At 37.9% G+C, this 112,011-nt stretch overlaps 1 protein-coding gene across 1 annotated transcript; it reads left to right on the top strand.

The window, feature by feature from the left end:
• Positions 1–46,408: 46,408 nt before the first annotated feature.
• Positions 46,409–97,801, top strand: Roe1 (grpE protein homolog, mitochondrial Roe1). The gene is made up of 3 exons (XM_090373441.1): positions 46,409–46,517; positions 71,386–71,581; positions 97,172–97,801. The coding sequence occupies exons 1-3, from the start codon at positions 46,411–46,413 to the stop codon at positions 97,613–97,615; spliced, it is 747 nt and encodes a 248-aa protein (XP_090229567.1). The 5' UTR covers positions 46,409–46,410; the 3' UTR covers positions 97,616–97,801.
• Positions 97,802–112,011: the final 14,210 nt, after the last annotated feature.

Genomic DNA, 112,011 nt, shown 5'->3' with positions numbered 1-112,011 from the left:
AGAAGCACCCCAGGTTTGTTTCAAATGATTTGACATTAGGAGCACCAAATATAGTTTGCCATTTTGGAGGCATTCACGACACTAGCTTACGCTTGCACATCAAGCGCTCATCTAGTACAGTCCTAAAGCATGGTCTGATGATGGGTATCAGTAAGATACCTAAAATGTCCCCTTAATTGTATAATGGTTTGGGCTATAAGCTTAAACTACAGTGGAACTCGATTCGGCTGTAGTTTAAGCTTATAGCCCAAACCATTATTAAGTAAGTAAAATCAGCTACAAACAAACTCTTCGGAAACATGTCTACTAGCAAAAGAGTCTCTCGATTCGCAAAAAAAGTATAACGAGCATGGAAATAAAATAATGAGATCACAGCTGTAACAAGCAAAAAGCCATTATTTTAATTTATGCGTTTTTATGTATGAATGTTTTTATACATATGTTTTTATGTAGCAAATGTATGAATTATTTTAATTCATACATTTGCTCACTGTTATAACGAGTGTACTACACAGATATACCAAACAAATTTTGGTAACTATACAAACATTAACTGCTCAAGTAGTTGAAAAAACCCAATTATTGGAATAGACGAAAAAGAAAAGGATGACAGCTTTATGACAGCCTGCATCAGATTAGTGGCCGATTTATGACCTTGTTCATCGGGGGGACGGGGGCTATACGATAGTGCATTGGGCTGTAGTTTCACTTGTCGCATTACCCTATTTACAGATAGTGTTGTATTCACTGAACCATAAATTTATTTTAGGACTTCTAAAAACTTTGTATGCAGATCGTTTTAAAGTAAAATCAGCTACAAACAAACCCTTCGGAAACATGTCTACTAGCAAATGAGTCTTGATTCGCAAAAAAAAGTATACATTAGCCGTGAGTTAGAACGTGGTGCAAAAAATGAAGTGTGTAAAGAGTTTTTTGTCATCTTCAAGTGTATTGACATTGTGGAAGAATAAAGATGTTTACACATCAGCACTGGAAAAGAACACAGCTGGGAAAAAAAAAAAATTAGAAAGGGTGAGGTTACAAATGATAAAGCAATGCTTCAATGATTTGCCACACAAAGTAGTGCTGGGCTTAATACACAGTCTGATCTTGAAGATTCAAGCAGAAAAATTTGCTAAACAATTTGGAAGAGACTATTGTGTGTAACAACAGCTGGCTGGATCGATTTAAACCGACATAACATCATTTATGCAAAAACTAGTGGAAAATCTCAATTGCAGATCCAATAATGGCAAATGATTGGATTGACTGTGTTTGGGCAGAAATCAATAATGAAGACATCTACAACAGTTGTGCTACTGCAACAGGATCTAGAAAATTTGGGCACATGGGCTAAGAAGTGGCAACTGAAGTTTAACACTGACAAATGCAAAGTACCGCATATGGGTGAAGTAACCCCAGAGAAACATACCAACTATGTGGTACTACGCTTAGGGTGGTAGAAAATGAGGCCTGGGGGTGATTGTGCAGTCAGATATGAAGTTCTCTGAGCAATAAGCTGAAAGTTTAATGGAAAAGAAGAATTAAAAGTTTATTAGATGTCTACCAACATCAGTGTAATTTTAAAACAAAATTTCATCCTCTGTTATGGCACCACTCTTATGTCAAGAATACAGTAATATCTCGGTTAATGAATCCTCTGCAAACGAAGCTCCTTTATAACGAAGTCAGCAAATAACACTATGGCGCTGTATGTGCAAGTTTACAGTGGGCATTTTTGACGTAAAGATATGTGGAGCAGTAGTTAACAGTCACTGACACCATGCACACTGTAGGTAGATATGTTACACAGTTATATGTAGTTATTTTAATTTTTTAAATAAAGTAATAAAATATTAAGTTGCCAAGTATATCAAGAAAACAAAGCAATATGGAAGGGGGATCATATTCTAAAGATTAACCAAATAATTAACCAAAACTAAAATGTAGATTATAAGGAGGATAGAAGCTGGAGAAGGGTAAAGCCATGTAGCACAATTAACTTTAAACCAAGCTGAGAAAGTTAAGGATTCTGTGCAAAATTAGAGTGAACTTACCACATCTAAATTAACACATACACATAGCAATACCAGAGAGAACATGGAAAAAATGTCAAGTGTTTGAGTAGATGATATGAGTGTCACATGCCACTCACCCAAGCAGTATATCAACACAAGGCATTATACTTCTTTAACCATTTAAAGAACCAGGAAGCTGAAGAAACCACCAAGACTTTTGTGGCTTCTCACAGATGGTTTGAGAAATTCAAAAATGTGCAAGAATTCACTGCATTAAAATGACAGGCCAGGCTGCAAATGCCAATGTCCAGGAAGCAGCAGAATTTCCTGCACAGCTGCAGTTGAGCGAGCCAAATTTGGTATTCAATGTGGATGAAAGTGGGCTATTCTAGAAATGCTTGCCTTCCAAAACTTTCATTTCCCAAGATCAAGAAATGATCTTCCTGGTTTAAATCATCCAAAGACCAATTAACACTGCTGATGGGTACAAATGTATCTGGGGACATGAAGCTAAAACCAATACTTCTTTACCATTCCAAAACTATGAAGGCCTGTCCAAACCTAATTTGCCAGTAATATGGAAATCGAACAGAAACGCCTGGATAATAATTGCCTTGTTTACCGATTGATTTTTCAATTATTTTCCTCCTGATGTTCAACGAAATAATTTGAATCCAAGCCACATCTGCTACTGGACAATACTCCAGGCCATCCTTCAAATGTGTATTCTAAGTGATGTTTCTCCTGTCAAACACAAATTTGATGGTATAACCAATGGACCAGGCCATTATAGCAGCTTTGAAAGCTTACTACTTGAGACACTTTTTTTTAGTCAATTGCTTGAAGCTAAAGTCGACAACAGTTGATCAGATACTTCTGAAAAATTCAACACATATCAAAGAGGCCTAGAATGAAGTTACAGATCAATGTCCTAATGGTACAGTCGATTCCGGTTATTTGGGACACATCGGGACTAGTGTATTTTGGCTCGATTAAGTGGCTGCCCCAATTATCCAAAGTTTCACATAAAAAAAAAAAAAAAAAAAAGTTAAAAATACAATGGACCCCCCGCTTTACAATTGGTTCACTGTACAATCAAATCACGATGGAGTCACCATAGTAAAGTACCGTTCACTGTATGATGTGTAGTAAGTGCCAGTTATTGTGATCACGTTTGTGAATTGAATTTTAATTCTATTAAACAGTGATTCTAATTAGCAAAAATAGGAGGTATATTATCCACAGGCTAAAAAAAAAGTAAAGATATATTAAGCACAAATTTACCCTTTATTACCTTACCATTTAAATGATAAGTGATAATAGGAATAATTAATACATACTGTAATATGTACAAACTAGTTGACATTTCTGTTCACTGACATTTGTGGTGGGGGTTAAAATTTAAAACAGTAAAAAGATAAAGCAATCAATAACAAAGAACATGGCACACACAAATTGCAAGTAACATGATATGCACAAGTGAGAATGGAGTAACAAGTTATGAAGTTTTAAAATAGGAAGGAAGAGATTCTGAAAATTAATTTTTTTTTTATGATTGAAGATTCCATGGAAGTGTAAACACATCCATGGAATCTTGGATGTGTTTACATGTGTTATCATGGAATTATGATGGATTGCACTAACAGAAAAGCCCAATAAACAGGTGACTGCTAATTGTTTTATGGTTGTGCCCTCCAGAAATCCAACCAAACCACATGGTATGGTCAGAGAGACAATCTTAGGGTAATCTACAGTGCTGTGGTCTCCTGTCCCAATTAAGTGAAGTAAATGCTGGCTATTTTCTCGATTGGGTTCTGTTTTTTAAGATTTGCCCTGATTAACCGGTGGCCCAAATAACCAGAATCCACTGTATTAAAGAATATGGTGGAGTAGAATGTGAAATTCCTGCAATTAGCACAGAAATTGTTTAAATGGCACAGGCAATAGGCTTTGATTACGTTTGGTCTTGGTTTTATTGGTACATTAGCAACTGAGGCCACAACCAGGTCATATAAGAGATCACAATTAAGATTTCAATGACCAAATGAATTAGTTCAGTATCAAGTGGGAGAACCCATCTTTAGTCTCCAGAGCTAAGTTCAGTTATCCATCCCCCATCTCTTCCATCTTGCAGTATGATTGATATCTGTCGAGGTGATGATGAATGCCATGGCAAGATCCAAACTTCTTACATTTCGAGGGTACAGCTCTAAAACGGTGTTCGCAGGCCAGCCGGTAGTTAGTACACCAGACCAAACCTATTGATAACTCTCTAGGAGGCTTCCGGATCAGCTAGTGTATAATCTTGCTGCCTCTACTCTGCCAGATAGTGACTGGAGGGAGTCCAAGTAGTGTGTATGTGGGGGTGATTGTGGAGGCCACATTATGTCAAGGATCTGGGTTTTTCCTTACCATGCTTACACCATATCCAAAAATTTCATTACTTCATACAGCACGTCGCCCCTCCACCTTTTCTTATTATTGAATACACCATGAATAGTCAAACTTATCTGCGAAAAGATCTAAACCTCCCAAACACTTCCCCATTCACTAAAAAGACCTCTGTGGTCAGCAAATCTATCCATAATTGATGCCACCAACTCTGACCAATAACTTTAAACATAGATAAAATTAAATTACAAATAAAATACATAAAAATCGACAGTAAAATACAATAAATCATACGAATATATTAAAATAAAAATATTATACATTAAAAGCGTCAAACCCGTACTACTCTAAAACTGAAGCTTTCGGCAGCATCTGCTGCCTTAAGGTGCTGCATCAACAATTCATTATAAAGTACTAAGCCTTCCCAGCAGACCCAGGGCATACTATGGTACCTGCACATGCTCCGTTTCCTGTATATTAGCACCGGAAGTGGCTCGGGGCTGTACAACCTTAAAACGCTCATCCCCACACATGATAACGGTGTCAAACATTACATTAATCCTACAACCCTATTCAGGCTATGATCACCCAAGGAACAAATCCTTAGGCTCTTCAGCCACTTCCGGTTTCAAACACCCTCTACCTTACCAGCTCCTTTGGCTGTTATTCCATGCCTGGTTTCCCAGGCATGTTCCGGCATGGCCGAACATGTAAAACTAAAAGAGCAAACTTATCTGCGAAAAGATCTAAACCTCTCAAACACTTACTCATTCATTACACAAATATACATGGTCTCAGTTCTAATCTCAATGATGTCCATTTCCACTTACTCTGCCAAACCACACGTACTTTTGATGCAGAATCTCAGTTATCGGTTGATTCAACCATCTCTCATATCAATTTTACAAATTATTTGTTGTATGATTCTTTTCATTTCAAAGGTGGTACTTGCACATATGTCCGTTCTGATATTTCCTGTCAGAGACTTTGTAATTTGGAATCTCCTATTTTCGATCTACTCTGGCTTAAAATCACCCTACCATAATCTGTCAAATTCATCTGTTGCCTTTATCCCAACTCCGCTCCACCAATCACTTGGAACTCTTTGACTAACTCTCTTTGAAACTTGACTTTCTCCAGTTCAACTTTCCTAAAAGTGAGGAAATTTTCCTTGGTGATTTTAACGTTCACAACTCCAGTAGCTTCCCTTTTCTAGTCATATGGACCCAGCTGGTCAAGATGCTGAAGCTTTTGCAATTACTAATACTCTCACACAGATTGTTCATTTACCTACCAGAATACCGGATAATCCTAACCATAGTTCAACTTTCCTAAAAGTAAGGAAATTTTCCTTGGCGATTTTAACGTTCACAACTCCAGTAGCTTCCCTTTTCTAGTCATATGGACCCAGCTGGCCGAGATGCCGAAGCTTTTGCAATTACTAATACTCTCACACAGATTGTTCATTTACCTACCAGAATACCGGACAATCCTAACCGTACAGCCAACACGCTTGATCTTTATCTCACAAGCAACCCTTCCAAGTACATGGTCAAAGTGAGTGGTGCTCTAGCCACCTCAGATCACAAGTTGGTGATTGTCACTTCTCCAAATGGAGCCTTTATCTCGTGGCCACTCCCAACCTTGTGTTGTTTGGAATTACAAGAATGCAAAATGGGATGACCTGCGATGTTTCTTTTCTTATTTTCCTTAGTTGGATTACTGTTTCAAAACTTTTGATGTCAATTTGCTCAGATTGTGTCAGTGAAAGTATTCTTGTAGGAATGGAATCCTTTATTCCACATTTCATCTTAAAATCTCATCCTTTATCTAAACCTTGGTTTTCCAATGAATGTGCTAAGGCTGTTCAAGAGAAGAATGTTGCATATCGTAATTGGCTAGTTTCCAATTCTTCAGTTTCATTTTCTGCCTATACCAAAGCTCGCAACAATTGTAAAGCAGTTATTAATCAGTCCAAACTAAATTTTGAATAGGTTAAGAGTAAAAAACCTTCTTGTCCTAATTGTAGCTGAGCAATCTGGTCTCTTGCCAAAGCTATTGGCTGCAACTTTTGCTCATCTCTGTCTAACCCAGATGGACCACCAAAAGGATGTCAGAAGGATTTTGATGAATCTTGATGCTAAAAAAGCCACAGGTCCTGATGGTATTTCTCCACTTGTTCTCAAAACTTGTGCTCCCGAACTTACTCCTGTTCTTTGCTGCCTTTTTTTCACTTTCTTATTCCAAAGGTGTTTTTCCTTCTGCTTGGAAATTTGCTCACATCCAGCGAGTTCCTAAGAAGGGTGACAAATCCCTCCCATCCAATTATCATCCTATTGCAATTACTTCTACTCTTTCTAAAGTAATGGAGAAATCAATTAACTGCCAACTCTTGAACTATCTAGAAACCTTCCGTCTGATTAATGATTGCCAGTATGGATTCCGTCAGTGTCATCCACTGGTGATATTCTGTTTTATGTTTCCCATTTATGGACAAATTCAATGGAAAAGTTCGGTGAACCACAAGCAGTTCTCTTGACATCTCAAAGGCTTTTGATCGTGTTTGGCCTAAAGGTCTTTTAAAGAAGCTTCCATCTTATGGTTTGCTAACTGTGTTTCGAAATTGGTTTTCCAGTTTTCTCTCTGACCACTCACTAAAGGTGATAGTAGATGGCTGTCTTCTAACTTCTCCACTAACGCTGGTGTCCCCCAAGGTTTCGTTCTTTCCCCCACTTGTTTCCTCTTGTATATTAATGATCTTCTTCCATCGATCAGAAATCCTACCCATAGCTGATGACAGTACATTGCATTCCACTTTCCAGTTTGAGAAACCTTGCCCTGCTCAATCAGCATCAACTTCTCGAATATCCACTACCAATTTTTCAAATGCCGATCTCCAAGTAATTCTCCACCAGGGCAAAGACAATTTAATTGACTTCAATCCTACTAAAACCCAGTCCTGTCATATCTCGCAAAAAAGGATTCTTCTGCTCCTATGCTTATCTTTGGTGACACTCCGATTTTTAACAAGATGATCTCTTTTAGTGATTACCCTGATTTCTAATCTCTCTTACCACAAGCACATAACAAATATTGCTTCCTCTGCATATATATAAAAAACTTGATTTTCTCTTTCACTCTCGGCATTACTTTTCTTCCAAACAGCTGTTCACTCTGTACAAATCTGCCCTACCATGGAATATTGTTCCCACAGTTGGGGCGGTGCCCCCAAAACTTCTCTCAGGCTTCTAGATTCCATTCAGAAGAGGGCAGTTAGGTTAATTAATGACTCATCTCTAACAGAGTCTCTCTACTCGCTGTCTCATAGACATACTGTTTCTGCTGCATGCCTTTTCTACAGATAGTTCCATGGGCACTGTTCTTCTGAATTGGCTTCTATAATTCCTGCCTGTCTCTTTCAATACAGGCCAAACACATGCTAACACCGGCAAACATCCATTTACTGTCCAGCTTCAAACTCACAGAACTAACTTTTCATCTTCTTTGTTTATTCATTCAACTGCTGTTTTCTGGAAAAACCTTCCCTCATACGTATTTCCTGAAAATTGCAGTCTACAGAAGTTAGTCTAATGTTAATAAATATCTTCTTTCTTCTTCCTAACCTCCAACCCATGCACAGTACTAAGTACTATAGGGTCTAATATCTCTTGTGGGCCCCAAGTGCCAAGCGTTTCTAGTGATCAGGCGATTTCTCTGCGATTATAAAGCAATTTCTAAAGTGACAGACATTTATAGTTTAAAGCAAATTTTCTATTGTACATATACAGTTGCTGAAAGGTATCAGCACAAAGGATCCCAAGAAAGGAAAGACACCTTTCTTTTATTTATTTACTAGTTCTACTAACCTACTTCCGCCTGGTCACTAGGTGGCACCGCTCGTGCTTCCCCGGGGCTGGAAACCTGGCAGGAAAAGCTCTCACTCCCAGGGCTAAAAGGAGCAAACACGAATGATCCATATATCACAAGCACAGATCCCAAAGATCAGACTCCTTTGAGTCAGAAAAATTAGGATAATGAGACAAATGTAACCAAAAGACAAAAAAAAAAAAAAAAGGATGAATTGCTTCATGCACCTAATTTTCTAGTCCTTCATTCAACATCAGAACAGCCATAAGGAAAATTGTCACCATTTATCATCCAGAAATGTCTAGAAAGTGTGGGCTGGAACACCCATAAATGTGAAGCGACTGAAATCAGGCGACATTTTAGTCAAGACAGCCAATGCAAAACACGTAGAAAGACTGCTTCAGATGAGAACTTTTGGTGGGATCCCATTAACAGTCTCTCCCCACAATAGCGTCTCAGAAGAAGAAATTAAAAATGAGCTGGAAGATCTTGGTGTCATAGCTATGAGAAGGATTAAAGTTACTAGAGATGGTATACTTTCCTCAACCAGAAATCTCATACCGATCTCTAACACTCCCATACCACCTACATTGGTGAAGGCCAGATATCTAAATTGTAACATCAGACTATACATTCCAAATATTCTCTGCTGCTTTAAATGTCAAAAGTATGGTCATTCTCCAAATTGGGGAAACGAGAGTAGCCTTGTGCAGGCGAAGTTTTTACAGCTACAGAAAATAGAAGTTTTTTCTGTTTAATTAACTTATTTTCTAGAGTAGCTTTATATTCCTAGTTACGATACTTAGTTTAAATTTTTAACTTAGATAGAGATTTTGTAGGTTATTACTTAGTATCGGCAAGGGTATCCAATCCATGTGTTTTACAAGTTTTGCAGCTCCGGCGAACGGAGAGTTTTTAGCTATATTTAGCCGCTTTATTGTCTAATTGTTATATTAAATTATTTTCTATAAGTAGCTTATAGACCTAGTCAAGATCCTTGGTTTATTCTGAATTGAGACAGCGAGATTTTGGAAGTTAATTAATACTTAAGTGTCCATAGATTTACCATTTGTAACTTGCTGCCATTGTTATACAATACAATGTTATATCCTGTACTAGATGGCATTAGCTTAGTATAGTACAGTATATAATATTACCAATTAATCAGTAAAATTTATCAATCTTGTTAAACTTCATTGTCAATTAAATTGTACTTTAACTAAATACATATGACTTAGATTTTACAAATGTTACATTATTAATTAATACATAACTTGATACAGAAGTTATATAACCAAACTCTGAGATAATACTCTATACTGCAAAAACCACATATAGATATATAGTGATATAAATGCACTGAGATATAAGTTTAGGGTTATAATTTTGTACTGAAATTATACCGAAATCATGACTCAGACCAGAGCAGCAAAGCAAAAGGCTCAAGCTAATGGGAGTGTTGTGGCTGGAGGGAGAACTGAGGGGGGCAGTTGCCCTCTGAATCACAGCCTTTCAAAATGCACTGCTTGCTTGATGTTTGTGGAATAATCAGGTACGGGACATGATACTGCCAAGGAGAATGTCTGTGTGTGTGCGATGTAAGAAGTGTGAGGATATCGAGTGACAACTCAGCGTTGTTATGGGCCTATATGAGAGCTTGAAGGACAGGATGGATGCCCTTGAAGGATCTAAATTGAGGGGCCCATCAAGCTCACAGCTGCCCAGATCAACGGCAGAGCTTGCACTTGATCATCACGCAACACAGCGGCAACTCCCAAGGCAGAATCAGTTGGTCCCACAGGAACTAGTAGTTGTTGGTGACTATTGTCAGGGAAACGGGGAACATAGTATGTAAAAAGGATAGGTGGAACAGGACCATGGTGTGTCTGCCAGGGGCAAATGTTCATGACGTTGTAGAGAAGATATCTTTTAAGGGCACAAAAGGTGATATTGTTGCACACGTTGGCACTAATGATATTAAGAGTAGGAGACTGGCAGAATTACTTAACAAGTACAGGTCACTGTTGAAAAAAAGCCGGGAATTAGGGCTGAATTTGAAAGTATCTGCAATTCTGCTCAGACATGATAGGAAGGAGTATGTCATGAGAGCCTTGTTGATCAATTCAGCCCTGGAAAGATTGTGCAAGGCTCAGGGGGTAGAATTTTTTTCCAGCCTGGTCTGTACTTGCTAACAGGAGAGACTGCTTCTACAGGAATGGGATACACTTAAATAGAAAGGGTACAAGAATATTTGCTGATGCTATCGAGGCAGTGTTAGGTGGGTCGGAAAACTGCTAGCTTGGGGGTATACAAGGACTAATAGATTAACAGTAGCCACTGGCAGAGGTGAAAGTGATTCTTACACTGCTTCTATTGGAATGAGCAGCAGCCTGGAAAACAAGATGCAGGGTATTTCAGAGACTGCTGGGAGTCATTGCAGTACAAGTAAACACATGGGTTGTGTTAGGGTAGCTAAGAACAGGAACAGGTGCATGTGCACTTACATATACACCAATGCTAGGAGTCTAGTAAACAAATTTGATGACTTTGAGGTGTTGCTCAAAACATTAAAGGCAGATATTGTTGGGATATGAGAGACGTGATGTCACACAGATATAAGGAATGTAGAACTGGAATTGGGGGAGTACGTGTACAGGAAGGATAGAAAAGGAGTGGTTATGCTATTAGTTAAGAAACACACAAAATCCAAGAAAGTGCAGCAAGTCGACATCGCTGGACAGTGCAGTATCGAGTCAGTTTGGTGTGACAAGCATTTGGAGATCAAAATTGCGAGTAGGAGTGTGTTATAGGCCTAATGACTCTGATGAGTATAATAAGAAACTGTACAGGGAAATAGTGGACCAGTAAATCACAGTCTCATAATTGGGGATTTTAATATTATTTTAGGTTGGTTATTATTTCAGGGGCGCCACCATTTCGACACCCGAGGCTAGCCTCGGGTGTTGAAATAGCTTGGAACAGATGTCAGCTACCAGTGTTGCCCTTCTGATACCGGCCCCCTTGGCAGCTGTGCCAATGCCAAGGCATTCCTACACTACTGTACGTAAGAGATACGTTCCAGGACTTCTTACATAATTCGAGATTTGCGTAACTCGGGAATGACTAATAAAATATTGCTGCTATATTCCTGATATGACAAAATTACAAAAACCACAATATCCCCAGAAGAATGAAGAAAAATAGTTATATATTTTTAATTAGTTCAATTAAAAACTTTATCTGGGGACAGCGGTGAAGTAGCCGGAGTGGCACATAAGAAAAGAAAACATAAGGGAAGAAAAATGCATGTTATTGTACTGTAAAAACTGATATGCAAAACTTAAAGACCAACAATATTTCTGAAGGTTACAACTACAAAATCTTAACTTAGGGTACTCTTTACTGATGACAGTAGTTTCAGTCTCAGCAATGATTCTAGACATCAGCTAATCTGGCAAGAGGTTGGCACACGGTATCACCCAGCAAACATCACTGAAAGGGATTGATATGGTGGTTGGGGTGTTCTCATCTGGGGAGGTGTTATCTTGGATGGACGTACACAACTTCAAATACTGGAAGGCGGTACTGTACTGAGCTATTCCTTTCCCATGTGCGTCTGTTCAGAGGTGCCATTGGCCCCGAGTTCGTGATTATGGATGATAACACCCCATCGCACTGCAGCTATTGATATGCTTTTGGAAAGTGAGGGCATTGTTCATATGGATTGGCCTGCCTGTTCGTCGATCTAAATCCCATCGAACACATATGGGATGATCTGGGGAGTTATGAAATACTGTTGCTTTGTCAGGTGCCTCCGTAGCCAGGTAGACAGGAGCAGCAGTGCATAGCACATGCTTTTCGATTTAACCGGGGTTCGAGCCCGTGACCACCAAATATGGAGGATGCGGAAAGGTCAGGGAATGACCACCGCATAACCCCGGAGCAACATGGCCTTAGTTGCTAATGCTCCTAAAAACCAAAATAACAACAACAATAACCTATTCCACTTATCCTTGCACAACATATTTCCTGTTTCCCTGACAGTAGTCACCAACAATAACTAGCTCAAATATCATCAGATACTACCGATTAATAATGCTTAATGAAGCCGAATGTGCTGTTGTCATTGTGAAATGAATGTTATTCTACACCAACAGGTATCTTATAAAATGCAATATAATAAAATGTTTTCATGAGGTAAAACAACCTTCCTTTGTAGCAAATTACAAGTTTTTTTTTCAAACCATTAAAAGTATAAACCAGGTAGGAGATATAGTTATTGTTTTCTAAGAAATAAAACCAATAGGAATCGTTAGAAAGAATAAATGGCCAATAATGGAATTATAAATAAAGGGTACTTTCAGAAATTAGCATCTGAAATTTATCCAACTAGAATTTTAGCATTTAACACTGGACTTTATAATGCATTGTAAGCTGGGTGTTAAAATAGATCAATATGGTGGTCACCAATCTAAAGCAATAGTTTAAAACTTTTTAGGTGCCAATTATTTTACTATCTATAGATGTTAAACTATCTTGTAAATCAAAATTTCTCCGATCACTAAATATTCTTTTCTTTTGCTAAGAGCTGTCTGTCTCCCATAACAGAAAAACACTGTAATCAGACAGTACTGTCAGAACCTTGTCATGTGTTTAACTGCCAAAACCTTACTCAGCAGAATAGGAAATTTGCGTATTTAAAAATACCCTTTCTTTCTTTCAGTGTAAAATTAAAGAGGCCAGAAACAGGGAAACCCAATTGTCTCTTACTTTTAATTTTAAGTTGTTTGTTTTTCTTCAGTTATTTAGATTTAACTTTACAAGGCAAAACTAGTAATCAAAATACAGTAGACCGTTGAAATAATGGTACTCCAAATAACAGAACATTCGAGCAAACGGTACATTGAGATCTGATGGTTACATACAATACTGATGTCTTGCAGTGCCGAAAAAGAAAAAGGCAAGTCACACGAATCTGTATTTGTTTACATTTGCCATTTTGAAAGTGAATTCTGTACTGATACCACTGCTTTACTTTCTTTTCAATTAAAAACCCCTCACTATGGCTCATAAAGTTAATAAGCCTTATACAGAGAAGAAAAGAAGAACAATAATAAGGCTTAGTGAAAAACTTGATATAATCCAAACTATAACATTAGGGTTACTCAGAAAGTTAATTGAACTACTCATCCGTATTGTATCTGTAAATTGCATGTGTTCTCTGGTCGATTTGCCTGTTTTTCTGGATGAAAAACCAGTTTCAGGGGGTGGGGAACCTTGCTATCTATGCCTGAGACCGACTAACTCAGCAACAGAGTGAAAAAAAGCTCAAAAGTTCCTTGCACATCGACGGGATTCAAACCCGGGCCTTTTCCACCTGGTGTGGGGAGGACGGTGACAATACCACTGTGCTACATGTGCAGACTAAACTTAATATAATAAAGAAAATAGAACAGGGCATAAGCAGGAGTGTATTAATGGCAGAATATAAATTGGAATATCAACATGTTTATGTTTTTTATGTGCAGTTAATAAAATTCATTCTTAATCTCTATTTCTTATTTAGCCTCATTATTTCTGAATTAAATATTAAAAATAAAACTTTCTAGATAATGGAAAACATCGAAATAACAACACACTGAATCCCCGAAGGTGCATTATTCTGAGTCTTATATTGCAAAATGATAGATAATTCTATCCATAACTATTAGTCTTTAAAAGGAAACATGATCTAGTTTTTCAGTTTTTTTTTATAATCAAATTACAGAAGAAAGTCAATCAGTAGATTCTTACAGAAATTGCTTGTTCTCTCTCTCTCTAAGTATATCGTGAAAGGTTATTTTTACTTTAATAGGATGTGAACAAACTGGGATAGGGGAGAAGGTATTGGTGCCATTTCTTTGAGTATTGCAATACTTGAGCATTTTTCAGAGAATGGCCCATTTTGCCAAGAAAAATAGCTGAGAAACTCTCTGCAGCACTTCATTTTAATTTGTCATTGGAATGCTGTCCTTTGAACATTCTTCCTTATAAATAGAATTTTTTTCAGCCAGGTCTGTGTGTTAACAGGAGAGACTGCTTCTACAGGGATGGGGTACACTTAAATAGAAAGGGTGCAAGAATATTTGCCAATGCTATTGAGGAAGTGTTAGGTGGGTCGGAAAACTGCTAGCTTGGGGAATACACAGACTAAAAGGTTAACAGTGGCCGCAGGCAGAGGCAAAAGTGATTCTTGCATTGCTTCTATTAGAATGGGCAGCAGCCTGGAAAGCAAGGTAATGGAGATTTCCAGGACTGCTGGGAGTCATAGTAGAACAAGTAAATACATGGCCTGGATTAGGGTAACTAAGAGTAGGAGCAGGTGCATGTATACTTGCATGTACACCAATGCTAGGAGTATAGTTAATAAATTTGATGAGCTTGAAATGCTAGTCAAGACATCAAAGGCAGATATTTTTGGGATATCAGAGATGTGGTATCACACAGATATAAGCAGAGCAGAATTGAATTTGGGGAGTACAATGTATACAACATGACAGGAAGGGAGGAGGAGGAGTTATGCTGTTAGTTAAGAAACACAAAATCTAAGGAAGTGCATTCAATTGATGTTGGTGGACAATGCAATGTTGAGTCAGCTTGGTGTGACATACACACTGGGAAAGGAAAAATGAGAGTAGGTGTGTGTTATTGGCCTAATCAATCTGATTAGTATAATGAGCGACCATTGGATGAGTGGACCAGTAAATCAGAGCATCTTATAATGGGGGATTTTAACTTTCCAGATATTGACTGGAACTTGTGGGTTGGTCACTCGTACACTAGCAGAACTTTTGTGGATTTATTGGACGACTGTTTTCTACAGAAACATGTTCGAGAGGCAACCAGAGGAAGTAATACTATTGATCTGATTATCAGCAGTGATTATTCATGCATTAAGAATTTGCAGATAAAGGAAGCACTGGGTGACAGTGATCACAATGTACTGATGTGGGAATTACTTAAAGATGTAACTATTATCAAGGCTAAAGGGAAGGGCTTTTGATTTCATAAAGGTGATTGCAGGGATTTCAGAGAGTTTTTAAATTCTGTACATGGGGTCAACTGATGATGTTACCAACATTGAATTCTAATTGGGAAGCCATCCGGGAACTTAATTTTGGAGGCTACTAGGCTTTTCATTCCAACTAAGAAATTCTGTTCAAGGTCTAAATGGATGTCAGATGAATTAATGAGGCAGAGAAGAAAATGTATGGGATGCATAAAGTAGGTGACACAGAAGCCTATGGCAGATTATATCTGTAATCAAGTCACAAAGGAGGTTAAGCAGGCAAAGGCAGATTATGAGAAATCTTTGGCAAAGAATGCAAAGAAAAACAGCAGAGAGTTTTTAGAAGGGATGAATCTGATTGGACCACTTAACATAGATGGTTCGACTAATAATGATCCTATTCAGGTAGCTGATAAACTGAACGAGTATTTTGCATCTACAGTCACACACGAGGAGTTATTCAATGAGGGGAATGCCAGAAGTTTATCACTCTTAACAGGAAGCCAAGTGATTTTGTAATAACTGAGAGCAAAGTGGAGGAGAAATTGATGAAGTTAAACACAAGGAAGGTACCTTGGGTGGACGGGATCTATCCAGTTATATTAAAGGAGGCAAATTCTTAGACATAATTAGGGCTGAGAGGTGGCAAATGAAGTTTAACATTGACAAATGTAAAGTACTACACATGGGAAACAGCAACCCCAGAGAAACGTATCAACTCTATGGTACTACACTGACAGTGGTAGAGAATGAAAGGGACCTGGGGCTTGTTGTGCAGGCAGATATGAAGTTCTCTGAGCAGTGCAGACGGGCTGCAAGAGTAGCTCATGGTGTATTGTCAATGATATATAGGAATTTTTCTAGCAGGGATAAGGAGCTGATTATTCCCTTGTATAAGGCAATGGTCAGGCCACACCTAGAGTACTGTATACAGGTCTGGAGGCCTCATTTCAAGAAGGATGTAGATCTGCTGGAACGAGTACAGAGAAGGGCGACAAGATTAGTGAATGGAACAAAGGGGTGCTCTTATGAAGAAAGGCTTAAGTTTTGCAAATTACAGTGTCTGGAGACTAGGCACCAGCAAGGTGATCTGATAGAGGTGTACAAAGCCTTGAATGGTTTGAGCATGCTTAATGCTGATGGGATTCTTCCTCTCGCTCAGAATAATCACCTAAGAGGACAAATTCAAATTGAGGAAAGACAGATGTAGGATAGACGTGCAGAAATTTGCCTTTAGCCAGCGGGTGGTTGGTTGGTGGAACAGACTTCCATCCCTTGTCGTGGAAGTTGATAGCCTAAATAAGTTTAAGGCTCTGCTGGGCAAGTATTTTGAACAAACAGAGGGGTGAAGTGGAAGTGGTTTTTTTTTTTTTTTTGGTTGATGCTGCATAAGCTTGCTTTCTTGCATCAAATGCCTCTACTAATGCTAATGCTAATTATGAGAGCTTCACTGGACTCAGGGAAGGTTCCCATGGACTGGAGGTGTGAAAATGTATCACCAATTCACAAAGGGGGTTCAAAAGGTGACAAGTAACTATAGACCTGTTGGTTTAATTTGTGTTCCGGGGAAAAAATGGAGTCACTGGTTAAAGAAGCATTGCAGCATCATCTAGACAAGACTGCAGTAACAGTTAAAACACAGCATGGGTTTGATAAAGGGAAGTCTTGTCTAACCAATTTGATTGGATACTATGATGTGGTCACAAAGGAACTGAATGACAAAAATAATTTTGATATCATATACTTGGATTTCAGGTAAGCTTTTGATACTGTTGCACATGGAAGACAGCTTTACAAATTGGAAAGGTATGACATTAAGGGTAAGTTGCTACAATGGATAAAGGGATGGTTGAGTGGGAGACAACGGAGAGTGGTAATCAATGGACACTTCTCTTCATCGACAAATGTTATTAGTGGAGTTCCCCAGGGTTCGGTGATGTGCCCATTGTTTTGTATATTTATTAATGATATTGATGAACATAATTTCCAAGTTTGCAGATGATACAAAGGTTGGTAGGGTTGTTAATGACAGGAAAGACAGTATGCTACTCCAACTGGATCTAGATAAGTTGGGCAAATGGGCTGAAAAGTGGCAACTGAAGTTTAACAATGACAAATGCAAAGTACTGCATATGGGTAGCAATAACCGAAGAGAAACATACCAACTGTGTGGTACTACACTCAGGGAAATGGAAAGTGAAAAAGACCTGGGGTAATTGTGCAGTCAAATATGAAGTTTGCTGAGCAGTGCAGACAGGCTGCCAGGGATGGTCATGGAGTCTTGTCAATAATATATAGGAATTCTGCTAGCAGGGACAGGGAGTTGATTATCCTATTATACAAGGCAATGGTTAGGCCACACCTAGAGTACTGTGTACAGGTCCGGAGGCCTTGTTTTAAGAAGGATGTAGAGTTGCTAGAACGAGTGCAAAGAAGGGCAACAAGATTGTAGAGGGGAACAAAGGGGTACTCTTAACAAGAAAGGCTTAAGTTCTGCAAATTGCAGAGCCTGGATTGTAAGGCACCTGCGAGGTGATCTGATTGAGGTGTATAAGGCCTTGAATGGGTTGAGAAAGCTGAATGCTGATGGAATTCTTCCTCTTGCTCAGATTAAGAACCTGAGGTCACAGTTTCAAATTGAGGAAAGAGTTGTAGAATAGATTTGTGGAAATTTGCCTTTAGCAGGCAGATAGTTGATTGGTGGAACAGACTTCCATCTTTTGTTATGGAAGTTGACAGCCTAAATAAATTTAAGGCTGAGTTGGACAGGCATTTGAAATGAATGGAGGGTTTTTTTTTTTGACCGATGCTGCATAAGCTTGCTTTCTTGCAACTTATGCCTGTATTAATGCTAATGCTTCTTGTAATGATTATTTAAAATATGATAACACAGCAATACCTCGCTTAGCACGGCTTCAAACAGCACAGGTTTCACTATAACACGGTTTTCAATTCAATTCAAGTCAAAAATTTACTGTACATATTAAAACTCATTCAATAGCCTAGACACATACTCTACATATTTGCTGCAGTGCCAACTATTGTCTCACATGCACATGTGCCAATAGTTCCTCTTGGGCAGTCAGCAGCAACATGCAACAGTGTTCGGTATTCTTAATTCCATCCTGGTGAAAAGACATGATAGCTTTGAAACTTTTCATTTCGCAATTTATTGAATACAATCGAAAATATATTTGCACCCTGGCTAGAAATCACTGCCAATAACATGCGTTCTGTTTTTCTGCATGTTTTGTCCATTTTGGCAAATGATTTCACTGGTTTTGAATCGCAAATTCAGACAATTGCCGAAGATACTGTGAAGATCGGAAAAGAGTTGGGATTCATCTCTCATGATGTTACCTTTTCATTAATAAAATTTTTGCCTTCTTTCCTTGTTAGTTGTTGGCGCATCAGCTTCTATGGCCATAATGCACCTCCCAAAGTTTTTTTTGCATTTTTTTACTGTGATCCAAGCCCAAGGCGGGAATCAAACCTGCAACCTATGGGTTGCACTTTACCCACCTGGCTAGCCCAGTCAGCAATTTTTTTTTTTTTTTTTTTTTTGCAATATTATTATTTTTTCAAATCCTTTTAATTGGCTATCAAGCACAAACTGTTTATAGATTTATTATAATTTGTTTATAGACTGTTTTTCTGGTACACATTCAATTAAAACCCTCAATCAGCACAGTTTCAGTACCAATTATCAGTGCTATATGGGGTATTGCTGTACAATGTTGGTAAGCAGTACATAAGCAAACATGTAGTTTGCATTGATGCTTTCTTTCAACTCGACGTTATAAGTAAAGTATATGCATTACAATCTATTACAATAATGTTAAGCTACACTAAATTAACAAAATTATATATTATTAATTTTAACTAAATACAATAGATAAAAGAAAAAAACAGGCCAAAAAAGCATTACCAAAAGATATTTTAGAATATAACAACAAAAAATAAAGGCAATATCGTAAAACGAGATGTTTGATCACCACCAGGGCACACACAAATATAGTTTAAAGGACACTGAAAGGCGGTGTTGTGATTGCTGAATGCTCCAAATGCTATCTTACCATAATCTTCTACAAAGATATAATATACAAAAAGGTTAAAAAAAAAAAAATCCATTGAACATTTATCCTCAGCTTCATCTGCTTTCTAAGGTCATATTTACTGAACTGCAATGGCACAGCTGCTATGGGGAAAGCCACCATGAGACCAACAAAAAAAAGGGCAAACACTACAGTCTGTTTCTGACTGAAAGATGCTTTGGTGCCTTAGCAACTGGACTTCCTGATTAGAAAAGAATATACATTGCTGTTGCATCCAAAAGATAAATTAAAATTCCCACATTAAGAATAAAAAATAATAAATAAAAACAAAATTCAGTGAGTAGGAAAGTTGATCAGGTTGGATGATTTTTACAGATGAATTATTTGTCACCCTATTGTATTCAAGAATTTTAGTGTTGACAGAAAGGTGCCCACTTTAAATAAATTATTGCCAGTTATAACATAAATTTGATTTTTTATTTGGTAAAATGGCTGTACATGCAATTGTGAAACAAATGTTGTTGGGTTTAAACGACACATAGGCTGCTAGGGCCATATTGTGTCTTTCTAATGGTGAATATGAAATAACTGTATTTTATGACATATTCCTATCTGGTTTGGGAAAGTAAATAGTTCTTTTTTATTAGGATCATCTCCCAGAATCTGCAATAAATTTATTGATGACTATGTACAACCAGGTCTTGCATAACAAGAGTTCGATTAACACGTTTTTCAGTCACCACTATTTGAAAAAATTTTTCACTTTTCACTTTACAAATTTTCAGTTAATGCGATCTTTTTTTTTATGCGATAGTTGAAAAAGATTTGAATCGCGCAGTAAGCTTAACACACGTCGGACGGGCAATAAACAAAAACGTTTGCCTGCTGCCCACCTCAGTGTGTTCCATCAACCATCGGAAGAAGATGTGTTACTTGTTTGTCTCCCACTAATAAAGTCAATGCAGACTTGCATTTAAAAATTCAAATTTTTGAATGAGCCAGATGAAAATGTTACCGCGAAGGAGACAACGGTAAAAGAACTAGATGAAATCTTTTGTATCCAGAGAACCTCAAACCTTTTGTTTGAGGTTCTTTGCGATATGTATTTCGCAAGGGCCCAGAGAAGATTGTTGTCGGCTATTGATTGATGAAAAGAGAAAGTCAACACTGTTCAAATATTTCCACAACAGTCATTTCTTCATTGTGTATTTTATGTCGGAGGTTCCCAAACTTCCTCGGTTCACAGCGCCCTTAGTGTCTCAGTAATTTTTTCACGGCGCACCCAGACCAAAAGAAATACCTAACAGTTCCGTTTAATAGTTAGGTCCAAACAACATAATAAGAAATAATAGTTGGCACGGTATCCAACAGTTGTCGAGTATCGCTGTGTTTCCCTCGAAAATTTTAAATATTCCTCGGCACACAGTTTGGGAACCACAGTTTTATGTAATAAACAATTAAATTCATAATTCTTTTCATTATCTTTTACATTGTATACAGTTAAAAGTTATTTTTAAAATTCTTTATGGAGATTCCAGAAGGTCAAGGAACAATTATAATTTTTCCTATTGATTATTATATTCGATTAATGTGTTTCTGTTTTGCATGATGCGCTCGCGGGACAAATTAATCATGTTAATCGAGGCCAGCCTGTATTAGCAATTGATTTAAACGTGTCTAGGCGGATGTTTTGAAAGTGGGGACAGTCCACTTACAAATGGCGAACGATCAGTTGTACTTGAGATGATGTAGATTGGGGAGTGCTGTCATCAGTTAATAGATACAGGTGAGTGAAATGAGTATGCCCAATTCTGAGCCTTCCTAAAATTGTTTCTTCTCATCTGCTTTTCTGGAAGCTGGAGAGCCACAGCTTTGGTTCTGGTTTTACTTGGTACAGTTTGTTTCCTGGATAACCTCTCCAGATTAGTGACCAGCTATTGTAACATGCTTTCGGGATAATGTTTATAATCAGTATATGGAGTTTGCAAAGTCTGCAAAAGAGTAGTATCTGGTTGTTTGCCTGCAAGATCTGCTCTTTCATTTCCTGCTATCCCAGAATGCCCTGGGATCCAGCAGAATGTCACAGTTTGGTTTGACTCATTACACACAAGTAATTTAGAATGGATTTGTTTTATTACAGGCTGAGAAGAGTTGGTATTACTATTTATGGCAGAGACAGCACTGAGTGAGTCAGTGTATATTAAGGCATATGAAATTAGAAGTTGAGTAATATGATCTAGAGCCAAGTTAATAGAATAAAGCTCAGCAGTGAAGATACTGCATTCTACAGGTAATGAGACAGAAGTGGTGATTGATGGGAAGATTGCCGCAGCCCCTACTTGGGGTCTCAGTTGAACTGACTGTATAGATTTTACAAGCCTATGAATTAGAAGCAGAGTGAATTTCATGTAACTGTGCGATATTGAAGGGAGACAAGGTGTTCTTTCCCCACTGTTGGAAATAGTCATCGTAAATTGCAGGGATATTTGTCCATGGTGGATCAGGCAGTGTCATGTCCTGATATATAATGCCGATTTCTATATTCCACGTTTGAGTTAGTTCTTTAAGTCTAAGTGGAGCAGGTCTGTTTTCATTTGGTTTACTGTTGTAAAATGTAAAATGACTCCCATTCGGTACAGACATCTCCAATTAGGGTGATAGGGAAGACTGCGGATTTTTGCAGTACACATCAAAAGCAATGTTTTCCTACGAAGATGTAAGAGAGGTTCGTAAAGGCTCTGGACTGCAGAGGTTCTGAAAGCCCCAGAGAAACTCAAAGGGCACTGTGCTGGATGGTATTTAATCGCTCTGAAGTACTCTTCCTCGCAAAGTCATACACTGGAGAACAGAAGCCAAAGGGAAAGCTTTAATAGAAAGACAACATTATTCTATGGATAACAAAATATTTGCAAGCAATTATGCACTACCCTTCCCCCCATTCTGGGAAGAAACTTTTTTTTTTTTTTTTTTTAGATAAAGCCTGAGTGGACAGTAATTTAACTTTTTGGAAGTGTTAAAGGATCAATGGATTAGCTGGAGTGATGAAGTGTGATCACGATGGAAAAACTACTTATAATTGGTGGAGGAAATATAAACAGCTTTATTCCAAACTCTACACTTATATCTAAAGCTGAAATCTCAACTAGTGACTAATATGGCCAAATGAATCAACATAATTTTGAAACTTGGATAAAGCAGTAACTACTGCCAAATATTCAGGCAGGTTCTGTTAGTTTTCAGTAATGCACCATATCATAGTATTCAATAAGACAAACCTCCAAACACTTTTATTATTATTATTATGCAAATGAACACCGAGGCAGAGATAAAGAATCTGCTAATGTAATGGATGACAGAATTGAGAATTATAATCCAAATATTTCAGTTCTTTGGGTATGGTTCAGATTGTTTGGGTATGGTACTTTGCCACAGAAGCAAGATACTAGAGTGGTTAGCAAAACAGTGTACCATTCTGCTTAGTATGTGTAAATGTGAATTAGTTTAACACTGACAAATGCAAAGTACTGCATATGGGTAGCAATAACCAAAGAGAAACGTACCAACTGTGTGGTGCAACACTCAGGGAAGTGAAAAAGACCTGGGGGTAATCGTGTAGTCAAATATGAAGTTCACTGAGCAGTGCAGACAGGCTGCCAGGGAAGATCATGAAGTCTTATCAATTATCATTTTGCTAGCAGGGACAGGGAGGTGATTATCCCGTTATACAAGGCAATGGTCAGGCCACACTTAGAGTACTGTGTACAGGTCTGGAGGCCTCGTTTTAGGAAAGATGTAGAGTTGCTAGAATGAGTACAAAGAAGGGCAACAAGATTGGTGAGGGGAACAAAGGGATGCTCTTACCAAGAAAGGCTTAAGTTCAGCAAATTACAGAGCCTGGATTGTAGGCACCTGCGAGGTGTGATCTGATTGAGATGTAATTTTCTGTTTATACTCCGGGACGACCAAACAGTCATGAGTTCACAAGATAGACAAAATACAAGAAACAGCACCGTATTCAGCAGTCACGGGCTTGAACCCCGGTCAAGGCACGTGTACTTATGAACCAGCACTCCTGACTACTAGGCTACAGTATAAGGCCTTGAATAGGTTGAGCAAGCTGAATGCTGATGGGATTCTTCCTCTTGCTCAGATTAAGAACCTGAGGGGGCACAGTTTCAAACTGAGGAAAGACAGTTATAGAATAGATGTGCGGAAATTTGCTTTTAGCCAGTGGGTAGTTGATGGATGGAAGACTTCCATCTTTTGTTGTGGAAGTTGATAGCCAGAATAAATTTAAGGCTGAGCTGGACAGGCATTTGAAACAAATGGAGGGGTGAAATGGGAGTTTTTTTTTTTTTTTTTTTGATATGCTGCATAAGCTTGCTTTCTTGCATCGTATGCCTCTACTAATGCTATGGTATATCTAATGTAATACATGAAACAAGGAATAGCTATCATAAATCAAGAAAAATGGAAAAGTTGTTATAACCATGTTTTTCAAGGTAAGAGGTCAGAACTATTGGGAAACATTGTAGTACTGAAGAATTTATCAAGTATTCAGGTGTTTAATGCAAATAAGTAATAGCAAAACTTAAAAACAGAAGGCTGAAATTTAGTATCCAGTACCCCTGGGCATGGCAAACAAACAGTTGAATGGAGGAGCTGTAATTGCTCCTCCCTTACCCATGATACATGACAAGTTCCAGGGAAAGGCTATGTGACAAACAGGTCATGTGCAGGGCATGAACTAAGAATAATAGTTGCAATTAGGAGGAAAAAACACTTTTAGCAAAGGGCATGTTTTTAATCGACTTTCATTTTACTTGAGTGAAAAAAGGCTAGGTTTTTACGAAACTCAGAGATGGATTCAAGCAAAAGAGTGTGGAGTTTTTTTTTAATAGATTTTCAATTTAGTGAAAAAAAGTTAGGTTTTTATGTGACTTCAGGACAGATTCAAGCAAAAAGAGTGGGTTTTTTAATAGACTTTTTGGTTACTTTTATTTTTTCGTGCTGCTGCAATTCCTTTTTTTTTCCTTGGCTGATTATTGGGAATATGTAGTTTGTTTTATTTGTGTTTTTGATTATTTGCTAATATGCTTGTCAGTTTACCGGGAAGTTCGTTAGTTGTTAGTTTTTGTTTGTCATGGTTCAGTGTGGATGCCACCATGCAGCTGACATTATTTTCTCTGTTGTGTGTTTTCTGTTTAACCCTAAAATTAAGCTACTTTAGTATGGCACATATTTTTCTATTATGTGCTACAGGGCCCTAGAGTTTCAAAATCTGGCATTGCTAAAGCATTATGCACCTTCTATTAATAATACATAATTCCGATTTTCATTTCTTAGAAAACTTTTCATTTTGATTCTTTGTTGTTTTTTGTTTCTGATTGCAGCCATTTTTGTCAGTTGTGGTGTGTCACATGACCTTGTATTTGTCGCAAGGCTCTTCTCTGGACTGGTCATGTGATGAGGAGGGAGAGCATCACGTCATTCATTTCAAACATTCATTGGCCATGCCCAGGGGTACTATGCTCAAGTATTATCAAAAAGAACAGCAGCAACAGATCAAGAGGATGAGTAATGCAAGGTTTTAATTATGTTATTAATATTTATTAAATATTAAGATGTCAACACTTATTTCAGAATATTGTAATTGTATTATTCAGCAATCCAGCTGCAATACAGCTATAAAAAGAAATAACCACTAAAACATGTTATTCATTTGACCAGCTTCATGCTCTCTTAACTTCCTGATCCCTATTTCAGAGAACAGAAGTACCTACTTAACTACACCCTCATATATCCTCCAGTTTGAATAGACAATACTGGCCCAGGGTGCCCAATGGCATATTTTTCTATTATGTGCTATAGGGCCCTAGAGTATCAAAATCTGGCATTGCTGAAGCATTATGCACCTTCTATTAATAATACATAATTCCGATTTCCGTTTCTTAGAAAACTCGGAAGTTTTTTTTAAAATTGTTATACGAAAAATAATAATTTCTTGCTCTACTCCTCGTACCACAAACTAATTTATATTAGTTTGTGAAAAATAATTAACACAGGATTTATCAAATAGCCCTTCAGATTATGAACTTCAACTCTTTCTAGTTATTGCAACACTAAATTCTCTGGAAATTGTTGAAAAATTGAGCACTTACACCTGTGTGAAGTGTAATTTGCATTTAATTTCTTAAATTACAGTTATTCTTAGACATTTTGTCTGAAAATTCCTGTACCACTCCTTCAGTGAAGTGGTACAGGAAGTACCACAAAACACCTGAGAATAATCTGTAATTCTTTAAAAGATCGACATTGAAATTTTCTTCTTACTGCGCTCTTCAGGGGCCATTTTATCAGTTTAGTGTTGAAATTATAAAATACAAATTCAATAAATTTATGTCGAATAAACAATACAAAAAAATCACACCAACTAAAGTGGTGTTTCCCAAAGTGTGGTACTCTTACCACCAGTAAAGATAATTAAATGGGCTGCATAAATTGTAACTAAAAGCCACTATTTCGAGTGTCAGCATTTTTGTTTTATGGTTTTCAGGTTCCCTTTATTTTCCCACAAACTTGTCACCATCTCTTGATAGTGCTTCACACAAATGGTCTACTTGCAACTAATTCTTTTTTTGTATATCGCAAACAAGATAAACGGCTGGATCTCAGGCTGTGTATAGGTTCACTTGAATTGATTCGTCAGTAAAGAATGATAGTGTAATTAGTGTCCCAAGTCTTTCAGGGGAAAGGACTAAACAATGTCTGGGCAGAGAGAGAGAGGAGTCTACTGCAGCCACTATTTAAATAGTCAGCAGTTCCACTTGATGGTTTTCAGGTTCCCTTCAATTTTTTTATTTTTCACAGCAAGATTCTACTTGTGGCTAATTCTTTGTATACTGCAAACAAGATGACTTGATAGCAGCCTATGAAAAACAACTTTATAACCTTTTTATTATATATGTATCTGTACTATATGTAGTTTGTGGTGGGATCTACTGTTGCCAGATTATCTTGATGAATGCCCTTCAAAGAAGAAAGAAATAATAAAGCTATATACACGTATGGAAAGCTGAAATAAAGAAACCACGTAGGAACTGAAACGAGAAAAATTTAGCCGATCACAGGGATATCCAATCTTTGATTCTTTTATCCTTGCCGCCTTTTACAAATTATGTCACTCAAAGTCACGCAGATAGTGCAGTTGGGATAGAACATTCAGTGAATGTTTCAGTTGGCATTTCATAAAGTAAGAAAGCAATTATGAGTGCTAAAAACCAATTCAAATCATTAAAATATACTACACTTTCATTGTCTATTAGAATTGTACATTCGGTTATAAGAATCAATTTTGAATGCCTATGTTATATTTTTCTGAAACACATTTCTGGATAATAGTAATAGAGGCATGTGATGCAAGAAAGCAAGTGTATGAGCTCATGTAGCATCAGTCAAAAAAAAAAAAAATTCACACAACCATTCCAGTTTATTTGGCTTTTTTTTTTAAAAAGTTATTATCAAAAAGTTGTAAACTCAATCTTATTGGACTTGCAAACATGGATAGCTGGAATTGTGTGGGTTTTTATGTTATTGTGGTGAAATGTATTTCCCCTTCCATAAAATCTTCAATCATATAAAAAACATGAATAAATTTTCAGAATCTTCTCTTTATTCCTATATCTACACTTTGTGAACTTTTACTGTCTCACTTGCACATATCGTGTTGCAATTTGCGTGTGCTGTGTTCTTTGTTAATGATTGACACATTTTTTTTTTACTGTTTTAAATTTTACAACACCCCAAAAAAAAGTCAGTGAAGAGAAATATCAGATTACAAACTCTTATGTTTAGTTAGTATGTATATTAATTAAGCTATGTAAGTGAAAATTTATTTTTATTTTGCTATTTTCTTCCTATTTTCTTGTATCATTTTATTTTGTTAATTGGCAAGGTAAGAAAGCATAAATTTGTATTTTATATCTTTATTTTTATAGCCTGTAGATAATATTAATCCTGTTTTCACTTATTGCAATCGTTGTTTAATAGAATCAAAATTCAATTCGCAAACATGATCACAATAACCGGCGCTTACTACATATCGCATAGCCTTCACCTGGTATTTTGAGTGAACTGTATTTTATTATGGAGAGTCCATCGTAAAGTGATTTGATCGTGAACCAATCGTAAAGTGGGCTCCACTGTAGCTCATCAGGGCAAACGTCAACTTCATGTAAGTTAGAGAACACAGAAGCGGAGTTGATTTCGTGTTATGCACAGTGTTCCATAGTTTTTTAGAAGTGAAGTTTAAATATTTTTAATGCTGTTCATTATGTATCACTTAGCACTTTATCAGGTTTCATTTATAATAACAAATAGAATTATCCCTCGATTATGGCCAAAAAAACCAGTACAAAAGACTCTACTTTCATTTTTTTTTCTAAAAATTGAAAATTTAGTTCTGAAGTAGAAGCAGAAAATAAACCTGTGATTACTATCAAGGAAAAAAAAAAAGAAGAAACAGCATCGGCAACAGAAAACCAGGAATAGTAACACAGGCACAAATATATTAAATTATAACAAAAACTGGGAACCAAGTACAACTGGATATATATTGACAAATCTTGCGTTGCAGCATTTTATAAGTTGTGAGGTTTTTCTAAGAGATTAATTGAATGCGCTCCAAAAAACTAGCAGCATATTTATTACGGTGCCTTTCAATAACTTCTGGGAGGCAAGTGGATAAACTGGTAAGCTTGAAAACCATAATAATTCTGAGAAGCATGCGAACAGTTTTTCATGGAGAAAATTTGTTCACAAGGATTGCATAAACCAATTCATTCTGTGCTAATTAATGAAAGCAAAAAACAAATGTGATAACCAAAAATCTGTGTGTTTTAATTGAGGATTTATATATTTTGGCTAAAGAAGAAATAACTGACATAACAAAATATGAACCTTTAATTAAACGAATAATACTTAAATGTGATAAAATGCTAAACGCCTGGTTAGAAGAGCAAACTAACTTGATCTGAATTTCTTTCATGTATTGCCAAAGTACTCGACAAGCAGGATGTAAAAAACATTAAGGGTTTTGGGTTTTGGTTTGGGTTTTATTGGCGCATCAGCAACTAAGGCTATAATGCGCCAAAACCAGGTCATATATTAAAAGTTAAAACATTCAGCAACCCAATTAGTTAGGCCACCATGTCGAGATACAAAAGGTATAAAAGTAAAAAAATGTATAAAGAAAGCAAAGAAGAAATATTAAGGGTAAAAACTTCTCTTTAATAATGGCCGACAAATCAAAAAATATCAATAATATAACCGAAATTACTATCTTAATAGGTTTTGTGGATGACGGAAATAACATCAGGGAAATGTTTGTTTGGTCAAACTTGACAGTACAATTTGAGGTTGCGAAAGAATTAGATAATGTACAAGTTCATGCAATTATTACCCCAATTATTAGAACTGCTGTGTACTTAGAACTGCATTTGCACAACTTGTATGCAATCTTATATATTCAATTTTGGAATCAAATATTGGATATATTGAGCTAAAGACATCATGTATCAAGTTATGCTGTATTCCTGTTTCGGCTGCTAGTGCTGAGCGTTATTTTAGCACAATCAATTGGTTGATGACAAAACTGAGGAACCGAATGGGAGAGGAAACGCTGCAAGATTGAATGAAGATAAGCATTGTTATTATTTTTATTTTTTATTTTTAGGTGCATTAGCAACTAAGGCCATATTGCTCCGGGGATATGCGGTGGTCATTCCCTGACCTTTCCGCATCTGCTCGAACCCCAGTCTAATCAAGAAATACATGTACGTGCTACTGCTCCTGTCCTGGCTACGGAGGCGCCTGATTTGATTGATTTGGTAGTTGTTGGCGCATCGGCTTCTGTGGCCATATTGCACCTCCCAAGGTTTTTGCAGTACTTTGATCCAAGCCCGAGGCGGGAATCGAACCCGCGACCTTTGGGTTGCCGGGCAGGTACTTTACCCACTCGGCTAGCCCGGTCGGCAACGGAGGCGCCTGAAGATAAGCATAGAAGTCCAGAATCAGTTATCGGAAAAATTAATAAATGAAGTGGGCTCCACCATGCAAAGAATAAGATTATTATAATACCTACATGCTGATTATAATTTGCATGATGTTAAGTTTAATGTTAAAATTTGTGATGTTTGTATGTTCAGTAATAAATATTTCCTATTTTTCACATTCTCTTATCACAACATTCATAAATATACAGATCTGCTTGTAATATAAACATATGTTGTAAACGTTAAATAATAATAAAAAAATATGCACATTTACTGCATGTACCCCGAAGTTTACATTCTAAGCTCTGGATTCAACAGTCTGTAATCCTTAAAGAAATTAAAGAAGAATTACACTTCACGCAGATTTAAGTGCCTGTTCACTTTAGTTACTACTATACCTTAATTATTTCATAAACTTGCAAAAAAAATGATAAAAATAATATCGACACAAATACCTGCATAAAAATTCGTGGTTAACACTACTGCCAGAACCGTCAGCCAAAATGAAATAAGCACATAATTACCTAGGGCGCCCTCTAAGCTTAAACAACAGAGAGAAAGATTGTTACTACTCTGTGGCTTAAACAAACTAATTCCTAATTATATGTCGACAAAAATAGGAATTAAAAAAATAATATATATACAGTATATCATTATTATTATTGCTCTTATATTATTTCTCCCTGAATGGGGGATTCCACTCCGTGAAGGGTACTGCTACCAAGTGCACAGGGTTGTTGTTATTTGTTATTTGGTTTTTAGGAGCATTAGCAACTAAGGCCATATTGCTCCGAGAATATGCGGTGGTCACTCCTTGACCTTTCCGCATCCTCCGTATTTGGTGGTGACGGGCTCGAACCCCGGTCTAATCAAGAAGCTTGCGCTACGCACTGCTGCTCCTTCCCACCTGGCTACGGAGGCGCCTAGTGCACAGGGTGGTTGTAATGTCTGGTGTTACTATCGGTCGAGGAATTCTCTGACTATCCTACAGGTGTTCAGGATTGCGACGTTCTGGAGTTCCTTGTAGGTGTTTTTTGGGATACCCGTTGCTAGGCTGCTATGTAGAGTCTTTGGTACCATACCGGTTGTTGACACGAAGATTGGGATGGTTGATACTTCTTGCATATGCCACATCGCCTTGATCTCATGTCTCAGGTTCGTGTACTTCCTAATTTTTTCCTCATGGGGTTTCTGGACATTGCTAGTGTTCAGCACCGCTATGTCAATCAGGTAGGTAGCCTTTTCCAGCTTGTCCACAAAGGTTATGTCCAGTCGGTTGTGCGGGATGGTCTTATCAGTTATTATGGCGCGGTCCCAGTTCAGCAGTACTAGAGACCCGAACCCACACTTCGGGTCTCTAGTACTGCCTGGGGTTCGTACTTGTAGTATGGTACACTTTCTTTAGTCAACTGGTATTTCCTCGCAAGCTTTGATGTATTATTCTGGCAACCTGGTCCTGTCTATGAGTGTACTCAGTCTGAGTAGAGCTTGATGTCGTCCTGCGGTGATGCGTTGGATCATTTCTGAGGTCAGGTGGCATCGTCCGGAATGTCAGATGACATGTGTCATCTGATATTCCGGACTCCTTTCCGATGTATTTTTTATAGTTTCTGGTGTTGATTACCTGGGCTTGGATGGCCAGCATGAATCCTTCAGTCTCGGAGAAGAGCGTCCCGTTTGTGAGCCATGCATTGGAACTAATGCTATCGATGTGATCTTGATGGAGGTCATTGTAGTGTCTGCCATGGAGTGTCTTCTTTGCCCATCTTTCTATCTTCGTTTCTTGTACCGTTTGGGCGGGAGGGGTTTTCTCCCTTGAGTCGGGATACCACTTATCTATTTTCCTTATGTCCTGGTGGAGTGGTGCTGTGTTCTTCTCGAAGTAATCCTTCAGTTAACTATTGCTGTTTCTGTTGTTCTGCCAGGTCTATCAGGCCCCATCCTCCCTCTTCCCGAGGTATTGTTATTCTCTCCACTGATGACTTAGGGTGGTGTTGGCGACTCTTGGTCATAATTGTCCTTGTCTTTCGCATGATATCTTCTAGCTCAGTGTTAATCCAATCTATGACCCCGAATATGTATGTTGTTACTGGAGCTGCATAGGTGTTTATGGCTTTAGCATTAGCATTAGCATTAGCATTAGTAGAGGCATTTGATGCAAGAAAGCAAGCTTATGCAGCATCAGCCAAAAAAAAAAAAAAAAAACCCACTTCCACTTCACCCCTCTGTTCGTTCAAAATACCTGTCCAGCTGAGCCTTAAACTTATTTAGGCTATCAACCTCCACGACAAGGGATGGAAGTCTGTTCCACCAACCAACCACCCGCTGGCTAAAGGCAAATTTCCGCACGTCTATCCTACATCTGTCTTTCCTCAATTTGAATTTATGCCCCCTCAGGTGATTATTCTGAGCTAGAGGAAGAATCCCATCAGCATTGAGCATGCTCAAACCATTCAAGGCTTTATACACCTCTATCAGATCACCTCGCTGGCGCCTAGTCTCCAGACACTAATTTGCAAAACTTAAGCCTTTCTTCGTAAGAGCACCCTTTTGTTCCATTCACTAATCTTGTTGCCCTTCTCTGTACTCGTTCCAGCAGCTCTACATCCTTCTTGAAATGAGGCCTCCAGACCTGTACTCTAGGTGTGGCCTGACCATTGCCTTATACAAAGAAATAATCACCTCCTTATCCCTGCTGGAAAAATTCCTGTATATCATTGACAATACTCCATGAGCTACTCTTGCAGCCCGTCTGCACTGCTCAGAGAACTTCATATCTGCCTGCACAACCACCCCCAAGTCCCTTTCATTCTCTACCACTGTCAGTGTAGTACCACAGAGTTGATACGTTGCTCTGGGGTTGCTGTTTCCCATGTGTAGTACTTTACATTTGTCAATGTTAAACTTCATTTGCCACCTCTCAGCCCATCTGCTCAACCTTTCGAGATCCTGTTGCAGCAGCATAGTGTCAGTAGTGTCCTTGACAACCCTGCCAACCTTTGTATCGTCTGCAAACTTGGACATTAAGTTTGATATACCATCATCAATATCATTTAAAAATACAGAAAACAATAATGGACCCAACACTGAGCCCTGAGGGACTCCACTAATAACATTAGTCCACGATGAGCAGTGTCCATTGATTACCACTCTCTGTCTTCTCCCCCTCAACCCCTTTATCCCTTCTGTCTTCTCCTCCTTAACCCCTTTATCCATAGCAGCAATTTGCCTCCAATGTCACACTGCTCCAATTTGTGTAGCAGTTTTCCATGTGCAACAGTATCAAAAGCCTTTCTAAGATCCAAGTATATAATATCAAAGCTATTCCCTGCATCCAGTTCTTTTGTGACTGCATCATATTATCCAATCAAATTGGTCAGGCAAGACTTCCCCTTAACAAAACCATGCTGTGTCCGACCTATAACTGAAGTCTTGTCTAAATGATCCTGCAATGCTTCTTTAAGCAGTGCCTCCATTAATTTTCCTGGAACAGAGGTTAAGCTCACAGGTCTATAATTACTTGTGTCAGCCTTTGATCCTCCTTTGTGAATTGGGGTCACATTTGCACATTTCCAGTCTATGGGTACCTCCCCTGAGTCCAAGGAAGCTCTCATAATTATGGCTGAGGGTTTGCTTACTTCCTTTGCTGCCTCCTTTAATATAACTTCTAGCTCAGTGTTAATCCAATCTATGACCCCGAATGTGTATGTTGTTACTGGAGCTGCATAGATGTTTATATAGATGTTTATGGCTTTAACTGTGTTCCCTCCGTTCAATTTTGCTTTCAGCAGATTTCTGAGTCTCTGATGATATTTTTCGGTCAGGCATTTCTTGATTTCTTGAAACAGGCCTATGGGGCTGGGAATTTCCATACTATAATAATTAATGATAGACACCAGCCAGGAATTAAACTAAAAATTTACTATGCAATGAAATAATATACAATGAAATATGATGCAAATAAAATAAAACACTGATTAAATTATAGTTAAAATAGTTAAAACAATAAAATTAATTAAAATAAACTAGGTTAAAAGCGATAAAACAATACAATCTGGAGCTTTCGGAGAACTGCCGTCTCCTTCTTCAGCATGCTGAAGAAGGAGACGGCAGTTCTCCGAAAGCTCCAGATTGTATTGTTTTATCGCTTTTAACCTAGTTTATTTTAATTAATTTTATTGTTTTAACTATTTTAACTATAATTTAATCAGTGTTTTATTTTATTTGCATCATATTTCATTGTATATTATTTCATTGCATAGTAAATTTTTAGTTTAATTCCTGGCTGGTGTCTATCATTAATTATTATAGTATTTCTTGATTTCCTTGTGTTCCAACTGCTCAGCCTGTATCATTCCTAGGTATTTGTAGGTCTCTCCTTCTGTCACAGCTTCGATCTCTTCACGAGTCAGAAGCTGGTAGTTTCGCCAACTAATTTTCCATGGTGCAGTGTGTGGGTCTTGCATTTTTCTGGACCAAATTCCACTCTGATGTCCTTGCTGAATTCTTCGGTGATCCGGAGTAGTTGCTGGGTGTTGAATCTCGGTTGTCACGTAGAGCTTGATGTCATCCATGTGCATCAGGTGGGAGGGTGTACAGGTTCTATCTTCCTTCTTTGAGGTTCTATCCATACTTGCTGCCGTTGAGCATGGTGGATAGCGGGTTGAGTGCTAGACAGAACCATAGTGGGCTCAGAGAATCTCTCTGAAAGATTCCTCTTCTAATGGGGATTGGCCTGGTTGTGATGTTCTCGACCTTAATGGTGGTACTCCATTTCGCCATTGTTGCTCCTAGGAAGTTTGTCACTATCGGATTGACCTTGTAGATCTTCAGGGTCTCTATTAGCTAGCTATGAGGTACGGAGTCGAAGGCCTTGCGGTAATCGATGTAGGCCGAGTATAGGTTGCGGTGTTTCTTGAAGGCTTGCTCCATAACTGCGACATCTATGGTTAATTGCTCCTTGCATCCATTGCTCCTCCGCTTGCATCCTTTCTGGTGTTCGGCCATTATGTTCTGACTCTCTGAGTGGTCTGATATCTACTTAGTTATGCAGCTGGTCACGATCTTGTATATCGTTGGGAGGCATGTGATTGGCCTGCATTTTGCCGGGTTTCTTGTCTCTTCATCTTTAGGCTTCAGATATGTGACTCCTTCAGTGATAAACTTCCGGATTGTCTCCGGGTGCCTTATCATTCGAATGAACTGCTCTGCTAGGTGCTTTTGTGTGCAGGTGAGCTTCTTTTACCAGTAGTTGTGGAGGTTATCAATTCCCGGATTCGCCAGTTGTGGATGTTCCTGATCGACTGTTTTACTTCTTCTTCTCGAACCTCCCACTCTCTCATCTCTTGTATGTCCTTCGTTTTCTTCCGTTCTACTTCTATCCAGGGTGCTTTGCTGTTATGTCTTACTTCACTGCTCCAGATATTTCCCCAGAACTCTTTGATCGTCTTCCTCTCGGGTGGTCCGTTTCCTGCTTTCTCATCTTCACCCAGTTTCCTGTAGAAGGCTCTTTGGTCCTCATCGAAGATTCAGTTGTTTATTTTCCTCTGGGAGCTCTCTTTGTATCGGTGTAGTCTCTTGCTGAGTGCGAGGAGGTTCTGTTTCAGTGTGTCCAAGTATTCTCCTATTCTCTGATTTCTGGTCTCATGTTTGCTGTGGACGCTGTCTCTCTTGAGGATGCTCTTCACCTTTCCAATCAATTTCTTACTTGTATTACCCTGTTTATACTGGGTCAACTGAACTATCTTGACTCTTAATTCTTCTAACTTCTGCTGAAGTCTTCTTTCCCAAGCTGGCAGTTCCTTCTGTTTTCGGTTCTTCTGCTGCTGGTCTCTCATTTCTTTTCCATTAATCCTAGTGGCTGCTATGGCAGCACAGTATACGGCCGTGTGGATAGCCTCCAGCGTTGCACCATTATTGTCAAGGTAATGTGGCATTATTTGCCGATTGAGGTGGTCTGTTACTCTCCACAGGATTATGTATATAAAGTGCTTAGCATCATAATACACAGCCATTTCTGAATAAACAGAAAATTTTTAAGGTGGCATCGTTTTAGGTTATATCTCATATTGTGAATGCCTTCACAACGAGTTGCCATGATATTGCACTACTTCGAATAAGTAACGCTTCACCTGAAGAGAAGACTAATGTTACTTATTCTCAGATGGATACCTCCACCCAGACAGCATCACTTGGGTACCTACCCACTCACTGACGAAGGGCCAAATAGCCCTGAAACAGTGCTGTCTGGGTGGAGGTATCCATCTGAGAATAAGTAACATTAGTCTTCTCTTCAGGTGAAGCGTTACTTATTCGAAGTAGTGCAATATCATGGCAACTCGTTGTGAAGGCATTCACAATATGAGATATAACCTAAAACGATGCCACCTTAAAAATTTTCTGTTTATTCAGAAATGGCTGTGTATTATGATGCTAAGCACTTTATATACATAGTCTAAATTTGTTCGCAGCTTGAGGCTCTAGCCCTAAATGCGCCTTAGTCTCCACAGGATTTTATTTGGCCTCTGCTTAGGTATCACGTGAGTTCTTGTGGGGACCATTCCTTCGAATTCTGTTAGGGCCTTCTTCCACTCATCTTCTATTCTGGATAGCATGACTTCGTCTCTTTCCACTTCAGCTACTCTGGGTTGTATTTCTTCTTGTTGTTCCTCCTCCAGTTCCATGGTATGCTGTTCCTCCTCTGATTCCGTATTGATCATATTCTTTGTGCTTTGTAGCAGATTAGCATTAGTAGAGGCATTTGATGCAAGAAAGCAAGCGTATGCAGCATCAGCCAAAAAAAAAAAAAAAAAAACCACTTCCACTTCACCCCTCTGTTCGTTCAAAATACCTGTCCAGCTGAGCCTTAAACTTATTTAGACTATCAAATTCCACGACAAGGGATGGCAGTCTGTTCCACCAACCAACCACCCGCTGGCTAAAGGCAAATTTCCGCACATCTATCCTACATCTGTCTTTCCTCAATTTGAATTTATGCCCTCTCAGGTGATTATTCTGAGCGAGAGGAAGAATACCATCAGCATTGAGCATGCTCAAACCATTCAAGGCTTTATACACCTCTATCAGATCACCTCGCTGGTGCCTAGTCTCCAGACACTGTAATTTGCAAAACGTAAGCCTTTCTTCGTAAGCGCACCCCTTTGTTCCATTCACTAACTTGTTGCCCTTCTCTGTACTCGTTCCAGCAGCTCTACATCCTTCTTGAAATGAGGCCTCCAGACTTGTATACAGATCGCTGACATCCTGCTTGATTTTTTTCCAAGATGGCAGGAGCTATTATGTTCTTCGTGACGATGGTCGTTCTCTGGTCTGCTAATCGCTGTTCCGTGACCGGGTATCGTTTTAACCACTTCGTATGTAATCCCGATCTGTACATTGTCATATCGGTCTCTAGGCTGGTTATTTCATAGTATGCTCGCATGATGTGTGTATTCATTTCAATGCTGCACTTCATGCGTTGGCGTTTTCTTCCTTCCTGAGTGGTCACTAGTGTAGTTGTTCAGGAAACACTTCAAATTGGTGAGGCTACATGGTCTTGCCCATCCAGCCTCACCAACTGTGGCGGGATGGGAAATTATGTAATAATAATAATAATAATAATAATAATTATTATTATTATTATTATGTTAGCCATATGGTGCAAGTAAGCCAGAGGCTTATGCTGCACCAGCCAAAAAAAAAAGAAAAATTCTGAGTTACTCTGAGAGAGAAACATAAGTAATTGCAATAATAATCGTGGCATGTGAGGCAAGAAAGCAAGAATATGAGCTTATGTACCACAACAAAAAAAAAAAATAATAAATAAATAAATGACACAACCATTCCCTCTAAATGTTTGTCCAGTTTCCCCTTAAATTTTTTTAACCTATAAACTTTCACAACGGCAGATGGAAGGTTGTTCCAGCAATTAACCACCCGCTGGCTAAAGGCAAATTTCCGTACATCTATTATATAGCTGTCTTTCCTGAATTTGAATTTATGCCCCCTTAGGTTCATAATCTGAGCAAGTGGAAGAATCCCATTTGAATTCAGTGTGCTCAACCAATTCAAGGCCTTATACACCTAATTCGGATCACCTCGCAGGGCCTAGTGTTCAGCCGCTACATCTGTCTACATCTGTCTTTGGATCAAAGTACTGCAAAAACCTTGGGAGGTGCACTATGGCCACCGAAGCCGATGCGCCAACAACTACGAAAAAAAAAAAAAAACAGTTAACAGTCAAAAAAAATATAGGAGAAAGTCCATTAAAAAATATTGTTTGGTTTTTAAGAGCATTAGCAACTAATGCCATATTGCTCCGGGATATGCGGTGGTCATTCCCTGACTTTTCCGCATCCTCCGTATTTGGAGGTGACGGGCTCGAACCCCAGTCTAATCAAGAAGCCTGTACTACGCACTGCTGCTCCTTCCCACCTGGCTATGTAGGCGCCCCTGATGATTGCTGGTACCCACTGCTATTGTATTGCCTCCAGTGGGTGTGTGATTTGTCCAATCTTAGACAATTCACTTTAATTTTATTTATTTTTTTTATTATTATTTTATTATTATTATTTTTTTTTATTATTTTATTATGATTATTTTTTAAATTTATATTTTATTTATATTTTTTATTATTTTTTAAAATTTATTTTTAATTTATATTATTATTATTATTATTATTATTATTATTATTATTATTATTATTTTATTTTTATTTATTATTATTATTATTATTATTATTTTAATTTATTTTTATTTTAATTATTTTTTATTTATATATATATTTTTTATTATTATTTTTAATTTATTTATTATGTATTTAAAAAAAATTTCTTCTATTTTCTTTAGCCATACCAGCTAAAGAAAATAGAAGTCTGGGCAACTGTGGTTATTTATTTTTTTTATTATTATTTTTTTATTTATCCTATTTTATTTTATTTATCTTTTATTTTATTTTATATTCACAATCACTATTTATTTTTTCTTACGTTTATTTATAATTTTTTATCTTATTTTATTTTACTTTTTTAAAATAGTTTTATTTATTTTATTTTTATTTTTCTACTCTTATCTATAAATTTTTTTATCTCAGTTTATTCTATTTTACATTCTTTATTTTTTTAATTACCTTATTTATTTATTTTTTAAATTAAATTATTAAGTTTTTTTAATTTTGATTTTATTTATTTTATTTTTATTTTTCTACTCTTATCTATGAATTTTTTTATCTCAGTTTATTCTATTTTACATTCTTTATTTTTTAATTAACTTGTTTATTTATTTTTTAAAATTAAATTATTAAGTTTTTTTAATTTTGATTTTATTTATTTATTTTTCTCTTTGCTGGTACCCTTAAGTTTGGGTTGCTTTGTGTACGGGATTTGCTGTCATCCGCTGGTATAGCAATACCTCCGGTGGGTGTGGGACATCGCCCTCTTCAGGGCAGACAAAGATTGTAATGGTCTATCTCCACTTGGCTAGGGACATATCTAGTTGTGGCCCACATCCTCGTAGCGTGGACGGACACCGGGCACGCTTTCCAGGAGATCACCTGACCGGTGGCAAAGAGGCCAGAAAGGGCCCACATTTGGTGAGCATGGGCTTGGCACACCCAGGGTCCCGAGCTGGATATCATTATTCTTCTCTTTCTTGGTGATTTCCTACTACTTCTCTCTCTCTCAAGGATAATTCAGAATTTTTTTTGGCTGGTGCAGCATATGCCTCAGGTTTCCTTGCACCATATGGCCGATGATAATAATAATAATAATAATATACACAAACATAATAACAGAGTAACATGGTTATCATCACAGAGTAACATGGTGGTGATGAACCTGGGTCTACATGTCTAATGGCAGCAGCTGAGCTGTGCTCGTGGAGTGTCATACCTGGAAAGGTCCCATCCTGTCTTCTTTTTCAGAGTGTGATATGTCAGTTCTTCTGGTCACACTTGGGACTGTACGTCATATGTCCAGTCCGATGTATTCCGGTCACTACGAGTCCTAAGCTTTCAGGTCTGGTCGTTAGGCGTGTGGTTATTACTGGACTGGGTCACTAGTAGGGGTCTCTCCTGGGATTTTTTTCCGTTTGGTAAGTCAAAATTAGAGATGCAGTCTCATTTGTCGGAGAGATATGATTTAAAAGATATGAGATATGGCTTTTGAAAAATGTTGCTATACAAAAGAATCATCCAATAAATCCACAAACGACTTGCTAGTGTGCAAGTGACTAACCGACAAGTTCCAGTCAATATCTGGGAAGTTAAATTCCCCTAACATAAGACTTTTTAAGTTACTGGCCCACTCCTTTTTTCTATATAGTTGTTCCTTGCACAAGCAGATTCATTAGGCCTATAACACACCCCTACCCTCGTATTTGCATTCCTCATGCCTAAGTCGCACCACACTGACTCAACATTGGCCTGTACACCAATAACAACTGGATGCACCGCCTTAGATTATGTGTTTCTTAACTAAGAACGTTACCCCTCCTCCTTTTCCCTCTGGTCTATCCTTTATATACGCATTGTATTCCCCAAATTTCAATTCTGCATTCCTTATATGTGTGTGTGTGTGTGTGACACAACGTCTCTGACATCCCAAAAATGTTTGCCTTTGATGTCTTGACCAACATTTCAAATTCATCAAACTTACTTAATGTACTCCTTGCATTGTTGTACATGGAAGTATACATACACACATTCCTACTCTTAATTATCCTAACACAGCCCACTTATTTACTTCTTTCTTGATGCCTGCCGGCAGTTCTTGAAATCCCCAGTACTTTGCTTTCCAGGCTGATGCTCATTCCAATAGAAACAGTATCAGATTCACTTTCCTCTCTGTCCATGGCTACTGTTAATCCCAAGCAATAATTTTTCGACCGCACTGCCTCTGTAGTATTTTTCGACCCCCAAACACTGCCTCGGTAGTATCAGCATATATCCGTGCACCCATTCTATTTAAGGGCAGACTACTCTGAGAAAATTCTACTCCTTGAGTCTTAAACTATTTCTCCAGAGCCGAATTGGGCTTTTTCAAAACGTATCTTTAATGAGTTGGTCTCAGCCGAGTGTAGGATGAAATTTTCTCTCGTAACTCTGGTTTTTCGTCTAGCAAACTGAAAATCGACGACAGAACACGTTCAATGTACAGGCAACATACACAGAGCAATATTGCCTAAGTTGGTGATGCTGCTTATCCCCTACTACAACAAGGACAACAAGTTCCACACCTGGTCCAGCTCTCAGAGCAGTGGAAAATGCTACAGACCAAAAAAAAACAACCTGATTATGATATTAGGATCTCCCCGTAAATGATTACATCTACCCATATATTTTATTTTTCTGTAAATTGCGTGTGTTCTCCGGTCGATTTGCCTGTTTGCTGGACGAGAAAACCCAATTTCTGGGGGGGGGGGGGCTACTCGATCACCTGAGATCGACTAGCTCAGTCACGGAGTAAAAAAAGCCCAATACGGTTCTTCGCGTCATGGACGGGATTCAAACCCGAGCCTTTTCCACCCGGTGTGTGTGTGGAGGATGCTGACGATACCATTGTGCTACACGTTCAGACAATGCTACAGAGCCCCTTTCTCTTTATTGTGAATTCCAGTAGCTAAGACATACAACACAAACCACACTACTTCTATAACTGACATTTCCCGTTGTGTGGAAGTTTGCCTTCAGCCAGCAGATGGTTGATTGTTGGAACGGACTTCTATGTGTTGTTATTGGAAGTGGATGGGTTGAATAAATTCAAGGTTGAATTAGACAGGTTTTTAGTGGGTACTGATTGGTGTACTTTTTTTTTTTTTTTGGCTGATGCTTCATAAGCCTGCTTTCTCACATCATTTGCCATTACTACTACTACGTCAGGTCCAGGTCATTTCAAATGTTTTGGGAAAGCAGTTGAGTCAGAACAATATATGGTATTTCTGCTTTGGTCTCAACTGTATCATCATCAGCCATTTTCAATCCACAGCAGGATTAAGGCCTCTCCAGCAACTTTCCAGTTCCTTCTGTTTTGAGCACTGGCCATCCATTTACTACTCAAAAACTCATGAATTTCATCTATCCATCTCCGCCTTTGTCTTGCAGGTTTTCTTCTAGCTCCTCTTGGGTACCATTCTGTTATCTTCTTAGTCCATCTGTCATGATGTCTTCGAGCTAGGTGTCCTGCCCAAGATCATTTTAGTTCTTTAGTTTTGATTAGAATGTCCTTTACTTGAGTTTGCTGCCTAATCCATGTGTTTCTCTTCTTATCTAACAGTCTGATTCCCAATATAATTCGTTCCATTCTTCGCTGTGTAGTTCTCAGCTTCTCTTCCATTCTTTTGGTGAGTGCCCAAGTTTCACTATCATAAGTCATGGTGGGGAGTATACATTGATTCATTATTTTACGTTTCAGACAAACTGGGATATTGCTCTTCAATATGTGACTATATTTCCTGAATGCTATCCATCCAAAATTTATTCTCCTCTTGACTTCCAGCCATTTATCATTATTAGAGCTAATAACTTGTCCCAGATAAGTATATGACTCCACCTTTTCAATTACTGATCCTTCAATCATTATTTCCCTTTCCGTGGCATACTTGTTCATCATTACTTTCGTTTTAGCCATATTCATCTTTAGTCCAAAATCCTTACTAGCTGTGCATAACTGATTAAGATTTTCCTCTAATTCTTTGGGATCGTGGCTTATGACCACAATGTCATCTGCAAATCGTAAATGGTTTAGGTACTCTCCATTCACATTGACTCCTTTCTGCGACCAGTCTAATCTTCTGAAAGCTTCCTCAATGGCGGCAGTAAACAGCTTCGGAGATATTGTGTCTCCTTGTCGAAATCCTGTCTCAATTTTAAATTTCCTACTGTCTTTATCTAGTCTAATAAAGGAGGTAGCACTCTCATATATTTTCTTCAAAATCATAATATATGGAGTATCTATGCCTTGTCTTTCCAGTGCCCGAAACATTGCCTTATGCTGTATGGAGTCAAATGCCTTTTCATAATCCACAAATGCCAGGCATAATGGTGTTTTATATTCATTTGCTTTCTCCATTAGCTGTGATATTACGTCAAGGTGATCCATAGTTGAGAATCCTGTCCTAAAGCCAGCTTGCTCTTTTGGTTGATTATCATCAAGTATTCTTTCTAATCTGTTAGTAATGACCCTTGTGAACAACTTGTAGATGTGGGATAACAAGCTAATTGGTCTATAATTTCCAATTTCTGATTAATCTCCTTTCTTATGCAGCAAAATTATGATTGCATTATTCCACTGCTTAGGCATCACACCTTTTCTAATGCACTTTTTGAAGAGCCTTGCCAGTTTTTGTGTTATGTCTCTTCCTACCAATTTTAAAAACTCTACAGTAACTTCATCTTCCCCCGGGGCTTTCCGATTCTTCATTTTCTTCAATGCATGTTCTACCTCATCAGGAAGAATATCGGGTATGTTCTATGTGTTGCTACTTTGCAATCCATCTTCCCCACTGCTGGTATCATTCCCTCGCTCCTTGTATAATTCTCTATAGTAGTCTTCTGCTATTTGAATTATGCCTTCTCTGCTGTTTATAAGTACACCATCGCTATTCTTCAGTTTCAGTATCATTTGTCTTTCTGTATTACTGCTCATGGCTGCTGATTTAAATCCTTCGTTTTCCCTTAATGCTTGTTCTACTTTTCTGTGTTAAATCTTCTTATGTCCTCTCTGAGTCTCTTTCTAATGGCTTTGCATAACTCAGTATACTCAATTTTCTCCCTGTCAGTGTTTTTCTTGCTTTTCATTTGTCGTCTTCCGTTCATCATGACAAGTGTTTCTTGACTGATTTTTTCTTCTTTGAATTTCTTTTTACTTATAGGTTTCTTGGGCTTTATCACTTTCAGAAAGTTGTAATATTCCTCGTCGATATCTTGGTCCTGAGCAGTCTGCAGAAGTTCATATTTGTTCTTAAGTTCCAGTACATACTGCTTTTTCTCCTCTGTTATCTCAAAGACCTTTGTACAAAGGGTACTAGGAAAGTTTTGCAACATGACGCAACAATGAATCACAGGAAGCTGCTTGTTGCTGCATGTTGAGACATGTTCATACGTGCATAGTAGCCGCCGCGCCAAGTTGATGGGCTCAGTTATTCATTAGTAGTGAGAGTGTAAAATGCTTGCGATGGCCTCCTGGTCACGAAATGAGATAAGGACAGTTTTGCGGTATAATTTCGTGCGTGGTTTAACCATAGACCAGTGCTTAGAAGAAATGACTCTTGCACTAGATGATGATTGTCCACATCGTACAACGATATTCAGGTGGTATAGAGAATTCCAAAGGGGAAATTTCACTCTGGAGGATTCTGAGAGGCCGGGAAGGCCACGAACGTCAGTTACGGAGGAAAACGTTACTGCTGTGAGGAAAATGCTTGACGAAAACAGGCGAATGACCTACCAACAGATAGAGGATACTTTGGGCCTAAATGCACCAGCAATTTGTTCGATTCTGCAAGATCATTTGCACGTGAAGAAACTTTGTTCTCTCTCTGGGTGCCGCATCAACTGACTGAAGAGCAGATGACACGACGTGTGACTTGGTGCCGGGAGATGTTAAAAAAGTTTGATAAGGGACAATCTCGGTATGTGAACAACATCGTGACAGGTGACGAGACTTGGCTGTACTATTACGATCTGCCGACCAAGGCTCAAAACAAAGTTTGGGTCTTTGATGATGACGACACACCCGTAATTGTCAGAAAATCCCGATCTGTAAAGAAGAAAATGATAGCTGTATTTTTCAAATCGAGTGGAATTGTGGAACATGTCGTTTTGGACACGCAGAAGACAGTCACAGCTAAGTGGTATACTGAACAATGCCTTCCTAAAGTTATTGGATCTATGAAGAACCTGCGGCCAAAGTCAAGAATGGACACCTGGTACCTCCATCACGAAAATGCTCCAGCTCACCGCGCCACAGCCTGCACCGAATATTTGACCACGACAGGACTGAAACTTCTCGAGCACCCTCCCTACAGTCCAGACCTTGCTCCCTGCGACTTTGCACTGTTCCCGCATGTGAAAATGAAGCTAAAAGGGAGGCGGTTTTCCAGTGATGAGGACCTTCTACGGGCTTGGGACAACGAGTGTGCTTTACTCCCTAGTGAAACTTGGCAGAACTGGTTTAAAGATTGGTTTCGGAGGATGGAGAGGTGTATTGAATGTAGAGGAAAGTACTTTGAAAAAATTAAATAAACAAAGCTGTATTGCAAAACTTTCCTAGTATCCTTTGTATTATTTACTTGAGTCAGTTTTTTCCTTTCCTTTCCTACATTTATATCAAGTGTAAAATCTTACCATTCTGTGATCACTTCCAACATTTGCCATATTCAGGACGGTAACATCATTCACAATATATCTTCTGTTAGTGAGGATGAAGTCGATTTCATTAGTTGTTAATCCATTTGGACTCTTCCATGTCCACTTTTTTTCACCCTTTTCTTGAAAAAAGTGTTCATTAATGAAAATCCTTGAGATTCTGCAAATTCCACAAGTCTTTCACCTCTTTTATTTCTTTCATCAATTCCAATATTTCCTATAGTTCCTCTTTCTGCGCTGTTTTGCCTTTTTCCAATGTTAGCATTGAAGTCCCCCATAATAATAGTGTAGTGGGTTTTCTGCTCATCTAGAAGACTCTTAATTTCGGTGTACATTTCTTCAACCTCTTCATCATCGTGGCTCGATGTCGGTGCATAAATCATCATAATCTTTAGCTTGTACCTCTGAGAAATCTTGAGTGTTAGTTTTTACACCCTTGGTGATGTACTTTTGAATTCCAAAATGTTGTTTTTAAAATCTTTATGGACCAGAAACCCAACTCCACCTTCACTCCTTTCACTGTTTCCATTGGTGTACAGCAGATTTTCACTTGATAAACTTATAAGTGATTCATTTCTTCTTCTTGTTTCAGCCAAACCGATGATATTCCAATTCCCCTTTTTCTAATTTCTTTTCCAGCTCTAATATCCTGTCTTCAACGATGAGTGATCGTACGTTATAACAGTCCAAGTTCAGTTTCCGTGCATGGCAGCCTGGTCGTACCCAGAGATTCTTAGCACCCTCTGCTTCCACTCTGATCCTCTCGCTGCCGTATGAAGGATAGTGAAAGCTGCTGGGGACTGAGGGCTATTTGTAATGTTGTGCTCTGATATGCTGGAGGGTTTGGTCTTTTCCTCTTAACGCTGACGAGGCGTCTTGAAGAGAACCACTCTACACGTTCGTTGCCACCTAAGTGACGTAACAGGGCTTACCATCGAGAAGGTGTGCGTGAGTGGGTTTTCGGGAGCCAGGCCAACCGGACTTCTCCTAAATCTTCTGTAATAGAGAGATATTGGATCCATCAGTGTTTTAGGCTGAGTGTCTGATTAACACACAGAATACCTGTTGCCCTCTAAGCCCCTGTCGACTGTAACAGGATTCCAATGTTTTTCAAGTGTAGAAGGTGTCTTTTATTTATTTATTTATTTTTTTCATAAGTAGATATTTCCCTTTTAGTGTCCCAATAAATGATGGGCGATAGAGTATGTAGCTATCCCAACGAATTAACATCAAAAATTAATTGGCCGTAACATTATTCTTCAGGGGCTCGCATCCGGTGAGTATGGGCTTGGCATACCCAGGGTACTGAGTTGGATATCATCATTCTTCTTTTTCTTGGTTATTCCTTTTTCTCTCTCTCTCTCTGGGGAACTCAGGAATTTTTTTTTTTTTTTTTTTTTTTGGCCGGTGGACCATTATCATGGTGCACCGGCAAAAAAAAAAAAATATTAATGATAATTAATAATTTTAACGATAATTAAAATTATTATCATTAATAATAATAAAAAATATGAAAAAATATATATTTTTTTCCTGCGGCTATAATTAATTTTAATGTAATTGGGGTCGCGACGCTCTGTATGCCAATGTGCTCTTTAATAATTTACTGTTTTTGAAAATGGCATCTTCTCTGTCTTTATGTCGTGCTGTCGTTCGCACTTGTTTTGATTTATATGGGAATTCAAGATATGCTCGATTCCTGTATTATAATTCAGCTTATAATAGGTAAGCTCATGTTTTAGTATATTTTTCCAATTTTATATATATATATTTTTTTTTGAAAAAATGATATAATTTTTGTTAGTATTCTTCAAATACCTGATGCAAGAGGCCGGATTTATTACATATTGTGCAAGAAACCTTTACAAATAAAAATTAATTTAATCATTACAAATAAATCATTACATTTAATTAATCTTTATTTGTAAATTTACTGTATAATACATTTGTAGGAAACCACAAATTCCAGTTCTTGGCAATTAATGTCAGGTGATTAATATAATTAATATAATATAATTGTGATTAATATAATTAACTTATATAAATAAGGAAAGATAAAACGGAGGAATAAGTAAATAAGAAAGGTGAGAGAGAGGAAAAGGGAGAGAAAAAAAGAAAAACGTGAAAAATATGGAAAAAATGTTCAAGAACTAGGTCTACTGATAATCAAAAAAACCCACCAACCATGATGAACATTAGTTTTTAGCGACAAAATTAGTGATTTAGTGGTAAAAGTTGGGGAGGAAAAGGGAAATAAAGACAATAAATAGAAAATGAAGTAGGTCAAAAGAAAAAAAAAAAAAAAAATATATATATATATATAAATAGAATAAATATATAATACACTAGAAAAGAATATTGGGCTATACAAGTCCCGAGTTGCCACATTGCGGTCATGGCTGAGTTTGGGACGGATTCAAGCAAAAAGAAGTGTTGGTTTTTTGTTAATAGACTTTCGTTTTTGGCTAGTGAGAAATGGAGATCCACGTATCCACGTTCTGGAGTATTGTTGCATAACTTGCAACCTTGGTGTCTTCTTCAAGGTGTCCACCATCAGGATTATAGAAAATGACAGCAATATCATGCATCTGTTTTGGACTCAAAATACATGCCAAAAAGTTAGGTCAAAATAAGAGTAAAAAAATAATTAAAATTAGAAGTAACTTTTGATTAAATTTCACAAAATAAGTAATAATGAAGTTAAAGCCAAAACAAACAAATAAAGGTGGGGCGAAATATTTTGTAGTAAGCATGGTAGTTTGCAGTTGAACGACCCTACAGAGAACACAAGTACAACTACAGAAAAAGCATATACAACAGATAAAGAACTTGGTGCCAAACATTTGGTGATGAAGAACACACCAAAGGTTATACAACAATATTCTTTTCTAGTGTATCATATTTCTAGTTCTGCCATGGCTGAGTGGTCAGGCATTGAGGTTGCATAAGTATGTGACTTGAGTGACTGGGGTTCAAGCCCATGCCTACTAAATACGGTGACGTTTCTTGTGTGAACTCCTCTGATCATGTGGTCGTCCAGGCATATAAACATTAAAATTGTTTATTATAGAACTAGTAGTGATACTTTACAGTATTTTGTTCGTAGTGAACTACAAGGAGTATAATGAATAGTATCGATTTAATTGTATCTCATATTGTGACTACTTCACGAGTTGCCATGATATTGCACTACCTCAAATAAGTAACACTTCACTAATAGAGAAGTCTATTGTTACTTATTCTCAGCGAATGCCACCACCCAGACAGCACCATTTCAAGGCTTATTGGCCTTGAAACGGTGGCCTCGATTTGGGCTTATTGCCTACCATCAGTTGGTAGGTAGGTACCCTGGTCTTGTAATCATGCAAATGTAGTTATGAAGTGTAACTGGGTTGGCATAAATGCAGTTATGAAGTTAATACTTTATAACTGCATTTGGGTTAGCATGATTGCAACACCAAGGAACCTACTCACTCACCCACCGATGATAGGCCAATAAAGCCCTGAAACGGTGCTGTCTGGGTGGTGCTATCGCTGAGAATAACTAACAATAGTCTCTTCTATTAGTGAAGCATTACTTATTTAAGGCAGTGCAATATCATGTTAACCCATGAAGGTAGTCACACAATTAAATCGATGCCATCCATAATACTGCTTTGTAGTTTACTACGAATGAAATATTGTGAACTATCACTGCCAGTTCTGTAGTGAATTGCCAACCAAAGTCTTATGTGATTATTTATATATCTATTGTATTTATATAAATTTTTTAATTATTTTTTTATTTTGAGTTATTTCATATCCTTACTCTGTTCATTTTCTATTTGCTCATGCTTTTGTTTCCCTTTTTCTCTATTACTTTTATCATTAAACATATATATATATGTGTGTGTGTGTGTGTGTAAATGTAGGAGATTGTTTTCAATGTGGCTAGTAGATAGTATAATCAACCATAAGTCGAGATCATGGAATTGCAGTCATAAAATAATTCAATTTGAACTTGCAAAAATAAAGGTTAAAAACATAATATCAAAAATAATATATTAAAAGTACTTAATGTCGCAATTTCGATGATTTTAACGTCTTTCTCGAGGGCTAGCCGTCAAACCCAAGGAAAAAGCAGCAGGAAGTAAGACCTCTGTTTCTAACGTGAAATATATGTAGCATGTGGTAGGTATAACGAAATCAAGATTTTGTATCAGCACAGAAGCCGCGTTCGTCATAGCGTGTAGAGTATTGCTAACATAATGCCAACATATATTTCATGGCTGACCTGACAGAGGGATGATAAGCAGGAAAAAATTTACTGAAAGCCAATGGGGATAAAAAAAAAATTTACTAAGAGCTACTTCTGAAGCCCGTCTTAAATACTTTACCCAATAGCAGAATTATTTACAATAAACAGCCTGTAATAGATGCACTAAAATCTAATAACATTACTAGTATATCAATATGATTTTATCAGCCTTTTCACCAGCATAGACCTATGAAACTTGAAGACAGTCCTCAACAAACTGTACAACAGCTACAGACACATTACAAACTGCAAACCAGCATATTGGAACAGCCTGACCAACCTCTGCATCTCAAACAACTACATAACTGATGGAAAAACATCCTGGAAAAGGCCTCTGAGGTTGGGTAAATTCATGTCTTGGCGATAAATAAGCTCATACACCAACCGTTAATTGAAATAGCTCTTTACTGTGACTAGAATTTACAAATTAAAATAATATATTTACAATAAAATTTAATGTATAAAATAAAACTGCTATGATACACTATATAAGAATTAAAACTGTAATAAAATCATTGTAATAAAATTACCTAAAAATAAACTGGATTAAAAGCGATAAAACCTGTAGCTTTCGGAAGCATCAGCTTCCTTCCTCAACAGTAATAAATCTTCTGGCAACACTTCCTTATATATAACAGGCTCACGGTATTTTAGCACGTGGTTCCATCGGCGCATGGTCAGAACTGGAAGGTCTCTCTCATATTGTGGATTTATACTTCACAACTGGGTTTTCATCATTGCAACACCAGGGTACCTGCCCACCCACTGATGAGGAGCCAATAAGCTCCAAAACAGTGCCATATGGGTGATGGTATCTGCCGAGAATAAGTAACAATAGTCTTCTCCTATGGAGAAGTGTTACTTATTCGAGGTAGTGCAATATCATAGCAACTCGTCGTGAAGGTATTCACAATATGAGCTATACTTAATGATGCCAATTTGTAATTGGCTATATACAGAAACAATGCAAATGTACTAACTTGTACATTGGGCACTCCAAATTTTAAAGTATAAGAAAATAATTAACTATCTCCTAGATGGTGATTATATTAATAAAGTGACATCCTCTACATCCATACTGTGTATATAATGTATAGGCAATACCCAATGTCTCACAGTCTGGAAAACCTGTGCCCACTGATTGGTTACAAAGGAGTATTTTTCATTACTTTTAATTATTTTGTTAATTTTTATTAATATATTACATTACTATGTATAAAGGTTATAATGCTTAATAATAATGGTCTTCCTTCACCATTAACATTATTGGCTTAAACTTAAACACAAGGCATTCCCAGATTTACGTTCAGGGTTCTACTAGAGGAATGGGTTAGCAACCCTGAACCACCCGAGCACAGCTATTTCCACTCATCCTTACACCACTTTTTGCTGTTCTGAATCCCTACCTTTTATTTCTTGTGTGTGATTACGTTTCAAAAGCAATATCAAGATGCTATTTTCCTGCTGTATTTGCTGTTTTTGCCTTATACAAGATTCATCGTCTTTTTACTCTATTTTGCCAGTTATTGCTTCTCCCCCATCCTGGCACGTCTTACTTCATCATGTTTAATTCCTCCACCAACCCTGTACATCATACTGCATTCTAATGCCTGAGGTTGCTTTTACATATTATATAGTCATTGACATGAGCATGTAATGCCCTTTTTCTCCACTGCTGCACGCTAGCCTACAACGTATGGCTGTCTCCACGACTCCGGCATGGGTATACAGTAAGTACCGTTCCTGACCCTCTGTTCCAACTCTTTATTTCAGCCTTTAAGGTTATCATTTGCCATCAGCTTTTTGTAAATTTTTTACTACTTATAATTTTTACTACTTATCTCTTCGCCTCTGTCGGGTCAATCCTGAAATATACGTTAGCATTATGTACTCTACACACTACGATTAACCTGGCTTCCGTGCTTATACAAAAACTTGGTTTCTTTATACCACGTGCTATGTATATTTCATGTTCGAAAAAGAGGCCTTACTTCTTGCTGCTTTTTCCTTGGTTTTGACGGCTGGCTCTCGAGAAAGATGTTAAAATCATTGAAATTGCAACATGAAGTACTTTTAATATATTATTTTTGATATTATGTTTTTTTTCATTATTTTTGTGGTTTGAATTGAGTTATTTTATGACTGTATTCCACGATTTCAACCTATGGTTGATTATACTACCTACTAACCACTAGCCACATTGAAAACATAATCTCCTACATTTATACACTGGTGTTTAAAGAAAGTGCATCACCTAGGAATTTCACATTTCGAACCCTCTTTCGCGATGGTATGTTACATTAACGACTAGCATCACAAATAGACATATAAACAAAAGATATTAATTATTAATAGTTAAGGCAAAAGCTAAGTAATATTTGACGGTAATATTTGAAAGGGTGCAAGAATATTTGCTGATGCTATCGAGGCAGTGTTAGGTGGATTAGAAAACTGCTAGCCTGGGGGGGGGATAGGAGGACTAATAGATTAACAGTGGCCACTGGCAGAGGTGAAAGTGATTCTTGCACTGCTTCTATTGGAATGAGGAGCAGCCGGGAAAACAAGATGCAGGGTATTTCAGTGACTGCTGGGAGTCATTGCGGTACAAGTAAACACATGGGTTGTGTTAGGGTAGCTAAGAAGAGGAACAGGTGCATGTATACTTGCATGTACACCAATGCTAGGAGTTTGGTAAATAAATTTGATGAATTTGAGGTATTGCTCAAAACATCAAAGGCAGATATTGTTGGGATATCAGAGATGTGGAGTCACACAGATATAAGGAATGCAGAACTGGAATTTGGGGAGCACAATGTGTACAGAAAGGATAGATAGGATAGGAAGGAGGAGGGGTTATGCTATTAGTTAAGAAACACACAAAAACCAAGGAAGTGAAGCCAGTCGATATTGCTGTACAGTGCAGTGTCGAGTCAGTTTGGTGTGACATAAGCATTGAGAGTAGGAGTGTGCTATAGGCCTAATGACTCTGATGAGTATAATAAGAAACTGTACAGGGAAATAGTGGGCCAGTAAATCAGAGTGTCTTATAATGGGGGATTTTAATTTCCCAGATATTGACTAGAATTTGTGGGTTGGTCACTCGCACACTAGCAAGGCTTTTTGTGGATTTATTGGATGATTGTTTTCTACATCGCATGTTCAGGAGGCAACTAGAGGGAGTAATACTCTTGATCTGATTATCAGTAGTGATTCTTCATGCATTAAGAATCTGCAGATAAAGGAACCACTAGGTGGCAGCGATCACAGTTGTTGTTGGGATATCAGAGATGTGGAAGTTGTGTTGAAGTGGGATTTACTCAAAGCGGTAACTACCATCAGGGGTAAAGGGAACGGTTTTTGCTTTCGTAAAGACGACTACAATGGTCTGAGACAGTATTTAAATTCTATACAGTGGGACCAACTGATGATGTTACCAATAGCAAATTCAAAATGGGAAGAATTCAAAGAACTTACCTTGGAAGCTACTAGGCTTTACATACCAACTAAGAAATATTGTTCAAGGTGTAGGCTTAAATGGATGTCAGATGAACTAATTGAGACATATGGCAGAGAAGAAAAATGCATGGGATACATATAAATTAATGGGTGACATGGAAGCCTATGATAGATATAAGCTGGTCTGTAACCAAGTCACAAAGGAGATTAGGCAGGCAAAGGCAGATTATGAGAAATCCTTGGCAAAGAAAAACAGAAAAGAGTTCTTTACCTATGTAAACTCTAGAAGGAAAGGGATGAATCAGATTGGTCCACTGGATATTGATGGTTCAACAGTTGATGATCCTGCTCAGGTGGCTAACAAACTAAACGAGTATTTTGCATCTACATTCACACATGAGGAGTTATTCAGGAAGGGGAATGCCAGACGGGAAGTAAACTCGGGCAGTGAGCTATTTGATTTTGTAATAACTGAGAGGAAAGTGTAGGAGAAATTGTTGAGGATAAACATAAAGAAAGGCACCCGGGGTGGATGGGATCTATCCAGTTATATTAAAGGAGGCAGCAAAGGAAGTAAACAAACCCTTAGCCATAATTATGAGAGGTTTTTGGACTCAGGGGAGGTACCCATAAACTGGAGATGTACAAATGTGACCCCAATTCACAAAGGAGCATCAAAGGCTGACACAAGTAATTATAGACTTGTGAGTTTAACTTCTGTTCCAGGAAAATTAATGGAGGCACTGGTTAAAGAATCACTGCAGGATCATCTAGACAAGACTTCACTTATAGCTCGGACGCAGCATGGTTTTGTTAAGGGAAAGTCTTGCCTGACCAATTTTATTAGATACTATGATGCAGTCACAAAAGAACTGAATGCAGGGAATAATTTTGATATTATATATTTGGATCTTAGAAAGGCTTTGATACTGTTGCACATGGAGACTGCTGCACAAATTGGAGCAGTGTGGCATTGGAGGCAAATTGCTGCTACGGATAAAGGGATGGTTGAGGGGGGAGAAGACAGAGTGGTAATCAGTGGACACTGCTCATCATGGACTAATGTTATTAGTGGAGTCCTCAGGGTTCAGTGTTGGGTCCATTGTTGTTTTTTGTATTTATAAATGATATTGATGGTATATCAAGCTTAATATCTAAGTTTGCAGACAATACAAAGGTTGGCAGGGTTGTTAAGGACACTACTGATGCAGTGCTGCTGCAATAGGATATGGAAAGGTTGAGCAGATGGGCTGAGAGGTGGCAAATGAAGTTTAACATTGACAAATGTAAAGTACTACATATGGGAAACAGTAACCCCAGAGCAGCGTATCAAGGACCTGGGGGTAATTGTGCAGGCAGATATGAAGTTTTCTGAGCATAAGGCAATGGTCAGGCCACACCTTTTGTACTGTATACAGGTCTGGATTCCTCATTTCAAGAAGGATGGAGAGCTGCTAGAATGAGTACAGAGAAGGGCAACAAGATTAGTGAATGGAACAAAGAGTTGCTCTTATGAAGAAAGGCGTAAGTTTTGAAAATTACAGTGTCTGGAGACTAGGCACCGGCGAGGTGATCTGATTGAGGTGTATTGAATGGTTTGAGCATGCTCAATGCCGATGGGATTCTTCCTCTTGCTCAGAATAATCACCTGAGAGGGCATAAATTCAAATTGAGGAAAGACAGATGTAGGATAAATGTGTGGAAATTTGCCTTTAGCCAGCAGGTAGTTGGTTGGCGGAACAGACTTCCATCCCTTGTTGTGGAAGTTGCGAGCCTAAATGAATGTAAGGCTCAGCTGGACAGGTATTTCGAACGAATGGAGGGGTGAAATGGGAGTGGTTTTTTTTTTGGCTGATGCTGCATATGCTTGCTTTCTTGCATCATATGCCTCTACTAATGCTAATGCTTAAAAGGTGCTCTCCAAATATTCCAAAATTAGCATTTGCAACCTTTATGCAACAGCTTTGGTAAACATGACAATTATTGCTGAAATGTTATCAGAAGCCCTCAGTTAGCATTAGTAGAGGCATATGATGCAAGAAAGCAAGCTTATTCAGCATCAGCCAAAAAAAAAAAAAAACACACACCACTCCCATTTCACCCCTCCGTTTGTTCGAAATACCTGTCCAGTTGAGCTTTAAATTTGTTTAGGCTATCAACTTCAACAACAAGTGATGGAAGTCGGTTCCACCAACCAACCACCCGCTGGCCAAAGGCAAATTTCTGCACATCTATCCGACATCCGTCCTTCCTCAATTTGAATTTATGCCCTCTGAGGTGATTATTCTGAGCAAGATGAAGAATCCCATTGGCATTGAGCATGCTCAAACCATTCAAAGCCTTATACACCTCTATCAGATCACCTCGCCGGTGCCTAGTCTCCAGACTCTGTAATTTGCAAAACTTAAGCCTTTCTTCGTAAGAGCAACCCTTTGTTCCATTCACTAATCTTGTTGCCCTTCTCTGTACCCGTTCCAGCAGCTCTACATCCTTCTTGAAATGAGCCCTCCAGACCTGTATACAGTACTCAAGATGTGGCCTAACCATTGCCTTATACAAGGGAATAATCACCTCTTTATCCCTGCTAGAAAGCAGTTTGCTTCTGTTTATCATTTTAAATGGAAAACAAAATGAAAAGTTCACCAGGTGCAAACTAATATTTAGTCGAACTGCTTATGGACGGTGTGCTGCTGTCATCAGCAGCACACTGTTTGGTGTAAGGAGCATGTCCATTTGACATGCTCCTTACACCAAATTTTTTGTGTGAGGAGGGCTTCTTAGGATGACGGGCTACAAGTCCATTTGTGAAGAGTCTTCTGACTGTTACTGCACTTGCTACCACTCCTGTATGTTCTTCCCATTCTCTTTTCAGTTCAGACGAAGAAGCTTTACGTTTTTAAGGCATAAGCGCTTCAAAACACGTTCCTGTTTTGGTGTAGAGACTCGTTTGTGTCTGGTTCCTTTTTTCCTATCAGCAGATTTCTTTTAGCTTTCCAAGCTCTAGTATTCTTGAGTTTGGAAAGAAATCTACTCACTGTTGACTGATTACTCACTGTTGACTGATTACAAGACACTCTATAAGGAATGTGATGAGAAGAACATCCTGCCTCACGTAAAGCAACAATAGCACTCTTTCTGCATGGTGTCAACTGCACATATCTCACCATCCCGACACAAGCAAGGAATGACTGCAACTCTTGCAGAGCATGCTTATATAGCTAAAAGTAACAGCTGATGCAATATTACGTCATCACCAGTGCATGTCAATCTTATCCGTAAGAAATATTGCCATATATGTATGCACTGCCCAGAAAATTTCATATCTGACTGCACAATTACCTCCAGGTCTTTTTCATTCTTCATTTCCCTGCGTGTAGTACCGCACAGTTGTACTACACGCAGGGAAATGACAGTTGCAAAGTACTGCCACCCATGTGCAGTACTTTGCAGTTGTCAGCGTTAAACTTCAGTTTGCCACTTCTTAGCCCATCTGCCTAACTTTTCTAGATCCTGTTGCAGTAGCACACTGTCTTTACTGTCATTAACAACCCTGCCAACCTTTTTATCATCTGCAAACTTGGAGATTAAGCCTGATATACCTTCATTGATATCATCAATAAATAAACAAAACAGCAATGGGCCCCACACCAAATCCTATGGGAATCCACTAATAACATTAGTCCACGAAGAGCAATGTCCATTGATTACCATCCTTTATCGTCTGCCACTGAACTAATCTGTTTATTCGTATTAGCAATGGCCACATGGTGCAAGGAAGCCTGTGGCTTATGCTGCACCAGCCAAAATAATAATAAAAAATAAAAAATAAATAAAAAATAAATAAAATAAAATAATAAGAATAAAATAATAATAATAAGAAAAAAAGAATAAAATAATAATAAATAAGAGAAAAGGAAATGGACAACCTATGCATTTCCCTCCTCCCTTAGTAGTAGTAATGCTACTACTACTAAGAGAGGAGGGAAATGCATAGGTTGTCCATTTCCTTTTCTCTTATTTATTATATTATTTTATTTACGTTATTATCCAGCTGACCTTTAAATTTCCCCAGACTGTCAGCCTCTACCACCCATGTAGGTAGGTGCCTCTGTAGCCAGGTGGGCAGGAGCAGCAGTGCGTAGCACATGCTTCTTGATTAGACCGGGGTTTCAGCCCGTGCCTACCAAATACAGAGGATGCGGAAAGGTCAGGGAATGACCACCGTATATCCCCGGAGCAATATGGCCTTAGTTGCTAATGCTCCTAAAATCCAAATAACAAACAAACAATCCATGTAGGTAACTTATTCCAGTAATTTATAACTCGCTGGCTAAAATAAAACTTCCTGTAATCCAGTCTAAACAACTTGAAATTATGGCCCCTAGTTCTAGAATCATTTATAACTGTGAAAATTTCATCCTTATTCATTTTGCTTATGCCTCTCAGAACCTTAAACACCACCTCAATGAAGTCTCCCCTAAGGTGCCTAGTTTCCAAGCTCTGCAACCAACATATTCAAAGTCTTTCCTCGTATGGATGCCCTTTTGCCGATCTCACCAGGCGAGTTATCCGTCTTTGGACCCTTTCAAGAAGAACAATGTCTTTCTTTAGATGCAGTCTCCATACATGAACACAGTATTCCAAGTGTGGGCTAACAATTGTCTTATATAATGGGATTATGACGTCCTTATCTCTAATAGCGATCGTTCGATAAATCATCGATAGGACACCACGGGCCCTCCTTGCAACCAGTCTACAATGCTCGGAGAACTTCATATCTGACCGTATTGTAATACCCAAGTCCTTTTCCTTCACTACTGGCTTTAGTTCAATCCTGCCAAGTGTATAAGTTATTTTGGGGTTACTGTTCTCCAGGTGCAATACCTTACACTTTGCTGGATTAAAGCATAGTTGCAATTTTTCTGAGCATCTGTGATGTCTATCTAGGTCATTCTGAAGAAGCTCTGTTTGGGCCAATCATTAACTACTCTACCAATTTTTACATCATCTGCAAATTTAGCCATCACACCCTCTATCCCTTCATCAATGTCATTTATGAAAATCAAAAACAACAGTGGTCCTACTACTGATCCTTGGGGAATCTTACTTCTTAAATCAACCCAATCTGAGGAATAACCATTTATCACAACCCTCTGCTTCCTGCCCTGAAGCCATCCAGCTATTCATCTAAAGATTTTCCCTGTGATTCCAACCTGTTTCAGCTTATAAAGTAACCGCTCATGTGGAACTGAGTCAAATGCTTTGCTGAAATCCAAATAAACAATGTCAAAATTATTCCCAAAGTCCAGCTCTTGAGTGACCCTGTCTAAATAGCTAATCAGATTAAACATGCTTTTCCCTTTACAAAACCATGCTGAGTATCCTTCAGAATTCCATTTCTATCTAAATGATCCTGAATTCCAACTTTGATCATAGTCTCCATGATTTTCCATGCTACTGAAGTCAAATCTAACCAGCCGGGAATTTCCCACTTCACTCTTAGAATCACCCTTATGTATTGGCGATATATTGGCACTTTTCCAATCCAACGGAATCACTCCCGAGTCCAGTGATGCTCGCATAATTAGCCTTAACGGTTCAATGCACTCACTTGCCTCCTCCCTAAAAATTATAGGGTATATGCTATCAACCCCAGGAGCCTCACTGTCTTGTAGGCTCGAAAGTTTTTTTATTAAATAAACATGTGAAATTTAAACATCATTAATTACGTTTTCTTCAACTTCCCTCCCATAATTTCTCATTGACGTAAAGGGTTTTTCTTCTGTAAATATTGATGCAAAGTAACTGTTGAGTTCATCTGCAACTTCAGCTGGGATATCTAATACCTCTCTCTCTCTTCATCGTCCACCGTAGAACTCCATGATCACTTCCTGCTACTGGTTCCTGTACTGTCAGCTCTACCATGTCATCTGGTTCATGGGTAATAGCCCAAGCTGATAGAAATTTCCCCCCCAAAGACTTGCAGATCCTTTAAGTCTTGAGTTAATCAAGTAATCTGACTTTCAGCATATAATGTCATTACTATTCCACGTCCATTACATGACGGTCCAATCTGGTTTGTTCTTCTCTTCTTTGCTTTTGTATGTGAAGAATTCCTTCCCCCCCCTTGCTCTCTTTGCCAGTGGTTTCTCATAATCTGCCTTTGCCAGCTAAACCTTTTCTGTGGCATACTTCTGTACTTTTTATTACTCTGTAACTTTTCTATGCCGTCTTTTTCTCTCAAGTAATCTGGCAACTTCTTTATTCATCCAACTTGGAATCCTTCTCGTGGAGTATTTTTTTTAATGGTATATATGCATTCAAGACTTCAGTGATTAATGTTTTAAAGGTATACGATAGTTCGATGGTATCACTCTCTCTGAGATATCTACCCAGTTAATAGAGGCCACCTTAAGCTGTCGTAATTTCCTTTCCTGAAGTTATAACCCATTCTTTTGCCTTTAACTACTGCTATCTCTCTCTCTCTCTCTCTCTCTCTCTCTCTCTCTCTCTCTCTCTCTCTCTCTCTCTCTCTCCCTCCATCGTAGAACTCCATGATCACTTTCTGCTACTGATTCCTTCCTGTACTGTCAGCCCTATTATGTCATCTGGTTCATGGGTGATAGGCCAAGCTGATAGAAATTTCCCCCCAAAAGCCTTGCAGATCCTTCAAGTCTTGAGTTAATCCACAAGGCTTTCAGTATATAATCCCTCCTATCATGCCATGGGCAGAACTGTAGACGTAGACATCGTGACCCACTCGTGGCATTTCTTTAGCATGGTCCTATATTTGTCTACCAAATTGTCAGATCGTGTATGTTTAATGTCATTAGTCCCCACATGAATAATAATATTTTATTTACCCCTCTTAAAATCTGACAATCTGTTGGTGACATCATTAATAGTTGCTCCTGGCAGACATACTCTGGTTCTAGTCCACCTAACCTTATTACAAAAAATATTTCCCATTTCCCTGACAATGGAGTCCCCTAATAAAACAAAGTCCTTTTGAACCAGATTAGTTTGCACCTGGTTATTCTGTTCTGGAACCCGAATCGGGAGTGCATCACTTGGTATGTTGCTAGAGTCATGAGTCCCTGACGAGCTCCCAGTTACATTATTCTTGAGGGTAAGAACCCGTTTTTTTCAGTCACTCAAATTGTTCTAGCAATGCTCCAAATTGTAACTTAGTTCGGTGCACTCCTTACAGCGGTGACAAAGAAAAGAATCTCCAAATGAGCTAAGATTATCTACTAGGTCGACCTTGAAATACATGTCACAGGTTCTGCAGGGGATAAAATCATGATTCACCATCGGCTATTTTCATGAGTCGTGGTACCCTCTGACGAAGTGTTCAAGGTGGATCTTGTAATAACCATTTTAAAATTTACTAATTATTAATAAAAGAAACTTTGAAATAATTATATTTATAATATTAAAAAAATCAAACTATTACAGGAAAAGAAAAAAACTTGTTAAAATAAACTTTACGGTATACTAAATAACCTCTGAAATCCTGCTGTAATCCCCTTTTATCTATACTTCTATACTGTATCTATGAAGAGCTCTAATATGCAAGTCTGCTCGCTGTGAATGCCAACAGTAGAATGACTTAATGAAATCCAAGTATATGATATCAAAATTATTTTTTGCATCCAGTTCCTTTGTAATTACATCATAGTATCCAAACAAATGGTCAGACAAGACCTCCCCTTAACAAATCCATACTATGTCTGAAATATTACTGAAGTCTTGTCTAGATGATCTTGCAATGCTTCTTTAACCAGTGACTCCCTTATTTTCCCCAGAATAGAAGTTAAACTAACAGGTCTATATTTATTTGTCACCCTTTGCACCCCATTGTGAATTGGGGGATACACTTGCACAACTCCAGTCCATGGGGACCTTCCATGAATCTAAAGACACTCATAATTATGGCTAAGGGTTTGCTTACTTCCCTCGCTGCCTCCTTCAATATAACAGGATAGATTCCATCCACCCCAGGTGCCTTTTTTATGTTTAACTTCAACAATTTCTTCTCCAATTTGCTCTCCGTTATTACAAAATTATTTAGCTCCTTGTTAGTTTAGTAATCTTCTGTCCTACCCTTCCTTACAGAATTCCTCATGTGTGAATGTAGATACAAAATACTTATTCAGTTTGTCAGCTTTCTGAGCAGGATCATCAACAGTCGAACCATCGATATGAAGTGGACCAATCTGATTCATCCCTTTGCGTCTAGAATTTACATAAGTAAAGAAGTCTTTGTTGTTTTTCTTTGCACCCTTTGTCAAGGATTTCTTGTAATCAGCTTTCACTTGCCTAAACATATTTAATGAAATTCTAAAAACTGGCTCCATGCCTTTAATCTGGAAATCCTACTATGTCAAACCAATTCCAAATCCTCAAAATGTCTGAAGGATTATAGACCAATCTTGATTGGGTGCTCGTTTCTGAAAGTTTTCAGAAAAGGTATTCATACAAGACAAGTGATCCCTGTTGCAGCCATAGAGAAGTGAGAGAATCTTTATTGCAACATAACCTACATAACCTATAAGAGAAAAAGCAGTATGTACTGGAACTTAAGAACAAGTTTGAGCTTCTGCAGACTGCTCAGGACCAAGATATCGACGAGGAATATTACAACTTTCTGAAAGTGATAAAGCCCAAGAAACCTATAGGGAAAAAGAAATCCAAAGAAGAAAAAATTAGTCAAGAAACACTTGTCATGATGAATCGAAGACGACAAATGAAAAGCAAGAAAAACACTGACAGGGAGAAAATTGAGTATACTGAGTTATGCAAAGCCATTAGAAAGAGACTCAGAGAGGACATAAGAAGATTTAACACAAGAAAAGTAGAAAAAGCATTAAGGGAAAACAAAGGATTTAAATCAGCAGCCATGAGCAGTAATACAGAAAGACAAATGATGCTGAAACTGAAGAATAGCATTAGCATTAGTAGAGGCATTTGATGCAAGAAAGCAAGCTTATGCAGCATCATCCAAAAAAATTAAAGTAAAATAAATAAATAAAAAATAACCGCTTCCACTTCACCCCTCTGTTCGTTCGAAATACCTGTCCAGCCGAGCCTTAAACTTATTTAGGCTATCAACTTCCACAACAAGGGATGGAAGTCTGTTCCACCTACCAACCACCCGCTGGCTAAAGGCAAATTTCCGCACATCTACCTTACACCTGTCTTTCCTCAATTTGAATTTATGCCCTCTCAGGTGATTATTCTGAGCAAGAGGAAGAATCCCATCAGCATTGAGCATGCTCAAACCATTCAAGGCTTTGTACACCTCTATCAGATCACCTCGCTGCTGCCTAGTCTCCAGACACTGTAATTTGCAAAACTTAAGCCTTTTTTCGTAAGAGCACCAATTTGTTCCATTCACTAATCTTGTTGCCCTTCTCTGTACTCGTTCCAGCAGCTCTACATCCTTCTTGAAATGAGGTCTCCAGGCCTGTATACAGTACTCTAGGTGTGGTCTGACCATTGCCTTATACAAGGGAATAATCACCTCCTTATCCCTGCTAGAAAAATTCCTATATATCATTGACAATACACCATGAGCTACTCTTGCAGCCTGTCTGCACTGCTCAGAGAACTCCATATCTGCCTGCACAACCACCCCCAGGTCCCTTTCATTCTCTACCACTGTCAGTGTAGTACCACAGAGTTGATACGTTGCTCTGGGGTTGCTGTTTCCCATATGTAGTACTTTACATTTGTCAATGTTAAACTTCATTTGCCACCTCTCAGCCCATCTGCTCAACCTTTCCAGATCCTGTTGCAGCAGCATAGTGTCAGTAGTGTCCTTGACAACACTGCCAACCTTCGTATCGTCTGCAAACTTGGACATTAAGCTTGATATACCATCATCAATATCATTTATAAATACAGAAAACAATAAAGGACCAATACTGAACCCTGAGGGACTCTACTAATAACATTAGTCCACAACGAGCAGTGTCCATTGATTACCACTCTCTGTCTTCTCCCCCTCAACCACCCCTTTATCCATAGCAGCAATTTGCCTCCAATGCCACACTGCTCCAATTTGTGCAGCAGTCTTCCATGTGCAACAGTATCAAAAGCCTTTCTAAGATCCAAGTATATAATATCAGAGTTATTCCCTGCATCCAGTTCTTTTGTGACTGCATCATAGTATCCAATCAAATTGGTCAGGCAAGACTTCCCCTTAACAAAACCATGCTGTGTCTGAGCTATAAGTGAAGTCTTGTCTAGATGATCCTGCAGTGCTTCTTTAACCAGTGCCTCCATTAATTTTCCGGGAACAGAAGTTAAACTCACAGATCTATAATTACTTGTGTCAGCCTTTGATCCTCCTTTGTGAATTGGGGTCACATTTGCACATCGCCAGTCCATGGGTACCTTCCCTGAGTCCAAGGAAGCTCTCATAATTATGGCTAAGGGTTTGCTTACATCCTTTGCTGCCTCCTTTAATATAACTGGATAGATTCCCTCCATCCCAGGTGCCTTTCTTGTGTTTATCTTCAACAATTTCTCCTCCACTTTACTCTCAGTTATTACAAGATTCTCTAGCTTACTGCCAGAGTTGAATACACCTCTGGCATTCCCCTCGCTGAATAACTCCTCATGTGTGAATGTCGATGCAAAATATTAATTTAGTTTGTTAGCTACCTGAGCAGGATCATCAACAGTTGACCCATCGATATCAAGTGGACCAATCTGATTCATCCCCTTCCTTCTAGAGTTTACATAAGTAAAGAACTCTGCTGTTTTTCTTTGCATCCTTTGCCAAGGATTTCTCGTAATCTGCCTTCGCCTGCCTAACCTCCTTCGTAACTTGGTTACAGATCAATTTGTATGTATTCCATGCATTTTTCTTCTCTGCCATATGCCTCATTAGTTCATCTGACATCTATTTAGGCCTAAACCTTGAACAATATTTCTTAGTTGGTATGTAAAGCCTAGTAGCTTCCAAGATAAGTTCTTTGAATGCTTCCCATTTTGAATTTGCTGTTGGTAACATCATCAGTTGATCCCACTGTATAGAATTTAAATACTGTCTCAGTCCACCATAGTCGCCTTTACGAAAGCAATACCCCTTCCCTTTACCCCTAATGGTAGTTACCTCTTTGAGTAAATCCCACTTCAGAACACTGTGATCACTGCCACCTAGTGGTTCATTTATCTGCAGATTCTTGATGCATGAAGAATCACTACTGATAATCAAATCAAGAGTATTACTCCCTCTAGTTGCCTCCCGAACATGCTGATGTAGAAAACAATCATCCAATAAATCCACAAAAGCCTTGCTAGTGTGCGAGTGACCAGCCCCCAAATTTCAGTCAATATTTGGGAAATTAAAATCCCCCGTAATAAGACTCTCTGATTTACTGGCCCACTATTATCTCTGTACAGTTTCTTATTATACTCATCAGAGTCATTAGGCCTATATCACACTCCTACTCTCAATTTTGATCTCCCAATGCTTATGTCACACCAAACTGACTCGCCACTGCACTGTCCAGCGATGTCGACTGGCTTCACTTCCTTGGATTTTATGTGTTTTTTAACTAATAGCATAACCCCTCCTCCCTTCCTATCCTGTCTATCCTTTCTGTAGACATTGTACTCCCCAAATTCCAGTTCTGCATTCCTTATATCTGTGTGACACCACGTCTCTGAAATCCCAACAATATCTGCCTTTGATGTTTTGAGCAATACTTCAAATTCATCAAATTTATTTACTAGACTCCTAGCATTGGTGTACATGCAAGTATACATGAACCTGCTCTTCCTCTTAGCCACCCTAACACAACCCATGTGTTTACTTGTACCCCAATGATTCCCAGCAGTCTCTGAAATATCCTGCATCTTATTTTCCAGGCTGCTGCTCATTCCAATAGAAGCAGTGCAAGAATCACTTTCTCCTCTGCCAGTGGCTACTGTTAATCTATTAGTCCTTGTATCCCCCCAATCTAGCAGTTTTCCGACCCTCCTAACGCTGCCTCGATAGCATCAGCAAACATTCTTGCACCCTTTCTATTTAAGTGTATCCCATTCCTGTAGAAGCAGTCTCTCCTGTTAACAAGTACAGACCAGGCTGAAAATAATTCTACCCCTTGAGCCCTGCACAATCTTTCCAGGGCCGAATTGATCGACAAGGCTCTCATCATATACTCCCTCCTATTGTGTCTGGGCAGAATTGCAGACACTTTCAAATTCAACCCTAATTCACGGCTTTTTTCATCAGTGACCTGTACTTGTTAAGTAATTTCGCCGGTCTCCTACTCTTAATATCATTAGTGCCAACGTGTACAACTATATCACCTTTTGTGCCCTTAAAAGATGATATCCGCTCTACAACGTCATCAACCTTTGCCCCTGGCAGACATACCCTGGTCCTGTTCCACCTATCCTTTTTACAAAGCATGTTTCCCGTTTCCCTGACAATAGAGTCACCAACAACTACTAGTTCCTTTGGGACCAGCGCATTCTGCCTTGGGGGCTGCCGCTGTGTTGTACGATAACCAAGTGCAAGCTCTGGCATTGGTGTGGGCAGCTGAGAGCTTGATGGGCCCCTCACTTGTAATCCTTCGAGGGCATCCACCCTGTTCTTCAAGCTCTCATATAGGCCCATAACAATGCTGATTTGATGCCTGATTTCCTTACACTCCTTGCATCGCACACATACAAAGACATCCCCCATGGCAGTATCATGTCCCATACCTGACTGCTCCGCAAACATCAAGCAAATAGTGCATCTTAAAAGGCTGTGATTCAGAGGGCAGCTGCCCCCCTCGGTTCTCCTCTGAGCCACAGCATTCCCATTAGCTTGAGCCTTTTGCTTTGCTGCTCTGGTTTGAGTCATGATTTCGATTTACTTTCAATAAAAATTTCAGTTTCAGTACAAAATTAAATCCTAAACTTGTCAATGTGAATGGAGAGAATAGCGATGGTAAACAGCAGAGAAGGCATAATTCAAATAGCAGAAGACTAGTATAGAGAATTATACAAGGAGCAGGGGAATGATGCCAGCAGTGGGGAAGATGGATTGCAAAGTAGCAACACATACGCATACCCGATATTCTTCCTGATGAGGTAGAACATGCGTTGAAGAAAATGAAGAATCAGAAAGCCCTGGGGGAAGATGAAGTTACTGTAGAGTTGTTAAAATTGGGAGGAAAAGACATAACACAAAAACCGGGAAGGCTCTTCACAAAGTGCATTAGAAAAGGTGTGACGCCTAAGCAGTGGAATAAAGCAATCATAGTTTTGCTGCATAAGAAAGGAGATAAATCAGAAATTGGAAATTATAGACCAATTAGCTTGTTATCCCACATCTACAAGTTGTTCACAAGGGTCATTACTAACAGATTAGAAAGAATACTTGATGAGAATCAACCGAAAGAGCAAGCTGGCTTTAGGACAGGATTCTCAACTATGGATCACCTTCATGTAATATCACAGATAATGGAGAAAGCAAGTGAATATAAAACACCATTATGCCTGGAATTTGTGGATTATTAAAAGGCATTTGACTCCATACAGCATAAGGCAATGTTTCGCGCACTGCAAAGATAAGGCATAGATACCCCATATATTATGATTTTGAAGAAAATATATGAGAGTGCTACCTTCTTTATTAGACTAGATAAAGACAGTATGAAATTTAAAATTGAGAAAGGAGTTCGACAAGGAGACACAATATCTCCGAAGCTGTTTACTGCTGCCCTTGAGGAAGCTTTCAGAAGATTAGACTGGTCGCAGAAAGGAGTCAATGTGAACGGAGAGTACCTAAACCATTTATGATTTGCAGGTGACATTGTGGTCATAAGCCACGATCCCAAAGAATTAGAGGAAAATCTTAATCAATTATGCACGGTTAGTAAGGATTTTGGACTAAAGATGAATATGGCTAAAACAAAAGTAATGATGAACAAGTATGCCACAGAAAGGGAAATAATGATTGAAGGAGCAGTAATTGAAAAGGTGGAGTCATATACTTATCTGGGACAAGTTATTAGCTGTAATAATAATAATAAATGGCTGGAAGTCAAGAGGAGAATAAATTTTGGATGGATAGCATTCAGGAAATATAGTCACATATTGAAGAGCAATATCTCAGTTTGTCTGAAAAGTAAAATAACGAACCAATGTATACTCTCCACAATGACTTATGGAAGTGAAACTTGGGCACTAACCAAAAGAATGGAAGAGAAGCTGAGAACTACACAGCGAAGAATGGAACGAATTATATTGGGAATCAGACTGTTAGATAAGAAGAGAAACACATGGATTAGGCAGCAAACTCAAGTAAAGGACATTATTATCAAAACTAAAGAACTAAAATGGTCTTGGGCAGGACGCATAGCTCGAAGACATGATGACAGATGGACTAAGAAAATAACAGAATGGTATCCAAGAGGAGCTAGAAGAAAACCTGGAAGACAAAGGCGGAGATGGATAGATGAAATTCATGAGTTTGTGGGTAGTAAATGGATGGCCAGTGCTCAAAACAGAAGGAACTGGAAAGTTGCTGGAGAGGCCTTCATCCTGCAGTGGATTGAAAATGGCTGATGATGATAAACCTACATATCCACAGTCATTAGTGAGTGGTCTTCCCTCATTAACCTGCTCCAAACTCTTTGAAATACAATCCACAATTAAGACATAAAGGCTCCAGATGAACCTCTCAGTAAACGATCTCCTGCACAGACTGCAGTTTCATATCAATATTACTGGAAACCTTCAGACTTTGTCTGGAATTCTAACCAATAGGGTACTGCTGGTTTATCTCAATGGTGAGCAGCTAACTCTTAAAGGAACTAGAGGAGTTCTGCAGGGTGGAGTTTTGTCCTCTAAACTGTTTGTAGCAGCACTTAAATTTTCTTGTCAGAAAATCCAAATTTTTTGGTATATGCTGATGACCTCTTGAAGAGCATATAATCTAATGTAAAATTGGTTTTAATTTTCCTGTGGTCCAGTTTGCTGGTAACGTCATTTTCAGTCAGCAGAACAGCAAAGCTCATAACTTGTTCATGGAGCATCATTAGCTGCATGTAAAGTTTTAACCAACTTTAATTATGTAGCCAGGCACTTAACTCCGATGCTTGTACCATAGTATGCTCATTTGAGTTAATGTGGTTAAGTACAGATGACATGATTTTCTTGTATTATTTTCTACCTTTTGAACTTTTCTGACTGTCCTGGAGTATAAACAGAATATTTGTTCTCCCACAATTTTCTGTCTGGCATATAGCATACTTAAATTTTTTTTTTTTTTTTTTTTTTGTTTTCCAACTAGGGTAATAGTGCCCAAGGCAATTTGGCACTTGTCTTGTTCTAGGCCTCTTTTTTTTTTTTTTTATGAAAACCCCAAACACGGGAGGTATTAGAACCTATAGTACTTAGTACCATGCTTGGGTTGGAGGTTGAGAAGACGAAAGAAGATATTTGTTGACATTAGACTGTAATTTTCGGGAAATACGTGTGAAGGAAGGTTGTTCCAGAAAACGGCAGTTGAATGAATAAACGAGGAAGATGAAAAGTTGGTTCTGTGAATTTGAAGTTGGACAGTAAATGGATGTTGGCTGGTGGCGGCACGTATTCGGACTGTTTTGAAAATGGAGAGCTTGAATTACAGAAGCCAATTCAGAAGAATAGTGACCATGGAAATATCTGTAGAAAAGGCATGCAGCAGAAACAGTATGTCTATGAGACAGAGTGCAGAGACTCTTAGAGAGGAGTCATCAATTAACCTAACTGCCTTCTTCTGAATGGAATCGAGAAGCCTGAGAGAAGTTTTGGGAGCACCGCACCAGATGTGGTAACAATATTCCATGGTAGGGCAGATTTGCGATTTGTACAGAGTGAACAGCTGTTTGGAAGAAAGGTAACGCCAAGAGCGAAAGAGGAAACCAAGTTTTTTAGATGCAGAGGAAGCAATATTTGTAATGTGCTTATGCCAAAAGAGATTAGAAGTTAGGGTAATCCCGAAAACAGATATATCATTTTGTCTAGAAATCGGAGTGTCACCAAAGATAAGCATAGGAGCAGAAGAATCCTTTTTAGCATTAGCAAGGACACATGATGCAAGAAAGCAAGCTTATATAGCATCAGCCAAAAAAAAAAAAAAAAAAAATCCCTTATTTCACCCATCCCCTTGCTCCAAACGTTTGTCAAGTTCTGCCTTGAATCTATTTAAGCCAGGTGTCGCCAAACTTCTTTGACCATCGACCCCTTCAAGAGTTTCTTGACTTTTTATCGACTCCCTCTATTTTACTATTATGTAATTATAATAGAACAAGCAAAAAACATGTTTATGTGAGTTTTTAGATTGTTTATTTTATAGTTAGTTTTTATTGTATGTATAATATAGTATATATTATTATATTGTTGTTGTTGTTGATATGGGGGTTTGATGGCGCATAAGCTACTTTGACTATAATATGCCTATATTATTATATTGGCTTAACGTAAAAGTGATACGTTTTTGTTTTCGACGTCCTTCTTAACATTACATATTTGATAGGAGGGATAAATAATATATAAAATTTAATTTAGATAACAAAACAATAATAATACAATAATACAATCTTCATTATATACAGGGTGATTCACTACCAGTGTGACAAACTTGCAGGAGGTGTAGGGGCCACAAAGACGAATCGGAATCACATAGCATTGCAGGGTCCGAAATGCAGCGTGAACAGCGATCCCGCTGGAAGTTAGCATTTGCGAACCGTTTCTGTTGAAGAAACCAAGTAGCAAAAGTCCTCTGGAGTGGATAATCCGCAGGCTCCAATGATTGGACGTATGAACTCATTTGGTTTGTTGACAGTATCCCCCATACAGTGGATTGGGAAATACCCAATCGTTGGCCTATCGTTCGAGCACTCGTACTCGGATTGCCTTCTGGCAAGACGTAGGACATTCTCCTCATTGTCTGGCGTCCTCGCCATTCGCTCTCGATTCATGGTACCTCTCGTGAAACAATCAGTCTCACGGGTGAAAATCGTATGATGAGGAGCACACCTGTGCGGGAAATGTTCCTGGTACAAGCGCAGAGCGGCGCGCTCGTTAGTTCGCAGCTCCATACACGAGATGCATGTCGGCCAGTTCAACGTTTGAATACTCGTCCATCCTACTGCCTCGGGAACCGGTTCGCAAATGCTGACTGCCAGCGGGATCGCTGTTCACGTGACCTCCCATTCAATGTCCTCTACCACATGACGAAGTCATTTCAGACCCTGCAATGCTATGTGATTCCGATTCGTCTTTGTGCCCCTACACCTCCTGCAAGTTTGTCGCACTGGTAGTGAATCACCCAGTATATGAAAATAAGACTTTTATTAACTTAGTATACAAATTACTAACGTTGTCAATGTGAAGGAACTCTTGACAAGATTAGCAATGTTGGGTTCAAAATTAGTAAGTTTCAGCCTTAAATTGCCACAGAATTCTATATCTAGCTTATTTCTTTGTTTTGTTAAAATGGAATTAACATGGCTGAAACCAGCTTCAACCATGTACGAGCTTGGAAATGCAAGCAAAAAGGGGAGTACCGCTTCAGAAAGTTTTGGATATTTCTTTACAACATTTATATTCGTTCAAAAGTAACTTCAAGTCCTATTTTTAAAAAGCGTCTTAGCTTCAAGATCAACTTGACAATTCAGTAAGTTCATCTTGTAAGTTACATTCGATATTTTCAATATCTGCAGAAAATGCGTAATAATCCAATCTGGAATGTGCATGTTTTCAAAATCTGCGAAGCGCAATTTAAAATCATCGCTCAAATTTTGAAGATGTTTTGTGTATATTTCTAAGTCTTCATCTTTTGCTTCCAATTGCCGTAGATTCGAAAAGTACTGAAAATCTTTTCGTAACAATGATAATTTAAATAAGGCTAATTTAGCTTGGAAGCCTAAAAGAATCGTCCAAGCTTGAATAATCGTGATATCTTTACCTTGTAGACGGGTCTGTATGTCATTAAATTTTGAAAATAAGTCCGCCAAGTAGAAAATATGATTCTTATTTCTCTTCAGTTCATCACTCAAAAACACATTAACATCTGTAAGAAACTCTAGGGTTGAGTTGAACAACTCAACAAATCTTTGTAGACTTGCACCTCTAGACAACCATCTTACTTCAGTATGCAAGAGTAATTGGTTTGATACTTCATAATTTTTTTCACAAAGTTTGGCAAACAATAGCGATTTAAGAGGATGAGCTCTAATTTGATTAATAGATTTAATACACACTCTTAGAGTATCATGCAGTTCATCACTGAGAGTTTTTGCCACCAAATGGTTTCAGTGCAACACACAATGAATAGTACGTGCACTTTGAACTTTTTCTTTCAGAAAGGCAGCGAAATCTCAATAACAGCTCACCATTGCAGGTGTGCCATCTGTGGCTACTGCTGTTATATTAGTAAATGGAATATCATACTTATTTAAATATTCCTCCAATCACTGAAAAATTGTCAATCCCGTTCCATCACTTTCAAGATATTTTGCAAATAAAAATTTGTCAATAATTTTATGTTTGGTTTTACTATAATATCTTACACAAGCCATAAGAATAGAAGAACTATCGAATGTAGATTCATCAAGTTGGTTGGAGAACTTACTATTTTTGAGTTCTGATACTACAGTTTTTTTCTACATCTTCAGCCATTTCACCAGTACGCATTTTCACGGTATTCACACTCAATGGTAAGCATTCTCAGGCAGATCATTTTTGTTTTTATTGATTACTAACAACATTGTTCCTTTTAGAAAAATTGTTTGTAACATTGCTTATGCTGTATTTGTGAATTTTGAGTTGATTTCCTTTTAGGAGAAAAGGGTCTTTTGTGGCATCTTCTGGTTCTCTTGCATCTGATAAAAATTCCCTCTCTCCAGAAAATGGAAGAGATATATCACTCCAATCTGAATCCCAAAGGGAAACATCAGCTGATGAGATTGAATCTCCAGCTGTTAAGACATTAAAAGAAGAGTATAAAAAATTATTGGAAAGGATAAATGAAATAGATGTAAGTGTATTTCAGTTTGAAATAGAAGTAACTCATTTAACTTAAATGATATGTAAATTTTGTAATTATAAAAACATGCCACGTTTGTGATATTTAACTCCTATAGTTCAGTTTTTTTTTTTTGTATACTTAGTTGGTGAAATGAAACACAAATTGTGTAATATAAACTTAAGTTATTAAAAAGGATATCACAGCATTGCCCATGTGTATATGTATTTACCTCACTTTTGAAATGGTGATAAATTTTATTTCTTGTGTAAAAGGCATATGTGGATATTATCTAATTAGATTAACTAGGGAAGCTAGAAACTAAAACCCTTCATTCAACAGATGTGGATTGAAGTGTTTTGATTTCTAGCTTCCCTAGTTAATTTTTAATTTAAATGCAGATTGATTTTTGCTGAATCAGATCTATAAAACATGATTTATCTTAAAAACTTGCCACTTAAACATTTCTGAAATATGCATGAATATATAGTGAACTCCTGTTATAACACTCATGTTAGCAGCACTAGCACACTTTTAGTGATTTTTTTCTTCAAGACCTGCGATTAAACCTGTGAAGTGAGGGTCCCGCTTCACAGGTTTTTCTTTAAAGGTAAAAAATGCTTGCAGATTAGCTATAAACCCAAAACAAATAAAACAGTGCATTTTTGTGCTGGCTCCTTTGAAAACACTATAATGGGAGTTTACTGTGTATACATTTTTTATGTGTAGGCAGAAGAGTACATGCATGCATGTGTATAGTACATGAAGTTTGAATAAGAGTAGAAATAGTATATGATATTAAACGAGAATGGGCCCCTGGCACTGGTTTCCATTGTTTAGAAGAAGAAAATACAGTAGAGCCAGTGAAAGTGGTAACTAAAATAAATTTAATAAGTTTTTAATACAACAACAAAGCTTTTGGAGTAATGAACCCCTTCCTCAGCAAGAAAGGTACTACAGAAACGCAAACATAACATAAAACATTAGGAATGGAATTAAGTAAACTAAATAGGCTGTGCGTGCTCAGATGATTGGGAGAGCTGTTGTTTGTTTGTTATTTGGTTTTTAGGAGTATTAGCAACTAAGGCCATATTGCTCCGGGATATGCGGTGGTCATTCCCTGACCTTTCCGCATCCTCCGTATTTGGTGGTGATGGGCTCGAACCCCGGTCTAATCAAGAAGTGTGTGTGCTACGCACTACTGCGCCTTCCCACCTGGCTACGGAGGCGCCAATTGGGAGAGCACGTACATAAATGCGAGAGTGTTCAGTCACTTACTAGACCAGATCAGGTGATTGTTGTTGATACGCGGTGCGCATATGGGATTGCTGCCAGCGTTTATCGTGCTTCAAAACTACTGACTCCAAAATTGGTTGTAGCCTTGTACCTCTACTGTGATTTAAAATTTTGTGACAGTTGGATATATTTAGGGACTCTAACCATAGGTGGTGATAGCAGTGTCAAGATTGGTTGATCACCTCACTATAGCGCCTGGGGTTGAGGTCATGCTGAGTTAACCAAAAATGCTGTGCAATTGCAGTGTGCTCAGAGTCACCCAGTGCTCATATGAAATGCGCCTGCTTCAGCTTCAGTCTAAAACCTTGAAAGTGTGGGTTGGTTACCTACACCTCGAACTACAGAGCGATAGCTTCAACAAATCCAGACTCATGCAGGAACTAAGAGGTTTAATCTCCCCATCAGCATCTTCAATCCTAATTCACACCCGTTTCTGCCAGGCCAACCATGTGTCTGACACTTGCTGCTCTCGCCAGCAACGTAAGTTCCTTAGCCTAATCAGAGAGACTCACTCTTCAATAATGCATACGCATCCTACTGACAACAATAGTTTTGTCCTGAATCTTAGCAGCAAACAATTGACCTCTGATCAGACCGATCTTCTTGCTTCCGGTACGAAGTTCACCTGGGATGGATGATTTTTTTTTTTTTGGCTGATGCTGCATAAGCTCATACACTTGCGTTCTTGCATCACATGCCACTACTACTACTACCTTTCAATCTTTGAGACCGCCAATCTTGCAAATTGCCATGGGAATGGAGGCATCCTTAGCCCATCTCCCTGAAGAGACTGCTAATGATATATGCTTCAGGATGGCTTCTGTTCTTCGATATGTATGGCTTGCTAGCTGCCGAAAACAAGCTTCTCTTAACTCCATCAAGAAAGACAACACCATTGTCGTCCTTCCAGCCGACAAGGAATGCTGCACAGTTGTGTTGGATCATTCGGAGTATTTGAACAAGGCAAGAGCCTTGTTCAAATACTCTCGCCCTCCTGCTCGATCCTGATGTCTACGAACCTGTACGTGACCCTCCCATCAAGGTCTTGGGGGGCGACTAGAGTCCAAGATTTACAAGCGGTTCAAATTGGGGAAGATCTCCAGGTTAATACATTGGCAGTTGCATGCCATGGGCTGCCAGCTCCTGCAATTTTATGGCCTGCCAAAGGTGCATAAACCAGGTGACCGTCTCCAGCCCATCGTCTCCTGTTGCAATTCACCAACTTACGAGCTGTCAAAACACTTCACCCGTCTCCTAACGCCCCTAGTGAGAGATACTGTCCACAGTCTCCAACAATGAGGAGTTCCTTTGCCTCATCAAACACCTTACAGTTCCTGATAATGAGATCATGGCATCCTTTGATGTTGTCTCCCTATTTACTTCCATTACAGTCCAACAGGCCATCATATGTGCCAGACAGCTTTTAGAGAATGACCCCAGCATATCGGATAGAACATCACTATCTACGGAAGATATCTGTGCCGCCCTTAACCTGTGTTTGCCGGGCAGTGTCATCACATTTGGTGACTCTACAAACAGATACATGGTATGACTATGGGCATGCCTGTCAACTCTGTCGTTGCCAACATTTGCAATGGAGGAGTTAGAGGAATGCATATTCCTGAACCCACCGGTACCAATCACCATGTGGTGCAAGTATGTAGATGATGTTTTCACCATCATCCTCCAGGGTTCGGATGCGCCGCTGTTAGAGTACCTCAACTCCCTATCCCCCTTCATCCAGTTCATTTTAGAATTGGTAGTGAACGGGACCCTTCCTTTCCTAGATGTCCTGGTGAGCACTCGTCTGGTGAGCATTCAGTATACTGGAAACTAATGTGCTGTGGGTAATTCACAAACTACCGGTCAGCCCATGCCCCTTGTCACCTGAATGGCACTGCACACGCTCTACTCTCTTGAGCTTGGAGTCATTCCAGCTCAGAGGAAGCCAGACGCGTCGAGGTTTCTAGAGTAAAAGCTGACCTCACCTAACATGGGCTGGATACCCAGCCCATGTGTTGTTTGTTTGTTGTTTGTTATTTGGTTTTTAGGAGCATTAGCAACTAAGGCCATATTGCTCTGGGATATGCGGTGGTCATTCCCTGAATGACCTTTCCACATCCTCCGTATTTGGCGGTGACGGGCTCGAACCCCGGTCTAATCAAGAAGCGTGTGCTACGCACTGCTGCTCCTTCCCACCTGGCTACGGAGGCGCCCAGCCCATGTGTTAGGCAGGTGCTTAGTACAGGCACAAGAGCTTGCAACTCACCTGAGGCCCTCGTGACAGTGACACAATCTGTGTGGTGTGCCTCCGTAGCCAGGTGGGAAGGAGCAACAGTGCGTAGTATATGCATCTTGATTAGACCGGGGTTCGAGCCCATCACCACCAAATACGGAGGACGCGGAAAGGTCAGGGAATGACCACTGCATATCCCGGAGCAATATGGCCTTAGTTGCTAATGCTCCTAAAAACCAAATAACATAACAATCTGCTGCTTATATTCCATATTACCTGGGCGCCTCAGACCAGATTTCTAAGATCTTACGTGAGTACTGCGCGAGATGCATACAACTTCCTGGTAGGTGTTTATAATCTCTGGTCTCGAGAGTAAAATGCCCATCGTCCCTCTCTTATGCAGCGGCATTGTGTACCGGATCATTTGCCATGATTGTGGCAGCTGCTGTGTAGGGGGAAAGCTCCGGACATCTTCAGGACTGCCTCGCAGAACATGACAGGTCCATCCACCTGAGTGACTGAGCACTGCAATTGCAGAGCATTTTTGGTCACCTCAGCATAACCTCAACTGCAGGCATGATATTGAGGTGATTGACCATTCTCAACACTACTATCACTGCCTATGGTTAGAGTCCCTAAATATATCCAGCTGTCACAAAGTTTTAAATTGCATTAGAGGTACAAGGCTACAACCAAATTTGGAGTCAGTAGTTTTGAAGCTCGACAAATGCTGGCAGCAATCCCATATGTGCATTGCTTACCAACAACAATCACCTGATCTGGCCTAGTAAGTGACTGAACACTCACATTTATGTACGCACTCTCCCAGTCATCTGAGCACGCACAGCCTATTTAGTTTAGTTAATTCCATACCTAACGTTTTATGTTATGTTTGCATTTCTGTATGTATGTACCTTTCTTGTTGAGGAAGGGGTTCGTTACCCCAAAAGCTTCTTTGTTGTATTGAAAACTTATTAAATTTATTTTAGTTACTGCTTCTACTGGCTCTACTGTACAGCCAGGCCTCGCATAATGTGAGTTCGATTCACTCGTGTTTCAGTTACTGCTATTTGAAAAAATTATACCACTTTTCACTTTACACGATGCAAATTTCCAGTTAACGTGATCTTTTCTTTTATGCGATAGTTAAAAAAGATTTGAATTGTGCGTTAAGCTTACTGTACGTCAGACGGGCAATAAACAAACGTGTGCCTGCTGCCCGCTTCAGTGTGTTCCATCAACCATCGGAAGAAGACATGTTACTTGTTTGTCTCCCAATAATAAAGTCAATGCAGACTTGCATTTAAAAATTCAAATTTTTATAAATGAGCTAGATGAAAATGTTACCGCAAAGGAGATAATGGTAAAAGAACTAGATAATCTTTAATATCGCAGAGAACCTCAAACTATCGAGGTTCCCTGCGATATTTATTTCGCCAGGGCCCAGAGAAGATTGTTGTCGGCTGTCGGAAATTGATTGATGAAAAGAAAGTCAACACTGTTCAAATATTTCCGCAACAGTCATTTCTTCATTGTGTATTTCATGTCAGAGGTTCCCAAACTTTCTCGGTTCACGCCTCCCTTAGTGTCTCAAATTTTTTCACGGCACACCCACACCAAAAGAAATACCTAACAGTTCCGTTTATTAAGTAGTTAGGTCCAACCAACTTAATAAGTGATGTTGAAACTGAACTATCCCGACCTAATAATTTGTGCGGTGTCTGACAGATGTTGAGTATTGCTGTTTCCCTCGAAAATTTAAAATATTCCACGGCGCACAGTTTGGGAACCTCTGTTTTATGCAATAAACATTTAATTCAGTAAATATTTTCATTATCTCTTACATGGTATACAGTTAAAAAGTTATTTAAAGGGTATTTTTAAAATTTTTTATGGGCATTCAGGGTCAAGGACCAATTATAATTTTTACTATTGATTATTATATTCGATTAATGCATTTCCGTTTTGTCAATGCGCTCGTGGGACGAATTAATCACGTTAATTGAGGCCAGCTTATATTTTCTTATTCTAGTATATGATATTATTTACTGTATGGGTCAGGCCTGGCCTTCTCCATAAAGGGGCCCCAACAAATTTCTCAACGATTAAAAAGCCTAACATCTTTTTGGAAAAAAATAAAATAATAATAATAATAAAGAAAAGAAAATAATCAAACAAATTTTATTCGAGGAGACTCGCTCTCTGTTCAACTCTGTCCAATAGTTTTTGAAGAACCGTCAACACACAGACATATAGACGTCAATATTAAATAAATACTTTATCATACTTTTGTTAGAATTTTAATAATCACAACCAATACATAACAAAAAAATACACAGATATATTAATATCATAAATACATATAACACACTGTAATTATAAATACATAAGAAATATCTTATTCAATAATTAAGGTTTACTTAACATTTTTAAATACTGTATGTGACTTTTTTATTGCCATATCATTAATAATACAAGAAAAATCACAATCTTTAATGTCTTTCTCGATACTTAATATAGCAAGTGTGTTTAATCATCCTGCAGACATTGTTGAACGAAGGTAATTTTTAATTAGCTTTAATTTGCTAAAAGAACGTTCTGCACTTGCTACAGTCATAGGCAATGTAAAGAAAATTCTTAGTACAATTAATATATTGGGAAAAAGTTCATTGTAATTGTTATTTAGTATATATTGCAATATATCCTGTGCACAATTTATATCTTTTTCATTCAAAATCAATTCTTTTAATGAAATAATTTCTTGAATTAGATTTTCGTCTACATCTTTTTTATAAAATTTTACAAAATCCCGTGATTTGTTTCTAATTTTTTTTGTATCTGTTATTAATTTAAAACTGGAAATAATTTTAGATATATTTTTGAATCTTTCTTCTATTTGCACCAATAACTGTATCAATTACAATATTGAAAAAATTGTACCTAAATTCTTCCACAGGATTTTTTGATACTTCACCTTCTGCAAATTCAGAAAATAATCTTTTCTTTTTACTAACTCGTGTCTCAGGAAAACTCTCTGAAATACTCATGCTACATTCTTCGCTTCATTTAAGAATTCGTCAAATTGTGATCTTAAATTTACCATTTCGTTTTTAATTTTATTTATTAAATTTAAAGCTGAATCAAATATAATTGGTTTTGTTTGCAATAATTTGTTAATGCAGGTCGACCATCACTAATCTGGATGCATTGGGACATGTGGGGTGCCGGATTAGTGAGTTTGCCGGATCACCGGTGGTTATTTTAGCATATACACTTTACCCAACAGCTAACCACTTCATCCTACCTTTAACACGTTGACCACCAAGCTAGTTTAAGAAAAAAATTCCCCACGGGCCAAAAAATATTTAGCAAATAATTTGATTAGTAATTCTAAAATAAATATTGTCATGTCAGTGTTGTCGCTTTTTCGCTTAAAATATAAAAAAAAGTCTTTTTTTTTTATGTTGCATATATGTGGCCCACACGGTCCAGTAAGTTAAATCTTGAGAAGCCGTGTCGGCCATGTACTTGTGATGCTATTACGGCATACATATGAAGGTTGTTTGTGATTAGTTTATTGCATGCGCAGCGAGCGCTGCTATAAAACTAATTGTGATAAAATAAACTCTTAAACATTGCAATAAGTTTGTCAGTATTGTTAGATATTTTGTGAAAACAAGTTCGTCAGCATGCTGTATTATCCATCATATTGTGTCATGTTTTTCCGCAAGTTTGTACAAGTGTGTTGTAAAAAAAAAATAATAATAAAAAATATCTAAAAAGGAATGGCTAAAAGAAAATTACTAAAATAAGAGGAACTGAGAGAAATTGCTGGAATTTACAATTAAGCAGAGTTAAACTTCTGACAGACACACTGCTGTCGAGTTTTTTCAGAAGTTCAACTTTATCTATTATGGACAATGTACGGTGTTTGCGCTTTACACCACAAGAGGCACTTCCTTTATGCATTGGAACCATGCTTGGGGCTAAATGTGATCAGGTTATAATAATAAATGCAGAAAAACAAGTGGGAATGGCTTGCCAGTGTTCACGAGTTTGCACCAACAGCTGATGCTGCAACCGATGCCACCAAAACAGTAGTGGCAGGTTGGTGCGCCAACCGGGGAAATTTGAAATTACGTTCGTGGAAATTATTAGCATTAGTAGAGGCATATGATGCAAGAAAGCAAGCTTATGCAGAATCAGCCAAAAAAAAAACCAAAAAAAAAAAACCCTTCCACTTCACACCTCTGTTCGTTTGAAATACCTGTCCAGCTGAGCCTTAAATTTATTTAGGCTATCAACTTCCACAACAAGGGATGGAAGTTTGTTCCACCAACCAACTACCCGCTGGCTAAAGGCAAATTTCCGCACATCTATCCTACATCCGTCCTTCCTCAATTTGAATTTATGCCCTCTCAGGTGATTATTCTGAGCAAGAGGCAGTATCCCATCAGCATTGAGCATGCTCAAACCATTCAAGGCTTTGTACACCTCTATCAGATCACCTTGCCGGTGCCTAGTCTCCAGACACTGTAATTTGCAAAACTTAAGCCTTTCTTCGTAAGAGCAACCCTTCGTTCCATTCTTATGTCCGAATTAGCGGTGGAACCGGATTAGTGATGGTAGACCTGCATTATTAATTTTAGACAATGTTGAAAACCATACTGTTAAACTTAATATGAATGGTTTACGAGTTTGCGCCAACAGCTGATGAATTTAATAAACTTTGAGTTTTGGATACTACTGCGTTATCATTACTAGTGTCAATAAGTTCTTCAAGGGCACTACCAGTTTGTTCAAATTGTTTATACATAGCTTTTACTGAATCTATTTTTGGCTTCCCAACGAGTATCACACAATGGTTTGAGCGTAATATTTAAATGCTTTCCATAATTTCCCATCTTTTTGTAAATGCAGAAAATAAAGAGCGTAAACGTTGCAATATTCCAAAAAAATTTTTTACAGTATATACAGCATCACAAATTAAAAAAAAACAAAAAAACTGCAGCCATTATCAACCCACTGCAGGATGGAAGCCTCCTCAACAATTCATGTTGATGAAAATGGACCATAATCTTCAAGGCTCCAAATAAAAAAAAAAAAAAAAAAAAAAACCGACCAGAAATCATAAAATTCAAGTAATAACTAGAATAGATATAAACAGATGTTTTGCAAGTCGTAAATAAGCAACAAGCAGGGCATTATAAAGTCGTCATTGGGAGATTATTTTGCAACCCCCACTGTCTTCACACCCAACCGTGACGCTAAAAATTTTGTTTCATTGTTTGTCAGGGATAACGAAAATTTTTTTTTGTTTAGAAATCGCAAAAATGATGGGTAAAAGCAAACGAGTTGTGTTCTAATTAAACAAAAACTTGAAATTATTAAAAAGTTTGAAAATGGTGCATCCGTTGAATCTCTAAAGAACCATTATCATGTTGGTGACCAAACCATGCATGAAATTTTAATAAATAAAGGGAAGCATTTAGATTTAAAATTGACATCTAAAAAAATAAATGGAAGCATTGTATTGGACACGCGGGTAGTGCATGGTAAGTTTTTTATCCATGACCATATTTTTTACATAGGTTGCTGAATATTTTTGGATATATTGTAGTAAGTCCCTGACTTATGTAACTTCGAACTTGCTTTAATTTTTTTCATTCAATTTTTTTTTCTTTTTTAGGATTGTAAAATTTAAAACGGAAAAATAATAATAAGCAATCAGTAATGATGATCACGCCACACACAAATTCCACAAGTGGGATATGGAGTAAAAGTTTAAAAATAGGAATGAAGAGAAGATTCTTAAGTGTTTTTTTTTTTTATATGACTGAAGATTTCAGTGAAGGGGACACACATTTCACCATAATAACGTAAAATCCTACAGAATTCCAGCTATCGGTATTATCGCAAATGCAATACAATCGAGTTTACTACCTGTTTATAATTAGATGCACTAACAAAAAGCGCATTATAGTCTTAGTTGCTAATGCGCCAATAAAAATTCAAACTAACAGAAAAGCCCAATAACCCAGAAAGTGTAAATTGTTTTTGTTTTATGGCAGTGACTACTTCCATAAATGTGCTTTAGTAAAATGTGAGCTCGCATTCGGTGATAATAGTGAGTTTTCGCCTTAACCCTGTGAAATTCTTTACAGAAATTTCATTTTGACCGTGAGGCACCTCCGTAGCCAGGTGGGAAGGAGCAGCAGTGTGCAGCACACACTTCTTGATTAGACCGGGGTTCGAGCCCGTCACCACCAAATACGGAGGATGCGGAAAGGTCAAGGAATGACCACCGCATATCCCGGAGCAATATGGCCTTAGTTGCTAATGCTCCTAAAAACCAACCAATCATCAACCAATCATCATTTTGACCGTTATCATGGTGCCGACTAAGAGAATAAGTGACAGCGGTACTAGTAAATCTATCAAAAAAAAAAAAGAAAGCGATCGATTTGGATCAGAAAATTAAAATAAGGATGTTTGAAAATGATCAAACATGAACAAGTATCGTGCGGAATTTAGATATGTCAACGGTGAATACAATAATAAAGGAGAAAGACAGAATACGAGAAGCGAAGTGACCAAGGCTACGAAATACGTATCAGTTTTTACTGTACAGTTTCTTCCTTTAATGTTTTCTTTTCTTATGTACCACTCCAGCAACTTCACTGCTGTCCCCAGATAAAGTTTTTAATTGAACTAATTAAAAATATATAACTGTTTTTTCTATATATTTAACTAATATATAAAAAATATATAACTATTTTTCTTCATTCTTCTGAGGATATTATGTGGTTTTTGTAATTTTGGCATATCACGGATATAGGAGCAATGTTTTATTAGTCATTCCCGAGTTATGTAAAACTAGACTCGCATAAGAATTCCTTGAATGTATGTTGGGGACATACTGTACTTTTGGATTAACCGGGATTTTTATTTTACCATCTATCCTGGAAAGTCGAGAGTCTACTGTACTAATAATATTCTCTTTCACCAAAACTACCATTTATTCCCTTTTGCCATTATTTCTATTTCACTCAATGCCCAGCCTATTCACTCTGTCTTTTATCCTCTCATTCATTCTGCATTGCATTTCCTCGATACTAGCTTACTAATATTTTTCAGCTAATCTTCCTCCCTGGCTACCTGTACATCTCCTTCCCCTACATGCTACTTATTTAGTGTGGGGCTCCAGGTGGCAGGGTAGTTCTGGGTGTACCCTGGTGAATCTGGTTTAGTCTTATCAGGTTACTGTCAGGGCACTGAATACAGCTATCCTGACAGTTTTTTAAAGTCATCATCTGGGCGTGGTGGGAAACATTGGCATTTTTGGCTATTGATTACTGTTTAACTGTTCAGGGTCCGAATTGCCCTTCTTTGGTTAGATCTGCGAGATTTTTGCATGAAGGTTGTGAATGCTTTATGATTTTCTTCTTCCATTTGAATAGATTTTCTTCTCCCCTGGAAAGGGAGACCAGCAATCTGTACTATTAACTGGGTTCTGGGGATGTCATAAATTATACATTCATATAGAATGTGTCCAGTGTTCACTCTCACCACAGGTACAGTTTGGGTCATCACTCAGCCGTAAAGAGGTTAATTTTGCCTTTAGGGAGCCATTACTTGTCAATATTAACTCAAGGGGCTCACATCTGGTGAATATGGGCTTGGCACACCTAGGGTCGTCCTGAGCTGGATATCATCATTCCTCTCTGTCTCTTTTTCAGGGTACTGAAATTTTTTTTTTTTTTGGCTGGTGCAGCATAAGCCTTAGGCTTCGTTGCACCATATGGCTAATAATAATAATATAAAGGTAGTAAGAGTCCAAGGGCATATCACTTTGGTGGCTTTGGGCTAATCGTTGCCACCTGTGGGAGAAACCTTTTGGTAACCTGGTTTCCTGCTCTCAATATGTTTACCATAGCTCAGAGCTTTGTGGCTATTCTTTTCCGTTCAGCCTTGATGGTGTTGGCTGTATCAAGGGCTATCCAAAAAAATCTGTGGGTATGCACCTTTTAAGTCTATAATATAAGCCTTTTTTTGGCTGCTTCCAAGTAAAGTGGGATAGTGCCAGCCAGCACCTGCAGTGCAGGTGTGCTTGCAGTACAACATGCTCTGGTTATATTGAGAAGTATATGTATTGATTCTAACTTATTTCTGTCCCTATGGCCGAGTGGGTGAACCATGCATTTAACTAGGTTATAACAAGTAGGAACACTCCGTGGTATTTGATTGTCAGGGTCTTTCTTTTGAGCTCCCCAGTCTGCTCGACTGATCCTGGCAATTATGCCTGCCCACTCCTGCTGTTGTATGAGGGCGGCATTTTATCTTTGCTCTACAACCACTTGCACGTTACCTTTTACAAGGATAATCAAGCCATCTGCCAAGGCTAGGTTTTCCACTAGGCCCAGATCCAAAGCCAGAAATTCATCCAGAACAGTGTTCCAGAAGGGAAGGCCAAGTATTGAGCTCTGCAGGTAGCCTTAAGGGTTCCAGGAGTTGACATGCTCTGCTTGTCAACTCCTGGAACCTTGCGTGTACTGAGACACTTCTGCCTTTAAGGTAGCTGTTTATTACCTTGTTGAGATTGTTTGAGACATTTGTCTGGCAAAGTCTTCTGAAGACACTGGCCACCAGAGCGAATCAAATGCCCCAGCAAAGTCAATAGAAATTGCCAGCATATATTTTTTCTCTGTAATTTTAACTGTTGTCAGTAGGTGATGCATGGCATCCTCTGTAGAGTTAACCTGCTTAAAACCATACTGATTGTTTGAATGATGCCCTGCTTCAGTATAATAAGTTAAGATTCTATTGTAGATTAATCTCTCATGTATTGTCCCCATTACCGGGAGTAGAGCTATGGGTCTATAGCAGGGGTATCCAACTTAATTTGTGATGTGATCTTTTTTTCTTCAAAAATATGATGCAGTCTACCATCTTAAGAATTTCATTGCACATGGTTAGAAAAGTTAATCAACACATTGAAAAATGTTGTTTATAAATTTTAAAATTAAATACATTCAGAATTCTTATTTTAAATTCATACGAAGTTTGTGTCTTCAAGTCATCTGCCAACCTTTCAAAATTGGGGATGTACAGTGATAAGGCCAACCGTAAAGAACCTTCTGTATGCAAGTCCATAAGAGAAGAGCGATTCTTCATCTTTGTTTGTTTCAAATATGAAAAAGGCCAATTCACATAGATCATCATCATCAGCCATTCTCAATCCACTGTAGGATGAAGGCCTCTCCAGCAACTTTCCAGTTCCTTCTGTTTTGAGCACTGGCCATCCATTTACTACTCAAAAACTCATGAATTTCATCTATCCATCTCCGCCTTTGTCTTCCAGGTTTTCTTCTAGCTCCTCTTGGGTACCATTCTGTTATTTTCTTAGTTCATCTGTCATCATGTCTTCGAGCTATGTGTCCTGCCCAGGACCATTTTAGTTCTTTAGTTTTGATAAGAATGTCCTTTACTTGAGTTTGCTGCCTAATCCATGTGTTTCTCTTCTTATCTAACAGTCTGATTCCCAATATAAGCTTCCATTCTTTTGGTGAGTGCCCAAGTTTCACTTCCATAAGTCATGGTGGGAAGTATACATTGATTCATTATTTTATGTTTCAGACAAACTGGGATATTGCTCTTCAGTATGTGACTATATTTCCTGAATGCTATCCATCCAAAATTTATTCTTCTCTTGACTTCCAGCCATTTATCATTATTACAGCTAATAACTTGTCCCAGATAAGTATATGACTCCACCTTTTCAATTACTGCTCCTTCAATCATTATTTCCCTTTCCGTGGCATACTTGTTCATCATTACTTTTGTTTTAGCCATATTCATCTTTAGTCCAAAATCCTTACTAGCTGTGCATAACTGATTAAGATTTTCCTCTAATTCTTTGGGATCGTGGCTTATAACCACAATGTCATCTGCAAATCGTAAATGGTTTAGGTATTCTCCGTTCACGTTGAATCCTTTCTGTGACCAGTCTAATCTTCTGAAAGCTTCCTCAAGGGCAGCAGTAAACAGCTTCGGAGATATTGTGTCTCCTTGTCGAACTCCTTTCTCGATTTTAAATTTGCTACTGTCTTTGTCTAGTCTAATAAAGGATGTAGCACTCTCATATATTTTCTTCAAAATCATAATATACGGAGTATCTATGCCTTGTCTTTCCAGTGCCCGAAACATTGCCTTATGCTGTATGGAGTCAAATGCCTTTTCATAATCCACAAATGCCAGGCATAATGGTGTTTTATATTCATTTGCTTTCTTCATTAGCTGTGATATTACGTGAAGGTGATCCATAGTTGAGAATCCTGTCCTAAAGCCAGCTTGCTCTTTCGGTTGATTCTCATCAAGTATTCTTTCTAATCTGTTAGTAATGACCCTTGTGAACAACTTGTAGATATGGGATAACAAGCTAATTGGTCTATAATTTCCAATTTCTGATTTATCTCCTTTCTTATGCAGCAAAACTATGATTGCATTATTCCACTGCTTAGGCATCACACCTTTTCTAATGCACTTTGTGAAGAGCCTTGCCAGTTTTTGTGTTATGTCTCTTCCTCCCAATTTTAACAACTCTACAGTAACTTTATCTTCCCCCGGAGCTTTCCGATTCTTCATTTTCTTCAATGCATGTTCTACCTCATCAGGAAGAATATCGGGTATGTCGTATGTGTTGCTACTTTGCAATCCATGTTCCCCACTGCTGGTATCATTCCCTCGCTCCTTGTATAATTCTCTATAGTAGTCGTCTGCTATTTGAATTATGCCTTCTCTGCTGTTTATGAGTACACCATCGCTATTCTTCAGTTTCAGTATCATTTGTCTTTCTGTATTACTGCTCATGGCTGCTGATTTAAATCCTTTGTTTTCCCTTAATGCTTGTTCTACTTTTCTTGTGTTAAATCTTCTTATGTCCTCTCTGAGTCTCTTTCTAATGGCTTTGCATAACTCAGTATACTCAATTTTCTCCCTGTCAGTGTTTTTCTTGATCTTCATTTGTCGTCTTTGGTTCATCATGACAAGTGTTTCTTGACTAATTTTTTCTTCTTTGGATTTCTGTTTCCCTATAGGTTTCTTGGGCTTTATCACTTTCAGAAAGTTGTAATATTCCTCGTCGATGTCTTGGTCCTGAGCAGTCTGCAGAAGCTCAAACTTGTTCTTAAGTTCCAGTACATACTGCTTTTTCTCCTCCTCTGTTATTTCAAAGACCTTTGTATTATTTACTCGAGTCAGTTTTTTCCTTTCCTTTCCTACATCTATATCAAGTGTACATCTTACCATTCTGTGATCACTTCCAACATTTACCTTATTCAGGACGGTAACATCATTCACAATATATCTTCTGTTAGTGAGGATGAAGTCTATTTCATTAGTTGTTAATCCATTTGGACTCTTCCATGTCCACTTTCTGTTCACCCTTTTCTTGAAAAAAGTGTTCATTACTGACAGTCCTTGAGATTCTGCAAATTCCACAAGTCTTTCACCTCTTTTATTTCTTTCACCAATTCCAAAATTTCCTATAGTTCCTCTTTCTGCGCTGTTTTGCCTTTTTCCAACCTTAGCATTGAAGTCCCCCATAATAATAGTGTAGTGGGTTTTCTGCTCATCTAGAAGACTCTCAATTTCAGTGTACATTTCTTCAACCTCTTCATCATCATGGCTCGATGTTGGTGCATAAATCATTATAATCTTTAGCTTGTACCTCTTAGAAATCTTGAATATTAGTCTTGACACCCTTGGTGATGTACTTTTGAATTCCAAAATGTTGTTTTTAAAATCTTTATGGACCAGAAACCCAACTCCACCTTCACTCCTTTCACTGTTTCCATTGGTGTACAGCAGATTTCCACTTGATAAACTTAAGTGATTCATTTCTTCTTCTTGTTTCAGCCAAACCGATGATATTCCAATTCACATTTTCTAATTCCTTTTCCAGCTCTAATATCCTGTCTTCACCGATGAGTGATCGTACGTTATAACAGGCCAAGTTCAATTTCCGTGCATGGCAGCCTGGTCGTACCCAGAGATTCTTAGCACCCTCTGCTTCCACTCTGATCCTCTCGCTGCCGTAAGAGGGAGAGTGAAAGCTGCTGGGGACTGAGGGCCATTTGTATTGTTGTGCTCTCATTGCTGGAGGGTTTGGTCTTTTCCTCTTCACGCTGACTAGTCGTCTTGAAGAGAACCACTCTACACGTTCGTTGCCACCTAAGTGACGTAACAGGGCTTACCATCGAGAAGGTGTGCATGAGTGGATTTTAGGGAGGCAGGCCAACCGGACTTCTCCTAAATCTTCTGTAATAGAGAGATATTGGATCCATCAGTGTTTTAGGCTGAGTGTCTGATAACACACAGGATACCTGTTCCCCTCTAAGCCCCTTCACATAGATATGTAGAACCAAAACAGGAATTTAAAAATTCACTGCAGTTTTTTACATTTGGTACTTTTCTCGGCAAATATATTTCTAAAAGTCTTTTTCTGATCTCGCTTTTAGCATTAGCATTAGTAGAGGCATTTGATGCAAGAAAGCAAGCTTATGCAGCATCAGCCAAAAAAAAAAAAAAAAACCACTTCCACTTCACCACTCTGTTTGTTCGAAATACCTGTCCAGCTGAGCCTTAAACTTATTTAGGCTATCAACTTCCACGACAAGGGATGGAAGTCTGTTCCACCAACCAACCACCCGCTGGCTAAAGGCAAATTTCCGCACGTCTATCCTACATCTGTCTTTCCTCAATTTGAATTTATGCCCTCTCAGGTGATTATTCTGAGTGAGAGGAAGAATCCCATGAGCATTGAGCATGCTCAAACCATTCAAGGCTTTATACACCTCTATCAGATCACCTCGCTGGTGCCTAGTCTCCAGACACTGTAATTTGCAAAGCTTACGCCTTTCTTCTTAAGAGCACCCCTTTGTTCCATTCACTAATCTTGTTGCCCTTCTCTGTACTCGTTCCAGCAGCTCTACATCCTTCTTGAAATGAGGCCTCCAGACCTGTATACAGTACTCTAGGTGTGGCCTTGACCATTGCCTTATACAAGGGAATAATCACATCCTTATCCCTGCTAGAAAAATTCCTATATATCATTGACATTACACCATGAGCTACTCTTGCAGCCCGTCTGCACTGCTCAGAGAACTTCATATCTCCCTGCACAACCAACCCCAGGTCCCTTTCATTCTCTACCACTGTCAGTGTAGTACCACAGAGTTGATACGTTGCTCTGGGCCTGCTGTTTCCCATGTGTAGTACTTTACATTTGTCAATGTTAAACTTCATTTGCCACCTCTCAGCCCATCTGCTCAACCTTTCCAGATCCTGTTGCAGCAGCAGCATAGTGTCAGTAGTGTCCTTGACAACCCTGCCTACCTTTGTATCGTCTGCAAACTTCGACATGAAGCTTGATATACCATCATCAATATCATTTATAAATACAGAAAACAATAATGGACCCAACACTGAGCCCTGAGGGACTCCACTAATAACATTAGTCCACGACGAGCAGTGTCCATTGATTACCACTCTCTGTCTTTTACCCCTCAGCCACCCCTTTATCCACAGCAGCAATTTGCCTCCAGTGTCACACTGCTCCAATTTGTGCAGCAGTCTTCCATGTGCAACAGTATCAAAAGCCTTTCTAAGATCCAACTATATAATATCAAATTAGGAAGATATCATTTAGCAATGTAATAATTTTATTTTCAAGTAATATTTTTTTTCTCCATCTCAGCTATTTTTTCTGCAATTTGTTTTGTATCTAAGTCAACATTAAATGGATAAGAGATATATTGAACAATGTCTTCAATTATTTTAAAATCACTGAATCTGATTTCAAAATCATCCACAACTTTCTCAATTTCAGAAACATTTCTATTACATTCAAAACCAGGATTATTTTTGAAAATAATCTTGCATATTTGCAAAATGATCGAATTGTTTATCTTTGAGATCCTTAGCCATTGCCAAAAATTGATATTTATGTGCAGAAATACTACTAATCATGTCGCCCACATTTTTATTTTTTGCTTATAATTCCAAATTCAGATTACTTAATTTACTGGTAAAATCTGCCAAAAAAGTCAGATCACACAACCACTCCATATCTTGTAGCTGCTGATAATCATCTCCCCTTTGATCAACAATTTTTTAAATTTCATTCAGCAAATTGCAAAATCTCTGTAGAAACTTAATCCAACTCAGCCACCTCACATCTGTGTGTAATATCAGATATGATTCATTTTCATTGAGTTCATTCTGAAAACTGTTCTTTGAAGAGATTGTCCTCTGATGAAATTCACGATTTTGAAAGCTATGTTCATAACACTTTTAGTATTTAATCTTTTTCTGGCTAACGCTTGTTGGTGGATGATATAGTGGTAACTCAAAAAATCTGCAAATTCATCATCCTTTTGGCACAATGCGACGAATCCGTTAAGATTCTCCTTCATTGCTTTAGCTCCATCTGTTGTTATTGATAGGAGCATAGTGGTAATTTAATTTTTTCAATAAACTTTTTGAATGCTTCAAATATGTCAAGACCTCTAGTTCTTTTTTTTAACGAAACCAATACCCAGCAGTTCTTCTCTAGTGGCAGAATCATCGAAAAACCATAGAAATAAAAACGAGCAATTGAGCTGTATCACTGATGTCTGTGGATTTATCCAGTTGTAAAGAAAAGGACACACAATTAGCAATATGAGCAAGCAATTGTTTGCTCACATTTTTATTCATTTTCGATGCGTTGCATCACAGTATTTTGAGATAATTGCAAATCTTGAAGAGCACTTTTAATTTCATTTTTGTTCTTAAAATTTTCAAAAAAGAGAATATGTTATTTCTAAAAATGCATCTTTGATCATCAGAAAATGGTTTGCATTTTTTTGCAAGAATTTGACTCACTTTAAATGATGCTACAGTTACTGCTTTAGATTGTAAATTAGGTGTCATGAACAGATTTTGTTGTGTGAATAATCTTGATTTAAGTTCTTTTAATTTATTTTTTCTAAGGTCACTATTAGGCAGAAAATCGGATTGGTATTTACCATGGAGTGCGTTGAAGTGCCTTTCTAAATTTTTTTTTTTTTTTTTTTTTTGGGTATAGCCACAAAAGAACAAATCAAACAACATTTTCCTTTTATCATTACAAAAAAGTATTCTAGTACCCCACTCTTGATGAAAATGATACATTTTACTCTTTTTTGTAGTAATCATTTGAAATCAATGGGTATTAAAGTAACTGTCCAGTTATTAATATTAAGTAAGCTAAATAAGAATTCAACACATACACTATGGCTCCACAACCGTAACTGCATGAATTTTCACTAGACAAGAGTAGCGGCTATGTGGCGATAAGAATAGTCATATGGTTCGATGGGTTTCTAATAAGTGTATAGCAGTGGGGTGCATAATAATAATAATAATAACCTTTAGATTTTGAATAATCTATTTTTTATATATATTTAAAATTTGTCATGATCGACCAAAATTAAAGCCGTGGTTGATTGGTAAATCGCAATCAACTTGTTGGCCGCCCCTGGTCTATAGGATTTAGGATCAGTGGGAGGTTTTTCAGGGTTCTTTAAAATGAGCCTGAGCATGGCTATTTTAAAGGCCTTGAATGGATTGAGCACGCTGAATTCTGATGGGATCCTTCCGCTTGTTCAGATTACGAACCTAAGGGGGCATAAATTCAAATTAAGAAAAGACAGATGTAGAATAGATGTACGGAAATTTGCCTTTAGCCAGCGGGCGGTTAATTGCTGGAACAAACTTCCACCTGTCGTGGAAGTTGACAGGTCGAATAAATTTAAGGAGGAACTGGACAGGCATTTGGAGAGAATGGTGTGATTTTTTTTTTTTTTTTTTTTTTTGTTGGCTGATGCTGCATAAGCTCATACATTTGCTTTCTTGCATCACATGCCACTACTACTACTATTTTCCAAATTTTGGGGAAATTTCCTTCTCTGTCAGACACTGATTGTATAGATTTATAAGTTTGTCAGGTGTAAATTCAGCCAGTTTTTTAATTATTTCAACTTCACTAGAACGTCAAATCCTGGGCATTTATTGATTTTAGTTTTTGTCAAAGCTAGCTGTAATTCTTCTTTTGTGAATAGAGGCTCCATGTTGGCATTTTCATAGTGTGAGTTTTCCTTGATGATGTCATTCTGAGTATGGGAATAATTCTCAGCTTCAGTCTGGATAATAGTGCTTAGTATGTTGTTAACAGACTCTTCCCAACACAAGTTTGGGGTTCAATCCGGTTTGACTGTAGTTTCTGTAACATCTCCTCTTGGCAGCTATTCTGGGTCAGTGTTCCCAGAAGTTCCCACCAAGTGCCTCCAGGATTCTTTTCTTTTCTCTAATGAGGGCCGTGTATTGATTCCTGAGATTCCTATAGGAATCTCTCAGTGCATCTACCTCATTTTGTGGCCAGGGTGTTCTGGCTCTCTGAAAATGTCTCCTCACCTGGTACCAACACTCCACTTTAAAATCTCGTCCTTTATCTAAACTTTGGTTTTCCAATAAATGTGCTAAGGCTGTCCAAGAGAAGAATGTTGCATATCGTAATTGGCTTGTTTCTAATTCTTCAGTTTCATTTTCTGCCTACACCAAAGCTCACAACAATTGTAAAGCAGTTATTAATCAGTCCAAACTAGAGTTTGAACAGGCTAAGAGTAGAAAACTTGCTTCTTGCCCTAATGGTAGCCGAGCATTCTGGTCTCTTGCCAAAGCTATTGGCCGCAACTTTTGCCCATCTCTGCTCCCACCTCTGTCCAAACCAGATGGTTCTGTTGTCACTTCAGCCAAGGATAAAGCTGACCTGCTAGCATCCCATTTTTCTTCCAGCTCATGTATTAATGATCTTGGTAAAACACCTCCCACCATTCCTAACACGCTCCATTCAGTGCCTCCTGTGGTCTTCCGTCAAAAGGATATCAGAAGGATTTTGATGAATCTTGATGCTAAGAAAGCTCCAGGTCCTGATGGTATTTCTCCACTTGTTCTCAAAACCTGTGCTCCTGAACTTCTATTCTATGCCGCCTTTTTTCACTTTCTTATTCCAAAGGTGTTTTTCCTTCTGCTTGGAAATTTGCTCATATCCAGCCAGTTCCTAAAAAGGGTAACAAATCCCTCCCATCCAATTATCGTCCCATTGCAATTACTTCTACTCTTTCTAAAGTAATGGAGAAATCAATTAACCACCAACTCTTAAACTACCTAGAAACCTTCCATCTGATCAACGATCGCCAGTATGGATTCCGTCAGTGTGGATCCACTGGTGATATTCTGGCTTATGTTACCCATTCATGGACTAATTCAATGGAAAGGTTCTGTGAAACAAAAGTAGTTGCTCTTGACATCTCAAAGGCTTTTGATCGTGTTTGGCATAAAAGTCTTCTAAACAAGCTTCCATCTTATGGTTTGCCAACTGTTTTTAGTAATTGGTTATCCAGTTTTCTCTCTGATCGCTCACTGAGGGTGATGGTAGATGGCTCTCTGTCTTCTAACTTCTCCACTAATGCCGGTGTCCCCCAAGGTTCAGTTCTTTCCCCCACTATTTTCCTCTTGTATATCGATGACCTTCTTCCATTGACTGGAAATCGTATCCATAGTTTTGCCGATGATAGCACATTGCATTTAACTTTCCATTTTGAGAAACCTTGTCCAGCTCAATCAGCTTCAAGTTCTCGAAAATCTGCTGCCAATTCCTTAAATGCCGATCTTCAGGTAATTCTCCAGTGGGGCAAAGACAACTTAGTTGATTTCAACCCTTCTAAAACTCAGTCTTGTCTTATATCTCGCAAAAAGGATTCTTCTGTTCCTATGCTTATCTTTAGTGACACTCCGATTTCTAGGCAAAATGATATATCTCTTTTGGGGATTACCCTGACTTCTAATCTCTCTTGGCACAAGCACATTACAAATATTGCTTCCTCTGCATCTAAAAAACATGGTTTTCTCTTTCGCTCTTGGCGTTACTTTTCTTCCAAACAGCTGCTCACTCTGTATAAATTGCAAATCTGCCCTGCCATGGAATATTGTTCCCACATCTGGGGTGGTGCCCCCAAAACCTCTCTCAGGCTTCTTGATTCCATTCAGAAGAGGGCAGTTAGGTTAATTAATGATTCATCTCTAACAGAGTCTCTCCACTCGCTTTCTCATAGACGCACTGTTTCTGCTGCATGCCTCTTCTACAGATACTTCCATGGGCACTGTTCTTCTGAATTGGCTTCTATAATTCCTGCTCTCTCTTTCAAAACAATCCGAACACGTGCCGCCACCAGCCAACATCCATTTACCGTCCAACTTCAAACCCACAGAACCAACTTTTCATCTTCCTCATTTATTCATTCAACTGCTGTTTTCTGGAACAACCTTCCTTCATACGTATTTCCTGAAAATTATAATCTACAGAAGTTCAAGTCCAATATCAACAAATATCTTCTTTCGTCTTCTCAACCTCCAACCCAAGCACGGTACTAAGTACTATAGGTTCTAATACCTCTCGTGTTTGGGGTTCTCATAAAAAAAATAAAAATACCCCTTCTCCTGAGTATAATCAGTTCAGGGCACCACCAGGGGACTACTTGCTTCCTAGGTTTTTTCCCTTTGGGTGGATAGTGGTCTGCACATGTTAACAGGAGAGACTATTTTTACAGGAATGGGTGTAAGATTATTTACCGATGCATTGGGCAGTGTGAAGTGGGTTGGAAAACTGCTAGCTTGGGGGAGGGATACACAGACTAACAATTTAAACAGCAGCCGAAGGCAGAGAAGTAAGTGATTCTTGCACTGCTTCTGTTGGAACATGCAGGTCTGTAAAGCCAAATGTTTTGGATTTCAAGGCCGGCTGGGGTCCTCATGGAACAAGCAAATAAAGTCAGACCTCTATATAACGAAATCGATCGTTCCCTTGAAAAAATTCATTAAACGGAAATTTCGTTATAAAGAAATATGACCTTTTCAACAATAAAAAATTCTGTAAATTCAGAAATATAGTAAAAGATGGGAATGAATAAATTTTCTAACATTTCAAAATAATTAATTTATTAATACATACATATTAAGAAATTACTACTTACAATGTATTAGTACACTTTTAAGAATCATTTTGTGAAATATTTGGTTATTTTTTTAAATTTTTTGTTGTACACTGCATTCTACTGTACAATGTTCATAAAAATGTTTACATTAATCACAGGGGCTCACATCTGGTGGGTATGGGCTTGGCACACCCAGGGTTTTGAGCTGGATATCATCTTTCTTGGTGATTCTCTCTCTCAGGTTAACTCGGGAATTTTTTTGGCTGGTGCAGCATAAGCCTCAGGCTTCCTTGCACCATATGGCTAATAGTAATAATAATTTGTTTAAACACTCAAAATATATACTGTATTCTGTTACAGTTTCTTCCCACTGAAGGCCTCAATGCAAAGTTTCAAATAATACCAACATTTCTTTGGAAGGTTTAATTTTTCCCTCGTTTTCATCCAACTCATTGCCGATATTGTCACTAGTTCTTTGAATGCTCTCCAAAATGTTGGCATCACTCGGATATTTGGCTACTATGACATCATTATCAACTCCTAAAAATTCATCAAGAATAATTTCTCCACTGTTCATACCTCGCTTGGAACTCATCCCAAGATTGCTCAATGTCTTGTAGTAGTTCATCTCTCTCTCTTATTGCACTTAATTAGCATTTAGGCAAAACATGCTTTTGCGAAACAATTCTTAATCGTTGTTTCCATCACATCTTTACTCCACAATTTAACCAACTCTGATATGCACATCTGCAAATCTATAGATTGGTTGGTTTCTATTCTCAGTAGAATTTTTTTCAGTATGCATCTTTGGTAGTGCATTTTCAAACCCATCCATCCAAATATTTCTTCTTCCATCCAAATACCTTGTCTAAACTGCAGCCCATTGGCTGCAGTTTAGACAAGGTATTTGGATGGAAGAAAACAAGCTTCACACTTGTAAGTTTCGAAATTACCAAGTGAAGGTGGGCAGGACAGTTGTCGACAATTGACGCAATTTTTCTATTTTCTTTTGTCATCTTTCTATCGAAATTTAAAATCCACTGTTCGAAAATTTCACTTGTCATCCAAGCTTTTTTGTTGTTGTAATCCAACTCTAGCAACTTTACTCCTTTGAAACACCGGGGTGATTTACTTTTGCTTATTACCAAAAGCTTTAGTTTTTCATTACCAGCCATATTTGCACCAACCAAGAGTGTAATTCTCTCCTTACTATTTTTACCACCTAAACATTTATACCTTTAAAAGTCAGTGTCTTGTTAAGCAAACATTTAAAAAATAGATATTTCATCAACGTTGAATATGTCTTTGAGTTGTAGTCTTCCGTAATTTTTTTCAAAACTGTTTCTTTCCAATGGGTGGTCTAGTACCCTTTTCCAATGGGTACAGTCTAGTTCCCATTGGAAAGGGTGCTAGACTGTACCCTTTTTTAAATTACCCATAAATTTCAGCCCACTCATGAACTCCAATAATCTGCTTTTAATAATGAGAAAAAACTAATCAGTACATCGTTATCGACTTCCACTGCCACTACTGATAACATGCACCAATCATTTACCGAGAATGCAAGGAGAAGCTGCAGTACCGGTAAACGCTTTTGACCGGTAAAAGTTTCCTGAAGTTTCCTGTGGTTCTCGTGTTGGCTTTCGTTACCTTAGCCCAGCTGAAATGCAAGCATTAATCCTAAAATTTTTCTTTGGAAGATAAGATATGCTGTATTTTAACCCCTTAGAGGACAGTGATATATTGACCATCTAAAATGCAGTTGAATATCTTAGATATGACTAAGTAAAACTAACTCTTAGTGGATTTATTGCCAAAATTATTGCTAAAAATTGTGTAACCTTTGAGCTCTACAAAATAAAAAAAAAAAAAAAAAAAGGTATAAAAAGTTTTGTCCTATAAAGGTTTGCATGGATGGGGATATCCAGAATAAAACAAAAAGGGGGTGAAGAGTATATAGGAATGATTGATATTGAGTCAGTTCTTTAAAATAATTTGTCACAGAAAAACAGAATTATATTCAAATGATATGGATTCCAAAGCTTATTCTGATGCATTTGGTGACAACAAAACAATGGAAACAAACATGATTGATTGATTGATTGATTGCCTGTTTTTCTGAGTTAAAAAAAAACAAAAAAACCATAAGTTTTCACCTAGCTCGATGGAAGAAACCTAATATTTTAATCCACAAACTTTCATGAGAGACTGACTAACTTGGTGAAGGTGCAAATGAGATCTCCCCCCCCCCATCTAGATGCGACTTGCTTTTTCTGTATGGTTTGAAAGGAGGACAGTCATAACTACTGTGCTAGCAGTGAGTGCATTCAACAAAGGGTTTGTTCTTTGTTTAGTATTTGGTTTAGTGTGCAAAAATCACTAGGCTCCTTAAAATACTCAGGAATGATAAACAACCAAAATCTAAAGTAATATGAAAGAGGTGATGACATTTTTGTTAAATGTAGGCTCACCTCAAAATCCATGATTAAAATTTGAAGTTCATAGGAAGTGAAATATTAAAAGAATTAAACTATATAAAACTTGCCCTGAGGAAGGAGGGGTGCACCGGTTTTTTCCAGGTTGTTGTCTATAAAAGAAAGATCCAGAACCGGGGTATAAAGAACCAAGACTTTCGATATTGTCATCATGAGTTGGGGAGTAAGTAACAGCACTTCAAGCCCTAGCTGAATAATCATATAACTGTCATGTAGGCAGCAGCAAATGTGTTCTTCATTCAGCATTAACAAATAGTGTTTTTATTAATTTAAAAGAAATATTCTGCAATGTCTTTCCAGCAGAAAGGTCGATTACTGTTAACAATTTGCAAATTATGGTTTTTTGAAGTTGGCATTTTGGCAAATTTCTCACTTTTCCCTTACAAATACTTCAGTGGTTTATATTTTTCCATTTATTTCAAATACACTTCTTTAAAATATAATAAATTTAACTTTTTTATTTTAGCATTTAATATTTTAACTTTTTTTTTTTTCTAACTAGGACAAATATAAAAGGTCATTAGCAGAAAATGAAAATATTCGTATGCGAATGAGGAGACAGATTGAGGAAGCTAAAGAATTTGGAATTCAGAGCTTTTGTAAAGACCTTCTGGAAGTGGCTGATATCCTTCAGTTAGCAACAGAAAGTGTACCAAAGGAGGCTTTAACAGATGCCAATACTCATCTGAAGAATCTTTTTGAAGGGCTCTCTATGACTGAAGCACAATTGCATTCTGTGTTCCGAAAACATGGCCTGATTCAGCTAAATCCACTTGGTGAGAAATTTGACCCTAACATGCATGAAGCCTTGTTTGAACAAGTAGAACCATCCAAAGAACCAGGAACTGTAGCACAGGTGACCAAAGTGGGATACAAATTGAAAGAGAGGACAATACGCCCTGCACTAGTTGGAGTTGTAAAAGCACAAACTGGTAGTTCCTCATAATGTATGTAAATTTTTATGGAATTGAATTTAAAAAAAGAAAATTCCATCTCTAATTGTCACAAAAATAAAATTAAATACAAAGGTGTAATGCAAAAATCTTTAAAAAAATTCTTGAAGTAACAATATTAGTAAATTTCAGTAAGAAACAGTAGTCTGTTTTTCACTAGAGACTAAAAATTAATTGAAATGTAAGTGGATGTAAAATATATAATTAATGAATTACTTTGAACGAAGCAAAGAATTTTAAAAAATGAATAGGAAAATAAAAATAATTGCAGCTTGGCAAGTATTTAAAAAAAAAAAAAAAAACTGTTTCGATTATAATAGGGTTTCTGTTACTACATTTATTCAGATTTGAAAATTTCAGCAAGTGAATCAAATTTCATAAACAGGATAAATCTATTGATGAAATGATTTAAATCTGAATCTTGTGATAAGGCAGCACTTCACCAAAATAAAATTGAGACTTCATTTTATTTAATCCTAACTTCCTTTTTGCATCCTGTTCTCCACAACAGCATAGTCGGCTCACCATATATTACATATTCAGAGAGGTCATAGTTTAAATACAAGTAAAGGCCATAGGAATTCTTAATGCTTTCTTCAGTTGGAGCCCTAGTTAGCATGGGGCTTCTCAAATATACAGTTTTTTCCTTCCTGGGATTTCCCTGAAATTTCCTGGGAAATTTTACAGATTCGAGGGAATGGTTGTATCAATTTAGAACAATCGACTATTTGTTTATATATTTAAAAATTAAACAATATATAGTATAGGAAACAAAAAAGGCTCGAACATTATATTTCTTCATTTACAACTAAAATAAATTTCTTTGTGAAAAAATAAAAAATTGAGTCTCTTTTAAAAAATGAAGCCTTTCTATATAAAATTTCAACATTTACAGTCAGAAATGAACTTTTTTTTATGTACTTTGATAATAACTCCTTAAAAAACAAAGAGCATCAATACTCCTATCACTAAGGCTAGTTCTCAACTTTGTGATAAATAAATCGACTGCAGAAAATGCAGTCGAATCAGAGAGATGATTCAACAGAGGTCGGTGAAATGGTTTTTAGTGAATCAACTAAATGCATAATGTTGGAAGCTCTGTCCCCATTTGCCTCAAATAATTGCAATTCTTGCTTCAAAACCAGGCCTAAACACTGTTTGTGATCCTGAGAAAAAGATGACAATAAACACTATCTTGACAAAATCACTGCTTCTAATTTGTCTCGCAATGTCATGGGACTCGTGGGTTGCTTTTATAAGAGTTTTTCATCTTGTTGGCGAATTCTGACTTTTGTTGTTGTAACTTATTAATAATGAAAGAAAATACTCCTTCAGCAGTTAGCAGAGTTGCATCACAGCTGCATAATTTTTCTGCACCAATTTTTACTGTCTTGCAGGACTTTAAATTCTTCATTAGTTAAACTTTGCTTTTCTTTAATATCAATTAATGTTTTAAAAACTGCTGCTCTTGTTTCTAAAAATCTCTCAGAATCTAAAATTAGCATCTTTTCCCAGCCATATTCTGCTTTTTAATGTAATTTTGAAGAATTTCATTCTTGAGAGGGGATATCCTGAATATTTTTACAATTTTTCTTCCTTTTTTAGTGCTGCTTTTTTCATCTACATTGGCAATTAGATCTATTTTACCAGAAAAAGCTAACTCCTCAATTTCAATTGCTGTATTCAGATCATCTCAACTCATTTTCATGATTGTCATCTGACTCATTTTCTGCTTGATTTCTACCTGAATCGATTATTATCTTATAAAATACAGGCAGTTCTCGCTTTACGAGAATTTTTTTTTCAAAGTATCAAGTATCAACAAAATCGAAAATATGAACATTAATTGCAAACAATGAACGTTAAACATTCATAAATACCGCATTTCAAACCATGCACGTAGCATTACAATACAGTGTACCTAGCTTTACGATATTAATTCATTCCAGAGACACTATCGTGAAAATATCATAATGTGAACCCAATAACACAATGTTTTTTGGCAGTTTGTTCCACGACCTCGGAAGTTAAATTTTCGCTATATAACTCTCTAAAAGGTCGTTTTTATAGTGCAAATTGTATTAGTTACCAATTCAAATCAGTAAAATGCACTACACTTTCATCGTTATCATATGTTCTGTTATAAGAACCAATTTTGAACGCCTTTGTGACATTTTTCTAAAACACATTTCTGGAGGTCACAGCCATACAACAATAAAAACAATTTGCACTTTCCGCTTTAGTGGGCTTTTCTGTTACGCAAGCAATTATAAATGGGTAGTAAACTCGATGTTATTGCATTTGCTAAAATACCGATATCTGGAATTGTGTGGTTTTTTTGCATTATTATGGTGAAATGTGTTTTTCCTTTACTGAAATCTTCGATTGTATAAAAAACATAAATAAATTTTCAGAATCTTCTCATTCCTTTTTTAAGCTTCGTAAACTTGTTACTCCGTGCAAATTGTGTTAATTGCAATTTGTGCATTCCATTAAAAAATCTTATGCATGCTATTGAAATTTATAAAGAAAATAGATTATCTTGGAAACAAACACCTCTTGAAGCATTTCTCAAGAAGACGACTCCTTGCAACAAACCAATGAGTGCTGAGCCAATTATAAGTGATCAACGAATGTGGATTTAGTCGATGATGAAGATAAACATTCTTTAAAATTTGTAAGTCATAGTAATTTCTTTATTATTATAATTTGTTTGATCATTGTTTAAACATAAATTAATTAGCTAATTTCATTGTTGAGAATGTAACCCCTATTTTTAACATTGTCTGTGGGATTTAATTCCTGCTTTACGAGCATGCGGTAGGAATGAATTAACTCGTCAAGTCGAGAACTACCTGTACATCACATACAGCCAGGTGTATGCCACGTGTATAACATAAGTGATGATGGCAGCTTATTAATTTTCCAAATTTAATCATCACGCTCGTACCATATGTGATGCATGCAACAATGTGCCTCTGAATAGTACTCAGCCCGAATTCTTCTAGCTTAGCTTCTACTGCTTTAACAGCACCTTCTGCAGAAAAAGAGCCAAGAATTCTTACCATTCCTAAATTCACCTTCATCTGTATGAACATTCATATTTAGGTATCTATTTTTCAGTGAAGAATACTCTTCACTGAAAAATAGACGATAGTATATATCTCTTCACTAAGAGATATACTAAACCTAAAACCTTTATTTAATTTTGCTGAAATTTAATTTTTAACTTGGGCCTTGATTATATCATATTGTATTATATACAATGTACTGTAATACGTGTGCTGTAATACTCATTACAACACTAGGATTTACAGGAACTTCATAAGACATTTACATGTCTTATGAAGTTACTCTTTGTAATTGCATTTACAATGAATCCATCTACAGCAACAAGTTTGCTTGTAATTTCTTCTAGAGTTTCTTTCTCCATCTTGACAAATTTAAGTGTCAAATAAACCCCTAGTTGACCAGCCATGGCACAATAAAGTGGAATGACATTTTATGTATTTTGCACTTTCTTCTTTAGAATTCTTTATGAAACATTGCCAGACAAAAGATTTTGAATTAGACATGGGGGTTTGAATTTGAAATCTAGTACTATGAATGATACAAAAAATTAAATTGCATCGAAGGGAAAAAGAATGCACACTGCGTGCTCGCGCGCACACACACACACACACACAGTTGAAAGTTGAAACTGCACATGATCGATATTAACTGCTAACTAGTAACTGCCATGATTCAAATTCAATGAATTACTTGAAGCATAGGCCATGGGCAGTAACTAAGCAAAGCAACAGGTTCAGCACATGGTGCTGTGTCAGTCAGGGTTGCAACTGGCATTTCTCATTACCAAATTGGCAGAAATTTGGTAATTAAATTTGTTTGGTAATGAAGATAAATCATTTGGTAAGCTGGTAATGAAATGGTGATATTTGGTAATAATAAAGTAATATATCAAGTATGAGATTTTTAAATCCTGCAAAAAGTCAAATTCATTTAAATGTTCTTATTCTATTCATAAGACTGACTAACAGTTAGCACTCCTGTTTGCTTACATATCATAGGATACTGCAATATGTACCTGAACGTACTATGTATGTAGTTTTGCGTGCAGTGCGGACTGCAGCTAGCAGAGTGAATTCAATAAATATATATATTTTTTTATTATTATTTTTGAGTAATTTTTAATAAAATCAAGAATTTGGTAATAATTCTTGGTAGATTTGGTAATACATCAAGCACGAGACTTGACAACCATGGTGTCAGTTGCCAAGTGTTACTTGGGGAGATGCCTCTAATTGCAATAACTCTTTCATAATCCATAATCAATATCTCATAACCAACGTTCCCTCTAATTTTTTTTACAGCTGCGTGGACCTGCCACTGTTCTGAGCAGAAAATTTTAACATGACCTGATGTCTGCCCAGCACTTTTGTTTTCTGTAATATATATAATAAGAATATTTACAATGAAAATTGAAAAACTTCATATTTTGTATGTTATTTATTAAATGAATGGTACAAAAAAACTAGCACAACAAAGAAAATTATTTCACATTTTGAGAAATTATTTCACATTTTTTCTTGTCTGTCCTTATTAGAAATCCATTTACTATAAACACTATCCAGATTAATTTTGTACCCAGATGAATGATAAGTTTTAATCATCATCAGATCATCCAAATGTTAAACTTCTAGTGTGTTTCTAGATTTACATTTGATGGAATTCATGACACTGAATCCACATTTGCATTCAGGACTAGAAGCTTGAAACGTTCCACAGATTTGAATAACTGTCAACAAGAATTGACAGTTATTCAAATTCCTCGTTTCTGAGCATGTAGTTCAACAACACATCAGTGAACAACTTAACTGAATCACTCTTAATCTTCTCAGAAACAACAAATTTCAAATCACAGTACTGATGCAATATTATTGTGGCGATGGTTTTGTTTATTGTAATGGTAGCCGAGTATTTTTTTTATTAGTTGTTTAATATCCTCTACTCCAAATTCAAAATTGGCTGCATTTGCCATAGCAATTGGGTCAAAAGCTTGCCATTCTCTTAACTCATCATCAGGAAATCTATTGTCCAAGTGATTACACACACGTTTAATGAATAGAATAATAGGTGTAGTGTCGACATCAGAACTTATAGATGAAATCAAGTCTTTTACTTTGTCACTCCAATAAACAGTATGGCCAAGATACTGTGACCTTATCTTGTTAATCTTTGCTTTTGCATACTGCAGTGCTTCAATTTTATTCAAACAACTTTTCTGAAGGAATTTACAGAGAGATGCCAGATCTTCTAAAACGTCGTTAAGAACAGTAAATACTACCTCGATATTGTGGGTTGGTCAAAATCTTCAGGCAGTAGTTACTGGTTGGATTGTTACATTCGTTAATTTGCTCTTTAAATACTGGATTAAAACTTCGTAATTTCTCATTAAAGCAGTTTCGGCAAAATGTCTTGACAGCCATCTCACTTCGTTTAGTGGTCAAAATGTCAAAACATCACATTCTGTGACATTGACTTATTCTTCTAGCTTTCATTTTTTAATAGATGACCTACTGAACATTGTATATACTGTTCATAACAGTGCTTCTATATCCCGCATGATTGGCACTTTTTTCCATGTGTCTAATCCCAGGTCTTCTCTGTGGACCACGCAATGTTGTTCAGGCAGATGCTTTATTTCTTGTAGAAGAATTGCTGCCACACCATTATTCTTTCCAAGCATAACACATGCTCCGTCTGATGTAAACATCTTTTGAAGATCAAGGTTGTTCTTGATATAAAATCACCAAGAAAAAGAAGAATGATGATATCCAGCTCAGGACCTTGGGTGTGCAGGGCCCATGAAGATCAAGGTTGTTCTTGATATAAAATAATCACCAAGAAAAAGAAGAATGATGATATCCAGCTCAGGACCTTGGGTGTGCAGGGCCCATACTCACCAGATGTGAGTCCCTGGGGCGCATGCAGTTAGTCACATTCAAAATACCTGCAAACACAGTCCTATAGGAAGTTTCATTTTCTGGTCGAAACTTAAAATACAAATTAACATTTTTGTGTACAGAAATGTCTGTACTTTCATCAGCAATTAATGTATGGAAAGCAGATTTCTGACAATCTCCCATTATTTGTTTCTGCAATACAAAGCTGATACACTCAACAAATTCAAAAGCATAGTTCTTGCTGCGCCAACTCTGGTATAGTTATATTTGGAAATGTGCATGAATTTCTTGCATGGAATGCATTGAAGCATTAATTTTAATTGCTAAGATAATGTTATCAATCAGCACCTTGACCATATTAGAGTTAGACGTCTTTCACGCATCTTGTTCACTGTTGCTTCACGCTCTTTTGGAGTTTCAGTTAACATTCGCAAAATTCCACCTTTCTTCTGGTTGCATAATTTGGTAACTGCATCTACATGAATTCTCTGGTTGAGAGGCCGTTTTAAGTAATCTAACTTCCATTCTTCCCATATTTTTCCGCTACGGAACTTGCCCCCCAACTTTCGCTTCCACACAAATGGTGCATACAACATCATCAGTATCTCGATATTTAAAAATATCGCCAATTGTTATTTATTTATTTTTTTGATGTGAAGATGCTAGTTCAGCTTCTACAAGCTGCAAAAGCTATTCCTTCTTAAATCTTGCACAAGCTTTGTTCTTCAAAATTTAACTCTCCTTTTTGACATCGTAAGGATACTAAAAATAATAATTATTATAATTTGGCAATACTAAACAAATTAATTATTAAGTGAAGAAACATAATTTTAACAAAAATTAGAATTTTCAGTGAGGGTGCACCTTCCACAGCTTCTACGTTATTATCATCCAGTTTTGTATGCATTCCTTGCGACTTTTTGAAGATGCTTCCAGCAGCATTTTTAAAAGAAAATTTCAGCTGTGTGTCAACAATTTAGCAGTGCATGGCAGCATTTCAATTACTGTGCACTTGTGCAGCTTAGAAGCAACATTGTCATAACTCATTATTGCATATCATTATATTAAAAAATATATATTTAAAACAATTTAATGTTCCCAGGAAATTTCTGGGAATTAAAAAACCAATAAAAACATGCAGGATCCTGGAAACCCAGGAAAGAAGCTCCAGTTAGCAAGTCTCAAACAGAGAAGGCAAGGTTTTCTTCGATAAATAATTCTGTTTTTCAGTCCATATAACAGCCAGCGAACATATGTTATGTGTAGGCAATACATGATGAAAATGATCACATTTATTACCATATGAACTAGTACTATGAATGAAGTACAGTACACTATTATTCATGGGTGGATTAACTAGCACTGTGAGAAATTCCTTGGGAATCTACTAGCTCACTCTTTTCATATTTCAATAATCCTTCAGTTTTACTTTAAAATTAACCAACCTACTGTTGGTTAATTTTAAAATTCTTCTTCTCTCTGAGTTTCTTATTTGGATCTACATATATCCATTATGCTAAAATGGAAAAGGGTTGTTTTTATAGTATTCTATGATTTAAATAGTACCATTTGCAGACATGCCAACAAAGGGAAAAGCAAATTTCGTTGTTTTCCTTTTTTCAAAAAAATATGTATGTATAGTAATATATTTTATGTTACAGTGGATTCTGGTTAATTGGGACACGTCGGGACTAGTGCACTTTGGCCCAATTAAGCAGCTGCCCCAATTATGCAAAGTTTCATGTAAATAGAAAAAAGGCAGACTACCATTAAACTGACCACAAATTATTTATTCAAATAAATTAGAGCCAAATATTGAATATTTAAATATTCTTCATGCAGAACTTTCCATTTTCGCTCATCGTCAATATCGACATCATTAACAACCTGTCCGAGGATACGTACGTTGTCCTTAAAGTCCTATCTAATCCTATTAAAGCAAACTACACAACAAATTAGAGAAAAATATTTGATATCCAAAATTTTAATTTATGTAACAAACATGTGTGTACTTGCCCTTCAACTTTTAGTTTCTAATTGTCATTGACAGATGAATTTATTCAGTGTACACTGCTGTGTTTTTTTGATTGACTGTGAGTAGGGCTTACAATACTGGAATCCTGTCATTTTTTTCCACTGTTCAAATATCAGTATTGATACTAAAATACCAGTTTTTCAGTACTAATTCAAAAAATAATTGTTTATGATTTATTCATGTAAAGGTTATAAAATCAACAACAATAAATCATTGATATTACTGAATTTGCAACTGAATGATTGTTATACACTGCCCCAAGACCCACTACATAATGACAAAAGGTAGTGTAAATACTAGTAAACATCACGGAAGGGATAAATCCCCATAGCGTCATCCAGTAGACTTGATTATAATCCCAAGATAATGACCAGAAAATAGGACCCAGACTATATATATATATATATATCCAATATGTTAAATTAAATAAAATAAAACAAAACGTAAGCCAGTAGTATGGCAAAAACTGTAGAGCGAAAATTAACATAAAAATAACCCAAATAAACAATCGAATGAAAAGAAAGAATAGATATAAATAGTAGCCCGTAAACCCTTGTATAATTTCGAACTTTTAATCCAATTAAAACTATACAAAATTTAGATTAATGCCAATTATTCTAAATTTTGTATATTAATTTAGCGGTACCCCCCAGAGGTACCAGTTCCGAAAGACGTGAAATATCACCAAAAGAGGGTTAAAGGAACTACCAGACAATAACAAAATCAAAATAAATTAAAATAAAATAGACTGACCATCATGCCCCATATCGACAGAGGACCACGAGGCCAATAATGGTCATGGAATCACTGCATTTCAATCGCTATACAAATCGTCGCCATGGTGAAAAGATCGAAGTACCAATTCACCCTCCCTCCTCCGATCAATCCACCAATGCAGAGGATTTGTACGGCGGTGATCCTTATGCAGAGAAAAATAAAATATAGAACAGACAGCACTCTAGAGCAGAGCCACACCACTGACGTACTGTAAGCTGAATCAGCTTATATAGAAGAAAAAAGGAAAATAGATGGCGGCACAGGCGTTGCTAAATTAGCATATCGACCCATTACTGTTGAATTATATTAAATGTTGACAAAAGTTAAATTATAATGAAATAAATAATTAATTATTTATTTCATTATAATTTAATATAATTCAATGATAGTATATATATATACAAAAGGTACTAGGAAAGTTTTGCAATATGACGCAACAATGAATCACAGGAAGCTGCTTGTTGCTGCATGTTGAGACATGTTCATACGTGCATAGTAGCCGGCGCGCCAAGTCGATGGGCTCAGTTATTCATTAGTAGTGAGAGTGTAAAGTGCTCGCGATGGCATCGTGGTCACGAAATGAGATAAGGATAGTTTTGCGGTATAATTTCGTGCGTGGTTTAACCATAGACCAGTGCTTAGAAGAAATGACTCTTGCACTAGATGATGATTGTCCACATCGTACAACGACATTCAGGTGGTATAGAGAATTCCAAAGGGGAAATTTCACTCTGGAGGATTCTGAGAGGCCGGGAAGGCCACGAACGTCAGTTACGGAGGAAAACGTTACCGCTGTGAGGAAAATGCTTGACGAAAACAGGCGAGCGACCTACCAACAGATAGAGGATACTTTGGGCCTAAATGCACCAGCAATTCGTTCGATTCTGCAAGATCATTTGCACGTGAAGAAACTTTGTTTTCTCTGGGTGCCGCATCAACTGACTGAAGAGCAGATGACACGGCGTGTGACTTGGTGCCGGGAGATGTTAAAAAAGTTTGATAAGGGACAATCTCGGTATGTGAACAACATCGTGACAGGTGACGAGACTTGGCTGTACTTTTACGATCTGCTGACCAAGGCTCAAAACAAAGTTTGGGTCTTTGATGATGACGACACACCCGTAATTGTCAGAAAATCCCGATCTGTAAAGAAGAAAATGATAGCTGTATTTTTCAAATCGAGTGGAATTGTGGAACGTGTCATTTTGGACACGCAGAAGACAGTCACAGCTAAGTGGTATACTGAACAATGCCTGCCTAAAGTCATTGGATCTATGAAGAACCTGCGGCCAAAGTCAAGAATGGACACCTGGTACCTCCATCACGATAATGCTGCAGCTCACAGCGCCAAAGCCTGCACCGAATATTTGACCACGACAGGACTGAAACTTCTCGAGCACCCTCCCTACAGTCCAGACCTTGCTCCCTGCGACTTTGCACTGTTCCCGCATGTGAAAATGAAGCTAAAAGGGAGGCGGTTTTCCAGTGATGAGGACCTTCTATGGGCTTGGGACAACGAGTGTGCTTTACTCCCTAGTGAAACTTGGCAGAACTGGTTTAAAGATTGGTTTTGGAGGATGGAGAGGTGTATTGAATGTAGAGGAAATTACTTTGAAAAAATTAAATAAACAAAGTTGTATTGCAAAACTTTCCTAGTACCCTTTGTATATATATATATATGCAGTCTGGAAAGATGACATCCCAGATTTAACTCCCTATTAGTGTCCCACCTGGATGAGACTGAACAGCCAGCTTTTCGGGGCCTGCAAACTGATGGAGATGATATACGGTGGCACTCTCCTGCTGGGACAACCCATTGGCGACCCAAATCTGCACTCCCTTGAGTGGATCTTTCTTTCCAAACTCCTAGGGGGTGGGGGAAGAGGCTTGCCTCTCCTCGCCTCCCCAATTTTCTGACTCTGGTGGGGCATGGGCATGCCTCACTGCCTGCAAGGGCCATCTACTCTGTCGGCCCCTTACTTCCAATTTCTTTCCCCTAGTCTTCAGCATCCCCCCCCAAACTTTTGTCTTTCACAGCATTTAGCCCTACATGTCAAAATTAAGAGAACATCAAAATTCTTGCCTGAACCTATTTGGTTTTTAAAACTCACTTTTACCACACAGCCCCATGTCACATACTATTAATACTAACTTGTTAAGTATTAATTTTTTTTTGGTCCTAGCTACTGAAATCCCAGGAAAGTAAGTGGCAGGACCGGCCAGAGTACAAATATTGGTAACCCCCGGTCGGCCTCCCCGTGGCTGGTATTGGTAACGTCGGGTCTCACTAGGGGCCCGGTGGCTAACAGCCTAGACGAACAATGGGCACAACATACTACATACCCCCACACACTTTTAATTCCCTGGCTTGTCTGGTATATAGAACATATGCGGAGATGGGAGAAATCTCAGGAGCCGTCAGATCCTCAACATACCTAATATTAACTGGATTAGCAAGCATTTACTATATTTTTGCTTATAGAATAACTGTATTTTTAATAATTTTTTTTAGAATATATATTATTGTAATAAAATTGATTTAAAACGAATTAAAGTAATTACTTGTTTTTTCCTTGCTTTATTGCACCTAATTTTCATCAAAATTTATTGAGAAAGATGTTTGTTTTTGGAATACTGGTATCCCAATTTTATAAATTAAACATACCGAAATACTGATATTGTGAGCCTGAACTGTGAGTGAACAGAATTAGCACAGACATCTAGTGCAGATAATGCAGACTGCCTTTGTTGCCTTCCTGCATCTTCGTAACCCTTCAATGAATTTCCTGGCATCCTGTGTAGTCATTCATTCAAGTTCAGATGTATCACTTTCCTCACCTTCTGATTCCTTGTCTTGGTGTTTTGATAGAATGCTTTCAATTTTTGAAAGCATTCTATCAGAAGCATTCTTCTAACATTCAATATTATTGTTGATATCTTAATTCTTCATAGTTCCTAACTTTTTGCAGTTCTAAAATGGCTTCATATTCACTTTTGGGTGTTTCTGGCATCTCCAAGCCTGAAAGCTTAAAACTGCAGTGAGAAAAACAGTTCTGAATTGTCTTACTGCTTGTTTCTCAACAACTATCAGCAACAAACTGTAGCACATGGAGAAGGTTAACTTTTGCACTCACGTCCTTGGCTGTGGAAGATGTCAGTAGATTTTCTTCACTCGCTTCTAGGATGTGGTTCTCTAACTTTCCGTGTTACAGCATATTCAAATTTTTTATTCCCATATCCATTGCCTGCACCCAAGATGTGTTGGCAGGCAGAAATTCTTACATTGTGCTGACAGTGTAGGACAGGACTGACAGGTTTATTAGGTCTGCGTGGTAGCACAGTGGTATCGTCGCCGTCCTCCGCACAACCGGTGTAAAAGGCCTGGGGGTTGGAATCCCGTCGTTGATGCCAGGATCTTTAGTGGGCTTTTTTCACCCTGTGGCTGACTTAGTCGGTCTCAGGCGTTGATAGCAAGGTTTTTTCTCCCGAAACTGGGTTTTTTTTTTTTAACCCCGGGGGCTTACATCTGGTGAGTATGGGCTTGGCACACCCAGGGTCCTGAGCTGGATATCATCATTCTTCTCTTTCTTGGTGATTCCCTTCTACTTTTGACTCTCTCTCTCTCTCTCTCTCTCTCTCTCTCTCTCTCAGGGTAACTTGGGAATTTTTTTTTCCTGGTGCAGAATAAGCCTTAGGCATCCTTGCACCATATGGCTATTAATAATAATAATACACCTACCTAGTAGTGCGTTGAGCCTCCTTTAGCCTTCAAAATAGCCTGAATTCATCTAGGCATGGATTGAACAAGATGCTGAAAATGTGCAGGAATGGAGTACCATGCAGACATGAGTGTGTCACGCAGTTCCTTGAGATTCGACGGAGGTGTAGATCTGCAGTGAACAGCCCTTTCCAGCTCATCCCAAAGATGTTCAATAGGATTGAGATCCGTGGACTGAGCAGGCCACTGCAGCAAAGAAAAGTCATTGTCATGTTCCTGGAACCAGTCCATAGTGATTCGGGCTTTGTGCACTGGCGCATTATCCTGCTGGAAGTAACCATCTGACTGAGGATAAACTGTCAACATGAACAGGTGCATTTGGTCAGCAACAATGTTTAGGTACGATGTGGCATTCAGACGTTAATCTACGGGTATCAATGGACCCAACGTGTGCCAAGAAAACATTCCCCACACCATAACACTGCCTTCACCACCTTGCGCAGTAGTCGTCATCAGACATGACAGGTCCATGGATTCATGTTGTTTTCGCCAAATTCTGAGCCTTCCATCAACATGATGTACCAGGAACTTTGACTCGTCAGACCAAGCAACTGTTTTCTAATCCTCGATAGTCCAGTGCTGGTGTTGCTGTGCCCACAGGAGACATGCTCTCTTGTTCTTCATTGATAACAAAGGTACACGATCTGGCTGTCGGCAGTTGTAGCCCATTCACAACAAAGTGCGACGATAAAATTGCTAGTAATCGTTAATATAAGCAGTAAGCAATTGACTGAAGATCAGATAGAAGTCTTAAATTTAGGGCCCAAGTTCGCTATGATTCCGCCCAAAGTGCCCATAGCAGAAATAGTAATGGACGTTGAGAGAGCGGTAAATAAGTTACCTGAGTGCATGGCTAATGAAATTCGTGTAAAGACAGCAGCCATTCCAAGTCAAGCTAAGAAAGCTCCCTCTAATCTTAATGCAAAGCAAAGACTAGCACTTAAAAGAGCCTCAAGCAAGATAGAGTTGTGGTCCTACTGGCTGACAAAGGTAGAGTAATGGTGGTTTTGGATAAGGAGGCATATTTAAATAAAGCATTAGACTTGTTGAATGATCAAACAACTTATAAGGTTATTCATAAAAATCCATTGTTGAACCTAGAACGTCAAGTTAATAGATACGAGAATAGTGCGATCATAGTAGAGCTGGCTAAAGTCTAATAAGATTTCCAAGGAGCGGTATTGGTTGCAACAGGAAGCGAGATACCGAGATTTTACGGCCTGCCAAAAACACACAAAGTGGGTGTGCCACTAAGGCCCATAGTTTTGTTTATATGCAGTCTCACATATGTGCTATCTGGGTTCCTGGCCAAACTATTGTCACTATTGACTTTCTGAGTATAGTATCAGAGACAGCAAGGATTTTGTACAATTTATAAGAGGACAATGCATAGAAGAAAATGAAATTATGATATCCTTCGACGTAACATCTGTTTACGTGCATTCCAATTGACCATGGGGTATGTTGTGCATACATGGCCCTACAGAGAGATACCACCTTGAACAGTAGGACACAACTACGCCTAGAGGCCATATGTAAGGGCATAGAATTATGCCTTTCAAGCACCACCATGGTGTTCTGTAACACTATGTAGAAGCAAGTTAGCGGTGCAGCAATGGGGGTCCCCCCATCAGTGCGATCATAGCTAATCTAGCTATGGAGGAGCTTGAGGCTAGATTATTCAATGATATGGTTCTCCCTATGCGTCCTTGGAAAAGATACGTGGATGATACATTTTCAATTATTCGGAAGGGGAGTTGAAGATGAGACGTTGAATTTTCTTAATAGCTTCTCCCCGTTCATACAATTCACCTCTGAGGTAGAAGGAGGAGG

The sequence above is a fragment of the Mastigoproctus giganteus genome, chromosome 5, assembly GCF_048544385.1.
Source record: "Mastigoproctus giganteus isolate SK-2022 chromosome 5, ASM4854438v1, whole genome shotgun sequence".
Taxonomy (NCBI): Eukaryota; Metazoa; Arthropoda; class Arachnida; order Uropygi; family Thelyphonidae; genus Mastigoproctus; species Mastigoproctus giganteus.
The sequence above is the reverse complement of the archived record's forward strand: the minus strand, read 5'-3'. Positions and strand labels throughout refer to the sequence as shown.

Coding starts and splice junctions, on each gene's coding strand:
- Roe1 (XM_090373441.1), top strand. CDS start 46,411: ATGGCATCTTCTCTGTCTTTATGTCGTGCTGTCGTTCGCACTTGTTTT. Junction 46,518..71,385: donor TATAATTCAGCTTATAATAG/GTAAGCTCATGT, acceptor ATTTCCTTTTAG/GAGAAAAGGGTCTTTTGTGG. Junction 71,582..97,171: donor AAAGGATAAATGAAATAGAT/GTAAGTGTATTT, acceptor TTTTCTAACTAG/GACAAATATAAAAGGTCATT.